Source organism: Watersipora subatra, chromosome 4, assembly GCF_963576615.1.
Source record: "Watersipora subatra chromosome 4, tzWatSuba1.1, whole genome shotgun sequence".
NCBI lineage: Eukaryota > Metazoa > Bryozoa > Gymnolaemata > Cheilostomatida > Watersiporidae > Watersipora > Watersipora subatra.
In genome coordinates, this window is record NC_088711.1 from 24,956,695 (window position 1) to 25,100,873 (window position 144,179).

Below are 144,179 nucleotides of genomic sequence, written 5' to 3' on the forward strand. Positions count from 1 at the left end.
GGAGTTCAAGTCAACACCCCATTAGCAGTATTTGAACTTGCTAGAGAATATAATACTGTTGTTATTGCAAATGTAAGTAATAGAGATGCTAGCAAAGACAACCCTGTCAGAAGTGATCATGCTAGTGAAAGGTGAATAGTTAAACACCGGAAAAAATCTTATGCCAGCAACCATTTGTTAAACATTTTTATAATGAGCATTGTAATTATTCAATTATTGTAATTATAGACTGTTCAATCTTACTTGAGAGTTGTGTGTAGTTACTTATAAACAATTTGAACAGAACCTTTCTAGAGAATGAAGAAGTCGCTGAGTTCACATCTCAACAACTAGTATCTACCACATGTAACTAGCATTGTTGTATTATGTACTTTAGAGTTATCTTCCCACTATTGTATCAATATTATATTCGCATACCTTGTCTGTCCCACTTTGTGTTTCCTGTCAATAAACAGTTTCCTGTCACCTACCGCATGGATCGCATCACGCTTACTGTTACTAAACTCTTACGTTATCAGAAACACCTACCGACAATACCACATGATGACCAGTACTAATATTACATCGTGAGAACATTTATGTTAATTCTTTGCTAGAAAGTTTTTGGTCTAATCTTCTTTCAATCGACGCTAAATATGGCAAAGTTTAACCCACCGGCAGAATTTGACTTTGTACCAGAGAAGTGGGCTGAGTGGTCCACCAGGTGGGGTAGATTTCGTAGCCTGTCACAGCTAGATAAGCAAGAAAATCAGCTGCAGATCGATAGTTTGCTATATACAATGGGATCTAAAAGTGAGACAATTTTCAATTGCCTGGGACTGTCTACAGAAGACAAACAAAATTACACAAAGGTGAAAGAAGGTTTCGACAAATACTTTTCCCCAAGGGAGTACGTTATATTTGAGAGAGCAACATTCTTCAGACGTGACCAGCTTCTCGGTGAGTCTGTTGAAGAATTTATTCGTGCAATAAACCACATGGCGGATAGATGCGACTTTGGAGATCGTAGATCAGAACAGATTAGAGATCGGATCGTAGTGGGAATTGCGGACAAGGATGTTAGCAGAGAAATGCAAAAAATGGAGCAGGACCTGCTTACTGAGGAGAAGGCAGTTGCCATGGCGAGGCAAGCTGAGAAAGTTGAACGTCAGATGAAGTTGTTGAGTCGCGGTGAGGATAACACCTCTGTCGACGCTATCCATAGCGATAATCATCAGAGACGTGAGCCAAGTCGCAATAGCCATCGACTGCCCCCAGCCTCTGGCTATCAGCGCCAAGGGCAACATCAACCGTGTAGAAACTGTGGGTATTACCAGCATTCGAGAGGAAGCTGTCCTGCTCTGCGTGCTGTTTGCCGGAAATGCTCGAAAATAGGACATTTTTCGAAAGTATGCTTGATGTCAGCCGGTAAGCCTAAGCCAGATTCCAACAGCCGTACGTCTGTCGATGAGGTAGAGGCAGAGATAGAGAGGGTATTCCTAGGTGAAGTCCAGGATAACCAAAATTACAGTAACCCATAGATGAAAAGTATTGATGTGCACATGGGTGAGCCAGAGTCCAAACCTGTGTCCGTGAAGTTTAAACTTGACACTGGTGCTGACGTTTCTGTTATACCTAGTAGCTTGTGTTCTGGTCAAAGTTTAAAACCAAATGACAAGATTTTAGTAGGCCCTGGAAATAGTAGAGTACCTGTGTTAGGTTATTTTTCAGCTAGATTGTGCGTAAATAATGCTGAACACTATGAACGTCTATATGTAGTCAACCAGGCAAAAGCGTTGCTAAGTAGAAATGCATGCATTGAGTTAGGTCTGGTAAAAGTCAGTTGTAATGTCGATCATGTGCATACTATTAACCGTTTTAAATGTGAATTTCCTAAGCTGTTTCAGGGTCTAGGCTGTATGAAGCAGGAGGCTGATATCACGCTGCGGGCAGGTTGTCGACCGTACGCCATAAACACGCCAAGAACTGTACCTTATCCGTTGCTCGACCACGTCAAGTCAGAACTTGATACGATGGTTAAGGAAAATGTAATTTTCCCAGTCGATAAACCCAGTGACTGGTGCTCTCCGATGGTAGTTGCGCCGAAGCCGAACTCCTGTGTCCGTATTTGTGTTGACTATACTAAGCTAAACAGAGATGTCAAAAGGGAGATTTATCCAATGGCCCATGTTGAATCGAGCCTGGCAAAGCTAGGCACTGGTAAACTGTTTACCAAGCTAGATGCGAATTCAGGATTCTACCAAACTCCGTTGACCCCTGAAGCCAGAATGCTGACAACATTCCTCACTCCATTTGGCCGTTTCGATTTTAACCGGTTACCGTTTGGGTTGTCGTCTAGCCCTGAGACTTACTCAAAGATTATTTCAAGCGTACTGGATGGCCTTGAGGGATTAATTTTCCACATGGATGATGTGTGTATATGGGGAAACGACCAACAAGAACACGATAATAGAGTCCGTGTCGTGTTAGATCGAATGGTACGAGCCGGTATGACACTAAATGAATCCAAATGTCAGTTTGCCTGTCGGAGCATCAAATTTTTAGGCCACGTAATAAGCTCCAATGGCGTTAAACCTAACCCCGACGCCATCCAGGGCATCCGAGATTTTGCGACACCGAAAAATGTGAGTGACGTGCGGAGTTTCCTTGGCATGGCCAACCAACTCAGTAAGTTCACTATGCGTCTAGGTGATCTCAGTACACCGCTCAGGGACTTGCTCTGCAAAAACTGTCCGTGGTACTGGGGAGATCGGCAAGCTAAAGCCTTCACCAACATCAAAAATGAGCTGTCCCAATCTGTAGAGCTGGCGGTGTACAACCCAACTCGCAAAACTATCATCCAGTCAGATGCATGTAGGAATGGCATTGGTGCTGCATTACTACCAGTACAACCCGATGGTACGCTTCGTTTAGTTTACGCTGCGTCACGAGCACTCACCGACACTGAGCAACGATATGCCACGATTGAACAGGAAGCCCTCGCCATTGTATGGGCATGCGAAAAGTTCAGAAATTACATTATAGGCATGACTGTTAGTATTCAAACCGATCACAAACCGCTCGTCTCTTTATTTAGTGACACAGAACTCAGCAAAATGCCTGCTCGCATTCAACGATTTGGCATGCGCATGTTACGCTTCCGGTACCGGATGGAACACATTCCTGGGAAGCAAAATATTGTTGCTGATGCACTTTCCCATTCAAAGGCCGTTCCTACTGTGGAGGACATAGCATTCTTGGAGGAAGTAGAGAATCATGCTCGCAGTACTCTGCTTTACTCCGCCTCCAATGAGAGACTCGGCAAACTCATAGAGTCACAGAAAAATGATGAGGTATTGGCAAAAATTCACCACTTTGTTAATACGTCGTGGCCTGCGTATATGACGTCCAATGACTCATTAGTACATCCTTTCTTTGAGAATCGCTCTAGAATAACCATAATTCATGGAGTACTCGTTTTCGACGATCGAATAATCATTCCGCTCGCTGACCATCTCGAAGTGCTACAGAATGTTCACCAAAGCCACCTAGGCATTACTAAGTGCAGAGATCGAGCAAGGAAGTCAATTTGGTGGCCCGGTATGTCGCAACAAATTGCGGAAATGGTACGCTCATGTGAATCGTGTCGAAAATTAGCCCGAGTTCCTCCAGAGCCACTGATGAGATCAGAGTTCCCGTCTCGCCCATGGGAGCGTGTTGGTAGTGACCTATTTTATTTTAAAGACTGTTGGTATCTATTGCTAGTTGATTATTATTCTCGTTATGTCGAGGTCGCTATGCTGAAAGAGCTCAACAGCCTGGAGACCATTGGTCACATGAAAAGCATCTTTGCATGTCACGGAATTCCTGAGCTACTGGTTTCAGATAAAGGGCCGCAGTACTCTTCGATAGAATTTCAAAAATTTGTCACCGACTATGGTTTTAAACACATCACTAGTTCGCCAAAACACACGCAATCGAACGGCGCAGCCGAGAGAGCCGTTCAAACCATAAAGTCCATGCTGAAAAAATAGACCGACCCTTATCTTGCATTGCTGGCATATCGTTCATCACCCATTGAGAATGGATTATCTCCTGCAGAGTTGCTTATGGGCCGACAACTCCGAACGACTGTACCAGCACTTCCCGGCACGCTGGAGGCCTCTAAGCCTAACCTCCAAAGCATTCGTGCTCAGGAGGAGGACCAGAGAAAGAAAAGCAAGATCTCCTATGACAACCGACACCGCGCCAGAGAACTGCCACTGCTTGACCCTGGACAACAGGTCTTTGTTCCAGATTTAAACCGTAAAGCTGTAGTAGCAGCAGCTGTCCCAAATGCTCCTCGGTCCTATCTTCTCCAAAACTCAGGTGGAACTTCAATTCGTCGTAACCGAATTGACATACGACTGATCGAAAATATAGCTGACGATGTTAAACCGCCACCAAACAGTCCAAAGGGGCACTATATATCGAGGTCTGGTCGTACGGTTAGGCAGCCTGTGAAGCTCGACCTATGAATCCAACAGCGTGGTGTCAGCCCCCTGGTTCAGACTCTAGCACTCGAGGTTCTGTAACCTTTGTAGGTCGCTGCACTCTTGTTAATATTAATGTGACAATCATTTCCCAATCAATATGTCTTTAGGTAAATGCTACGCTTTCAATGCTCATGTTTGTCGGAGAAAGAGAGATGTTGTATTATGTACTTTAGAGTTATCTTCCCACTATTGTATCAATATTATATTCGCATACCTTGTCTGTCCCACTTTGTGTTTCCCGTCAATAAACAGTTTCCTGTCACCTACCGCATGGATCGCATCACGCTTACTATTACTAAACTCTTACGTTATCAGAAACACCTACCAACAATACCACAAGCATTAGAGGAGATTTTACGAGATATTTTTTAGGAAATTGATGGAATCTAAATAGATGTTTTGTTTATCTATTACATCCATCAGTTTAAGTTCTCAAAGCATTTTATCAAGTGTAACTTTCTGTTGTATGTGGACTCTAGTCAATAAAATGCAGACAATGAATTATTCATTGTATTGCTATAATTAAATTTATTATTATATGTGTTATAATTATGTATTGTTTAATAAATTAGAATTCTAAATAAAGTTTTCAAGTGAACTGTCCCCAACTCCTATAGTTTATCAAGCGTACTTGTGTTGAATGAATACTAGCAGCGGGCTGAGCTATTGCATCATTGTTTGTCACTAGTCTAGTCAACTGTTAGAATAGCCAATCATAAACAATTACCTTATAAAGTAAGGAAAGGATTGCTACTTGCAGTGTAAGCATCTGTAAAATTAGTGTACCTAAATAGCTTTTAGTATTGGCAAGTTATTATGGGCTATTAGCAAGCTGCTACATGTTCATTTGGTAACGCATACTCTCCACTGTATATATTACATGATATACAATACATTACACACAATGCATTATAAACTACGCACAATGCATTATGTGATACACAATACACACTAAGCACTCCACACTAAGCGCTACATATTATTCAATACAAACTATGCAAACTATCCATCTCAGCTGAAAAACACTACAAACTGTACAATATGCATGAAACACTATGGACTAAATTCTTTCATGGCTTTTGCCATTTCTGTCTAGGCTGAGAACACATCACGCTATATATTATGCACTACAAAATATGTAATGTGCACTATGCACTATATGCCATGCATTGGTTCTAATCAACATGCAATACCATGTTATTTTTGCTATGACAGAAACAGCTCTCACTACAGTTCTATATTAAACAAGATATTAAGTATTGTTAATTTTTTACTCTCTGTGATATTAAATATAATAATATTAATAATAATTAAATGATATAATATTGAAGGATTGAAAACACTCATCAAGCAAACGTTTTTAAACCATAAAACAACAGCCCTTGACCAGCTCTAAAGCGTTGGATTTTATTGATGATTTTATATTTTTACAAACAGCACAAGCCTTGTTAGAATGTTTTAGCAAAATACTAATGGTAAAATTAATATAAATTTTATGATTAATAAAAATTGTAGAAATATGATGGAAGTGTGTGCAGTTACTAACTGAATGTATATATTATCCTATTTGTAGAGACACCTGCGAGCCTTTTAAAGCCAACATAAAAGTAAAATAGTCATATATCAGTGTCTCAGCGGTGTCTGAAAAAAAGAGAATGTAGAAAAAAGTGGAATATCCATTCCTAGCAGTGCAAGTTATCAAGACATAACTGAGGCTATGCAAAAGCATACCAAAAACTCTTCACCCATACAAATCAATCGAACAAAGTTGGTAGCTATTGATGGTTATTTGTGGTCACTATATTATCTTATTGGGAACACGGTTGTTAACTATTGATAATTAGTCGGGTTTACTATATTATCTTATTGGGAACACATTTGGTAACTATTGATAGTTATTTGAGGTCACTATATTATCTTATTGGGTTGATTGAAAATACCACAAGCAGTCTGAACTCTGTTCAGCTAATAAAATGGAGCACAGTTGATGCACTTTTGAAAGAGTCTTGAAGCATATTTTATCCAGTACCGTGGTAAAGTAAACAAGGAAGAATGAGTGAGCAAGCAACTCAGTAAAACTGATGGGTTTAATGGAGGACCTGAGGAGCCTTAAGACACAATCTTAGCAACCAAAACAATAAAAAATCAAGACAAAAAGAGGCGGGGTTAGGCAGATACAAAGGACTTTTTGTTTTGTTTGGGATGCACACTTTTTTGTGCCAAAGTGGACACAACTCTTGAAATGGCTACAACGGAAGCGATAAGTCGAAGGAGAAACGCTGAACCGAATTGTCAAAAGTGAGCAAAACTTTTATTTGGCTGCTTAAATTTTTTTTTGCTGGAGAAGGTCTTCATTTTATGTATTTTTGTATTTCTTGTATCTAATCCTGTATGTTTGTTTTATAGTTTTTAGGCTACCAGAAATTTGAGATAATTTGGTTGATGTAAACAATATTGAACAGTGGAAAACACAACAGGAGATGATAGCGATAGATAACAAGTATTTATTAAACAACAGAGCTATCTGCTATTGGGAATGATAAAATATGCTCAAAAACTGTGTACAGATATAAAAGTATATAAAAAGACATGTATTATTATATGTAATGTGTGTATGCATAACATGTATGCATATATAATATTGAATATGTATAATTTAACAGTATAACAGCAACATTGAAAGTTAACGAATAATTCCAAGAACATAAAGTTTGCTGTTGAGTGTTATGCACAAATAGTACCCATAGAATGCTAGTAACACAGTGTATCCTATCCACAGAGTAAACCCGTGAGTCAACTATATACAATATAATACTTTGAGTCAACTGCTCACAGCGAGTAGGAATTAGAGGTGATTGAAGATGGTTAGAAACACTTGCGGTGGACAATACCAGGTCCACATTCATCATATTCCGCCTTGCTGATCCACATTTGCTGAAAGGTAGAAAGAGAAGACAAGATTGAGCCTCCAATCCACACTGAATATTTCCTCTCAGGGGCCGCTATCACTTTCACTTTCATCGTTGACGGACATAATGATGTCACTTCCTTGGTGACCCGATCGCCAAAACCTAAAAAATAGTTCGTATATTGTGACTCTAGAAGAATTCATGAGAATGTTTCAAATTTATTGTTTGTGTCAGTTAAACAACATAAAAATGATCACTCTCTCCAATTAATGTTCAACATGGTACATTTAGCTAGAACATATATAGTATCACTAAGATTGCCAACATAAATATAAAGGTAAGCTGATCTACAGTGTACTTACCAGGGTACATCGTACTTCCACCAGAAAGTACGATACTGTTGTACATGTCTTTTCTTATGTCAACATCACAAGCCATTATACTGTTGTAGATCATCTCATGTATCCCTCCATCCTCCATACCTGTAATACCAACCATATCAGTCCAGACACGGTTCCACTGCAATGTTGTGCATTTAATCTTGTCTGACAATGTTATGCACTTACAACCCAATGATCTGAAAACTTACCAGTAAAAGCTGGTTGGAACATGCACTCCGGAACTCTGAACCTCTCATTGCCTACTGTCACGACGGAACCATCCGGAAGCTCATAAGATTTCTCAGTAGATGAGGAAGTACTAGAGGCTGTCATTTCCTGTTCAAAGTCTAGAGCTGTGTAACAGAGTTTTTCCTTCATGTCTCTCACTATTTCCATCTCAGCTGAAAACACAACATGACTCTTTAAATATTTTAAACAGGTAATAATTCATCAATAATATAAAAAACCTTTTGAATTTTAATCACATCTTTGAAAAACACTAAACTCTAAAAAAATGGATTATTTCTCAAACTTGCACAGGTTCCAATGCTAAAAGATATAGATGTTAATAGCAGGAATTCACCACTAACTACTTGATATGCAATATTTTGTATATAAAAACAATAGAGTTATAATATTTACCTGTAGTAGTAAAGTTATATCCCCTCTCATGAAGCACCCTCGCCATGTAAGCTGTCAGATCTCTCCCAGCAAGATCAACTCTCTTGATGGCATGAGGAAGAGCATAGCCTATTTAAAGATGGCAGCAGGTATAAGAATGACTTAAACTATGTAAGGATTGACAAACAAACAAAAATTAATTTGGTTTGTAGTTAGTTTCTGTGAATAGACTGCAGTCAATGTAACTCACCTTCGTAAATGGGCACGACGTGCGATACCCCATCTCCAGCATCAAATACAATGCCTGTGGTCCTGCCACTGCTGTATAAGGACATGACAGCTTGAATGGCGACATACATCGCAGGTGTGTTGAATGTCTCAAACATAATCTGAGTCATCTTTTCTCGGTTAGCCTTAGGGTTGAGGGGAGCTTCCGTCAGCAATACTGGGTGCTCCTCTGGCGCGATCCTCAACTCATTGTAGAATGTGTGATGCCAAATCTTTTCCATGTCGTCCCAATTAGTGACGATGCCATGTTCTATCGGGTATTTCATTGTTAGGATTCCTCTTTTAGATTGCGCTTCATCTCCGACATAGCTGTCTTTAGCTCCCATCCCAGCCATGACAATCTGTGTAAGAAAAGACATGTTAAAGGTGATTGACTAACACACCATTCATGCATATAAATAAAATGACTTGTAAAGCCAAAAAGCTCTGCTAATTTGCTATAAAAGATTTAATAAAAATATTTCTATGCAACAAAGGCGTTTTCTGACAAGTGGACGAAATTAATACAATCTGAGTGAATACCATGAGCTAGTCAGATCGTTAAGAGGTTAAAAGATATTTCAGAACCGGTACAGGATGAACCAGGTCCATGAGCACATATTCTTGTACTTGACACATTTTATCTACTTGTATAATAAAAGGTTCATCAGGTAGTTGCGCATCGGTAAAAGGAGCTCCACTATGTATTCTCTAAACACATTGTTGCTGTTCCTAGGTGAGGTCATTATAACCAGACTGCTATCTATGTCTATGAGATCTCACGAGATGTCTTCAGGTAAGTTGAATGTACCTGGTGCTTTGGTCGTCCTACTATTGATGGAAATACTGCTCTAGGAGCGTCTTCTCCTGCAAATCCTGCTTTTACCATCCCGGATCCATTGTCGATAACCAACCCATTGATTCCATCCGATCCGTAATCTAAGTCTGCCATCTGCAACAGCAGAGTAAGAAAATCCTTACAGCTAATAGGCCAATAGTGAATATTTATAATATGTATATAACAACGTAAACCAATTGAACAATATTTAGATATAGCAAAAAAAATAATGGTTGTAAATGCTATAATTTCTTACCTTTTTATTCAGGTTCTGTTAGACACAAAATAATAAAACAAATTGTTGAAGTCCTTTGTAATAATGTTATTCTTTTGGTATGTTGTTCCCAACTCTGCTTAGCTGTGTTCTGTTCTTCAGTAAAACTGCGGCCCTATTTATATGCACCAGTCTGAACTATTAATAGTCTTATCTTATTCGCTACCTTATAAGGAGTTAGTAAAGTTGCAATCCTTGAATGTCCTGGCGAGGTGCCTCTTAGCTTGGCTGCATCATAGCATCAGTGACACGCAGTGATGCAAGCACTGGACCAATCACATTACTGTTGACCATATTGATTGTAACAGTACGTTGTCTTATCAATGTAAGCAATGTTTCTGAGCCAGTATTAATCACTCTTTCATAAGCGCATGTGTCACACTCAAAATCACCTAATCATTCAACCATTATTTGGTAATATACAGTAGCTGTAGGAATGGAAGAGGTTTCTTTAAACTGTTAATATTAGGGAAAGATTATTTCTGTTGTACAAGCAGTGAGTAGCCTCTGTTACTATATACCACACTGATGATAGGAGCTTATGATAGTGTTGAAATGATTAGTAGTTTGTTCAAGGGCTAAGTTGTTAATTTAGAATTCTTCTAACGGCGAGGCTGTGATTTTCATGAAATAGAGTGCTGCTTGGTCTATGACAATAGATTATTTGATTTAAGAGAGTGTTTACAGGAAGAAAACTAGACATGAAAGCTCCCATCTGCTGTCTATCAGAAGTATAGCTAACTCTTAAAATAATTTTGGCGTCTCACTGTTTGAAGCCTAATTTAAATTTAACATGTAATTAATCTAAAGTTTTAAAAACGCTTATAATTTTATAAATATAGTGCAGGGGTATGTATATTTCTTTTCATTTGTAAACTTCACATTTGAGATAAATATCTGTCATCATTGGGTTAGATGACTCTATTGCCTTTTATAGTAGAAATCTCAGTCCATCTTCTTTGTAACCAATAGAGTATGTCCAAGAATAATGATAGTATTCTGTGTATAAATAACACCCAGAATAGCTAAATTCTTATGCCAGCAACCATTTGTCAAACATTTTTATGATAAGCAATACATCCTTGTTCAACCTTACTGCAGAGTTGTGTGTAATTACTGATAAACAATTTGAATCAAACATTTTTAGAGAATGAAGAAGTTGCTGAGTTCACATCTCAACAATTAGTCACATATAATTAGCATTAAAAAAGAGAATTTAATAAGATTTTTTTAGGAAATTGATGAAGTCTAAATGGGTGCTTTCTCTATCTATTACATCCATCAATTAAAGTTCTCACAGCATTCTATCAAGTGTAACATTCTGTTGTATTTCGAGTCTAGTCAATAAAATGTAGACAATGAATATTTATGCATTGTTTAATAAATTAGAATTCTAAATGAAGTTTTTAAGTGAACTGTCCCCAACTCTTATAGTTTATCAAGCGTACTTGTGTTGAATGAATACTAGCAGTGGGCTGAGTTATTGCATCATTGTTTTTCACTAGTCTAGTCAACTGTTACAATAGCCAATCATAAACAATTGCCTTATAAGGTAAGGAAAGGATTGCTACTTGTAGTGTAGGCATATGTAAAACTAGTGTATCTGAATAGCTTTTAATAATGGCATATTATTATTATTGACTATTAGCAAGCTGCAACTTGTTCATTTGGTAGCGCCCACTATACACTGTATAAACTGTGTGACATGGTATACAATACATTACACACAATGCACTATGAACTATGCACTATGTGATACACAATACACCCTAAGCACTAAACGCTAAGCGCTACATACCGGGTAGTAGATTCACCACACACTATGCAAACTATCCATCTCAGCTGAAAAACACTACAAACTGTACATTATGCATGACACACTATGGACTAAATTCTTTCATGTCTCTCGACATTTCTGTCTAGACTGAAAACACATCACGCTATACATTATGCACTACACAATATGTAATGTGCACTGTGCACTATATGCCATGCATTTGTTCTAATCAACATTCAATATCAAGTTTTTTTTGCTATGACAGAAACAGCTCTCACCACAGTTCTATATTGAACAAGGTAATAAGTATTGTTAATTCCTTTCTCTCTGTAATATTAAATATAGTAATATAAATAATTAATATAAATAAATATAAATATAATTAAATAATATAATATTGAAGGATTGAAAACACTCATCAAGCAATAGACTTTAAACAATAAAACAACAGCCCTTGACCAGCTCTCAAGCGTTGGATTTTATTGATGATTTTATATTTTTGGAAATAGCACAAGCCTTGTTAGGATGCTTTAGCAAAATGCTAATTGTAAAATTAATATAAGTTTAATTGTTAATAAATATTGTAGAAATATGATGGAAGTGTGTGCAGTTACTAGGTGAATGTATATATTATCCTATTTGTAGAGACACCTGCGAGCCTTTCAAAGCCAACATAAAAGTAAGATAGTCATATATCGGTGTCTCAGCGGTGTCTGAAAAGGAAAGAAAATGTAGAAACACACCTGAGCCATTCAAAGTCAACATTTAGAAAAAGGTAGACTAACCATTCCTAGCAATGCCAGTTATCAAGGCATAACTGAGGCTATGCAAAAGCATACAAAAAAACTCTTCACGCATACAAATCAATCAAACACAGTTGGTAACAACTATTGACAGTTAGTCGGGGTCACTATATTATCTTATTGGGTTGATTGAAAATACCACAAGCAGTCTAAACTCTGTTCAGATAATAAGATGGAGCACTTTTGATGCACTGTTGAAAGGGTTTGAAGCATATTTTATCCAGTACCGTAGTAAACAAGGAAAAATGAGTGAGCAAGCAACTCCGTAAAAATGAGGAGTTTAATGGAGGACCTGAAGAGCTTTAAGACACAACCATAGCAACTAAAACAATAAAAAATCAAGACAAATGGAGGCGGGGTTAGGCAGATACAAAGGACTTTTTGTTTGTGAAGCACACTTTTTTGTGCCAAAGCGGACACAACTCTTGAGATGGCCTATCACAACAGAAGCGATAAGTCGAAGGAGAAACACTGAACAGAATTGTCAAAAGAGAGCAAGACTTTTTATTTAGCTGCTTAAATTATATTTGCTGGAAAAGGTCTTAATTTCATGTATTTTTGTATTTCTTGTATTTAATCCTATATGTTTGTTTTATAGTTTTTAGGGTACCAGAAATCTGAGATACCTTGATTAATGTAGACAATATTGAACTGTGGAAAACACAACAGGAGATGATAATGATAGATAACAAGTATTTATTAAACAACAGAGCTATCTGCTATTGGGAATGATAAAATATGCTCAGAAACTGTGTACAGATATAAAAGTATATAAAAATACATGTATTATTATATGTAATGTGTGTATGCATAACATGTATGCATGTATAATATTGAATGCATATAATTTAATAATATAACAGCAACATTGAAAGTTAACAAATAATTCAAAAACAAAGTTTGCTGTTGAGTGTCATGCACAAATAGTACCCATAGAATGCTAGTAACACAGTGTATCCTATCCACAGAGTAAACCCGTGAGTCAACTATATACAATATAATACTTTGAGTCAACTGCTCACAGCGAGTAGGAATTAGAGGTGATTGAAGATGGTTAGAAACACTTGCGGTGGACAATACCAGGTCCACATTCATCATATTCCGCCTTGCTGATCCACATTTGCTGGAAGGTAGAAAGAGAAGACAAGATTGAGCCGCCAATCCACACTGAATATTTCCTCTCAGGGGCTGCTATCACTTTCACTTTCATCGTTGACGGACATAATGATGTCACTTCCTTGTTGACCCGATCTCCAAAACCTAAAAAATATTTCCAATATTGTGACTGCAAAAGAATCCTTGAGAATGCTTTGAAATGTATTAACAGAGGTGTTAACTTAACAACATAAATATTCACTCCGACTCATTCGTAAAAAAACTCTCTCCAACTAATGTTCAACATGGTACATTTAGCTAGAACATATATAATATCACTAAGATTGCCAACATAAATATAAAGATAAGTTGATCTACAGAGTACTTACCAGGGTACATCGTACTTCCACCAGAAAGTACGATACTGTTGTACATGTCTTTTCTTATGTCAACATCACAAGCCATTATGCTGTTGTAGATCATCTCATGTATCCCTCCATCCTCCATACCTGTAATACCAACCATATCAGTCTAGACACGGTTCCGCTGCAATGCTGTGCATTTGCTCTTGTCTGACAATATCATGCGCTCACAACCCAATGATCTGAAAACTTACCAGTAAAAGCTGGTTGGAACATGCACTCCGGAACTCTGAACCTCTCATTGCCTACTGTCACGACGGAACCATCCGGAAGCTCATAAGATTTCTCAGTAGATGACGAAGTACTAGAGGCTATCATTTCCTGTTCAAAGTCTAGAGCTGTGTAACAGAGTTTTTCCTTCATGTCTCTCACTATTTCCATCTCAGCTGAAAACACAACATGACTCTTTAAATATTTTAAACAGGTAATAATTGGTCCATAATATAAAAAACCTTTTGAATTTTACTCAGTTAAAATGCAGCATAACTTTATTGCACTTTAGAAGGCTTGAAACATCTTTGGAAAACACTAAACTCTAAAAAAATGGATTATTTCTCAAACTTGCACAGGTTCCAATGCTAAAAGATATAGATGTTAATAGCAGGAATTCACCACTAGCCTATTTGATATGCAATATTTTGTATATAAAACAATAGAGTTTTAATATTTACCTGTAGTAGTAAAGTTATATCCTCTCTCATGAAGCACCCTCGCCATGTAAGCTGTCAAATCTCTGCCAGCAAGATCAACTCTCTTGATGGCATGAGGAAGAGCATAGCCTATGTAAAAATGGCAGCAGGTATAAGATTGGCTTAAACTATGTAAAGATTGACAATCGAACAAACATTAATTTGGTTTGTAGTTAGTTTTGTGAATAGACTGCGGTCAATGCAACTCACCTTCGTAGATGGGCACAACGTGTGATACCCCATCTCCAGCATCAAATACAATGCCTGTGGTTCTGCCACTGCTGTATAAGGACATGACAGCTTGAATGGCGACATACATCGCAGGTGTGTTGAATGTCTCAAACATAATCTGAGTCATCTTTTCTCGGTTAGCCTTAGGGTTGAGGGGAGCTTCCGTTAGCAATACTGGGTGCTCCTCTGGCGCGATCCTCAACTCATTGTAGAATGTATGATGCCAAATCTTTTCCATGTCGTCCCAATTAGTGACGATGCCATGTTCTATCGGGTATTTCATTGTTAGGATTCCTCTTTTGGATTGCGCTTCATCTCCGACATAGCTGTCTTTAGCTCCCATCCCAGCCATGACAATCTGTGTAAGAAAAGACATGTTAAAGGTGATTGACTAACACACCATTCATGCATATAAATAAAATGACTTGTAAAGCCAAAAAGCTTTGCTATTTTGCTACAAGAGATTTAGTAAAAATATTTTTTGCAGCTAGAAGTAATTTTTTGAAAAGTGGACGAAACTAATACAATCTGAGTAAATACCATGAGCTAGTCAGATCGTAAAGAGGTTGAAAGATATTTCAGAACCGGTGCAGGATGAACCAGGTCCATGAGCACACATTCTTGTACTTGTTGCTCTTCCTAGGTGAGGTCACTATAACTAGGCTGTTGTCTATGAGATCTCACGAGATGTCTTTAGGTAAATTGAATTTACCTGGTGCTTCGGTCGTCCTACTATTGAGGGAAATACGGCTCTAGGAGCGTCTTCTCCTGCAAATCCTGCTTTTACCATCCCGGATCCATTGTCGATAACCAACCCATTGATTCCATCCGATCCGTAATCTAAGTCTGCCATCTGCAATAGCCCAGTAAGAAAACCCTTACAGCTAATAGGCCAATAGTGAATATTTATAATATGTATATAACAACGTAAACCAATTGAACAATATTTAGATATACCAAAAAATAATGGTTGTATATGCTATAATTTCTTACCTTTTTATTCAGGTTCTGTTAGACACAAAATAATAAAATTAAATATTGAAGTCTTGTTTAATATTGTTATTCTTTTGGTATGTTGTTCCCAACTCTGCTTAGCTGTGTTCTGTTCTGCAGTAGAGCTGCTTCCCTATTTATATACACCAGCCTGAACTATTAATAGTCTTATCTTATTCGCTACCTTATAAGGAGTTAGTTGAGTTTCAATCATTGAATGTCCTGCCAAGGTGCCATTTAGCTTGGCTGCATCATAGCATCAGTGACACGCAGTGATGCAAGCACTGGACCAATCACATTACTGTTGACCATATTGATTGTAACAGTACGTTGTCTTATCAATGTAAGCAATGTTTCTGAGCCAGTGTTAATCACCCTTTCGCAAGCGCATGTGTCACACTCAAAATCACCTAATCATTTGGCCATTATTTGGTAATATACAGTAATTATAAGAGTAGAATGAATGTACTTTAAACTGTAAAGATTAGGGAAAGATGATTCTTGTTATGCAATCAAATGAGTATCTTCAGTTACTATATACCACACTGGTGTTAGATGTTTACAATAGAGGTCAAACTGTTAGCAGCTTGTTCAATGATTGCTTCCAAATTAGCAAATTAAAATTTATACATTAGTCCAGATAACAAAATTTCTAAATGGTAAACTATCACTTGACACATAATAATAATGATAATAATATGTGTTCTATTCTTTGATGGTTTATGACAGAAAGACATATAGATATAAAACCTCTGGTTAGATTGGCTAACGGTCCAGTAGAAGTATGACAAGCTGGTTGTCAGTTGCTCTCAGGTAGTAGCTCAACTCTAATACTCTAGTACTCTGAACATACCACCACTCTGTCTGTCAACCATAATCTTTTAAAGTTTAGTATAACATATCTATGTCTATGTCTGTGGCTCTCTACTATAACTTCTCAGATCTGTAACAGGGGTAACTTCAGAAACTTTATACGTGAGCCAATCACAGTATACTATACATACCTATTCCTGACCTTAGCCTCTTGTAAGTATTAACTTTTATATGTTGCGTCCATAATAGCCTGAGTTCATAAGGTCGCACTTTCAATAGCCTGAATTCATATTTCCGAGATATCTATCTATTCAGTAAACAATTCAGCAGTATTTCAACTTGCTAGCAATTATAATACAGTTGTTTTTGCAAAGGTAAGTAATAGAGATGCTAGCGAAGACAACCCTGTCAGAAGTGATCATGCTATTGATAAGTTTCACAGCTAAATTCTGGGTAAACTCTTATGCCAGCAACCATTTGTTAAACATTTTTATAATGAGCCTTATAATATACTGTTCAACGTTATTAAAAAGTAATGAGTAATTATATGTAAAAAATCTGATTAAAAAATTTCTGAAGGATGAAGAAGTTAGTTTATTGAGTTGCATTTTATTAACTAGCTAAATACAACTAGCATTGCACGGGTACTATCATAGAATAGAGAAGTTTAGCGGTATAATGATTGCACGGGTACTATCATAGAATAGAGAAGTCTAGTGGTGTAATGAATGCACGGGTACTATCATAGAATAGAGAAGTCTAGCGGTATAATGAATGCACGGGTACTATCATAGAATAGAGAAGTCTAGTGGTATAATGAATGCACGGGTACTATCATAGAATAGAGAAGTCTAGTGGTATAATGAATGCACGGGTACTATCATAGAATAGAGAAGTCTAGTGGTATAATGAATAAACGTCATAATATATAAATGTACATAAAATTTTACAATTAAAGTTTTCAAAGCAATTGGCCAGCTATTGTAGTTTTCAAACAGTGATTGCTGTAAGGTCTATTGATTGCCTACTAATCAATACTAGCAATGGGCTGAGCCATTGCGTCATGGTTTGTCACTAGCCTAGTCAACGGCTGGATAAACAATCATAAACAATGGCCTTATAAGGTACCAATAAGTTACACGCAACCATTGTGGTCATATATGGATACATAACAGAGAGTTATACGCAACCATTGTGGTCATATATGGATACATAACAGAGAGTTATACGCAACCCTTGCTACCATATATGTTGAAGTTTGCATATTTTACTAAGTGTGCTAGCACTGAACTGCTATTATAGCCCTGCAATACACTCACCTCTAAAAGAAACAAACATTTCATTATAAATTATTAGTGAGTTTGACTAACACCACTAACTACTTCCAGATAAAAATGACATCAAAATTGGTATTTGGTTATACCATTTGGTCATCTCAACTAAAGCTTATTGCCATATGTGTGAATAGGAAATTACATAATTGCATAACTGCGACTAACTTGTAATAACACTTAGATTGAAAGATAACACATTTGGAGTTAACCTTTCAAGTTACAATTGTAAGGCTATCTTGCATATGAAGGAATACTGTTTATTTAAAACAGGAGATTCATTAATGTCTTGACATGCCGTCGTATAATATACAGGCTAGCGAGCCGGCCAGAGAGATGTTTGTAAAAGGCTGCAGTGTGTTCACTCAAAATACTTTACACTCGTAGAAAGGCTGGTCATCTTCCATTTTAAACTCCAAATTTCAAACTTCACAAACATGTAATGATTGACTTTAAACAGACTTAAATTGAATCCTCATATTTGTTCAAATGGTTTAGTTTTGTCTATTCCACTCATAACTCCCAGAAAGCTGTATCTCTGCAGTAGAGAATGTTAGGGCAGTATGATAACTGCTTGTTATTATAAGTCATGAAAACAAAACTGGTGTGAACACATACATTCCTTTAAGCAGAAGTTTTAGTTTATATACTCAGCATGCCTACTTGGAGGCAGACAATATGGCAGCAAATGATATATATGAAGTGATTAAGGCTACAGAGGCTAACAAAAATGTTTCTACTCTCTTTTCAGATGATTCAGCCATATGGGGAGAAAAATATATCAATACTCCACATCATTTTTTTGATAGAATTTTTCGTTTGTTATGAACAAGTTCGCTGGTAGGCAGTACACGGTCAGTTTTTATCTCGTCTCCTCTTTACTGCTTATCACCAAGTACATGTCCATTGGTGACTGGCTGGTCAGTGACAGCAGCGAGTCACCAAGTACATGTCCATTGGTGACTGGCTGGTCAGTGACAGCAGCGAGTCACCAAGTACATGTCCATTGGTGACTGGCTGGTCAGTGACAGCAGCGAGTCACCAAGTACATGTCCATTGGTGACTGGCTGGTCAGTGACAGCAGCGAGTCACCAAGTACATGTCCATTGGTGACTGGCTGGTCAGTGACAGCAGCGAGTCACCAAGTACATGTCCATTGGTGACTGGCTGGTCAGTGACAGCAGAGAGTCTCAACTAGCTATTTTCTCACTGTTGAAAAGAGAAACATTTTCTAACATCTGAACACTGCTTTTGATTTCAGTATCATTCTTCTAACTGATTGGAGCGCAGAGGAAATGCTATATGATCAGGACAAATTATTGTCAAACAAAGACGGTTAATGACGTTAGACAAAAAAAGGAAATGGTATAATATAATTAAAAAACATAGCGAAGAAACTAAATTGAATCAATTGAAACAAAATAAAAAATTTTGAATTGTTAATTTTAAATGTTCGCAACATATTTATGTAAATGATATGCCTATACCTCATGAATTCGAAAACAATCTCTTGCTATAGTATTTGAAACCTGTAGAGGCTACTTTTGAGCTGGTGTTTGCAGTATAACTGGTGGTGCAGTATAACTGGTGTTTGCAGTATAACTGGTGGTGCAGTATAACTGGTGTTTGCAGTATAACTGGTGGTGCAGTATAACTGGTGTTTGCAGTATAAATGGCGGTGCAGTATAACTGGTGGTGCAGTATAACTGGCGGTGCAGTATAACTGGCGGTGCAGTATAACTGGTGGTGCAGTATAACTGGTGTTTGCAGTATAACTGGTGGTGCAGTATAACTGGTGGTGCAGTATAACTGGCGGTGCAGTATAACTGGCGGTGCAGTATAACTGGTGGTGCAGTATAACTGGCGGTGCAGTATAACTGGCGATGCAGTATAACTGGTGTTTGCAGTATAACTGGCGGTGCAGTATAACTGGTGATGCAGTATAACTGGTGTTTGCAGTATAACTGGTGGTGCAGTATAACGGGTGGTGCAGTATAACTGGTGATGCAGTATAACTGGTGATGCAGTATAACTGGTGGTGTGGCTTAATATAAAATGAAGTAGACTGATCTATTGCTTTCTGTTTCCATTCAAACTTGGTATTCATAGCCTTTGTAAATCAAGGTGCAGATTAAGTCAAAGCGCAACTTAAGTGGCTGTACCGCCCTCTAACGGGTACTTGTTGTTGTAGTACTGAAAACACTTCTAAATTTTTGCATTGAAAGCAGAACAAATAGATGACTAAATGAAAAGTTTATCTCTTTTGTATTATATTCAGATGATGAACTTTTCATTAAGAGTAAAAATATGTAAGCAACGCCTCTAATTCCAAATAAAGATACATGTACAATACAATACAAGATGTACAATACAATTATTTTGTCAAAAGGCAACATGAACAAATATATAATATCCGGCAGGGCTACCGCAAAGTAAAATGGGGTTATATCACTAAGCACATGTTCATATGAGATGTGTATTTTGTTGAATGTGCAACATACTATCCCAGAGTTGATACTCCCCCCAAAAGGCCTATTAGGCTCGGCCCCAAATCACGTTTTAGGGAGGTTTTCAGACCATGGGGCACTGTCAGTGAATTTGCTACTTTAGAGGGGGGGGGGGGAGGTTTCTACAGTCAAGCCAGTAGAAGGGCCCATGTTTCTCATAGCTTTCTTCACACTGTTCAATGGTGATTTTGAGGTAAAAAACAAGCTAAATTCACTAGCAGGAAATTATTTTTATAGCTTCTGAATCATATTAGATGTTTAGCAGGGCGTGGAACCTGGGCGCACCTTAGGGAACTCTCAGTGTTTAAGGGGTGTATTTCAAATTGACCAACCAGGTGATTGGGGGTACAATATCCAAGTCTGGGCCTAGCCAGGTGGGTGTTTCTATCAGAGTATCAACCCTGGGCATACTATAGACTGCAGTTGTCTGTTCTTGTGAGCAGTTAACGCGTGTGGTATCGCCATACACGTATTTACAAGACAATTCCCTGATTTACTTTTGTTCAGCGTGCTAGCACAAGAGATTTATTTTAAAAATAAATCTTACTTAAATATGTTACAAATAGATTAATAAAAATATTTAACTACGTGCAAATCAAATGTAAAGACGACACGTTATTTCGAGGAACACGTAAAAAACGGTTTAAGTAACTAAGGACACAACGCGAGTACATCCGTTTTTGATCAAAGGCCATGTCGGAAAGTCGGTGTCCGAAGGATATCAAGAACATGATTTCATCAACAAAATTACCAGTAAGTTATTGCTTGCAGTTAATGGTATATATTTTATAAATAATAAAATTGTATTAGCATAATGCATGATCAAATTTAAAATAGTATCGATCCAACATTTGGTGTAGGGTACACCGGTGGACAAAGAAACTCTAGACGATATTTTATGCTACCCAACCAGCATAGAGATGTAAAATGACTCGATTTAGTACTATGTATAATATTGTTGTTATATTGTCTGTTTGAAAAAAATGAATAAACAGCATTGAATAATGTGCCGACCTAATGCGTAATTCAATTAGTGCTTAAAACTTCTGTGTACTGTACGTTTTTCTTAAAAACGTACTTTTTTCAGTAATTGGTATGATTGAAACAAAATTTTATTGTCACGCCTACTCAAGGTTTTACATTATGTTGTGACAATTTCTGTGTTTATAGTCTAGAATTATCTCGGCTTCTTACTTTTTTCGCTTTCCTGATTGTCAGCCTGTTTTCGTCTATCTCGAGTCTGCTACAGTAGTGGCAGTAATATTACGAGGAACACATATCTTTACAAAATTTGCTATAGCGATACTAGATAAAATTATATATTACTTAGTGGTATCTTAGTATAAAGCCGTAATACTTAATCCTTAATAGTTTTTAAACAAAATTTTATGTATATATTGTGTGCTTAAAGCTTTTGCATTCTGTATTTGACATAATGGCTAGCTCTTGTATCTCATTGCAGAGTTATGTTGTCTGTGTTCAAAGCCGAACATTACTTTGCGTACCTTACAGACTCATTTTAATAGGAGGTAAATTTTAAATCTCCAAAACGTAGTCTAACAAGGATATGCCTACATATGGGTTAGAAAAAGTGATTTATCTTGTGTGGCTTGATGCTCCCTGCAACAATTTTTATGATTTACTTTGTGAGAAAACTATATTATAGAGCTGAGGATTTAGCGCCGCACGCTCTCCGTTAGTAATAGTAATTTGTAGTACGGTTTTATATATCTGTGTAAGGGCTCTCTGATTTGAAACAAAGCTTATTTTCAACTAATGAAATGCGATTATGTTAAGTCAAGCTGACTTCACTAGACTTTTGCCCATTAAGTTACTTTACACAATGCTTCTTGAAACCTATTATGGGAATCATCAGTCATTTTCCAATGCAAAGTTGTCTGTTTTTAAACAACTGGCAAATGCTCTTGGCACTCCTACTAACTCTCTGGAACAGTGATTTTTAACCAGCAGGAGGAATTTTGGGATTTTAGGGGGAATTTGGCAGTTTGCCAAATGGGATTTCCGTGGCACCAATTTTTCTTATATAAAGGGCAGCGAGGAGTGAATAAATTTCAGCAGTTTCAACAAAGCCAAGATCTAAAACTGTGGAAAAGGTAAGGATTGCTACACTACATGCATATACATACCTGCAATATTAATTGTTCAGTTACTGATTTACTTTGCATAAACATATAACATTTTGATTATTTGCTCTGTAGCCTAACATATGTATGATGTTTTGCTCATGTAGATATTGAACGTATTCAAATATTTTGATTGCATATCCCATATTGTAGGTGTTAGAAATGTCAAAGACAAAAAGACGAACATATGATGATTTTTACCTTAACTATGGATTTACTTGTATGATTAAAAGCGGCATCGAAGCACCACAATGTGTTTTGTGCATGAAAGTGCTCGCTAATGACTCTATGAAACCACATCAACTTAAGCAACACATAAGAAATAAACATGCAGAACACATGGATAAATCAAAGCCGTTCTTTGAAGCTAAAGAGAGAGAACTCAAGCGGGCAAAACTGGATTCCACTGGCAGCTTTCATATCCAGGCACAGGCCATTACCGAGGCATCCTATGCTCTGTCTTACCATATCGCCAGAGATAAGAAGCCACACACCATTGGTGAAACATTAGGTAAACCTTGTCTGCTGGAGTGTACTAAGATTATTCTCGGAGACACAGTCGCTCAAAAGATAGCTGATTTATCCCTCTCAGACAACACAGTGAAATCAAGGATCGATGCTATGTATGCGGACATAAAGAGGCAAGTAATTGAAAAGATCAAGTCATCTCCCATGTTCGCCATTCGACTTGATGAGTCTACTGATGTTGCTAGCATTTCACAGCTGAAGGTGTTTGCACGCTATGTACACAGAGAGACAATTGAGGAAGAATTTCTGTTCTGCAGTCCTCTAACAGAGACCACCACGACTGCTCATGTTATGAACCTGGTTTCCGACTTCTTCAGCAAAGAACATCTGGACTGGGGCAAACTAATTTGTAGTTTGCATTGTTGGTGCTCCAGTCATGCTTGGCTGTCGTTCTGGATTTGCACAGTTGGTAAAAGATAAAAATCCTTTAGTGGTGAGTACCCATCGCTTCATTCACAGACAAGCGCTAGCAGCAAAAACTCTTCCCAAAGGATTGCAGGAACACCTTTCTTCAGTGATTAAAGTAGTAAACTTTATCAAAGACTCTGCCTTGCAAACGCGTCTCTTCCACAAGTTATGCGAAGATATGGATGCTGTGCACTCATCACTATTGTTCCACACTGAAGTGCGATGGTTATCAAAGGGTAACATGCTTCTGCATTTCTTCAATCGACGAGCAGAGGTCAATGAGTTTTTGAAAACTCATAACAAACCCAAACTACTGGCTTCAATGCAGGTGGAAGGCTTCCATCAGTGTCTTGCTTACCTGGTTGACATATTTGGTTCAATCAATGAAGTTAACACAAAGATGCAAGTTAGAGACAGAAATGTGTTGAATGTAACTGATAGTATCAATGCATTCAAGGACAAGCTCAAACTCTGGGTGGAAAGACTGGCTACTGGGAATGTAAGAGTTTCATTTCTAGTTCTGCATTCATTAGTTAACAAGAAAGTTCCTGTCGCTTCTTTGCTAACCAACAAAGCATCACTTGAACAGCTTAATAGCAGATTTTGATAGATATTTTCCAAAGTTAGATCCTAGGACAGAGCAATTGATGAGCCTGACCCGAGACCCTTTCAGGCGCTATGTCCGCGAGATTCTGGAACAGCTTCAGGAGGAGTTTTTGGAGCTGACCAACAACTTTGCATTAAAAGATGATTTCAAGGAGCTATCAATAGAGCACTTTTGGGTTCAGGCCCAAAGATTGTATCCCAACATAAGCCTGGCCGCTTTCAAGATGCTCATACCATTTGCTTCCGCATATCTTTGTGAGTCAGCATTTTCAGCAATGCTAACCATAAAGAGCAAATCTAGAAACCGTCTGGAAGTAGAAGCTGACCTACGGTATACCCTATCTACAACTCCTGACATCAAAATTCTGGTCAGCTCCAAACAAACACAGAAATCGCACTAGTCTGCTGACTGTCTTACAATGATAGATAGATTTAGTTTCAGTATACAATCATTTTTAATATTCTATGTAAATATGACTGTAATAAATGCATATATACATGTATATATATGTATATAAGTTATATATGTAAATAAAGTTCACTATCTAGCTGCAGTGCATTATTTGAAGGAGTTGGGAGGGGGGAATTTCTGTCTTTAGGTTTGGAAAAGGGGGAATGGGGCAAAAAAAGTTAAGAACCACTGCTCTAGAGACTCTTAATAAACTACCATTTGTCACAAACTTGAATTCATGTCACTGAGCCATTCTTGAGCTCTGAGTTTACAAAATAGTTCATGTAAAACTGAATGAAACATTTCTTGAAATACAATACATAGTCCAAGCCATGGATTTAGTAGCCTAATTAACCGTTTTGTTTCAGCTGTGGTTTTTATTGGAACTGTCAGCTGTATACACATGTAAGTGACCATGGTCTAGGTCAGTGTGTTAGTTAATTGGATTTCTAGATTGGATCTCTTCATCTAAATAGTTGTTCAAAATTTGACTTGCCTGGATAAAGACTGTTTGAACTGCTGACTGAAACTTTAATTATTAGCAGCATATGATAGTAAGCACTCAATCAAGTCGCTAGATATCAGATGTGAAGAAGGCTAAACCTTAAGTTGAGGTTATAGTTTCAGTATTTTTACTAGTTTATTAGATGCGCTATTTAAGAAGATTTTACCCTTTACCAACTCTTGTGAAGTTGCTAAACTAGACGATTGCTAAAGATTAGTTATAAGTGCTGATCACACGAGTGATAGTAGTCTGCAGTCTCAAGTTACAGAGAGTGAGCAGCTTCACCATCATTGGCTAAAAGAAAATACAATACTTGTTCATTCGTCAATCAATTGTTGTACAAACAAAAACAAAATTCTGACTTTTAAACAAAAAACCGTTTTCATTTGTAAGACAATCTTCAATTCATACTATTCAAATTATATTCCATTTATTGGGATTTGTAGTCCCCGAAATTGGGAATTTGAAATTTTATTGAATACTTGGCACCTTGATTACATTCCTGGACCTTTTGATTGCAGAACAGGAGGAAGTGTTTATTTAGTGAAAAAGAACATAATATGTTCTTGGAACATGGAACTAGTATATTGTATCTAGTTCCATGTTTTAGATCTCCCTCTATTTGGGCTTGCTCTCATGTAATAGCTGAAACTAAAAGCAATATATTAATTCCACATAATTACTTCTCTGTAAAGCAAATCATACCAACCTCTCTGCTGTTTGCATGTAAATTAGCCAACATAATTTCATTGTTAGTTGCTGTCATGTTAGCTTTGACCGAAATACAGTAAAAGATTTAACATTTATTTCGACATATTGGCAGTTGATAACAAGTAATTTAGCATAGATGAGTGAGATTTTTCACACCCTTGTGATTGGATTGTTATTGAAACTTTGCAAACTTTTTTAGATTACTTAAGAATCTATGCTGACCATCAGTTTTAAAAAAATGAAATCACGTTGATTTTTTTCAGCTTTTTTCAACTTTTAACACACTGAGACCTTCTTCACCTTTATTTTATCTACACCTTAACTATTAATTCATTAATCAGCCATAAAAAGAGTTTTCTACTCTATATAAGCATGGCTAATTCCAAATAGTTTTCAATTGATGCTAAATGCAAATGATTATCTACCAACACATTGAAATACAGCTATTTTAAGATTTTGTGGTTAAACAGTTGGTTCATTCAGTTTATCAACCTAAAATATTTGTTGTCGAATCTGAAAATGTTACTATTCTCACCATTTGCATTGTGATAAAGTTACTAATGTTTAAAATGGTTTATGACAGTAAACCTTTGCATCAACAAAATCAATGCTTGCTATTTCTAATAGTGTGTACAATTTTCTGTTAACCTTAAATAAACTTCACTGACACCTTCTGATAATAACACATAGCAGTTCATACCTTTGCAAACATACTTAGGTTGATTCTTTTAAAACATCTACAAAGCCATTTATTTGTCATCGTAAGTCGATAGTGAAAGTGATGTGAAGAAAAGAAGTCTCGATTGAGTAAAAGTGTAGAGGTTGTCTACAATAGATACAAATTAAAAATATCAAACATGGAAGCAAGAGATATGATATTTTACAGTTCACATAGTCTGAGTGAGATCTTCATATCTTCATCACTGTTGCTGCCTACACCAATTTCATTTTCTGTATCTTCATGGCTATACCTCTATTTGACTGTTTTTAACGTAGGGCCAAATGAACATAAACATTTTTACTGATTATTGCTTTGTTATTTCAGTTCTTATGTTTAATTTATTTTTTTTTGCATCAAATCTTTTTATTTAGTTTTATATGTAATTTATTTACGATATATAATTTATGTATCATTAAGTTTTGGAACGCATCGACATCACATGTCAAGGCTTGACTGTCCTAATGCACTGGGTGTTGAATTAGAGGAAAGAGGACATGTTTATATTTAATTTGATTGTGTTTATCTTATGCTGATGTGTTTAATTTAGTGATAGCAGCCGTGTTAAAATCTAAAATGAATCATGGAGAATCGTAAAACCTACACAATTATAAACCAAACAAGTAGAGGAGTTGTGGGATCTTGTTAACAGATGAACTAACCTCTATTATGAGCATCAATCATTTGACAAATTTTAGTTTTGCCGACTTGGCCAATAAAATTTTAGTTTTTTAATTATTTGGCTTTTGTTATATTGCAACTCATGTAAATAGTGTTTTTACTTTTAGATAATAATATTTTGGCAGCTACAATTTAGTTTACGCATACGTCTGAAGATACGACATTTCTTCAAAACTGCCAAACTCTTGGTTGTCAAAATTTGGTTATATCAAAGTCAGGTCATGGTATTCAATGAGCTGTAGTTGGTAGTTGTGAACCATACGATTAATAACCTCAACTGTTCCAAGGTTTGAGATGCTACTCTAATGCTCACTAGGACTAGTTAATAAAGTTAAGCTAATACATTTCCATTGTAAACAAGATGTAACAGTTTGGTTACCATCTCGCAGTGAACATAATACAAAGATTATTTTTAACTAGTTCATTTGGTTGGAATAGTTGTCTTACCTTGGTTTGGTTGAGACCAAATTAGTAACAACATCCCACAAGGTAACAAGAAATGTGTAACTATACGGGCTGCTGTTACAGTGTGATTCTGATTTTGTCAGTCTTTATCAATTACAGAGTTATGTTTCAGGCAAATGATGCTGGGGATACGCCAATAGAAGAGCTGGCTAAACTGAGAGGTCTGGCCGCTGATGATAAGACACAGAATGCCATGTTACGAAGTAGAATAGATGAACAGAGTGAACTCATTATGATACTGAAAACTCAATCAGATGAAACTGCGACAAAACTAAAGACATCGGAGCGCATCAGAGAGAGCCTCGAAGATTTCCGTAAGAATGCTCAAGGCGCGATCGCTGTAGAGACGGCCAAATGTGAAATGTTAGACAGGAGGTTTAACGAACTCGCTGAGAATCATCAGGAACTAATCAAGTTTAAGGATCAGTATAAAATTGAAAATGAAAGTCTCAAGCGGGAAAATGCAAAATTGAAAGCTGACAATGAGAAACTTTTTTCGGCGGCCATCCAAGAAAGAGATGAAAGCATAGAAGATCTAGAGAAACAGTTGAAGGTGCTGAAAGACAAATGCAATAATTTGGAGGAAAACTCTTTGTGAGTAGACTTTGGACAAGCGATGTATGACTTTTTGTACTGCTAATTGTTTGAAAAGTTATTATTTTGTTTGTCTTTTGCTTTTGCAGGGAGTCACACAAATCTATGATAGAGAACAGGAACGTGCTGCAGGAGAGACTCGAGAAGACAGAAAACAATCTAAATAGCATAATTTCTAAGCTCGAGCAGCAACTGCTACAGACTGAGTTACAATTAAAAGGTGAGTTAAGCAGGCGTGTACATGCAGGTGACATCTGGCAGCGGGTGAGTTACAGTATTTAAATGGTTTATTGTCAATAACTGTGAAGAGCGATACAAATGCAGTGGGTCATCATCGATTATGCAGCTCAAATTATTATCCATACATCTTCGTATTTACAGAAACAACCAAAAAGTATCAAGAATCGCATAAGAATTCAGCAAACCAAGACCTTGAGCAGCGCGGCATGATCAGCGATCTCTCCAAGGAGAAAGAAGAGCTGCTAGCACTTGTCATGCAGAGGGGCAAAATTATAGAGGTGATTAACTATTTTGCTGTTTGACATGTAGCACGCTACAAGTTGTCAAGTTGTAAAAGTATGATACTTTTTGTTCTTTTTAGATCTGCAGAGCAAACAAGCTACATGTAGGCTTTCTTTCGTTGTGAAGTTATCTATTAAATATATATTGGAGTTATTCCCTCTATAAATAATAGAGCTGAAAATCCTAAATCGACTAACATGTCATTTGTGAGGACTTAAATTTACTGATTATAGCAAATACGTTTTGTAGGACAAAGTGACAGAAATGAAGAAGTTAGAAGGAAAAGCTGAAGAAGCTAAGAAAAGGCAAAGGGAAGCAGAAGATAGATTTGAGTATGATTTTATGAGCCGTATTTGTAGTCATTTGCAGGAGCCACTCTGGCTCGACAGATACTGTACTGTTACTATTCCTTACGCAGCAGTTTCACCTCTTTGAATAATTTAAAGGTTGACTTGCAACAAAATTCACATTACAGTTATTTGGCATCAAAAGATTCACCATGTCTTACTCTGTTGTGTTGTAGGTGCCAAATGTGCGGAAAAGTGATCACAAGCTCTTAAAAGCTCAAAAATGAAAAGCCGCCGTAGATTGGAATCTATTTATTTTTTCTGACGTAGCCATGATAGTTTGGTTATTGTCTTGTCGCGTGATGTTCTCATGTGAATTGAAAGGCCAATAAAAAGCTCAATATAAACTTATCGTAGCACTAGTTTATGACAAACACTTCGGGTTTCACCGAAGACCTCGTATCAAATATAGATGCTCGCTACTTTACAGTTTTGTTTCAGCCTGGTCTAATCGGCAAGTCGTAATCTGATCATGTGACCCTATACTTCGCAAATAATTTTTGTAGCACTTTTCGATTATCACAGGTGACCAACAGGCTCGTCATGATTATCAGACAATGATATGTACTCCTTCGAGGTAAGGTTAAAAAATTAAATGAGTTTTTACAGTAAGTTATAAGATATCAGTGCTAAAAGTGACAGCATTACAATGAGAACAAAATAGACGCGTAAAAACAATAGATATAGTTTTATTAAATGCGTGAAGTATATTTGGGAAAATATTTCGATGAATAAAGTTGCATGAAGGTGTAAAAAGAAACTATCTAACACAGCTACGTTATATTTGAGCCGTTTTGGAAAGAGAATCCAAACTACGGCGGTCTCATGTGGCTGCGATTAACGGTTCGTTTTTTAGCTTTTAAGAGCTTGTATTCACATTTCTACATATTTGAAACCTACAACAACAGAGTAAGACATGGTGAATCTTTTGATATCAAATAACTGTAATGTGAATTTTGTTGCAAGTCAACCTTTAACCATTGAGTATAAGTAGCAGGAATGTGAAGGTCATCCTCTTCATCTGCTGGTTATAACTCTCGCTTATCTAGACCTCTCTACCTAGTTTGACTACTACAGCTAGCTGATCTTAATTGACATCAGCCCATCACAAACTGATTTAAAGGATAAACTGCTTATGAAGAGGTCAAGCTTGTCATTCGTTACAATTCTGTTAATACGGGTCAATTGGTTGGAGCTATTAAAGATATGATTAACGAGGAAAGGCGGTCACATTATACAGGCCATATTAGCCACGATGAGTAGATGTTCCTGCCATATAATCGCATTGGCTTGTAAGTTGTATCGACTGTTTCCTTCAAATTAGATCAAGATTTCATAGTTTCATGCCGACCACCGTGTAAGTCCATTAGTAATCACAGCCATCATGCTGCCTGTCTCTTTATCCTCTGACTCTACTTTGTATGCTATAGTTTAACTTGTGTTTCTTTCAGGGGCTGATTTGATTTGCAATAGCCATTTATAAAAGTGAAGTATAAGTCATGTATCGCGTGTACTGTAGAAAAGAAGCTGCCGCTGTTGACAGCAATATTCAAGTCATCAAACTTCGCAAGGAGCTCCTTCAGTCCCAAAACCATATGTCAGACATTGATAAGGTAAAGATTTGTGCAGTCGTCCTAGAACCCCTCTCAGCCACCACAATTGCTACCAGTGATGGTCTGATAATGATTAGAGAGGCATTATCATTACCATTGACTAACATTCCATGTCACCTAACAAGCCATGTTAATTAACACGCTATGTCGACTAACATGGTTTGTTGACTAACAAGCCATATCGACTAACACACCATTTCGACTAACATGCCATGTCACCTAGCATACCATGTCGACTAACATGCCATGTCGACTTGCAGGCTATTTTAACTAATCCGTCATAAAATATGCTTCTGGTTATTAAAAAATCAATTTTGAAGTTGATGTTTGATAATTTTCTAGAACCACAGCCACGAATTAACATCATTTAAGCAAAGTATGCTAACCTATCTAGCTGTGCACAAGCGCTGCACAGCAATATCAGAAACGGCGCATGCCTTGCAAAAACAGCGAAAACCCTTGTGGAAGCTAGGACATTTACTCATGTAATAATATGTAAGTTCTCTGGGTCGGCCTTGCTTGTCCTTTCACCTCACCCAGCATATATACAGCAATTTCATAACGTATTCCGCATGTAGTCGTATTCCGCATGTAGTCGCATCTTAAGCGCATCCATATCTCAAACATTTCAATTATGTAACTAGAATATCACAACATATGCAATGCGTAGTTAGAATCTCACACAAACTATTGTGGGCAATCATCGTAATGCTTGGCAAGCCTAGGTGTTGTTATATAACATACGAAGCTCATTTATGTCAGAAAGTGACATGTATTACAAGTGCTTTAAAGATATCGCTACAAATTTATGACTTTTGTAAATAAATTATTACACTGCCGGCAATCTTCTTACTACCTGAAGCTACAGTTTCAACCTCAGCTTTGAAAACTGATTAGCGGCTCACACATAACGTAAAATGGTATTCATAGTTGTTAGTTGATAATAGTGACCAACTAGTGAACAACTTGTTTATCGCTCATTCAATATTTTTCTTTGTCAGAAAGAACAACTATGTTATTGTATATTAAATATTCTAGAGTTTCTCCTGTTTGATGTTGGTATTGATCTCAAGCTATCCTATCCAATGAACTCAGTGCCTTGCATCGCTGCCTCAATCCACCTCTTCACTAGCATGTCATTTACACTTTCTATCTCACCTTTAGTAGAGCTTTATTTTATTTCTTCACAAATATATTTGATTTTATTCCAGCTTCATAGTGCTCATCGCTATAACATCTTATCAGCTATCGCTTAAAACTATCACGTTATAACTTGTATACGTACTAAGTACATGTACGTACGTATATATACGTAAACATACGTAAACATACATAACATATAAACATTTATGTGAATATTCACAATGTATCACTGAACTACATCAGTTATAATATGCAATACATATCGCTGAACTACATCAGTTGTAATATGCAATACATATTGCTGAACTACATCAGTTGTAATATGCAATACATATTGCTGAACTACATCAGTTATAATATGCAATACATATCGCTGAACTACATCAGTTATAATATGCAATACATATTGCTGAACTACATCAGTTGTAATATGCAATACATATCGCTGAACTACATCAGTTATAATATGCAATACATATCGCTGAACTACATCAGTTGTAATATGCAATACATATCGCTGAACTACATCAGTTGTAATTTGCAATACATATTGCTGAACTACGTCAGTTGTAATATGCAATACATATCGCTGAACTACGTCAGTTGTAATATGCAATACATATCGCTGAACTACATCAGTTATAATGTGCAATACATATTGCTGAACTACATCAGTTGTGTTGTTGTTGTACTACAAGTTACGAGTTGTGTAATTAATTATCTACTACGTATTGGCAGCACGTATTGGCAGCACGCAACGAATGTATAGCTATGTAATAACATTTCTATAACTGCTGTTATATGTACAATAAGCCTTGAGATATGAGAAAGCTTTGAGATTTGAGCTGGTTCTCAATGCGGCCCTAGAGTAATCTGCGAGTCGTCGGGCTGTCTTTTTTCCTTTTCTTTTAAATTGCGGTGATTTTTCATCTATGTTGCATCATACCCTGCTTACTTCCTCCCAAATAAGCTCTGCACCTCGATTAGCCAAGCTATTGTGCGCATGGAGCCTTCATCAATGATTTTCAAGGTGTATTTCACAGCTACTATCTTACCTAATGAAAAAATATAATTAAATTCCATTAGCTATGTAGAAGGTATTCTATAAATAATATAAAAACGTAGAATGAAATGAGCTGGGGTAAAACTACAGGATGCATTCTAAGTGCCAGAGGTGAAAAGTTTATCTACACATCAACTCTACACAGCATGGGATGGTATAACTAACACAGTGTTCGGCGTTATAATACAGATGCTGTAGACAGCATCATATATGAACAGTTTGTTTGCACTTGAAATTGGTTACGTCTCTGGTTGATTCTCGATTGTGCTGCTGAGAGGTCTGCTATAGAAAGTATAGCAAACACTGTTTAGAATCTATCGTAGAAAGAAGAGTTTGGTTCTCAGTCTTACACGGTGCTAAAATCGGCAGGATGTTAGATGTATCCTTTTAATGGCTGTCATACAAGGTTAATCTCGTTGTAAACACTATCCTTGGCTCTCACTATACTTGTTAATACAAATGTGAAACCTCTAACATAATATAATGGCTTCTTCATCATTCAACAACCGCTTACGTATTTGCTAGCTTCAAAGCGGTATGATTATAGCGCTATATGATTATTGGACCTTCGGGAGACTTATAAGATATCACTTTGATTCATGATAAATTCCAGGTATTTGTACAACTGCTACACATGGTCTTCAAGCTATTCCAGAAGCTTTTAATTGGAGATTTGTAACCTTGCAAAGATTGTTTGCCAATAGCTGCAACGATGCTTTCGTAAACTCTTTAGTAAAATCATAGGCAAAATAATCTCTTTCCGGTAAGAGTAAGCTCTCTCGTGAACTTTCTTGGTTAAATATAATTTGTATTTATTTATAGAAATTCGAGGCATACAAAGCTCACACGAACAAGTTGCTCATGCAGGAACGAGAGCTCAACGCTAAGCTAAGGCACTTGACAGGTTAAATAAATGAGAAAAAGGACAACATTACAGGATATGGTGTGCTGCTTGTCGCTGCAGGATTAGTGGTGCTTTCTATATTAAACATGTATAGTGAACTCAAATATTTTGTTTAGTGAATAATTTCTTCATGATGTAGTATATTTATTTCTTGTATTATTTTGAACAAGCTATAAAAACTGACACCTATCAACCATCTGTAGCACATTCTAGTTTTTTTCTAATTAAACTGACTAAAAAGGACTTGAAAAGTCTCGTACCATCAAAGAGCATTTTATAAGAGTCTAGTCTAATATTGTTTCTAAGGCCGCACACAAGCTCTGGGATGTACATGTGTGGAATCTAATAAATCTAAAACAGAAATATTAAACCATTTCCGAGTTTTCTTCTACTCTGTAAGTCTTCCTTACCCCCAATGATGGAGTTTTATTATGTGAAATTATGATATCACAGCTACTGAAACTTGGCAGAGATCTATTGTTAAACCTGGTGTCAGGTCAGTTTGCAATGAAAGTCTGAGAGCTCTAAGGTATCATCTAACGTTCCATGTTAATAGTATTGAATTTGAAGAAGTCAACTGGTCAATGTGCAGCATGGAGTGTAGATATGATGACCACAACTAATAGGTACTTTCAAATCAAATTTGTGTTAGAAAACAGCTGAAAACTGTGAACTCAGTCACTGCTCTTAATAATATTTAATAGGTAGCCCCATACAAAATTCTGAAAATTAAGATACAAGCCGTTTTTGCAATTTGAGCTCTAACATGGTATCCTCCTGTAAGTATAAATAAATATTTGAAACGCTTCATGCCGAGGAGCTAAATGTGCTTTTAGATACTTTCCGTTTAAAATGCTCAAATCGTATCTCCAATCTTTTTGACCAATCACTACATTTCTACTTTCCAAAAAAACTACACTTCATACTAATAGCTTGCCAATTTAAATTATAAAACAGTGTTATGCAAAAATAGCTTTTTTTTAAATACATAATTTACTTTACTACTTTTTGTTTATTTTTTGTCTCACGTTCTAATTTGCTTTGAATGGCGTTAATCGGTATAAATAATGTTTATATCTATCTGTGCTACGAAGCAAATGTTTTATTTGATAATTTACTCCAATAAACTAAATGAATAACATACTAAATTATAAATGCCAGCAGCCATTGATACACGGACATTTGTGAAAGCAGCGATTTATTAAGAACACAAGATAAGCTTATAAAGCAATTTAACCATACAAGCCGGTATTTGAAGTATATAGACAAGAATGGGAAGCTTAGCGAAATCAATAAGCTCTAGAAAGTGTGAGAGAGAAAGAATACACAGATTTATCACACGATATACGTGCGTATACATGTATCCCTAGTTATCACAGGTTGAACAAAGAAAGCTGTCAACTGGTTCAATAATGTTAAAACATGAGTTTGTAGAAGCCATTATGTTTTTGACAACCAAGTTGACAATGTAGGTCTTCAGAAATGTCTACCAACATCGTGTTGAGGCTTCTATGTATGCTTCAAATAAGGCATATGTACGAGTCTACCACATAAGGTGTAGCACAAGTGATTTCATACGGTTGAATATGTGCTGCATATTTCCCTTCATATTTCACAGAATATTCATTACTTTAGTTTTACCAAAAATTCGAAAACTTTACGATGATAAAAAGAAAAATTTGGTAAAACAAAAAAATGTAATTTAAAAAAATTGTAAATAAAAATAATATTGTAGAGTATTTTTGTGGCATATATTGAGAAACTAACTAAACTGTTAGCAATTTTCCAAAACCTTTGATTTATTTCGATTCATATTGCCAAATGAGTCTAACACAATATATAAAAACCAAAAGAAGCCGACAATCAGTTAATAGCCTGTGTACCCTAACAGCTTGTTCTGTCAAAAAGAGAGCGGTGTAAGACAAGGCTGTTAAGAGAAATATTTGATTATGAATATGCAATCAGAACTACATGTGTGTGGTTAATCATGCAATGACCTAGGACGAGAGATTAATACCCCAAGTTTTGAATAGATCTGACCTCACAAAGTAAAGGTAAAACAAAACGATTAACAAATCTGAAACAATTCCAAACATTCTTCAAGAGAAGTTGAGAACCCATATGAAAGGAATTAAACCTGCAAGCTGTTATTCAACGCCGAGAGTATCGCAATATCCTAATTATTATCCAGCTGTTACGATATTAGCTCTAATGGTCTATTTGTCTAAGATTGCTGACTCTATGATAAAATAGCACCTCGCTGACACTGCTGCTTTGGTGGCAGCTCATTTCACCAGGTATGTAGTGCTACTATTTTATTATAGGATACATCTTAACCAAGACTGCCACGTATATTGAAATGCTGAGGCAAGTAAGCAGACTTCAAATATACTGTTTTAATATGCCTAGCTGGTCATTTATAGGAATGAAGAATTTTACTGAACATAATTAACACACCTGCAGGTATTTATGTAGGCTAAGGTTTTATTTAGAAACGGAACTGGGTCACTCACAGCGAGAATGTATTTTTCCTATAAAATTAGATAGATTAAAGCTATTTATAATAATTTGGTAGAATTAGCTAGCCAATGGCTACCCTGTAGGCCGAGCCAGTTAGTTCAATAATAGACCTACATGGAAGGCTGCTGATTTGACTAACTGTCAGCTGCAGAGCTGAACTAAAGTGTTGTAGAGACAACTAATCTGACACCCGCAGCCGGGCGCTCCTCGAGTACACTAGACCTTGGACATTATCATAATTTCCTCTCTCTTCTATAATTGAATGTTTCTTACGCTTTCACTAAATGCTGCCGCAGTAAGGGCTGCCATATATAATACTCAGTGAACGACTGGATGATATATCTGAATGAGAGTTTTTAGACACTGTTAGACAGCTGTCATAACACCAGTACATGGTAAGTATCATATAGCACTGGTAGTTAATGACGCGCCATGAGTAGCTCAAACAACATGATCAAGGATAAATGTATGCAGTAAGAAGTCTTGGGTTTGGAAAGCAAAGACTAATGACACCGCTTGCCAATCAATAAGATGTTTCCAATTTACAGTCACCTTGATAGCGAAGGCAATCTCTTGCAGGAGTTTGATATCACCTAGGTGGGAGGTTATTTTATAAAACTCTGAGAACACAGGAGATATGAAATTGCTCCATAGGGGGCTATTTCTGCTATTAATTAGCATGTTTTTGATCAGAACTTTTATTATAAAGAATATAAACTTTTATAGTATGCTGTATAAAATTACAAAGCCTTATTTCTTGCTAGAACTTGACTCGAATTAGGTTACAAATTGTCGCTCAACCGGTAAGTGTGGCACAGACGCATGCTTTATGACATTTAGTAAATATGAGTAACGACATTTATGTGTAATTCAATGTATGTTGCTGGTGTTGTTACATTAGAACAATTACATTACAATACATTACAACTTTGGAGAAAAGCTCACAAATTAAACACATTTATCTCCACCTCTGCTGTTGAGGTAGCCTGATGCCTGACATTGATATAATATTAGAGAAGGTCAGCAGCTCTAAAAATAATCTACCTACTGTACTTCCATATTTTGAAAAAACTGTTGAAAGTGGTCGAAAATGGTTGAAAGTTGAATGTGCATAAATAGAAACTGATAACAAATGTGAGCCGACACAACTATCAGGTAGCATAGAAATAGCGTAGCATAGAAACTGATGCAAATGCATCTGTTTCTATGCTACGCTAGTAGCAAAAACACAGAAGCAGCGGTACTCGCATCAGTTCCTATGCTTTGCACTGACAAACAGGAATGTTACAGCAGGTGAGCTCTGGTCAACACAAGTTGTTCATATGATATAAAATGATCCAGATAGGAGCTGCAGCAAACAATATGCTTTGCACTCCTCACCTTGGTGTGTAATGAATAATCACTGCATGCGATATCATCTCTGCATAATGAATTATCAATACACTCAACAGTAGCATCTAGTTGTTTCCAGGAACTGAATAAGACAGGTTGGTTTGCTCTTCTATATACGTATATATTTCTCAAAGTACGTCTGTATGTCGTATATTTGTCTGCATTTCGGCTATAGCTATTATTAGAATAGCTGTAGCTGGACAACAATGCAGAGGCAAAAGCATGACTTACTGTCATTAGAAGCCTAACTTACTGGAATTTACCATTGGCAATGTGCCAAGCGAATGGCTTGAAAGTTACATTTGTTTAACAAAGTTTTAAAACCTTTACAGTTGTTTTTATTTTGTCTCTTAATGTATTTCAACTACACGACACACTTCTCTCATGATATGTAATTTGAAAGTAAGAATGGCAAATGTTGTTATGTTACATACAAATTAATTTTTTGTCCAGACTTTTTTATTACTCGGGCAACGCCGGGTAGCACAGCTAGTTCTCTTTATATCATCATTCATATATACTACAGTATATTTTTTATTATTGCGCATGAGGTATTCTTTGTATTTATGTTGCTCGATGTCAAGTGTATCTGCTAATCAAATTGGTAAATATTATTTTGCCTCATCTGGGCAATGACATTTTTAAACAGTTTTGTGGTAAGAACAGCTAATGAAAAATTTACATTAATTTTAACAGATCATGGTCTGTAGAGGTAAAGCCAAAATGGGAGATTTTGCACACTATTTTTTATAATTATGTATGTTTATTAAACAGAAGAACATGATTCAAGCGATATTAAAGTTTGCTGACTTGCAAGAGCGGTATCTGTGCTATTGCTTGTAAAGCTAAACAGCAGACCTCAACAGTCTTAAATTCCTTTACATCTTGAATATGAAGAATAAGGTTAACCAACAAAGCGACCATAATTATATTATATAATGATATTATATAATTATATTAAGATTAATAAGCAAGATTAAGTCAAGGCTATCCTGAACCAACTTCTTCAAAAGCCTCGAACACCGGAATACAAATTGGTAATCACGAGTTACCAGAAGCATTAATTGTTTTAGTTGCATAACTAAAACAGTCACATAACTATTTACAACCAAACTGGTTCGTCATCGCCCTCCATTATTGCTCGAGTGGAAGTGTGCCGAATGACGATATATTGTTTCACAAGAAAGCTACTTGCCATGAACAATCTACAGCATTACATGCTACAGACTGGTTTACTAGCTCATGTTAACAATACAAAAGTAAATGTTAACGATACAAAAGTAAATGTCAACGATACAAAAGTAAATATTAACAATACGAAAGTAAATGTTAACAATACAAAAGTAAATGTTAACAATACAAAAGTAAATGTTAACAATACAAAAGTAAATGTTAACAATACAAAAGTAAATGTTAACAATACAAAAGTAAATGTTAACAATATATAGACTATAATAGTGGGTAAAAAATGTATGATGGGAAACATCGCCTGTTGGCTTGCTGCACGCTTTACAAGAAAATGCTTCTCATTGTAACTTTTAGGACTAATAAAAATTATAATTTCATGAATTTGATGGTTTAACTCTACAATAATAAAGTCATATAAGACCTGAATGTATAGATATTTTAGCGCAGGCCTTTTCTAATTTAACATTTAATGAACAATTTGATTATGCCAAGCTGTTACTAACATATATACTGATTATCACCGTTACATGAATTTATGAACCATGCTATCAATGCTGCTTGCTACATATACCGTAAAACCTCTAATTGAACGCCATGGCGCTCTATTTCTCAACCTTTCTTCGATAGTGCCGATTAATTGGAGGCGGTGTTCAAATAGAGGTTGGCAGTCTATTTTTCGAATGGCCCATCAAAATCTTCGAAAGATAAACTTACTCTATTACGGGTGAAGCGAATGTCGCCTATATTTTGCTCAATTTTTTCCGGTGGAGCGATATTAAACCTTTTGGATGCAATAAATCTGCTAACTTACCTCTAACTTGTCAAAGGTCTCTTAATAAATGTGCACCAAAAAACTGAGAAATAAATCTACCTGTTGATATCTATTGCTTGCAATTGACCTGTGATGATAATATTGCCCGAGTCCTTTGCAATTTGTTGGCATTTTCAATTATTTCATTCTAAATTTGAAAACATATTTTTATTTTATATCTATATTTAACTTTGTTGAATAAAATCTCATTGCACTCTTTGATGTGTTTGTTACAGTTTGCCACCAAAACTAGCTTTTTATGTGCAATAGAAGTGGAGTTATGAGCATCGATCCATTGTAAGCGGTGTTAAGATAGCCGCAAGGATGCTATTAAATAACATGCTATAAATCTGCATATTTATAAATTATACAATGATAAATTATCAAATGATACAAATATATATTAATTAACAAGTGAAATAAACTAATCATACTTATATTACATGCAGGAACAAAAATTAATGTTTTTAAAACAAAAGTATTTTCATCGTTTGCTCGGATAGCTGCGTTCTGATTGTTGCTTTCGACAAAACGAACATTCTAGTTGTCCAATACCGTCCACGATATCTTCTGGTCTCAGCTCTTTTTCTGCACTGGTGAGCTAGTTGACATTAGCATATAAACAATTTTTTTGCAGAGCAAAACTTTCATGCGCTGCATTTAGCAATGATGCAATGCATAAGTTTGCTTAGTAAACATAACCTTTGGTACAAAACTTGCAAACCGGGTTTTTATGCATGTCCTTTGACCGCGTTAAACAAGTAACTACTATTAGCCTGAGACAGTAATTATTTCAATAGCTTTGCTTTAAAAGTTCATCTACTATCGTAAATTTAAGCCGTTTTATATGTAGGCTACTTCATAATAAAAAGACTGCATTAAACAGCTAACTACTACTAGCCTGAGACCGTTATTGATTATTGCTATAGTGTTGCTTTCAACGTTTTAATGAAAAAAATTGAAAAGCTTTGGAATTGGACGAGATAATTATTATTGATATAAACGATTCATTATTAACACGTTTTCGTGGACACTTTTCTACTGATCAGTTGATATTACGGGCTCGTAAAGATCAAATAATGTTGACATGGCGACCAAACGGAGGCGGCGTTCAAATAGAGGTGGCATTCAATAAAAGGTTTTAAGGTAGATTAAATATTCAGATAATCTTCTACCGTTTATTTTAAAAAGAGATTTCATCTCATCATAAACATGTGCCACATGTATCGTTCACCCTTTTAGGACTCCGAATATAACGAGCTACTCTGTTCAGCATCTCGTAGTTACTTACCAATATTGTAGCCCACTCTTTGGTAGCCTCCTTCTATAGTCAGCTCTTAAAACCAATAATAAAAATGCAAAGAATGAATATACTAAACAGCAACAATTTCAACATAAAAATTTTATTTGTTATGTGAACTTATTTGACATCTAAAATAAGAAAAGATTTGGCACAACTATCAAAACACACTTTACTGACCAGAAGTAAAAAACAGCCACAAAATATTTTTCTAAATTTCTAGGAGTTTTATGCCACTCAACATAAACATTATGTATAGATATAATGAAACAGCTCAAGTATGACACATGTATATACGAACTTACAACTCCATGTTCATAAACTTCTCACATACCGTGTGATCGAAAAGTATACTATGGGCATTTGCTACTTTTTAAAATGATATCATATTTTTTCACACCAATTTTTTTGTACATGTTTAAATAGTTTCTTTTGCATTTCTTGCATTGTTTCTGTGAATGAGCAACAAAATTCAAAGTCTTTGTATTATGTTGTAGAAATGAATGACACGTTGGCAATGAAAGCAATTGATAGCCTATATGAGTCTACGAGCTCATCTCACATGACCGGCAATATAACAGATTCATCCATGGATAACTCCCGCTACCCTTTAGACGCAATAGGTAGAGCCATGGGACTAGTAGTTCAAAGTCTTCTATGCCTTGTTTGCATTACAGGAAACTTTCTGGTCATAAGAACTGTCATCTTAATAAAATCTCTGCGAGACGATGTTTCAAACATATTGATAGCGAGTCTAGCTGGAATCGACATGTTAGTTGGAGTTGGTGTAATGCCTTTCGGAATATTGTACCAGGTGACCGGTTATTGGACAATCGGCAGAGGTGCCTGTATTGGATGGGTAACTCTGGATGTCATTCTCTGCACAGCTTCGATTAACAATCTCACTATGATTGCTGTGGAAAAATACATCAACATCACTAAGCCGTTGTTTCCTGTTTCGAAGCGAAAAATGGTAACCATATACTGCCTGGTCATTTGGGCCACGAGTATAACTATTGGAGTTGTCCCCTTAATTGTAAGTTGGTATCCAGTATTTGATGAAGGAAAGTGCCATATTAACCTTCACCTAGGCTATCAACTCTACGCAACTTTCATCGCTTTCTACCTACCGCTTATTATAATGTTAGTCGTTTACGGAAAAATACTCAAAATTTCGCTGTCAATAGCCAAAGACACTGCAAAACAACGTCCGAGGGTGCTGCCACTTGAGGAAGTTGATTCTCTGGTTGATGATATTGAAGTGCAGCAACCATCCAACCATAAACATTCAACGGCACTAGACAATAACCTAAATGTAACAAGCTCCGCGCATCGGAGTAGCAACAGCACCACTGATACCAATTTCCAACCCTTATGTTCTGAAGCACGAGGAGTGCATTCAAACAAAAAAAGCATCCAGACCCTGGGCATCATTATGGGTGTATTTTTAGTGTGTTGGCTGCCATTTTTCATTTATGCCCTCGTGAGGACCTTCTGTAAGGAGAAATGCACAATACCCCAAGTAGCAACTGACATACTCACATGGCTAGGATATCTCAACTCCTGCATAAACCCTCTCATCTATGCACATTTCTACAAAAAATTTGGAATTCCTATGAAGGAGATGCTGTGCTGTCGGTGGAAGAATGTTCGAGCTTCAGTTCGTCAACAGATCTACGAAGAAAAGTTTGGAAATTGAGATATTTTCCGCTACATCTGCTATTGCATTGTGCTAATCTGTTTCCAATAAGATGTCGAATAATGATGATGTTACTTTCTATAGACTTAATAAATCAACTCTATTGCAAGAAGCTTTACCTAATGTAAACTCTGTTCAACTCACCTATCAGAGTTTGAGAAGCGAGATTTGTCTGCTCGATACCATAACTGTAAGGAATTCCACAAAGACTAGTCTGTTATGATGAGTATTCAGTGTAGTAGTATTGAGAGTATTACTATAAATATACATTGTTAGAATTCCAATGCCATGTTTTATAGGAAACCCATAACTACTTAAATAAAACATATATCCAGCAACTGCACAATATGTTACCAGAATGAAAACTATAACGATTGGGCATGTAGACGATCAACAAAGGTTTTTAAATAAATATAAATTCAATACAAAAAACAAAAATAGTGAAGGCTTTCAATTTTGTTTTGCTGGTTTAAGACAAGACAAAAGCACGGCTTAGTGAGGGTTTGCTTGGTAGACTATGGGTATGAGGTCTGTGTCGGTAGTCGTACCATCCGGGTTAAGAAATATAGGAGTAAGTCCAGATAAGACCTTCATTCCGTCAGCTGTGAAATCATTAGACAAGCTGTCACTTGGTAAAGTCTGACTGCTTTCCATCATCAAGCTAGACTGCCGTGGCAGCGGGTCAATGTTAGTGCTGTTGGCCTGACTAGTCTCGGAGGGAAGAAGGAAGGTAACTTGACCTTCAGATGGCATGCGTATTGTATCACCAGTAATATAGTACCTTGCCATGCCATTCTCAGGCTGAGCAACAGAGTCTCCAGAAAAAACGTACCTCATATTTCCAGCATCAGTTCCTTGTGGCTGCCAATTAGGAATTGTCTGTTTGTTGGTTTGACTAGACGAAGTCGGAAGAATATGGAGAAAGTTATTAGCTTGCGTGCGTGGATCAGGTTGAATCGGTCGATGGCAGAGGTTATTGTTTGATATGGGTGCCATCTGACTGGCAGCACTTGGCACAAGTTCGGCAGCAGAGCTGAGGCTGGTCACAGCAGTTCCTTCCATTGGCAGGTTTGTTTCAGCGAGAATCTGCTGAATGGATCTCGTGAACTCTGTAGCTGACAACTCGGAGAGGTCCTCTTTTTCCCGCTTTAAACCGACTCGTGTCGATTTGAGTGCCTTCTTTTGTCCATTTGGGTGCACCTTGACTTTGTGTCGCTTGAGGTGATCCGAGCGAGAGAACTTCATCAGACAAATACTGCATTCAAAATTCTTTTCTTTGGTGTGGGTCAGCATGTGTCGATCGCGATCCTTGGAAGCGAAGAAACGTTTGTCACAAGTGCTACATTTGTATTTCTTCTCCATAAGACCCTTTGTCTTGTAGGAGCCAGCATGCACTTTAATATGTAAAGAGAGTGACTGCGAGTTGTCATACAGCCGGTGACATATATAGCACTCTAACGAGCCCTCCTCGACCTTGTGAAGTGCTACATGGGCCTTGAATGATACCTTACTGCTGTACACCTTCCCACACTGCTTTTGCTCACAGTGAAACAGTTGCCTGTCACCATCATGGATTATGACGTGTGCTTTCAGGTTGTCCTTCCTTGCGAAGCTCTGAGAACAGACAAGAGCAAAGCTTTATGAACAGAGAAAAGAAAAAGCTCTATAAACGGATGAGAACAGAGCTCTTTAAGCGGACGAGAGCGGTTATAAAACCTTCTTTAATGAATGGAATACTCAACAGGTGTTTTCTATCTCAAACAGATCCTTTCAAGCGTATTAAAATAATTAATATCTAGTCACTAGAAAAATTTCAAATGCAAAAATCAATAAAAATTGTATTCTTTTATAGTTGTAATATGCATAAAAGCGTCTTTTAGAGCGAATTGTAAAGGCCAGAGCCCTGATGATAGAAAACATCAAGTGGCCTGGTGAACTCTGATAATATTTGTAGCAAGCATTATCAGTAATAGCGTGCTCCGAGTAATTGACACTATTAATCAAAAATGTACATCAGTTTAAACTTTCTTATATGATTTGAAAAATTTCTCAGCTTAGTTCCAAATGAATAATTCTTGTGCAAAAGAGGAACTACCGTATATACTGTGAAACCTCTAATTGAACGCCATGGCAGTTTATTTTTCAACTCTTCCTCTCTAGTGGCGGTCAATTGGAGGCCGCGCTCACTCAGATAGAGGCTGGCGGTGAATTTTCAAATGGCTCGTCATAATTGTGAGAAAGTAAATTTAGCCCCTTTTCGAGTGAAATGACCGTCGCCTATATTCTGCCCTCTTTTACCTGTGGAGTGATATTAAAGCTTTTGGATGCAATAAATCTGCTAACTTACCTCTAACTTGTCAAAGATCTCTTAATAAAATATACGTTGGAAAGCCGAGAGATATTTCTACCAGTTGTTATCTATTGCTTGCAATTAATCTGCGATGATATTATAATAGCCGGTGCCTTGCTTTGCAATTTGTTAAAGCTTTCAATTTTTTATTTCATTCTAAACTTGAAAGCATATTTTTATACAGTATTGATATTCAACAATGTTGCATAAAAGCTTATTGCACTCATTGATATGTTTGCTATAGTTTGGAGCACAACTGGCTTTTGATGTGCACTAAAAGAAAAGTTATGAGGTTCGATCCATTGTAAGCCAAGTTTAGATAACCCCAATGATGCTATCAGATGATATGCTATAGATCTGCAAATTTATAAGTTATATAATGATCATCTATCAAATGCTACAAATATGTATTCATGAACCAGCGACATAAATGAATCATACTTTTTTACATGCAAAAACAAAAATTAATGTTTTTTTAAAGCAAAAATATTTGCATCATTTGCTCGGATAGCCGCGCTCTGATTGTTTCTTTTGATGGAACGAACATCTTCTAGTTGTCCAACACCTTCCACAATATCTTCAGGTCTCAAATCTTCTTCTGCGCTGCTGAACTAGTCAATATTGGTGTCCAAAAATTTTGTTGGCGGAACAAAACTTTTACATGTTGCATTTAGCACAAACTCAGCGCGTAAAAGTTTGCTCACTAAACGTAACCTTTGGCCCAAAACTTGCAAACCGTTTTGATATGCATGTTCTGCGAAGTATTAAAATCGCGGTAAACAAAGAGCTACTATTAGCCTGAGACAGTAATTATTTCTATTTTGTTGTTTTTAAAGTTCATCTAGCATCGTAAATTTAAACCATTTTTTATATATGTACTTCGAATTATCAAGACTGCGTTAAACTAGAAACTAGTATTAGCCTGAGACAGTTATTAATTATTTCTATGGTGATGCTTTTAGAGTTTAAACGGAAAAAAGCGAAAAGATTTGAAGTTGAGCGAGAAAACAATTGATTGTTATTAATGTAAACGATTCATTATTAATACGATTTTGTGGACACTTTTTTTACTGATCACTTGATATTATGAGTTCATAAAGATCAAAGATTGTCAAAATGGCGGTCAAATGGAGGTGGCATTCAGTTAAAAGGTGGTGCTCTTTTTGTCAACTATTCTCCTATAGTGGTGGTCAAATAGAGGTGGCGGTCAAATAGAGGTTCGGCGATATACACGAATATATACATACGTGAATGTGAAAGACCTCTTGCAATCTTTTGGGACCCCATTGCGATCATGACCTATCCACTAGCTTAAAGCAATTACACATTAAACAGCAGAGGGCCTTCTTTGTTCTTTTGCTTGCAATGTCCCCAACATAACAGCATGAGCATGTAATAGGTAAAAACCACTGAATTTGTATGCCTACTGGGTGATAGAACAGACTGCGTATTTGGATGCTAAATAGAAAACAGTTACACAAGTGATTACCTTTCCACAGTGGGAGCATGTGAAGTCCCTCGTTCCGTGAGTCAAAGTGTGTCGGTCGAGCTTAAACTTGGAATTAAATGTCTTTGGACACGTTGAAAGGTTACACTTGTATGGATGCTCACCTGTGTGTACATACAGGTGCTTCTCCAGCCTACAGTAGACATAGGTCAATCTTGTAAAGCTGAGCTAGAAATAATTTTTATATACTATGCGAGACAAAAACATTGAAGAACCTTTTCAATAATAGAAGCCTTGTTCTTCTGTCTGAAGCTACGCTACGAGCGTTAAGAAAAAAGATTGCACCATACAAGAATCAAACCTGGACGGTCTAATTAAAAGCCATGCGTGCTACCGCTGTGTCATTCAGTTGTCTTTCCATATCAAAGAATTATTGTGCCCATCGTTACTACACATGGTGATCTCTCACGGTGCACGAGACTGCTGGATTCCTATTTATGATAAGTCTTGGAGAACGCATAGCTAATGTTCTCCTGAACCATGAAAAGTGCTGCTAAGGATGCTGCCAGCCGTTACCTTATCTGGTTAGCGAAGGCAAGCTCACACTGATGACATTTGACAGCATCCGCCTGACCGCGCGAGTACCGCTTGAGTACAGAAACCTTTGGCCTCTCCAGTTTACTCCTCTTAGAATCTCCAGGAAGGGCCTTGGCTTTAGGAACTGAGCCGAGCTTTTGAGGCTTCCCTTTTCGTTTGTTTCTTGTTCGTCTGCCTTTGCTCACTGTGTCTGTATAAAAGTAAGGACAATTTCAAACAGAATCTATTACACAAAAGATTCTACAATGAAACGAATGACCTTGAGATTGAATGTAAACGGGAAGTAACTACAGATATTTGTCACAACTTGCTATTTGGAACTCAACCCCGCCATCTAAAAAACCATGAGACCTCATCAGAAATTATCTGCCACTTGAGAATTAAAATTACCTTCTCAAGTTTTTTTTCATAAATATAACTTTAATAAAAAATTAAGAACTTCTTTCAAAAAATTAGACTAGCAATCAATACTAATGTTCATTTAAAACTGCGAAACAATATAATAGACAACTACAGTGTACCCTCACGATACAATATAATAGACAACCACAGTGCACCCTCAGGATACAATATAATAGACAACTACAGTGCACTCTCAGGATACAATATAATAGACAACTACAGTGCACCCTCAGGATACAATATAATAGACAACTACAGTGCATCCTCAGGATACAATATAATAGACAACTAGAGTGCACTCTCAGGATACAATATAATAGACAACTACAGTGCATCCTCAGGATACAATATAATAGACAACTACAGTGCATCCTCAGGATACAATATAATAGACAACTACAGTGCACCCTCAGGATACAATATAATAGACAACTACAGTGCACCCTCAGGATACAATATAATAGACAACTACAGTGCACCCTCAGGATACAATATAATAGACAACTACAGTGCATCCTCAGGATACAATATAATAGACAACTACAGTGCATCCTCAGGATACAATATAATAGACAACTACAGTGCACCCTCAGGTTACAATATAATAGACAACTACAGTGCATCCTCAGGATACAATATAATAGACAACTACAGTGCACCCTCAGGTTACAATATAATAGACAACTACAGTGCATCCTCAGGATACAATATAATAGACAACTACAGTGCACCCTCAGGATACAATATAATAGACAACTACAGTGCACCTTCAGGATACAATATAATAGACAACTACAGTGCACCCTCAGGATACAATATAATAGACAACTACAGTGCACCCTCAGGATACAATATAATAGACAACTACAGTGCACCCTCAGGATACAATATAATAGACAACTACAGTGCACCCTCAGGTTACAATATAATAGACAACTACAGTGCACCCTCAGGTTACAATATAATAGACAACTACAGTGCACCCTCACGATACAATATAATAGACAACTACAGTGCATCCTCAGGATACGATTCTGATCCGTCGCAGGGTTGGCAAAAAATATGGTATGTAAACAATCGTATGTAGGGGTATAGAAACCATGGTAACTATATAATGCAAAAAACCCCTGGTAAAAATCGTCAAAATTTTATATAAGTGTTGAACATATTAAAGATTAGTAACAAAATACATAGTATGTTAACCTTAGTAACTATAGTTACCTCCAGTAACTTTATTGTATTTAGTGATTATGATCTGCAATAAAATATAACATTACAATGTTCCGTAGAGAGTTCTTACCTTCAAGCATAGACCTATTAACTATATTAAAGTATAGTTAATAAGTCTATGTCTTCAATACAGACTTACGAATAACATAAACTTTGAATTCACCCCAAATAATTTTAGCTTATTAAACACACACTTGAAGTTAAGCTTTAGTATGTAATTTTAACTATTTTACTAAATTTCAACTTTCTATCACTAAAATTTTATCACTTATCAGTTTCTGTTTTCACTTTTGCGTTAACTTTGAATGAACCTGTTGAAAACATTTTTCAACCTAATTTGGTAGGAAAAATCGAACGATGCTGTTTTCGTAAAGAAGTGGATTTTTGTTAGCAAGTTAAGGACAGTTGTTTGGTCACTAGACCTATGGTATGAAGGGACCGCAACTCCAACTTTGCTACAGGTTTTAAAGGGAAAACATTCTTATTTTACACCAAAGAATTGCTGAACTCGGAGAAATCAGCCATCATGACTCTCAGGCGTTGCGAAAATATTTTCGGCAAACGTTTTGGCGTCTCGGTTATGTTGACATACATAATAAGCACACCGACTGTCAAGTTTGAACTGGGATGGAAATTTGGTTAAATTCGTATGATGAAAAAAGATTTGTATGACGAAGTAAAGAAATCATCATGTTCCACTGCGTAAGGTGAAAAAATCATATCAGGGTAATCGTATCATGAGGGTGCAAGTGCACTATACAAAGAAGCCATTGGTTCTCATAATCTATGGTGCCATGTGTTTGATGGCAAAAGAAAAAACCTTAGTAAGAGACAGACTGATTTTTAAAATGAAACTGCTAGAGGAAACACGTGCCCTGCTATGTCAAAGTGCTCATATATAGTCTCTCACCATACTAAAATGCACGAAACAAAACCTTTGAGCACACTGCATTTTCAGTGAATGGCTACCTCATCTCAATATAATCTTAATGTATAACGTATTCACAGGCTATAGCCTGAGTCATCTAATAGAGTAATAGAGGGCATCTGTTTTAGGAGTGTTTGGACAGATCCCAACAAAAACTAGAACCATATTTATGCTTTAGAATTATTTCAGGCACAATCGAAATTCAGTCCAAGTTTCGCACAACCGTTGGTATCGTGCAGAATACTTTCAGATGGGACTAAGTAACCAAAACGATAAAACTAAAATTACCAGCAATTTAGTATTTGCATCAGATTCTATAGCCGCCATAAAACTATCAAACGGCAAACATTACAAGTCATGTTATGACAATTTCTATGGTTTTGAATGTACAATGCTGATGATGTGAGGTGCTGTCTGCTTCAAAGTACAAACTAGCAGAAATGGAAACTCTGGGCATTTCTTCAGCGATTTTGCTATCAAGTTGAAACAATTAGAACATTAGGTCGATGCTGAAAACATAAGTTGAAAGGTTAACTGTGGATTCATTGTGCTACAATATGAGGCAATACAACAGAGCTAAGGCTATAACAAAACACTAAAATACTAGCCAATATGACAGAGCTAAGGCTATAACAAGGCATTACAATACTAGCCAATGTGACAGAGCTAAGGCTATAACAAGACACTACAATACTAGCCAATGTGACAGAGCTAAGGCTATAACAAGACACTACAATACTAGCCAATATGACAGAGCTAAGGCTATAACAAAACACTACAATACTAATCCATGTGACAGAGCTAAGGCTATAACAAGACACTACAATACTAGCCAATGTGACAGAGCTAAGGCTATAACAAGACACTACAATACTAACCTATGTGACAGAGCTAAATCTATAACAAAACACTACAATACTAGCCAATATGACAGAGCTAAGGCTATAACAAGACATTACAATACTAGCCAATATGACAGAGCTAAAGCTATAACAAAACACATGACAATAGTACCAAGTAGGAAGCAACTAAAACCCTAACATGCAGCTCCAAGACCACAATGTTAGTTAACAATACACAGACATTGAACAGAATTGAAACTGAAAAATATATTTACATTGCAATATTAGTGAGCAGCTATTAACTATTAACAGCAACGATTGGACACCCACCTTGCTTTCCTACTTCACCTGGACAAAAGTGACTGTCAAGTTCTTCAAAATCAACAAAGGTACAGCCACACGATTCACATGGAAATCCATCCTTAAAAATGACCTTCTTTGGCACTTCTGGTGAAACTGTAAAGTATACAATCAGTCACACTGTTATGCAACTACTACTCTGTAACTAACTGTTATTCAACTACTACTCTGTAACTAACTGTTATTCAACTACTACTCTGTAACTAACTGTTATTCAACTACTACTCTGTAACTAACTGTTATACAACTACTACTCTGTAACTAACTGTTATTCTACTACTACCCTGTAACTACCTATTATTCAACTACTACTCTGTAACTAACTATTATTCAACAATTACTCTGTAACTAACTGTTATTCAACTGCTACTCTGTAACTAACTGTTATTCAACTACTACTCTGTAACTAACTGTTATTCAACTACTACTCTGTAACTAACTGTTATACAACTACTACTCTGTAACTAACTGTTATTCTACTACTACCCTGTAACTACCTATTATTCAACTACTACTCTGTAACTAACTATTATTCAACAATTACTCTGTAACTAACTGTTATTCAACTGCTACTCTGTAACTAACTATTATTCAACTACTACCCTGTAACTAACTGTTATTCTACTACTACTCTGTAACTAACTGTTTGGGAGCTTTATGATAAATGCATATGCGCACACAACCCCCGAAAAATTACTCTGAAAAAATTATTCATCAATGGCCGTACCCAAACCCTTGTACCAAAATCTCATCAAAAATTTAACCATTATTGTGTGGAATTGTTTAAGTATAATAATGATACAAAACACATATAAACCTATTTAAATATGTTACTAAGTCTTTGAAAAGTTGAGGCAATATCCTAAAAGTTACCCATCTGATTGGATAATACATAACTAGACAGATTAATTTGGCCTAAAATCGCCATTAGAACCTGACAAGCTTTCTTTAATCAAAATTAAGACCGGTCAACAAAACGCCGATAACGCTGATAAAGCCGTGCAACAGATAGTAGAACCATAAGTCAGAACGCATTTCACGAGAAAAATGTGCACATTTCACCAGTCTATGGCATTGTCCAATTGCCAAAGGTTTCTGTAATTAACCTAGAAGCACTGAAAAGTAATCGTTTCTTTTTTGGTGATATCAAAAGTAACTCTGACATTTTGGACACTTATAATAAGTACTTTGGTATTCCAACTGATGTCCAAAGCAGTGACAGTAAAGAAAATGACAATCATATTTTTCTAACGATTCTTATAAGATTATTACAATACTTAATTATAAGAATAATCATTCGAATTTACAAGATCGAAGTATATAGTGACCGATGGTGTGCAATATGTTACTGTTATTATTTTTTTTAAAGATTTTGTTGATAGTACTACGGCTGTGCCCAATATCGTGGTACTGCCAAGCCGTCTTTAATATCTTGCAAAAATATTTAATTATAAGAATAATTATTCGATTTTATAAGATTATTATAAGATTTAATTACAAGAATAATCATTCGAATTTGTAAGATCAAAGTATATAGTGGCCGATGGTGTGCCCTATGTTACTGTTATTATTTTTCTAAAGATTTGAATGATGATATTATGGCTGTGCCCAATATCGCGGTATTGCCAAGCCATTTTTAATATCTGCAAAATTAAGTATGAGGCCTACATTTTCTTATAGATATACAGCTACATACTTCTATGACAGCCAACTAAAATCTGTTTAGATTTTTAAATTCAGCATAATATTTTGGTTATAAATACAAAAATCTAGATGAATATCACAACATCTTGATATTGGTTGCTGTGACGTTTTGAAATGTAAACAAAATTGTGCATTGGTTTTCGTTTCTCAAACTTTAACACCAGTTTTTTTCAGAACTGTTTTCGCACTAATGGTAAACATGCATTCAGTTTATTGTCCATAAAATCAGCTGTAATTAAGCTTGAATCAAATTTTTTGCAAATAACTGAGAATTTTGTCCTCCTGCTAGTGTAGATAACTCTAAATCTCACACACTCGACTTAACCATGGTTTCTGTGATCATGACCCATTTCTTCATTTTGGTTACAGATCACTGTCAAAACCATTCTACATTCAACACAACCAACTTTCAAACTGTGTATATTACACAGCAGCTTGCAATTTTACTTCTAATATTGCATTTCTCCTATTGCAGGGGAAGAGATATAAACATATAATCCTTTCCTTTCATTATTGCTGTTTGTTGTACATAATAACAACCACACCCAGTACATTACAGCTACCATTGCAGTTATCCTATTGCACTGCAGTGCCATTTGACTGCTAATATTGCATTTTTCAACCAGCAGTACCTTTTCTTTTTTCCAATATCACTTTGGTCGTGGGCTGTATGATAGGGGAATTTCTAGTTCTACTACTACTACTCTGTAACTAACTATTATTCAACAACTACTCTGTAACTAACTGTTATTCTACTACTTCTCTGTAATTAACTGTTATACAACTACTACCCTGTAACTAACTGCTATTCAACTACTACTCTGTAACTAACTGCTATTCAACTACTACTCTGTAACTAACTGCTATTCAACTACTACTCTGTAACTAACTATTATTCAACTACTACTCTGTAACTAACTGTTAATCTACTACTACTCTGTAACTAACTGTTATTCTACTACTACTACTCTGTAACTGTTATTCAACTACTACTCTGTATAAAGGGTTGTCTCACCTTGCTCAGACAGAGTCAGCACCCCCATCAGCCGCGCGTAACTACTTGAGAACCCCACCTTTAACTCACTTCCTGCTGCAATCATCTGTAATAAAAGTAAAAATACTTCAGCAGCTTGAGAACAGCGGCAACTGATAGATAGTCTATACTATCAGTTGCCGCACAGACCTGCGGATTCATGGATCACCTCGGGCAGGAAGATTATGCCAACAAGACAAACAACTAATTGCCAAAAAATGAAGACCAGTTGAAAAATCAAAGCCATATAATATAATAAAGTGACTAGAGCATCAAATGTAGCGCTCGCAACTTTGAAAAACTTTGCAAAACAAAATTTTACTTGAAGCAAATCAATCTAAGGTTACATGCATTTTTTTATCTTTCATAAAGCTCAGCGAATAAACCAAGTAAAAAAGAGGAGAAAAATCTTGATATGAAATATAGCACTGGTAGTGCAGACAACTCACACATTTGGAGGAGAAATAGATGTGTCCATTATGCTGATAAGCAACAAGGTTTTGTTCGGCCGCTGTTTGTGCGGGTTGCACAAATCTCATCCAATTAGATGAGTCTTCACTCAGCGTATCTACATATGTGAATGTACCATTCGCACCAAAAATCTACAGAATATATCAGATAAAAACAAAGATAAGTTTTATATTGACATCTTCCTTCCTTTATTCTAGAGACTATTGTTACAAAATTTCATACAAGCATAACTCTAGCAACACTTCCCACAGTTTGGTCTCTGCCGATGCAACATGTTTATAAGTCTAGTTGTGAGCCTGCCATACATAGGTTTATTCCTATTCTGCTAGAGTTAAAATGAGACCTCAACTACAGCCGCCCCTAAATCTGTATAATAATAATGCTAAATAATAGAGCATGAAACTGAAAATCAAAAATGAATAAGCCTGCCCAATGGGTACGCAAAAGCAGAAAAGGGATGCTAAATTCAACATTTCTACAGCTCTGACCTTGAATATATGCTGACAACCGAGATTGGGTGGCTGAGAGGTGATCAGCCCAACAAGCGGCCCAAACCTTGTGTGCTTTTTCAACCTCCTCTGGGTCACCACTGAGTGGGCACCAGCCGGAAGAGCAATGATCTCAAAGTACGGAGGTAGAGTCTGACGAGCTCTACTGATTGGAGGGCTGTCTGCTATGACTGAAGGCGGATGCTCGGTACAATCGGACGGTTTACTGGTACCACATTCCTCGCACCCTGTAATAAAGGAATAACCTAGAACATCTCTGCTACCTTTATTATGAACATGAGGGAAACCCGCTGTACTGGTAAGTTGGACACAAGCTAGAATAGGAAGAAACAGCCATGGATTGAAGCAATGAGTCATCAGAAGAAGGCTTTGTGGTAATTTGTTCAAATTTACCAAGTACTATGTAAAACAATTTCTTCTGTTCATGATAAATTTTGTTTGAATTTCACACAGCCGCACATCCATCATAAAGAGAAAAGTGAGTATACAGACTTTAACAGTCAACACCGTTTCTGCAGCAGAGCTATCTTCCACTATGAACAGACAGCCATCTTTCTAACGACCTGCCATCGGTGGTGCATAAGGTCTACAGTTGGGTTTCCAATTACAGTGCACCCCTAGGATATGATTTCAATCCATTCCAGGGTTGGCATTGTATGGTGAAAAAATTATATGGAAGGGTATAAAAACCATAGTAATTATAAAATGCAGACATCCCCTGGTGAAAATCGAAATTTCATACAAGATGTGTACATATTAAAAATTAGTAACAAAATAGTATGTTAACCTTATTAACTATAATTACTTACAGTAACTTTAGTATGTTTATTAGTCATTTTCTGCAATAAAATGTAACGTTGCAATGTGCTATACGCGCGTTACGTACAGTAAAGAGTTCTTACCTTCAAGACAGACGTACGTACAACTTAAACTTTGAATTTCCTTTAAATAAGCTTACTAAACACACTCTTGAAGCTAGGTTTTATTATCATTGTTAAAGAGTGACTAGAAACAAAATTCACATTACAGGTATTTGGTATCAAAAGGTTCACCATGTTTTACTCTGTTGTGTTGTAGGTGCAAAATGTGTGGAAATGCGATTATAAGCCCTTAAAAGCTAAAAAAACAGACAGCTAATCACAGTCAGCACGAAAACGCCATAGGCTGGAGTCCCTTTATTTTGATGACATACTCAACTCAATGTGGTTATGGTTTTGACGCATGATGTTTTCCTGTGAAATAAAAGGTTAATAAAAGAACATCCCGCAGCACTAGTTTATGACAAATACTTCGGGTTCTACCGAAAAGCCCGTATCAAATATAGATGATCGCTACTTTACAGTTTCAGCTTGGTCTAATCATCTAGTCGTAATCTGATCATGTGACCCATGCTTACTACAAAATGGCATGAACAATTTCTGCAGAATTTTTCGACTATCACAGGTGACCAACAGACTCTTCATGTTTATCAGAGGATGATATGCACTCCTTCGAGGTAAGGTTAAAAAATTAAATGAGTTTTTACGGTAGGTTTTGAGATATCAGTGCTCAAAGTGACAGCATTATAATGATGATGAAATAGACGCGTTAGGACAATAGACATGGTTTAATTGAATGCGTGAGGCATATTTGTGAAAATATTTCGAAGAATGAGGTTGTATGAAAGTATAAACAGAAGCACATCGTGTTCAACTACGTCCCATTTGAGCCGTTCTGGAGAGGGATTCCAATCTACAGCGGTTTCGTGATGGCGGCGATTAACTGTTCGTTTTTGAGCTTTTAAGAGCTTGTAATCACATTTCCACATATTTGGCACCTACCACACAACGGAGTAAGACATGGTGAATCTTTTGATACCAAATAACTGTAATGTGAATGTTGTTGCAAGTCAACCTTTAACTATTTTACTCAATTTCAACTTTTTATCACAAATATGTTATCACGTATCAGTTTCTGGCTTCATTTTCATTATAACTTTTAGCCGACCTGATTAAAACCTTTTCAACCTAATTTGACAAAAAAAGCCGAATGATGCAGTTCTCAAAAGTGGCCTCACACACATTTGCCCATCGAAAGGAAAAATGAACTTTTATTTACTGCACATACCTTTGGAGTGACGTGAGCTGGTACATGTACTGTCATGTAGCGAATAGAGCAGAGAGTAGGCAAAAAACGTATTAATGTTATTTATGTTACTGTATACTTGAAAATAAATTTAATACGTAATGAAGTAGAATTTTATTAGCAGGCTAAAGGTGAAAATACACTAGGCGATATTTAGCGCGATATAGCGCTGCGTGGCGCTAATCTGCGCTAGGACCCGCTCGTGTTGTAGAGAGATAACGCTAGTCATTCTCTATCACAACTTTATCGCGAGCGAGATGCATTTCAATTGGTTGGATTTTCCCCAGAATACATTTTTATGGCAGGTAATTACTTCTTATCGATGTTCACCAACGTACAGCAGCAACATTTTGCTACTTTGTTACGATTGAAACATCATCAGAACGAACACTGAATTGTTCATAAATTCAATAAAAGCACTCCCAGTCCTGTACGACAACACACAAAAATTATAAAAAACCCAGTTGAAAACCAACATTTGGAGTCAATCATTGCGCATGTTGACCATCTTGAGAATGGCCCATATTTAATATATTAAATATAAAAAAAACTACTATTAAGTAAACTATATATATAAAAGTCATAAAAATATCACTGGTAAAAACACTAGAATAGTTTTTTCATATGTCTTTTGTAGTGCACAATTCGGGAAAGTGAAATATGCCTAATAACAAAAGCAGAAGTTGCTTACATCCTTGCCTAGACGGCACCATATTGACTTACCTAAATTTATTAACAACATCGAAGAAACTAATTATACAGAATTTCATTGGCAGTTTGTGAGCGTGCCATTATCCTTTGCTGGTGAATCGCTCAAGTGTGTTTAAGCACATGCCAGTGATATCTCCGCACTCCTTATGACCCACGCAATAAAATCGCCTAGTGTGTTTGGACCTTTAGAGAAGTTGTCGTATCTTGTCCCTCGTTTTGAAGAGATCGCAACTTCATCTTTGCTACTGGATTTGAAGGAAAGATTTTACCACTTTTGGGTAATGACAAGCGAAAATGGTCAGGAAGACGAAGCTTTCCTGCTGGTGAAGAGAATGCTCGATGAAAACAAGTCATTTGGTGCAATGTAGAAAATTGCCCTCTTGATCACTTATCGAGCATGATGATTGCTGGTGCAATGTAAATACTGGTGCAATGCAAACAACTGCTAGCTAGCTGATAAAAAGATCCAGAGAAGGTTGTAGTTTGTCTTGTATGAAATGTTCACAAGAATGTATCTAACAATACATACAGAAGTTTGTATGTTTTCATACTCTAAAGGCCAGAGCTTTGGCAAGTTCTGGAAAATAATTGGAGATGCGTCAATTGTCGAGTGGCTAGTTATATATGAGTTACATACGATGATTTGTAGTTACGTAGTAGAAAACAGGCCTGCCGGCAAAACATGATTACACATTTAATGGTTATACAAACGCAAAAAGGATAAGGATATACATTATACATGTATAGCACAGTACTGTTTTCATGTATCAGTTCATATCAATAAATTAAACGCCTAAAATTAAAAATGTTTGTTTAAAAAACTAAAGCTAACAGCACTTCTTCAGGTGCTCTTTCCTCTCTAATTTTTTAGCTAGATTCACTGTAATCATCTGTGATGATGAAATTATTCGCGGATGAACACATTCGCGAATAAATTAATTCGTGAAAGCGGCTAGCAATAGGGTAAAACCTTAACGTGCGTATACCACGTGTTTAGGTTTCTATTTACCTAGGAAATTTTTGTCGATCATGCTAAGCTATAAATTTTTGACTGAATCCAGAGGTTTTCATAAATATTCATCGATTGTAAGCCTTTGGTGAATCAACAACTTGTGGTAAGTTATGAGTTTTTTCAACGTACAGAACTGTAGGAGAGATTTTTGCGATGATGACCCCGTGCCGAATAACTTGTGACAACCTTGAATACTTTTGTAAACAAGTGTGATGCATTGGCAATGGGCTTAACTCAAAGCCCCGGTGATTTCAAAAGAGTGGAACTCAGCTACGTTTACTAACTCTGCCTAGCGGCTAGTTTTTAATTTGAGGTAGTAGTTATTTTCCCATGTGGTAACAAAAACAATTATTCGCGGATTTTAATAATTCGCTGGTTTTAATAATTCACGGAATTGACAATACACGAATTATTAAATCCATCGAATAATTTCATCCTGTAGGGTATGTGTATATATAAACTCTCGATTTTAGTTAGGTTAGTTTTTACTTTATGTTAATTATGTTTAAATTGATACTTTCATTATATTTTATCATATCAATAAACCATATGCATTAAAACATAATCTATAACACTAATTCCCTTCCAAATTCAGACGAGTTGCAACGGTGACAAGAAGCTGTTGCTACGGTGACAAATGTTAAGACTTGTAATTCACCTTCATCTTGACATCTATCACTATGCGACATGGTTTCTATTGTAGCTACGCGTGTTTTAAACGTAATAATTAAGCAAGACCATTGAGGTGTATTATGAATTAGAGTTTTTCAAATACCGTAGCTAAAATAGCTTTTAAAATCGCAATTCTGTGACGTTGCGAGAGTGACACACATTTTTGAAATGTTGGAAGAAACTAGACGAGTTGTGCACATAACCAATGTATTATCTCATAGAGAATTTCAAGCTCTATCAGAATATAGCGTTTAATAAGTTTAAAGGACACTTCAGTAAGCAACTACATACAAAAACCTCTCTAAATGTTACAACAGTGATTATGGACCGACCCACTTCCAAAATACTGCGAGCCTATCCTTCGTGATATTGTGCGCCTTGAAGGCACAAAAATCTTTACAGTGGTAAACTAGGAGCGGCTTAATTTTCAAATCTCCACTGAAATTGTCACAAAGTGCAATGGTAAGCCTGTCCTTCATTGGCCATAAAGTTCTTTTTTTCGGTTGTGATGTATGTACAACAAGGCAGTTTCTCCCGAGAAAGACCAGTTTCATCACAATTAAAAATTTTCTGAGGAATGCAGCCTTCATTGGAAATTAATTTGTCAAACTCCTTCAGGAGGCCTTCTGCTTCTTTCTTGTCAGAACTGGCGACCTCTTCATGCCTAATGATTGAGTGAATCCCATTTCTTGTCTTAAATCGCTTGAACCAACCGTTGGAAGCCTTGAACTCGGAAGGAGTTTGTTGCGATGTTTTTTCACCACCACCATCTTTTTGAGCTTCCACAAGATTATCAAATATGGCTGTCACCTTTTGCAAAATTGCTGACTGCGTGATAGTATCGCCACATAATTCCTTCTTTTTAATCCATAGTAGAAGGAGCCTCTCCATCTCGTCGTGGATTGAAGTCCTTTTACTGGCAAAAATAGTCATGCCCTCAGAAGCCTTGCTTTCTTTAATAGCTTTCTTGTTTTTAATAATAGTTGCAATTGTCGATTGGTTGCGGCCATATTTCTTGGCAATTTTAATAATATGGGCGCCTTTTTCGTATTTATCTATTATCTCTAACTTTGTTGTCACGGAAACCATTTTTTTCCTTCCTATGACGTTTTTATTGATCTCAAATTCCATTTATGTAAGAGTTTATAGTCAATATGAGTATAAGGCTAAAAATTAATATTTGCTCTCGCTTCTCACAAAATGTCTCATGTGGAATGCTGAACTGAGAGAAATCGGTCATCGTGTCTCCTTCAAGCGTTGTGAAAATGTTTTCGATGAACAGCATTTCGGCGCCTATGCTATTTTGACGTACGTAATAAGCGCACCGACCGCAAAAGATGAACTTGAGCGAAAATATTGTTGGATTTGTATGATAAAATGAAATTCGTAAGGCGAAGAGAAAAATAGTCATGTTCGACTTCGCAAGGTGAACAAATCATATGACAAAGCAATCGTATTCTGAGGGTACACCTGCACCACTATTCCTTTTACACGAAAGCGTATTAAAGTTATTCATAGATGAAACTAAATAGTTCTACTCTAACTTACAATAAAGGCATGCGATTCTCAGACACAGGAAGGCAGCAGTAAACCTTATACAATCCATCCTATACATATGATGTGGATTCGTTCAGAGCTCTGCTTTGATAATTAAAATTTTTATATCTCCAAACAAATATGATAATCGCACTGCAATTCACTCAACTCAAAATTTCATGATAACTCTTTAAATGTATAGAAACATGTAAAAAATTAAACAGCTTGTGAAAACGAAAATAATGAATAACCTGTAAAAGTGAGGTATTTTATTGTTACTTACCTTTAGAGACAGACATATGGAAATACAGACTTGGCAATGTATAAATTCAGAGGTATAGATGGTGATAAAGACCATGGCCAACATAAACAAGATCTAATGAAAACAACCTCAGCTTATTTTTTATTTTAAGCATTTTCATTTAACTTTCACTGACTGGTCTGTTTAGTTTTACTTTTATAAAACTGCAACGCTTTGAAAATCTTCAAGCGGCGCATCTTGGAGATTACTTGGCTGTAGTGTATGAACACTGCGGTTCATACAAACTTTTAGGTAGATAGAGGTTTGAGTATATATATTGTTCTTGTTTGGGCATATCATGTTTCTTCACTTTCCTCTTAATATTATTAATCTCATATAATTGCGGATAAAAAGCCTGAGGCTAAAATAAACTAAATTTTTAGGAACAAAATATGATGTTAGTGTAGAGGAACGCCTGCTTTGTACTTACATATTAATTTGTCATTGAACTCGGCATGAGCACCCCCTCCACTATTGAGGCGCTCTAGCTTTTCTCGGCAGACTTCAAACCCAACTCTTTTGGAACCATCCAACTCACGGTGCTGATATTGAGATTCAGAATAAGGTGGAGGATTCTTCTGGTAGACTTCAATAGTAGAATGACTAGCTTCCTTTGTGAGGATGTTTTGAGTGTGCGAATAAATTCCATTTTGGTTTTGTGAATTTAGCTGTTGCAGAAAGCTCTGTTGACCACATGATACTTTATTTGATAGCTCTGTTGTGTTATCCAGATTTAATTGACTTGAGATACCACCATCTCCATCCATCTTTGGATCTATATAAATAACATACAACTACATACATAAGAAAATAGGGCATTATTTTTATTGTACTATAAAAATAATGAATATAACAGTTACTATCCTTGCTTCAGATAATAACTGTTTCACAAGTTACTATCTGAAGCAAGAATATCCTCAAAGATGTCTGTTGCATGTCCTCACCAGTTTACAAAGTGGACCGAGTTGGTAAGGCGCACCGGCCTACAAAATTATTATTAGCATAGCTAGAATATTGAGCTCTTTTTCTCTAAGTAGTGTTCTCGCAATCAAGCATTGTGCGCAGTAGATTTGAAGGCTGGGCTAATGTCTCCTCAACCCAGCATTGTGCGCAGTAGATTTGAAGGCTGGGCTAATGTAGCCTCAACCCAGCATTGTGTACAGTACGTTTGAAGGCTGGGCTAATGTCTCCTCAACCCAACATTATGTACAGTAGATTTGAAAGCTAGGCAATGTAATACCTACTGTTTTTTTTTCATGACTGCTGATACAGCTTGCACTATTCTTGGCCTTTAACAGATTTTCAGATCCTTGTATTGCAGTGAAATAAGCCGCAGTGGCTAGTCAGATTTAGATAATCCAATATTTTGCTTTCCTCATACTTTTTTGTCTAACACTAATGCAACAACACAAAAAAACAAAAAAGTTCTTTAGAAAAGGGAGGATAATTATAAATATGTGTTGGTGTCTTGGAGCACGAGCTTCAACTCATTACTGTCTGTAGATAGGATTAATCAACAGGCATGCAAAGCTTAGTATAACATTGAAGTCAAACGCCCAGAAAAAATAGTTAGGTAAAACAGAATTTATTGTAAGCACTGCTAACATCAGTTTCTGCTACAACAAGCCAATTAAGCAAACAAACTCACTACGACTTATAAAAACCACCTAAACATGACTAAAATATTGAATTAAAATTATAATCAATATCAAAGAAAGAATAAACTAAACTAGATGAGTTAGTATCACAAAAAGAACGAGTCTGCTAAGCAGATTAACTAGACAGATAGGCCTGCCAACTCTCATGCATTGGGCGTGAGACTCACGCAATCACACCAAAGAAAGGAAGAAAATGAGTGAGAAATGTGTGAGATTTTTGCCCCAATTTCTACAATTTTATATATACTATCATTGATACATCAATTGCGCTATAACCAAATCTCAAGCAATGCCCCACTTTTGGGTTGGCAGGCCTGTAGACAGACAACATAAAAACAAAACATTTTCATAATTTAGTACACTGAACACATCTCATTAGCTCTCTATATCAGCCTTTTAATATTGCTTGAATATGTAGAAAAGCTTACTTTATTAATGACCATTTCCTTGACAAAGCAGAGATAAATTTATGTAAAATTTTTGTTTAATATTTATTTTAATATTTTTCTAACAATTTTTTTTCGACATAAAATACTTATACTATTTTTACCTGCGTATTTACCTGCGTCCGTACAGCCTCTAGCACCAACAAAAGCTCTGTCTTGGAAAACATTGTCTCGGTATTGATTTAATCTTTCCCAGTCGGCAACAATGTTAGAGTTAACCATACAGCCACTTTTAAACACGCTGATTTTGGTGCATGTCTAGCAAAATAATAAAGTCAATTGCTTAAATGGACCAAAACAATATTAGAGAAAAAAACAATTACAAATATAGAAACTAAGAAAACAATTGAGACTTTTTAGTATCAAACGAGTGTATAGGCGGTAATAGTAACTAAACAAGCAAAAATCTTGGCTTGATTATGTTGGCGTATGCTAGATACACATTTATAGTCGCCCACTAAACAAGAACGCACCTAATTTGTAGGCGACATCAAACAACTCCCTCAAGCTTAAGCGGTACCTACATTTAATGCATTATAAAAATATTACATTTTAATGAACAAAGAGTTGTACTCAACTCGACCAACGTAGACCGTGTTTCAATTTTGTATTTTAAAACTTTTACTCAGTACCAGTTTTTGCTATCACTTGTTCAAGCTTTGCTCTGTTGCGACCACTCGCAGGCAGGATGTTAGCGAGTCTTATAAAGTTATTCACACACTACGAGACGCATGTACATAATACCTGTACATAACTATTCTATATTGGCTATAATGCGCATTATCCACAGTCTAAAAGTTATCAACGTATCAAGCGTTAATCCAAGGTAAAACAACTCCGCGTAAAGACAGTTGAATTTGTTAATTTTTCGTAATTATTGTTTTATCAACCAAAACCGTAGATAATTATAGTAAACACTAGATTGGCGAATAGCTATCATTACAATGGAGCAAAAGTGAGGCATATAATTGGCTGTTGTTCACGACGTTACGTCGCAGTGATGCGCATCACAGCATCAGAGCCATCAATTGAGCAATGAGTTTAGTAATGAAAGCATGCATGTCATACTAGTTTTTAAGTCATAAACGTAACAATAAGACCAAATTCTTAGTGAAATGTCATCAGAGGAGACTAAAACACTCCAGGTATATCCTGAATTGCCTATAATAAGACAGAACTTGAACTCAAAACAAGAAGTTCTCAACAATATCATAAGCTATCTATGCCAATTAAAAACACCAAGCGGAAAGCTGCTACTACTGGAAAATAATAGGAAAACCTTCATCATTGGTGTTGAGTCAGCAGCCAAATCTGTACATAGCATTGCTCAATATTTTTTCAGCAACTACCCTTACATCAACTACTTCCTAACATTTAAGATCAACCAGGATCACATTGAGACTCTGTTTTCCACGATACGATCTAAGGGTGGCTATAAAAATAACCCGGATGTGCAGTGCTTTAGATCTGCACTTCGAGCACTGCTCAAAAAAGCAGATATCATACCGAGTTCCAATGCTAACTGTAATGATCTGGATGTGAGCAGGGCTGAAAAAACTGGCCAACTCCTGGCCAACATTCTCTGGCTAGAAAGAACAAGGAAGTGACAAAAGCTGAGGAAGGTGAAGGTGAGGAGTTCGGTGATGAGGAATTTTTTCTAACTCAAATGTGATGACTGTATCAAGTTCTTGGCCGGTGTAGAAGTTGTTGGAAGTAGTAGTGATGACATAACCTTAATCTCAGTTGAAAACAAAGGAGGATTGGTGACGGCAACCCTATTGATAGGTCGAATATGTATTGCTGCCGAAAAGTGCTTACGTTCACAAATGGAGAGCTATGGTATCACACAGATAATTTTTAAACAAGTACCATCACAGACAATAACATATGTTTTATTACATAACCTCAATCAAGGTTTCACATCTACAGTGTATGCCACTAATCTACTCAAAACTATAGTAAACCGCTATATTAAAATCAGAATACACTATGCCGCTTCAAAGCAGGAATCTAGTGCAAACAACCTTAGACAAAAACTATCTCATCTAGTTATTTTCAGTCATGTCTAATGGGTGTTTAATACCGTGGTCCAGCTTAACTGCTTCTAAATATTATTTGATTCATTAGTTTGTTATTAGTTTAATTTCTATTTTGTCACTCTTTGTATTATCAATGATATAGAAGCTTCTAAATCATTGGTATTATCCATTACCATGTGAGTAAGATTCTTGCCTTTCTCATCCAAAGTCATTATATAGTTTTATATATTTTTCAATAAAATATGCAGTCTCAGATGTACAAACTATGGAAAAATTGAGCAGTTTTTTGTGCTAAGTCAATAGGAATTAATAGATCAGCTGATTCACTCTACACATCACCATGACGTTGCGTCATGCTATTTAAAGGCCTCACATATTTTGATTATTCCTATATCTAGGGTTTACTATATCTATGGCCAAAACTGATGCAACATATTCTTGGACCAAAAATGTAACAGAATCGATCTCGAATAATAATTTCCCTTCAATACATATGCTCGCGTTTTGCAATCTTTCCAATTACAATAGAAGAATACTTCTCAACACATTAAAAGAATAGCTGACAGCGCTTACAAATACCAGTTCAAGCACCGGTACAATCTTTTAATTTTTGTCATGGATTTTTTCACCTCAAAGGTAGTTAATACTGTAAAATCTTTGTCTCAATACTGTCTGACTGATCCTCATGTTGCTTCTGATTTGCTCTTAGCACACCACAAGACAGTTCAGTTCAGTACAGGCAGCAAGTGCCTGCAGTACGGCCTTGCGGTATTTTTATGGGGCCAAATATTTTTCAGGGTGAAAATACAAGTTGACATAGGTCATAGTTTGTACGGGCTTAAAAAAGTGACTTGAAAGCGACAGCTCTTTGACAACCTATGTTTCTTATCATAACATACCGTAACAGTAATGTTCAAGCAACTGATCTCTTATTATGCCTAATAAGCAATAAGTGACAAGTAATACAGGCACTTCCTACTGCATATGCATATAAACAAAAAAATTATGATGCAGTTAGTTCAAGTCCAATAGCCATCCACATGTGGCTGACTAACCAAATTATCAAGGAACAGTTAATAACATCTGCCAAAGGACATCTCGTATGGTATTGGTAACTGCCTAAACAGATCAAATGTGAGCAAAGCTTCAACAAAAAATTTAATTTCTCCCCATCTCTAAAATGACAAACTGGAAATTTTACTTTTTACACACTTGTGGTTTTAATCGCTGCTCTGCTGTAATTTATATCTACAATATATATACTTTGATTGGCTATTAAATAAATTTATTAGCTGAAAAAATAAATGGCCAATGAGTGAAAGCTAAAAGTTTATGCAATTGAGTCGCCACTTTTGTAGCAAATCAGACAGTTTTAGAAGGAAACAAAATAAAACTTCTTCAGATTGCCACCATAATTATTATTTAAATCCTAGTATTGTTTCCTGAAAAAAATACTCGACATAAACTCAGTAATTTTTCTTAAGAGTGTCTGAGTAATTTGTGTTGTCTACAAATGAACACGAAAAACTCAATGATGTCTTCTCATACACAAATCCACAATGTGAATCCACAATTTCATATAATCCCACACACTCCACATAAGCATAAAAAGGTGCTTTCAACTGATATAATATAATGGTAATTGCAAAACTTATACACTGATCAAATATTAGAAAAATAAAAAAGAATTAATGATGTAACTAGCATCTTTCACCAAAATATTCTTAGAGTCGAATACTGTAATATAAACAATGTAAGCAAAAGTAGGTCACTAGCCATATTTTATGTACAGTACATCTCTGGCGGTGATGTCTTCACCTCAGACTATCATCTCATTACCATCTGATAGGCTTGAACATTGTCCTTCGTTATCATAATACCCACTTCCTGCGGTAGGAGCACCAATTTGACCTATGAGAACCATAAAAAACAATAGACCAAACTAGAAGCAAATGTAATTTTGGAGTTATCTGTTCTTACTAAGTGACCTTTTCAGCTAAAACCATTATGTGAACTCTTTGGATGGCATTTTATGTTTTTAGACGCCGCTGTTTTCTGTCCTGCAACTATACATTGTAGGAAACCTTAGCACATTTTCTGCAGGACTTTAAATTTCTCACATGCATAATTTTGCAAATCTAGGTATTAGTGGTTGACTAGTAGGCGAAATAATCTCCAGTAAGAGTACATTGGCTAGTTGCTAATGGCTAGTTGCTAATTGGTAGTTGCTAGTTGCTAATGGCTAGTTGCTAATTGCTAGTTGCTAATTGGTAGTTGCTAATTTCTATTTGCTAATAGCTAGTTGCTAATAGCTAGTTGCTAATTGCTAGTTGCTAATTGGTAGTTTCTAATGGCTAGTTGCTAATTGGTAGTTGCTAATTGGTAGTTGCTACTTGCTAGTTGCTAATAGCTAGCTGCTAATTGCTAGTTGCTAATTGCTAGTTGCTAATTGGTAGTTGCTAATAGCTAGTTGCTAATAGCTACATGTAGTTGCTAATAGCTAGTTGCTAATTGGTAGTTGGTAATGGCTAGTTGCTAATTGCTAGTTGCTAATTGCTAGTTGCTAATTGGTAGTTGCTAATGGCTAGGTGCTACAGAAATCACAAAAAACAGTATACAACCAGAAGAAAATAAACGTGCGATAGATTATTTCACAAACATCATTTAAAACAGAGCGAATTCATATGTGAGGTGGTTGTTGAGAGAGATTATGACATATTGTACGTGTAGCTCTACCTATGAAACAGGATGCCTTTATGAAGATAACAAAATACACAGAGTGTTTGCATTTTAAAGGATATAGCAACTCCAACATGCTACAAAGCAATAATACTATGGAAATTTTAAATCTACTGTATTCTTACCGGGCTGTAAAGACTCATGGCTCGTTGTGGCGTGCATAGAAGCTGTATCTTCTGTCACAGTGGAACCTTAACACAACAATGTAAGATCAGCCTGGCTTCCTATATTGATTTTCCTATATTCCTATTAGCCTGGCTTCCACATTGATACAACTTGGAGAAAGCACAAACTATAAATATAGAGAAGTTTCCTGAAATAGATTGAGCTACAATTTACAGTAGGTAAAGCACACAACTGTTGAAGCTGTTGCTACTATGGTCACTACTGCAACTACGTTACAAATGTATCTATATGATTATAACACTCTGATTGTCTTGCTTTCATGCTTGAAACCGCCACGCTGAAAAAATAATATATGCAGTAATCAGAGTGCTCGGTAAAACACACATTATTACATAGTGTACCTTACTTCTACTCTTGACATTGAGTGATACTTCTATACCTAATGATACGTACATAGAGTGATACTTCTATACCTAATGATACATAGAGTGATACTTCTATACCTAATGATCCATGAAATGTGTATTAATAGGTGATACTGACATCCTGCCAACTGCACTAATTCAACACCTCCAACTTGGTGAATTGTTTTTACTATAATGAGATCGGTGTTCCGTGACATTAAAAGATCCTTGCATGAGGGAAGAGTTATAAGAGCAGACTGCTAAAGTTCCATTCGTTGTCAACTGATTTAATTTGAAAAAGCAGGTCAACTTGGCGTAATGCTGGGTTCAATTTGCAATTTTAGATATTTGGTTTTCCATAAAAATTTGGCAGTATCTTTCTGATTAGCAACTCAAAAATGCATCTTTGCATGCATTAGGGACAACTGTATTCAATGAATGCATTCATGGATTCAATTTGTCTTGAACATGAAAGAAGTCTCGAGCAAGACGAGGTTTACTGGTAGTATATATTTACTAGTATATATTTATAAATATGCATGTTAGTAAAACAAGCTTTCTGGCTGCAATAGCTTTCTAATCGTGAAAAATCTGTAAAAATGAGATATTGATGTGCATTGCCTTAACCAACTTGAGCAGAAGATGACATGCATGATTAGATAGTTGTTATATTACTGACGCCATTACTGTAATATACGGTATTAAATTGACTGGTGCGCAAGTACTCCCTGCACTAACCTGAACTTGGCCAAATAAACTTCTTGATAAATGCTACAGCGGAAGGGCTAGCAAGGGATTCATAGTTCATAACCTCTACAAAACATCAGTCAACTGAAGAAGCAATGTTGACTCTGTATAGGCGGGATACCAAGAGTGAACTGCCTTCCAGGTTATAGGAGTAGTAGGATTGATTTATAAACTTCCTACTGACAGTTGTTAGTTTTATCAGTACTCTGACAGCAAACAAGTAGAGAATGAGACTAGTTGTAATTATAACAGAAGAGTGTAACATAAAAGCAGAACAATTATAGATTTAAATGATGACTGACTCACCAAACCATTGCTACTCACCGAACCATTGAATCACAAACCTCGCCTGTGACTGGCTCACTAAACATTGATGAGTCGTCTTGTCTGTGACTGGTCAACCAACCATTGATGAGTCACCCCGTCTGTGACTGGCTCACCAATCATGGATGGGTCACCCTGCCTGTGACTGGCTCACCAATCATTGATGAGTCACCCTGCATGTGGCTGACTCGCCAATCATTGATGAGTTACCCTGTTGGCAACTACGTAGGTAAAAATAGCATTTTGCATGATTAAACTAACCTTCCTCTAATTCACGCACAACTGAGTGATGCTTAAATGATTGGCTACCTGCAACCTAAGCTACCTCGCTATATAACTTCACAAAAGTTACCTTGCTATGTTCCTTTACTAAACCTACCTTGCTATTTACCAACACTAATCCTACCTTGCTATGTAATTTCACCAAACCTACTGACTGCCTAAAAGTCGTAACAACATTTCACTAACCAGTTTCTGCAGCTTGACTTTCTATGTTAGCCTTCTTTCTTTCTACAAAAAGAAAGCGAGATACATGTACTTGCAGCTTGCCCAATAATCTTCTACGCTGCTTATCAACGTTTCATAAACACACGCTACATGTTGAAAAAGCGGCTCCTCTGACCCATTGTATTGGACTGAAACTTGGCTAGAATACATACAAGATCAGAGAGATATCTAGATGCCTACAATGAACTGGCTATTACATGGGAGTGTGGATGGAGCAGACAGAAAGTTTCAAAAACAATATAGAGTCAAACCTGTACATAGGAAGTTAATTTGCTTCAATGTTAAAACTGTCAGATGTTGGATGATGATCCCAATAAAGTAGACTGCAAATCATTTACGGCAAATGTCAGAGCGCAAGAACTCATGATAATCCTTTAATATTTAGATTAGCATTAAACAAGTGCTATATACCAAATGCTATATACCAAATGCTATACACCAAATGCTATATACCAAATGCTATATACCAAATGCTATATACCAAATGATGTATACCAAATGCTATATACCAAATGCTATATACCAAATGCTATATACCAAATGATGTATACCAAATGATGTATACCAAATGCTATATACCAAATGCTATGTACCAAATGATATATACCAAATGAAATAAAATAAATGTAAACACCTGATTTATACATAAAAATCAAATTATTCAAGTGATAACTGAACACAAAGTGATTCATATTTGTAATGCAATTTAGGGAAAGGTAAATGTAAGTGTATGTAGGGATGTAGGACTAAGGGAGGATTTGTGAAGCATAACTTACTCTAACATAGGTTGGGTAAACTTAATATTAAGTTAGCTTACTCTAACATAGACTGGACAAACTTAATATTAAATTAGCTTACTTTAACATAGACTGGGTAAACTTAATATTAAGTTAGCTTACTCTAACATAGACTAGATAAATTTAATATTATGTTAGCTTACTTTAACATAGACTGGGTAAACTTAATATTAAGTTAGCTTATTTTAACATAGACTGGGTAAACTTAATATTAAGTTAGCTTACTTTAACATAGACTGGGTAAACTTAATATTAAGTTAGCTTACTCTAACATAGACTGGGTAAACTTAATATTAAGTTAGCTTATTCTAACATAGACTGGGTAAACTTAATATTAAGTTAGCTTACTCTAATATAGACTGGGTAAACTTAATATTAAGTTAGCTTACTCTAATATATATTGGGTAAACTTAATATTAAGTTAGCTTACTCTAACATAGACTAGATAAAATTAATATTAAGTTAGCTTAAATATTTTTATTATTTTTATTCTTTATATGATTTAATTTTAGTTTTCATCAGCCTCTCCATTTTCACTTGTCGAAATAATACTGTTAAAATGATCGAAATGATACTTTAAAAACTTTGAGTGTCATAGACTAAAAAGTCAACGAATTACTCAAATTTTATATCGTATGTTGGAAAATTTGTATGTTGAAACGATCGTATGTAGATGTTTGATGGTATGTAGCAGCATATCGCTGGAGCAATATTATTAGTATATTACTTTGTATCCAGCAGATCAGCAAAGAGAAGGCCATAATGATGACAAAGCAGATGGTGGCTAAACTGATAACAATCCGCTGAAGCATGGGCTGGGTCTCTTGTGGAACAGTTGGTCGTATGCAGTAGCTGGTAAACCTTTCAGAAAATTTATTATCAACATAAAATTCCATTTTGGTATTAAATCCTGGTAGACCATCAGATGTACTCGTTCCTGTCAGTTGCTCGAGCTCGACATGGTTCACTTGAAGCTGAGTTATGGTAAAGCCAGCGTTGCCATCTCCTTTGGGGGATGCGGAGAATGGACGATGGAATGGCTCTTCTAGCTCCAACGTCTCTGGAATTTTGGTGTTAAGCATCCAGTAATAGAGATTGTCAACAGACTGGCTATTCCACTCGGCCTCTCCGGGATATGCTAACTGAATTCCATAGAACGCTGCTGTGATCGCTTTCATTAGATGAAGTGTGAATGGCTCAGCTAAATCCGAGTCATCAAAGTTGATGCCATGATTCAGACAGCGAGACTTGCTGTCTGAGTAAAAATCTCCTCTTTCTTTGCATTTCCCAAGCCTTCCTTTGAGCATGTTCAACCATGGATTTCGCAAAACTTCTGCTGTGTAATTCATGCCTGTCAATCTGTTCCGCATTTCATTGCTCTGCAAAAGAAAGCGCCTGCTATGTACTGCCAACATTATAATGGCTGAAACACAATGAAGAGACATTGACTAAATTCAAGGATGATATACAATTTCATTTGCGCTCTAGAATTACTTGATAACTGCAGCTGCCTGTTTAGTCATGAAAAGCTAGTTAATGGTCAATGAATACATTTTGAAATGTATCAATGAGACAATAAAATTTATGATGAAAACTGAATTATTATTATATAGTATAAAGTTATTTCAAACTCAAACTGTTTGACAAATGGAGTTATTAAGAAAGAACACAAAAATTATGCAATAATCTACATATACATACAGAAGCATGAAACAGAACTGTAGCGACTCCAGAAAAGAACATGAAGCCAAAAAAAGATAAGTACATTAACCTATTCCAGCACACTAATTATTTATAACACTCTACACTTTTTATAGCAGAAACAAATAAAGCCATCAAATAAATGAACTAAAAAGGTGAAGGGTTTGCTGTAATTCTGTCTTTAATAGGGTGGAGCGGCAATATTTTCATGCTCCGAAATATGAAAAACGCATACAGAGTTGTCCCCCTCTGGATGCCCTTTGGTCATCGGGAGGTTCAGATGCTGCTGACAATCACTGTTGCTCTAACTCCATATATAAACATATTACCATAGATATAATAAACCCATATATGATAATTACCGTAATACTGTATAAATAAATAATAATAAGATATAATAGGTTTATTATATCTATGCATATTACTATGTAGCATTAAGCTCGGCAATGTTCGTGATTTACAATTTTAATGCAAATTGTTTCATGACAACAATGCATGAACGCGTTCACTGATGACAATTGCCCAGAATGCATTGCAAAGACGGATTCTTGAGTTTTCAATCAGATAGACCGTGGTACATTTGTACAAAAAACAAGTTCTGAATTTGCTATTGAGCCTGACAGCGCTGCTTGGTAAGCTGCAGTGGGTCTGATCTCATATCTCTTCTTTCACACAAGAATCTGTTAACATCACGGAACATCGCTCTAATTATATTACTCATGCATTAGTCTTATCATCATAAGAACAATGCTCCGTTATGTTTGCAAATTCTCAGTTTACAACTTTTGATTTCAAGATTACAAAATCAGAGCTTTAAGATAGATAAATGTTCTAGTGAAATGTCGATTAGATGGATAGTCATATTGCTTAGTGTAGCTAAAGATGAGAGATTTGGCGTAATATTGTAAAATTTTATTCAAATAAATATCATATCACTAGTGATGTAATTTTTTGCGTCAGAATAGACAATAGTACTTAATAAAGTTGAACTTCTTAGCGATGTGTCCTTAAAAAACAACATTAAACTCAAAATTATATGGACTTAAACTTTTCTACAAGTTTCTATAAATGCTTCGGATAATAGAAAATGGGGTGGTAATATGTTAGCCTCAGCTTAAAGACAAGCAGTTCAATAGATATGACAGCGATTCACTATTGTAACTGACTTACACTAAAGCTTATGCACAAATGTGTTGAATGATCATAAATCATTCCAGGAAGAACTTACTCTTGATTTCTGTAAAACTAAGTTGTCTGTCTGGTTGCCATTCTTCCTAAATGCATTGACTTTGATGCTGCCACAGCTTTAAAAAATTATATAATTTTTTTTATTGCATTGAGTAGTGCCTACTATATTTAAATTATCTGACTAACTCTGAACTTTATTAGCTGGTAAACTAGGAAAGAATAGCTAAAAACCCTCGTTTCAAAATTTCATCAACAAATTTAATCATTGTTTTGTAGAGTCGTTAAAGTATAATAACGATACAAAACACATATAAGTCTATTTAAATATGTTACCAAGTCTGTAAATTGTCGACAGTATCTTAAAACTTACCCATCTGATCGGATTGTACACAAATAGACAGACTAATTTGGCTGAAAATCGCCACAAAACGCTCGAAAAAATTGGATTAATAAAAGTTAAGACCGGTCTACGATACGCCAATAAAGCCATGCGACAGATAGTAGAACTATTTAGCAGTGCGCATTTCACGAGAAAACCGTGCTCATTTCACCAGTCTACGGCATTGTTTACTTGTAATCGAATTTATCCAAAGGTTTCTGTAATAAACGTAGACCGTTTGAGGCGTAGACCGATTTACAGGTACGAAATTGTGGTACACAGTTTATCAGCCTATGTTTTTTTGTCCAATCACCGAAGGTTTCATTAAATTATTTAAAACATTAGCCAAAATTCTTTACAACTTATGTACAAGCTAGGGCCGAACTACAATGCCCCTTTATGACGAGAACATTTTTTCATTTTGCTGCAGTTTGCAGAAAACTTCCAGATGCGTGAACGCTCATACTTGCTTTCTGTTAAAGTTCGCTGTCAAAACCATTCTAAATTCAACACAACCAACTTTCAAACTGTGTATAGTACACAGTAGCTTGCCATTTTACTTCTAATTTTGCATTTCAGAGTTATAATAAACACATTTCCTTATTGTTGTTGTTAAATTACATACATTACAGTAGGTTAGGCTTACAGCTTTAATTAATATTTATTTTATTGTTGTAAAGCATAGGTTTGAGATAGTAGTAGATTAGGTGTGATTTTTTGTGTGATCAGGTGTGATATATTGTTGTAAAACACAGTTTTGAGACAGTAGTAGATTAGGTATAATTTTTTTACAACCTTTTGTTTTGCATAATTGACTTTCTGAATTTGATTTCAAAACAACTTGACAACTACCATGGACATACAACTTCTCAGAACACCAATTTGCGGCTGACGCAATGGCCGTCCACTTGTCTCTCAATTATTACAGCACAATAGGAGGATAAATAGGATAAATAGGAGGATAAATAGGTCCTCACAGCAACCATCAACATCAAATGCTAATGTTCAACAACACGCTACTCAAATTAATAACAACAACTCATCTGATTCAGAGAATGCTTTAGTAGATGTTGTAGGCGATGTAAATGACATGGCCTTGGCAGCCCCTTTGTTTCTAGATGGTGATCATGATTTTATGGACATCATTGACCATGAAAATATTGCACAAAACAATATTGCTCCTCCCAATGCTGCCCCACTCCATCACATTCCTCATTTTCAATCTTTACATTGTCCTGATTTTCAAGAACTGCTAACAACTTTCTAGGCAGACTTGACAACAACATATCACAGCTCACATGTACTGGATGTAATGAGAAACATTTCATTACATACAATACTCAAATACAACTATGTCATACATGCCAACAAGTTAGACTTGACACTGTTAATAAATTCAGTGCAGCTAACAATATGGACCCAGGTCCATCTGTTGAATTTTTATCTTCTCTTACACTTACAGAACAGCTACTCATTGCTCATTGCTGAACTTATCTAACTTTTCTATATTTGTTGAAATTGTTATTTGCACCTTTTTGAAGTCGTGCTCCCTCAAATTTATTTTATGTCATCTCGGACAACTTTCATTTACACTATACTCTGCCAATTCCTGCTGACAACTACATTTTCAACAACCAGCACTGCCATTTCTTTTCCATTATCAGGTCGTGGGCTGTATGACAGGGGAATTTCTAGTATTAAAATAAATATGATATCAGTAGTGATGTAATTTTTTGCATAATAATAGACAATAGTACTTAATAAAGTTGAAATTCTTAGCGATGTGTCTTTAAAAAACAACATTAAACTCAAAATTATATAGATTGAAACTTTTCTACAAGTTTCTATAAATGCTTCGGATAATAGAAAATGGGGGTGGTAATATGTTAGCCTAAACTTAAAGACAAGCAGTTCAATAGATATGACAGCAATTCACTATTGTAACTGACTTACACTAGAGCTTATGCACAAATGTGTTGAATGATCATAAATCATTCCAGGAAGAACTTACTCTTGATTACTGTAAAACTAAGTTGTCTGTCTGGTTGCCATTTTTGCTAAATGCATCGAATCTGCTGCTGCCACAGCTTTAAAAAAATTAAATAATTTTTTTTGTTCTCTTTATTGCATCTGGTACTATATTTAAATTATCTGACTATTTCTGAGTTTCATGGCTCAGGCTGGTAAACTCGGAAAAATAGTTAAAAACCCAGTGTTTCTTATGACACTGCTGACGCACTCCTAAATGCATGCATTGTCGGTTACCATTTGAAAGGCATTACCTTGAAATTAGAATTGAACTTGAAAAAGAAACTTCCAAGCAGAAAACTGTTGTATCCTTTGTCTTGTAATCTCCTCAAGTTCCCAGTATCACTGAAGATGAATATGGACCCCTTGAGTAGCCAACGGTCTTTTACCTGTTTCACTGCTTCCAACAATTCAATGTGTGACTGAAATCATATATTTACAGGGTGATGAGACGGTGCTGGTAAAAAAGCGGCAATCTACCAAGCTGTCTGTTGGGTGCTTAAGTCCACTTTAAAAAAAGTTTTTTTCAAGAATCTGACACCCAACGAACACACGCTATATTATTATTAAATAGACTATTAAAACGCATCTAGCGCATAGTACAGTAGCTCTAACTTAGCTAGTTCTACTCCAAATCATTTCATGATCAATTCCTAGCACATCTGTTTGTTGCAGCAATTAACACTTTTTTGTGGTCAATGTTTCCCAGAAACAACTGAAACCGATTTAGTTTTTGTTGAAAGTTTCATAAAATCGGTATCAGCTTGAACTTAAATGTACTTGTATAAATAAGTTATTTTGTACATAAGCAATTCTTCACATATGTATTACAAAAACTGCCTATGCATGGTCCACTTTAAAACATTCTTTTCTGCTGAAATTAGCGTTGCAGCCCTTTTACCATTTTTTTATACCTACTTTATGAGCTGCTATAAGTTTATACCTACTTTATGAGCTACTATAAGTTTATAACTACTTTATGAGCTGCTATAAGTTTATACCTACTTTATGAGCTACTATAAGTCTATACCTACTTTATGAGCTACTATAAGTTTATACCTACTTTATGAGCTACTATAAGTTTATACCTACTTTATGAGCTACTATAAGTTTATACCTACTTTATGAGCTACTATAAGTTTATACCTACTTTATGAGCTACTATAAGTTTATACCTACTTTATGAGCTACTATAAGTTTATACCTACTTTATGAGCTACTATAAGTTTATACCTACTTTATGAGCTACTATAAGTTTATACCTACTTTAAGAGCTACTATAAGTTTATACCTACTTTATGAGCTACTATAAGTTTATACCTACTTTATGAGCTACTATAAGTTTATACCTACTTTATGAGCTACTATAAGTTTATACCTACTTTATGAGCTACTATAAGTTTATAACTACTTTATGAGCTGCTATAAGTTTATACCTACTTTATGAGCTACTATAAGTTTATACCTACTTTATGAGCTACTATAAGTTTATACCTACTTTATAAGCTACTATAAGTTTATAACTACTTTATGAGCTGCTATAAGTTTATAACTACTTTATGAGCTACTATAAGTTTATACCTACTTTATGAGCTACTATAAGTTTATACCTACTTTATGAGCTACTATAAGTTTATACCTACTTTAAGAGCTACTATAAGTTTATACCTACTTTATGAGCTACTATAAGTTTATACCTACTTTATGAGCTACTATAAGTTTATACCTACTTTAAGAGCTACTATAAGTTTATAACTACTTTAAGAGCTACTATAAGTTTATACCTACTTTATGAGCTACTATAAGTTTATACCTACTTTATGAGCTACTATAAGTTTATACCTACTTTATGAGCTACTATAAGTTTATACCTACTTTATAAGCTACTATAAGTTTATAACCACTTTATCAGCTGCTATAAGTTTATACCTACTTTATGAGCTACTATAAGTTTATACCTACTTTAAGAGCTACTATAAGTTTATACCTACTTTATGAGCTACTATAAGTTTATACCTACTTTAAGAGCTACTATAAGTTTATACCTACTTTATGAGCTACTATAAGTTTATACCTACTTTATGAGCTACTATAAGTTTATACCTACTTTATGAGCTACTATAAGTTTATACCTACTTTAAGAGCTACTATAAGTTTATACCTACTTTATGAGCTACTATAAGTTTATACCTACTTTATGAGCTACTATAAGTTTATACCTACTTTAAGAGCTACTATAAGTTTATACCTACTTTATGAGCTACTATAAGTTTATACCTACTTTATGAGCTACTATAAGTTTATACCTACTTTAAGAGCTACTATAAGTTTATACCTACTTTATGAGCTACTATAAGTTTATACCTACTTTATGAGCTACTATAAGTTTATACCTACTTTATGAGCTACTATAAGTTTATACCTACTTTATGAGCTACTATAAGTTTATACCTACTTTATGAGCTACTTTAAGTTTATACCTACTTTATGAGCTACTATAAGTTTATACCTACTTTATGAGCTACTATAAGTTTATACCTACTTTATGAGCTACTATAAGTTTATAACTACTTTATGAGCTACTATAAGTTTATAACTACTTTATGAGCTACTATAAGTTTATACCTACTTTATGAGCTACTATAAGTTTATACCTACTTTATGAGCTACTATAAGTTTATACCTACTTTATGAGCTACTATAAGTTTATACCTACTTTATGAGCTACTATAAGTTTATACCTACTTTATGAGCTACTATAAGTTTATACCTACTTTATGAGCTACTATAAGTTTATACCTACTTTATGAGCTACTATAAGTTTATACCTACTTTATGAGCTACTATAAGTTTATACCTACTTTATGAGCTACTATAAGTTTATACCTACTTTATGAGCTACTATAAGTTTATACCTACTTTATGAGCTACTATAAGTTTATACCTACTTTATGAGCTACTATAAGTTTATACCTACTTTATGAGCTACTATAAGTTTATACCTACTTTATGAGCTACTATAAGTTTATACCTACTTTATGAGCTACTATAAGTTTATACCTACTTTATGAGCTACTATAAGTTTATACCTACTTTATGAGCTACTATAAGTTTATACCTACTTTATGAGCTACTATAAGTTTATACCTACTTTATGAGCTACTATAAGTTTATACCTACTTTATGAGCTACTATAAGTTTATACCTACTTTATGAGCTACTATAAGTTTATACCTACTTTATGAGCTACTATAAGTTTATACCTACTTTATGAGCTACTATAAGTTTATACCTACTTTATGAGCTACTATAAGTTTATACCTACTTTATGAGCTACTATAAAGTTTATACCTACTTTATGAGCTACTATAAGTTTATACCTACTTTATGAGCTACTATAAGTTTATACCTACTTTAAGCTACTATAAGTTTATACCTACTTTATGAGCTACTATAAGTTTATAACTACTTTATGAGCTACTATAAGTTTATACCTTACTTTATGAGCTACTATAAGTTTATACCTACTTTATGAGCTACTATAAGTTTATACCTACTTTATGAGCTACTATAAGTTTATACCTACTTTATGAGCTACTATAAGTTTATACCTACTTTATGAGCTACTATAAGTTTATACCTACTTTATGAGCTACTATAAGTTTATACCTACTTTATGAGCTACTATAAGTTTATACCTACTTTAAGAGCTACTATAAGTTTATACCTACTTTATGAGCTACTATAAGTTTATACCTACTTTATGAGCTACTATAAGTTTATACCCACTTTATGAGCTACTATAAGTTTATACCTACTTTATGAGCTACTATAAGTTTATACCTACTTTATGAGCTACTATAAGTTTATAACTACTTTATGAGCTACTATAAGTTTATACCTACTTTATGAGCTACTATAAGTTTATACCTACTTTATGAGCTACTATAAGTTTATACCCACTTTATGAGCTACTATAAGTTTATACCTACTTTATGAGCTACTATAAGTTTATACCTACTTTATGAGCTACTATAAGTTTATACCTACTTTATGAGCTACTATAAGTTTATACCTACTTTATGAGCTACTATAAGTTTATACCTACTTTATGAGCTACTATAAGTTTATACCTACTTTATAAGCTACTATAAGTTTATACCTACTTTATGAGCTACTATAAGTTTATACCTACTTTATGAGCTACTATAAGTTTATACCTACTTTATGAGCTACTATAAGTTTATACCTACTTTATGAGCTACTATAAGTTTATAACTACTTTATGAGCTACTATAAGTTTATACCTACTTTATGAGCTACTATAAGTTTATACCTACTTTATGAGCTACTATAAGTTTATAACTACTTTATGAGCTACTATAAGTTTATAACTACTTTATGAGCTACTATAAGTTTATACCTACTTTATGAGCTACTATAAGTTTATACCTACTTTATGAGCTACTATAAGTTTATACCTACTTTATGAGCTACTATAAGTTTATACCTACTTTATGAGCTACTATAAGTTTATACCTACTTTATGAGCTACTATAAGTTTATACCTACTTTATGAGCTACTATAAGTTTATAACTACTTTATGAGCTGCTATAAGTTTATACCTACTTTATGAGCTACTATAAGTTTATACCTACTTTATGAGCTACTATAAGTTTATACCTACTTTATGAGCTACTATAAGTTTATACCTACTTTATGAGCTACTATAAGTTTATACCTACTTTAAGAGCTACTATAAGTTTATACCTACTTTATGAGCTACTATAAGTTTATACCTACTTTATGAGCTACTATAAGTTTATACCTACTTTATGAGCTACTATAAGTTTATACCTACTTTATGAGCTACTATAAGTTTATACCTACTTTATGAGCTACTATAAGTTTATACCTACTTTATGAGCTACTATAAGTTTATACCTACTTTATGAGCTACTATAAGTTTATACCTACTTTAAGAGCTACTATAAGTTTATACCTACTTTATGAGCTACTATAAGTTTATAACTACTTTATGAGCTACTATAAGTTTATACCTACTTTATGAGCTGCTATAAGTTTATACCTACTTTATGAGCTACTATAAGTTTATACCTACTTTATGAGCTACTATAAGTTTATACCTACTTTATGAGCTGCTATAAGTTTATACCTACTTTATGAGCTACTATAAGTTTATAACTACTTTATGAGCTACTATAAGTTTATACCTACTTTATGAGCTGCTATAAGTTTATACCTACTTTATGAGCTACTATAAGTTTATACCTACTTTATGAGCTGCTATAAGTTTATACCTACTTTATGAGCTACTATAAGTTTATACCTACTTTATGAGCTACTATAAGTTTATACCTACTTTATGAGCTACTATAAGTTTATACCTACTTTATGAGCTACTATAAGTTTATAACTACTTTATGAGCTGCTATAAGTTTATACCCACTTTATGAGCTGCTAGAAGTTTATAACTACTTTATGAGCTACTATAAGTTTATAACTACTTTATGAGCTACTATAAGTTTATAACTACTTTAAGAGCTACTATAAGTTTATACCTACTTTATGAGCTACTATAAGTTTATACCTACTTTATGAGCTACTATAAGTTTATAACTACTTTATGAGCTACTATAAGTTTATACCTACTTTATGAGCTACTATAAGTTTATACCTACTTTATGAGCTACTATAAGTTTATACCTACTTTAAGAGCTACTATAAGTTTATACCTACTTTAAGAGCTACTATAAGTTTATACCTACTTTAAGAGCTACTATAAGTTTATAACTACTTTATGAGCTGCTATAAGTTTATACCTACTTTATGAGCTACTATAAGTTTATACCTACTTTATGAGCTACTATAAGTTTATACCTACTTTATGAGCTACTATAAGTTTATACCTACTTTATGAGCTACTATAAGTTTATACCTACTTTAAGAGCTACTATAAGTTTATACCTACTTTATGAGCTACTATAAGTTTATACCTACTTTATGAGCTACTATAAGTTTATACCTACTTTATGAGCTACTATAAGTTTATACCTACTTTATGAGCTACTATAAGTTTATACCTACTTTAAGAGCTACTATAAGTTTATACCTACTTTATGAGCTACTATAAGTTTATACCTACTTTATGAGCTACTATAAGTTTATACCTACTTTATGAGCTACTATAAGTTTATACCTACTTTATGAGCTACTATAAGTTTATAACTACTTTATGAGCTACTATAAGTTTATACCTACTTTATGAGCTACTATAAGTTTATACCTACTTTATGAGCTACTATAAGTTTATACCTACTTTATGAGCTACTATAAGTTTATACCTACTTTATGAGCTGCTATAAGTTTATACCTACTTTATGAGCTACTATAAGTTTATAACTACTTTATGAGCTACTATAAGTTTATACCTACTTTATGAGCTGCTATAAGTTTATACCTACTTTATGAGCTACTATAAGTTTATACCTACTTTATGAGCTGCTATAAGTTTATACCTACTTTATGAGCTACTATAAGTTTATACCTACTTTATGAGCTACTATAAGTTTATACCTACTTTATGAGCTACTATAAGTTTATACCTACTTTATGAGCTACTATAAGTTTATAACTACTTTATGAGCTGCTATAAGTTTATACCCACTTTATGAGCTGCTAGAAGTTTATAACTACTTTATGAGCTACTATAAGTTTATAACTACTTTATGAGCTACTATAAGTTTATAACTACTTTAAGAGCTACTATAAGTTTATACCTACTTTATGAGCTACTATAAGTTTATACCTACTTTATGAGCTACTATAAGTTTATAACTACTTTATGAGCTACTATAAGTTTATACCTACTTTATGAGCTACTATAAGTTTATACCTACTTTATGAGCTACTATAAGTTTATACCTACTTTAAGAGCTACTATAAGTTTATACCTACTTTAAGAGCTACTATAAGTTTATACCTACTTTAAGAGCTACTATAAGTTTATACCTACTTTATGAGCTACTATAAGTTTATAACTACTTTAAGAGCTACTATAAGTTTATACCTACTTTATGAGCTACTATAACCATCAATTTTTTCATTGTATCAAGTCTAGAAGCATGGTTGGCATCAAACTAAAAGCATTGTTGAGAGGGTATGCATGATGCTAACTTTATTTAACAATCACTGGTTCTCCGGCTACCACAAGAAGAAGCCATTATTTTTGCTATTTTATATGTAGGCATAGATAATCAATCTTCCTTTATAATCAAGGCTCGAGTTTTCGCATTTATAGCAGACTTTTGCTTTGCTTTCAACTACATAAATAAGCTCAAAATTTATAATAGTCTTACAGCTGTTTCTTGATGCTTTAGATAAGCCTTTTAAAATTTTTGTTTTTTAACAGAGCTATTTGTATTATCTCCGATATATCAGGCTACTGTACATTAATCTATGAATACTCTTTCTTGCTAAGCCTTTGACCTTTGACCTTGTTTTAGACTCTGAATAAAACCAGACAGTTATCTCTGTTCAATGAAGTCTTATTGTTTTCTTCTGGATGATTCTATAAAATTAGCTTGAAACCATGAACAAAGCTAATAAGATTCATCTTCTCTTTCTCCTTGAGAATATAAAAGGCCTGGTCGATGAATCAGCCAAAAGAGTAAAAATCATTATCCATCATTTTGAATCACCTGTACAACCGCTGTTTTGCTAAGTCATAACAACAACACAATTACATCTTAGCTAACAGCAAACGCTGATAAGAGTAACTATATGAACAGCAACAACTCTAAGAAGGCACGCAAGGATTTTAGGCAACCTTGACTTTGTTAGATTTGCTAGCTTCATACGTGGCTTGAGAGAAGATAAACCATATAAACACACACTATGTATGGAGTCTTACCGCTTCGTCCACATATAAAATGGTTATCTTGACATCCCCTTTCAAGATGTTGTTCAAAACTTGGCTATAGTTGTTAGACAACCTGCTATCAGCATCATAAATGAGCTGACAGGTATGGATACATATCCCAGCATGTTCCAGTGTTTGATTGAGTTCCTGTAGCAAACAGTATAAATATAGCAAACAGTATAGATATAGCAAGTGGTATAGATACAGTATTTCACATAATATGTTTTACCCTAGATAATAAATCAGCTAACTAGAAAGATGTATTTCCTGCTCAACATTCAATATCCAATAACCGTCAACCAAAATTGTCGGTTAATTTTGCAGCTAAGAGAATATTAATACAAACAATTTTATATTGTCAAAAGTTTATACAATACAAGGTGTTTAATGCAATCTGTTATATTTCACTCTTTGGCGAAGTAAATGGTACAAACAGTTCAGACACACCATTCAACTTAAGCAAATGTAAATTAATGTGTTCAGTGAAGTGAAAACTCAAAATATTTTCACAACTATGACTTTCATAGCTTGAAAAGCAAACTGTCAAGCAGAACTCTATGATTGCCCGTGCAACTGACAGCTTCAAAGCAAGGCTTGCAGTCTGAGTTCAGTAGAATTCTATGCAAGGATTTAATTATCAGTAATAAAGATCTACTGATAGCCTGTAGACAACTTTTAACAATAGTGTAGTGGGTGACAGCTTAATGCCTAATCCTAGTATGATCGTATATATTGAAAACCTGTACTGCTGTTCTGCCATACAAGCTATTGGTGTGGACGATATTGACAGCTTTGATTTCATTTTCCTCAACAGCATCTATGTCTTGGAGTAGCTTGACCATGAAATGAACTTGCAGTGCATCGGAGGGGTTGGTGCGAAGGAAGTAGGGGTAGGCAATTCTATCTGATAGTCGAACAGTCGAAGCCCCATAAGCTATGTGAACAATCTTCATTTCCTTCATCAGTGTTTGAACCTGCATAAGAGGAGTTAATCACTGCTGCCTTGAAAGTGTATATAATTGCCTGTCACAGCATAGAGGTAATATGGAATTCTCTTTGATCGAAAATCTATAAGAGTCTCTCTATTGTCTTGACAACTATGCTTCACCTCAGAATAAGACTTAGATGATTTTTAGTTACCAAAAAGCCTGAATACACTAGGAGCATGTTGCAACCCATAATAGCTAATGTTACCTCGATGAGTACACTAGTAACATGTTGCAACCCATAACAGCTCATGTTACCTTGATGAGTACACTAGTCACATGTTGTAACCCATAACAGCTCATATTACCTTGATGAGTACACTAGTAACATGTTGCAACCCATAACAGCTCATGTTACCTTGATGAGTACACTAGTCACATGTTGTAACCCATAACAGCTCATATTACCTTGATGAGTACACTAGTAACATGTTGCAACCCATAACAGCTCATGTTACCTTGATGAGTACACTAGTCACATGTTACAACCCATAACAGCTCATGTTACCTTGATGAGTACACTAGTAACATGTTGCAACCCATAACAGCTCATGTTACCTTGATGAGTACACTAGTAACATGTTGCAACCCATAACAGCTCATGTTACCTTGATGAGTACACTAGTCACATGTTGCAACCCATAACAGCTCATATTACCTTGATGAGTACACTATTAACATGTTGCAACCCATAACAGCTCATGTTACCTTGATGAGTACACTAGTAACATGTTACAACCCATAACAGCTCATGTTACCTTGATGAGTACACTAGTAACATGTTGCAACCCATAACAGCTCATGTTACCTTGATGAGTACACTAGTCACATGTTGCAACCCATAGCAACTCATATTACCTTGATGAGTACACTAGTAGCATGTTGTAACCCATAACAACTCATATTACCTTGATGAGTACACTAGTAACATGTTACAACCCATAACAGCTCATGTTGCCTTGATGACTACACTAGTAACATGTTGCAACCCATAACAGCTCATGTTACCTTGATGAGTACACTAGTAGCATGTTACAACCCATAACAGCTCATGTTACCTTGATGAGTACACTAGTAACATGTTACAGCCCATAACAGTTCATGTTACCTTGATGACTACACTAGTCACTTGTTGCAACCCATAACAACTCATATTACCTTGATGAGTACACTAGTAGCATGTTGCAACCCATAACAGCTCATGTTACCTTGATGAGTACACTAGTAGCATGTTGCAACCCATAACAGCTCATGTTACCTTGATGAGTACACTAGTCACATGTTGCAACCCATAGCAACTCATATTACCTTGATGAGTACACTAGTAGCATGTTGCAACCCATAACAGCTCATATTACCTTGATGAGTACACTAGTAGCATGTTGCAACCCATAACAGCTCATATTACCTTGATGAGTACACTATTAACATGTTGCAACCCATAACAGCCCATGTTACCTTGATGAGTACACTAGTAACATGTTGCAACCTATAACAGCTCATGTTACCTTGATGAGTACACTAGTCACATGTTGCAACCCATAGCAACTCATATTACCTTGATGAGTACACTAGTAGCATGTTGCAACCCATAACAGCTCATATTATCTTGATGAGTACACTAGTAACATGTTACAACCCATAACAGCTCATGTTACCTTGATGAGTAAACTAGTCACATGTTGCAACCCATAGCAACTCATATTACCTCGATGAGTACACTATTAACATGTTGCAACCCATAACAGCCCATGTTACCTTGATGAGTACACTAGTAACATGTTGCAACCCATAACAGCTCATGTTACCTTGATGAGTACACTAGTCACATGTTGCAACCCATAGCAACTCATATTACCTTGATGAGTACACTAGTAGCATGTTGCAACCCATAACAGCTCATATTATCTTGATGAGTACACTAGTAACATGTTACAACCCATAACAGCTCATGTTACCTTGATGAGTACACTAGTCACATGTTGCAACCCATAGCAACTCATATTACCTCGATGAGTACACTATTAACATGTTGCAACCCATAACAGCTCATGTTACCTTGATGAGTACACTAGTAACATGTTACAACCCATAACAGCTCATGTTACCTTGATGAGTACACTACTAACATGTTGCAACCCATAACAGCTCATATTATCTTGATGAGTACACTAGTAACATGTTACAACCCATAACAGCTCATGTTACCTTGATGAGTACACTAGTCACATGTTGCAACCCATAGCAACTCATATTACCTCGATGAGTACACTATTAACATGTTGCAACCCATAACAGCTCATGTTACCTTGATGAGTACACTAGTAACATGTTACAACCCATAACAGCTCATGTTACCTTGATGAGTACACTAGTAACATGTTGCAACCCATAACAGCTCATATTACCTTGATGAGTACACTAGTCACATGTTGCAACCCATAGCAACTCATATTACCTTGATGAGTACACTAGTAGCATGTTGTAACCCATAACAACTCATATTACCTTGATGAGTACACTAGTAGCATGTTGCAACCCATAACAGCTCATGTTACCTTGATGAGTACACTAGTAGCATGTTGCAACCCATAACAGCTCATATTATCTTGATGAGTACACTAGTAACATGTTACAGCCCATAACAGTTCATGTTACCTTGATGAATACACTAGTAGCATGTTGTAACCCATAACAACTCATATTACCTTGATGAGTACACTAGTCACATGTTGCAACCCATAACAACTTATGTTACCTTGATGAGTACACTAGTAGCATGTTGCAACCAATAACAGCTTGTGTTGCCTTGATGAGGACATTAGGGGCATGTTACAATCCATAACAGCTCGTGTCTTTTTGATAAGTATATTTGAAGCATGTTGCAAACCATTACAGGTCATGTTTCTTTGGTGAATACGCTAAGAGCATGTTGCAACCCATAATAGACCGTGTTTCCTTAGTGAATACAAAAATAGCATGTTGCAAACCATAACAGCTTTTGTTGCCTTGTTTAATACACTAGGAGCATGTTGCAACCCATAACAGCTCAGGTAGTCTTTATGTTACATATATGTAGCCCCTAAATGGTAATCTACCAGATTCAGAAAAAATAATATTTATTTTACATACATAAAAACAACAGTAGCACTTTCAAGTAGTCCAAATTTCATGTGCACAAACTGGTAACAACCAACATCAATTCACTACTAAAGGTTGTGTTTTTAAGAATGGTTAAGATCTTGTGTTAACTGCTGAAGCATATGGGCCACAGAGAAAACGTATGACTTAGTGTTGCACTATTCATCACCTACCAGATTAGATAGGGTGATGAAACAGTTTTATAACTATTTATCGAATATATGTCATATCAACTAAAGTACTCAACACCTTATGTAATTGCAGATTTTTTATCTTTTTTCTGCTAGGTGACTGCATCAAACTTTCTGCTGACAGGCCAGCGAAGGGTTGAGACAGAGAGTTCACAAAAGCAATTATGTATACAGAAAGACATTTTAAACTGTTGACTATCAGACACAAATACTGTCCATTATTTTGTAGATAGAACGATGATTTCAGCAAAACAAAAGTAGGGGAGTAGTGGGTAATGTAGACAGTTTTTCTTTTTATTACAGTTACTACTATTCTATTCACTTTAGAATACTCTAAATTATATCTTTAGCTTGCAGAGTTTGCTGGCTCTCTTTTCTTAATTGCATGTTTTGTAATACAAGCTATAGTTTTCCCAGAATGCACCATATCGCAAAGCACAAGATTTTTCACATTACCCACCGTCGGTGGGTAATGTGGACAGGTGCAGTGGGTAATGTGAACATGTCATTTTTTGTCAATAAAGTAAAAAATTCTTAGATATTCAAATAACTACAAGTAATATATGCATGTGGTTATATGTAATTTAACGTAAACTATACAGGAATAATTCAAATCTCACAATATAAGATGATAATTCTACTAAGTCAAGGTAATAACTCGGATTGTCTAAATTTGTCAGTAAATTTACTAGTAGGCCTAGTAGTAGTAACAATTTGGACTTAACATTGAAACTAGCAAATTAGGCAGTTTGTATCATATGCTTTGCAGCACAGGGTAATGTGGACATGGCATAAGGGTAATGTGGACATGTCCACTTTATCCCAAAGTGCCTTGACCACATTACCTCATCTTACATATTATTACAAATTTTGATATATTTCAGTCATAGTCAGGAGTTGCCTTCTGACAATCAACAGAGATAAACAACACAATATGCTTTGTTTGTTTACAATTGCCCCAAAAGTTCCAGCAACATTCACACTATGTAACCCAGGTAGTAAAGTTCAATTAAAAATTACTAATTGAGTGATAAATATTTAGATGCTTACAGTTTGATGTATGATGGATAGAGACTTCCAAATGAGCGTATGGCTTTTTCAAACAGGAAAATGAGAGGTTTTATATTATGAAACAATTGGAGTTGGTTATAAATTTTAGCTAAAAATTTAACCGTCCATATTACTCAACTGTCCACATTACCCACTTCTCCCCTACTTTATTTTTAAAATTATAAAGTTAGCCTGCTACAGGCGTGACTAATTGTTATATTTATCATTCAAAACTCTTTTGGATAAACTCTGGGACTAGATGTCAGACTGAAGCAGACAAGTTGGAGCAGGTTTCTCTTTTTAATAAGTAAGAATGATGTCTAAGGGCACTGCACCTACTAGCTTATTTATGGTAGTTCATCATTAATCCTAGTTATTAACTCATAACTAACCTGCTACTGTACTTAGAATATCATAACTGCATACTTGCGTTGTTTCATCACTTCTGTCAAACCCTATGAATGCCACAATGGCCTTAGGGTCAAGACACTCATTTGATGGGTTACAAATTCTCCTTGTCCCAGTAAGAATCTCGTAAAGATAGTTTGAAGCTCGTGATGGGCCGCCACACCCATCGACTATTAACAAGCCAGTCTTTGGATCTTTGGGCCTTTTGTCTCGCAAGTACTCAAATGTATCAATTGCTGCTACAGTTCGAAATAAGTCAGTCTCGGTTGAGCCTCGGCAGAGTCCTTCATCAGTCAGGTGGGACCTGAAGTATAACATATAATCTGAAGAATGTTTTACATCAGGCAAAATTCAAAACAGTAAATAGATATACATGTCAGCCTGAGCACTTACCCTAAAACTCGAATACCAACTAGAATTATCCGCTCCCCGTGTATGTAAAAGTGCTGCTTATCATTGTAAGCCCCACATTTTGATATGCAATTATCTTCCAGACATAGAGAAGGTTCAACTTTAAACTGGTCTGTTACATTCACTCCATTCTTCATGGTAATAGTTGCCACCTACAAGTAAACCAGCTAATAGTGCAATGTTTGACTAAAACCAGCACAATGTTGCAGTCACCATATTATACATGTTGACTATAACATCATTCATATTAATCTAGCCGTTAGAACATCACACAAAAATAAGACACAAACACACAGTAGCCATCTACTAGCAATTCAGCGTGTTAGTCAATTATATTACACACTAGATGAATGCCCGGTGTTACACTTGTAATAAAACAGTTATCCAATGAACTTGAGTAACTCACCTCGTAAGCTAGTAGTCTAAATCATTACTTAAACAATAGCGTTATTTAAGGCCAGCTTAATAATGGTTACGTTACGCTTAATGATCAACTGTGCTAGTTAATAACCCCAAACGCTTCAAGTGTGAGTATTTTAGTCTACGTAAGTAATGTAATCGCAATCAGTCATCACTATGATGAGGACAACAATTGTGGTGTAGTGGTCTAGATAGTCAGTCTTTAGATCTGGATGTACAAAGATCAAATATTGTACAAAGCGAATTTTCAATTTTCAATGGTTAAGATTTTAATTGCTATAACAGGACAGACGGCCACTGAAATTTAAATAAATAAGCATAGGCATGTTAGTCATTCATGTTGGTCTAGCCGTTAGGACATCACACAAAAATAAGACACAAACACACAGTAGCTGCCTACTAGCAACCCAGCATGTTAGACATGTATATTACACATAGGCAGGTTAGTCATTCATATTGGTCAAGCCATTAGAACACCACATAAGTATAAGAAACTAAAAGTGTGTTTACACCAAGATGATTTATTGGAGTTGCTTCCATGGCATCAAAGTCTGTTTGGTGAAAAACAAAAGGCAGCTGTAAAAGTTGATTTTTTCTAGTCCCCAACACATGATCATTAAAATACTGCATACCATGTTTGTCCATTTGTGATGGCTATCATTGATGGAGCATAGTATGGAATTAATCAATCATATATGGCATTGTTAATAATGATGCCCAATCATATATGGCATTGTTAATAATGATGATAATACAAGCAAATAGAATGAATAGTTTTTTGGCTAAAAAGTGACCAATCGTGTATAGTTGCATAGCTGGAGTTTGAATTGGTTTGGTTGAAGCCTTTCAAATCATAAACAGAACAAAAGCCATTCCAACTCGAGCTCTATCCATAGAAATACACCTCTAGCAAATTATGCTGGTGTAACCACACCTTTACACAATATACATGAAACAAGGTGAAGGTTACTATGGCAACTATATGATTAATTAGAATTGCACTCATCATAGTACAAAAAGGGCAATAATTGTATTAGGGAAATAGCTCACTTATTACAGAACAAACTTTTAATTCGATGCATGGGTGCCTTATCTCTCTTAGCAGTGTACAAAGTATTTGCTTCTTTGTTTGTAAGGGTTAAACTAGAGTGTTTGTTGGTTAAGTGTGATAATTAGAGTAAAGGTCACCAGAGCTGCTAAGCTGTGATAGTAGAGGAGACAATTACCGTGGTCTGCATATTGTCAATCGTATTGTCAACCGTATTGTGCTTATAAACTTTGTACACCTCTTTATCTTTCTCCCGCTCATTCCTCACCTTAGCCTCAGTGTTTATTTTATTGAACAGGGCTGTTCGATTCAAGCACATAACAGGATCATCTGTAAATGACTAAATCGGATTAACGATATTTAAAACAATGCAATGATTTTCCACTAATCTACATATGTATGTAATGTATAAATCTCCATGTTTGTTTGTCATCTCTCATTCCTGTTTCCATTTATAGCGATTAAGCTTTAAGCACGAACAAAAACCATTTTGCGCTAAAAGTAAACTTGAAAACCTCGGTTTGGCAGACAGGTGAGCTATCCACTACGCTAAACAGTGTACTTGTCATACTATGAAATAATTGTGCACATACTTATTACACCTGCCAATCTTTTATGGTGCTTGGTTAAATATTCACACTTCATGCTTAAGCCTGGTTCCCATATCGATTGGGAAACCCCGGCGGTAATCTTGCGCAGCAAAATGCTCGCGACGTTAGGCGCGGCGGCTTCCGTTCACATAAAGCTACATAGCTAATAACCTCATAAAAAATGTTCGCTCGCCATGCCGTTTTGATAAGGATGACTTTCACATGTACAGTGCATTTCGAGAAGGTTTTGCCTGCAGCTATATAAACAGCGCTAAACTCTTGCGCTCTCTGCCGGCAACTACCGGTGGTACTCGGCGGTACCCGGCGTGTAGGTTCACATTTCACCGCTGATAGCCTGCGGTGCTGTCGCTGGTGCTTTGCGGTGTATATGGGAACCAGAGTTTAGCGAACAAACTAAAAAAAGAGTTTTACTAGAAGAAAAATACATGTCCAGATTTTTTCAAAATGCTATAAATATATGTATATATAGCATAAACTTAATTAAGCTTATAGCACACACAGAAATAAACAAAATTCTTGATTTAAAAGTTGAAATAGAGAATTTTGTATATGTAAATTCAACATAAGTTTTCTAGGCAAAAATATTTTTATTTCACATGCACTGCCGGACAATCAGATAGTTTTTTTTATACAAAACTAAAACAATTACCGTCCAAGCAGCTAGCAGTCCCATTTATTACAACTTGCACCGCATCCCGCAGAGGATCTCCTTCAGCTCTCAGCACTGAGTAGACATTGCCTCGTTTAATCTTTATTCCAGTGACATTCAGAGATGTTACCACAGTCTTCTCTTGCAAGTCATGATTACTCAGAAACTCTAGACCTGTAGATGAGCAATGAGTGTACGAGAAACAAAATGATCTTATATTCACTGTTTCCATGCTTTGAATGTGTTCAGAGTTGCCCGCTGATGACGAATTTGCAGCCTACCGTTTTAACGATTTTGAGTTGCGCTATAGATCTTTCCAAGGTTTGATGCATCCTTCAAAACCAAAATTGTTCAAGTAAGCTCGCTCTTATGTCATGGTCACTTTTCAGTTCATGCGTAGTCAACTAGTTGCAATAAAAAGTAATTATTTTGTCATCCTCAAGCGAGCAACCCATCCTTGGCATGTAAATGGTAATGTAAAGGTGAAAGTCAAGCAGAAACAGTAGTAGGTAAATTGTTTTCATTGCGGAAACCTGTGTGTTTTTGAGATAAACATTTTACGTCTACCGGGAAAAGCATAGCCAAGTATTATCAATTGGGATTCATCAGCAAGGAACGGTTCTGTGTTTATGTTTAGCACCATGTAGCAAAATGCAGGAAGCGAGTTTGAGAGGTCTTATGACAAATACTCAGTGCAAGAAACGAAAAACTGGCCAAAGCATCCGACAGCGAGTCAACAAAAGAAGACAACGAATAGAAGAACGCATGAAGAAAGCAAACAATTACTATTTTTACACGAAATTATAATTATTATTATTGGGTCATACCAACACCAGTTTACTTTTGAACAGCTGAACAGCAATATAATCTAACATTCAACATTCAGTTAATTGCCATGCTGTCCCAGATGGTGAAGCATCACGCATAACACAGTCTCAGGCCCTCGCAATCTTTCAGCACACCCACTCCTTTTATGGACACTAGCGATGGCTGCTCATATTCACTATCTAACACGAATGAACAATGTGGTGCATTTATTTTCTATATAAAGTAGTTTTTCTCTATCCCTGACGTTGCTCCTGTATAATCACTGATTAAAGAGAGGACTTCAATCTAAAGAGTGATAATAAATGTAAAGGTTGACTTGCAACAAAATTCACATTACAATTATTTGGTATCAAAAGATTCACCATGTCTTACTCTGCTGTGTTGTAGGTGCAAAATATGTGGGAATATGATTGCAAGCTTTTAAAAACTTAGTTGATCTCCGCCATCACGATTAGAATATCTTTCCAAAATGGCTCAAATGGGATGTAGTTGTACAAGATGGATTATATTTACACTTTCATGCAAACTCATTCATCAAAATACTTTCATAACTATACTTCACGCATTCAATAAAATCCTGTCTATTGTTCTTACGCGTCTGATTCATCATCATTGTAATGCTGTTACTTTAAGCACTGATATCTCAAAGCCTACCGTAAAAATTTGTTTATTTATTCAAACTTAGCTCGAAAGAGTGCATAGCATTCTCTGATAAACATGATGAGCCTGTTGGTCACTTGCGATAGTCGAAAAAGGCTGCAGAAATTACTCATGGTGTTTGGCAGAATGTATGGGTCACATAATCAGATTACGACTAGACGATTAGACCAAGCCGAAACAAAACTGTAAACTAGCAAGCGTCTATATTTGGTAAGGGCTCTCTAGTAAAACCCGAAGTGTTTGTCATAAACTAGTGCTATGAGAAGTTTTATATTGAGTCTTTTATTGGCCTTTCAATTTATGTGAGAACATCACATGAAAAAACAATAGCCAAATGTAATGACTACATCAGAGAAATAAACTGATTTCAATCTACTGCAGTTTCGTGATTGCGCCGATTAACTGTTAGTTTTTGAGCTTTTAAGAGCTTTTAATCACTTTCAATTCACCTGTAATCACTTGTAATCACTTCCACATATTTTGTGGCTACAACACAGCAGAGTAAGACATGGAGAATCTTTTGATACCAAATAACTGTAATGTGAATTTTGTCACAAGTCAACCTTTAACGATGTAACTTGATTGCCTTCAAAAACAAGCCAGTCATTGTTGCCCTCGTATTACATGGTTAACTCATCAGTCTAAACTAATATACTAGTGAAAAAAATATACTTATATTTCCTTGTTCATATTGTTGTGGAATATGATCCACTGAGCGCTAAGCCTAGGGCTGAGCTAAGCCGAGCCAGGCTGTGCTCAGTCATGCGGAATAACGAGATGAAGAGGGTTACGCCCGTCAGAGCCAAGCCAAGTCGAGCCAAGCCAAGCCAGTTGGGTCTAACTAAGTGGAACAAGAGGGGGAAGGGAAGCTCCCCGCTATGTAAGCATTAACGTTAACAGGAGAGAGCAGAGCTGTTCTGCGCCTGTTCATTATATGTTGCATGTTTTCTATCGTAACCCTTTATGAGCGAAGCAAACAAATATATGTATAAACTTTTGCACTGAGTCTTTTACTGGTGGAACAGTAAAGGTAGCGCACAAAACCTTTACACTGGTGGCAGCAATGGGATTATGACGATCCCAAACAAACTCCACCACGAGACTCATACTGAATTACTGTATTTTTGGATGAAACCCAGACAACACGGGATAAGACCTGCCTAAAAAATGGCAGCACTGCTCTTACTGGAAGAATTTCCTGGCAACAGGAAAAAACCCAAAAAGATCTGTGTAAACCCTATCTGCAACAATGGGCTCAGTAGATGAACTGCCCTAGGAAATGACCAGAAACCTACTGAATAACCGACGTCATTGGCCAACTAGCCCGGCTAGTCCAATTGCTCACGGTAAAAGTGGAACGATTCCAGGAGCGAGTTCACACTCGGACAGAGCAGGGGAGCCAGCCAGCTACCCTTTGCTGAGGTTGTGGCAGGCCAAGGCACATTTGAAAAAACTGCCCCCGCTACTCAAAACCGGCTTCGGAAAACAAGGGGAGGCAACAGCAGTAGCTCCGGCTGCTGACTGTGCCAAGGCCAAACAACCCCGGAGGCATACCAAAGTCGCCCAGGTTCAGTGGACACTGATGGATGGTCTCAACAAGCAAAGACTAAACTGAGAGAATTTTGTGCACAGGGACAGCCTGTGGAGAAACAAAATTACTATCAGTCCTTGAGTGAGGCTAGTCCCAATGCTTTTCCAATCCTGGATGCTGTCTACGCCTCCTCCGTGCCGGACATAACCAGAACTACTAAATTCTCTCTGCCCAAGATGCCAAGGGCTAGCGAGAATAGTCCCACACGGCAAGATCATCGAAATCCTGCCTTCAAAGCGGCAGGGCCAACACCGTTTTCTCTCAAGGACTGACAGCTAAAGAGGCCGACGGTTAACTCAGGACATTGGGTGACTCCGAGGATCAACTACACCTCGGCACGAGGAACAAGTACTGCAGCAAACAACTCAGAGGATTCCATTATGACACAAGCCCTCAGCCGACCTCACTCAACCAGCTATTTTCTTCTAGGAAGAGTGGAGGGGCAGCCCATATAACTTCTAAACACAGGATGCACCACAAACCTGCTAAATAAGCAGGTCTTTGATTGACTACCTGGAGCTGCACTAGACCAGTTCAAAGAGAGTGACAGTCACAGTCTACTGCCCAACGAAACACGACTTCCTTTCTATGGAATAATCTGGTTGCCAATTCGTCTGAAGAATGTAAGGACGGAGGAAGTTTTTGTAGTCAGTTGCCTGAGTGAGAATGCCCTGATGGGTATGCCATTCTTCATGGCCCGTCAATTTTCTCTTGAGTTTGAATGACTGGTGTTTCAAGTGGATGGCAGGCAGCTAATCTGCACAAACCGGCCTGGATGACTCCTACAGAGCAAAGTACAGGGAATCAGGAGAGTGGTGTTGCCAGCCCGGACAGAGATGGCGATACATTGTCACTTCACTACAAGGAATCACTGCCCCATGGAGCTGATCGAAGGGTTCCCAGACAGACCCCTGGTGGCAAATAGCCTAAATCAGTCGGGAAACAAGGGGCATGTCATCACTCGATGCATGAATGCAACAGAATGGTCATTGACCCTCCAGTCCAAAGCCACTATTGGCACTTACACGGCGGCCGACACCCCACAGGTCAAAGAGAACGACCCTTTATTGTATGAAGCCAGTTCGACTTCAATCAATGAAGTGCTGGCTCACCTTGAAGAGTTGTTCCAAGTGGCCTGACCAAACTGTGAGGGGATGGGCCAAACGGTGAGGTTGGCCTCTTTGCTGAGTTGGCATGCCATCGTGTTCAGCACGGACGACAACGACGTAGGGAGGACCTTTAAAGTGGAACAATCTATTCCACTCAAGGAGGGCACTCGACTGATCTATCAACCCTCCTACAGGCTCAGCCCGGAAAAGGGGGCAGAGGCCAAAAGGCAGGTCCAGGACCTACTCAAAAGAGGACTTATCGAGCCAGCTAGAGAGGCTTGGAGCTCCCCCGTAGTGTTGGTCTGGAAAAAAGACGAGAAGTGACGCTTCTGCATAGACTACCAGGGTCTGAACGTGGTCACCGAGCAGGATGCCTACTCTCTACCCAGGATGGACGACAGCCTGGACGTGCTGTCCAGCAGCCGCTACTTCAGCACGTTCAACCTAGTGAGCCGGTACTGGCGAGTGCCTATGGATGCAGAAGCTTGGGAGAAATCAACCTTTTTGACTCTATCTGGGTTGTGGAAGTAGAAGGTACTACCCTTCGAACTGACTTCTGCCCCAGCTACATTACAAAGGCTCATGGAACGTGTCTTACAGGGCCTTCACTAGAGGACATTGTTGTTGTACCTCGACGACATCATAGTCATTGCACCAGATTTTAACACACACCTGCACCGAATGGAAGAGGTCTTCCAGAGACTCTACAGGGCCGGGTTGAAGTTGAAGCCATCCAAATGCAAGTTATTACAGCCTCAGGTACACTACCCGGGTCATATAGTGAGCAAGGATGAAAATTCCACACACCCCGATAAAGTCCAGGCAGTTGCAGGTTGTTTAAACCCGTGTGGAACTAAAGAACTCCATAGTTTCCTCGGGACAGTTGGCTCTTACCGACAATACATTCCGGAGTTTGCCATAATAGCGCACCCCTTGCACCAATTGAAAGCGAAGGGAGAGCAATGGAAATAGACGGGGGAGTAACAGATCATCTTCAACAAACTGAACGATAGCATCAGCACTGCCCCAATCTTGGGCTATCCCGACCCCCGCGGCAGTATAATTTAGATACAGATGCTAGTGGATACGGGTAGGGGCCGTGCTGTCCCCAAGTGCAGCAAAACTCTCACTCCCTCGGAGTGTAATTACTGCGTCACTCGACGAGAATTGCTCACGGTGGTCAAAGCAGTAAGGCACTTTTAGCCCTATCTGTATAGACAGGAGTTCTTTCTACGGACAGATTACGCATCTCTCTGCTGGTTGTGTAGGAGGAGGAAACCTTTGAAACAGGCGGCCCGGTGGCTCGAGATCTTGGCGGAATTCCGTTATACCCTGGAGCACCAGTCAAGAACCTGGTAAGGGAACACAGACGGGCTGAGTAGGCAAACCTGCGAGGACTGCCGACAATGCGCGAGCATTGAACAGAGGGTCAGGGGGCCCTTATGAAGGGAGCTGGCTCAGGAACAGGGGGCGTTAGCCACGTAGGTATCAACCAGTTGCTTGGATAGAACTCCTACTCTCGACAGAGCGGGATCGACCCTGGCAACGTCACATACCTCAGGCTGCCAACCGGCAGCTCGTGTGGAACTTGGTCCCCAACCAAGGCACATTGAACCTGAGTGCCGGTGGTGCCCCCGAGGAACTACCAGCCCCACCTGGGGAGCCAGGACAAAAATGTGAGCTGGCAAGGCTACAGGCCACAGGACAGGGACCAGTAGCCATTATGTACCGTGCAATCGCCATGGGAGGGAAGGTGCCGGCGGAGCACCTGGAAGTCAGGATCAAGGAGCTGAACATACTGAGCCATATGCAGAGCTCTTTGCGCATCCGACATGACGGCATGCTGGAGGCACGCGTGGCCCCGCAGGGCCGCACTAGGTGGTGCGCCATCTGTTCGCCGGCCATGCCGGAAACCACGGTGTGGCAAACACACGCCCTGGTCCACTCTTGGGTGGGAAGGACGGCAAGCCGTCTCCAGTTGACCTGGTAATGCCTCGGACTGACATCTACCGTCAGACAACTCGTAAAGAATTGCGAGGTGTGCCAGACCGCAAACAATGGAGGGATAAAGATGGCCAAAAAAAGTGGAGGCTCTACGCCGGAAAAGCCTGGCAGAAGGTGGCCGTAGATCTGGCGGGCTGCTCCTGGCCACTCCAAGAAGAAATAAATGGGTGCTGGCACTCACAGACCACTTCACCTGATGGCAGGACACACTAGCACTGCCCATCGCCACGGCACCAGTGGTCGTGAACGCTCTGAACCCGCGAGTGTTCTGTTACATGGGGCTACGAGAGCAAACTCAAACGAACCAGAATGCCCAGTTCAAGAGCCAATAATGGCCAAACTGTGCCAACTGTTGAACGTGGAGAAGTTGCACACCACTCCTCACCACTTGCAGGCCAACAGAATTGTGGAGGGAAACAACCGTAGACTTAAGGATTCCCTGAAGGCGTTACTGCTAGCCCGAGAACAGGACGAGTGGGACATTTTACTTCCCCAGCTGATGACAGCATACCGAGGCACCCATCCCCACTCTACAACTAGAGAAACAGCCAATATGCTGATGTTGGGATGGGAGTTGAGGTTGTCGGATCAGCTGGAGAGACACCCTCCACCGACCAAGTTCTTCCCTACCTACAAACATGCCCTCGGAGTGCAGCAAAGGTTGCAAACTGTGCATGAAACACTACGGCAGAACTAAATAGAGGTGAGATGAGAGGACCAAAAGGAGCCACCGTCGTATGCCCTAGGCGACTGGGTATGACTCACGGAACAAACGCCAAAAATGAGGGAAAAACCTCAAGCTATAGGCGAAGTTCGTGGAGCCGTATCAGGTCCTAAAGGCCTGGGCAACCATACTTATCTAATAAGAAGACAAGGCCAGTCCTCAATTCAGAGCGAAGCAAGGCTGAAGCCCTACCACACTTGTCTAGAGAGGCTGGGACGAGCCCCAGTCACCCTGGAGCCTAGAAGGGGCCCTAACATAAAGGAAGCCCGACCCAGCAAGCCGGAGAAAAATCCGGAGGAAATCAGAGACAACCCCTTACTAGTAATGCCGCCACTAGCTAGGAAAAATTGCTGATGGAAGCCGCAAAAACCTAAGGGCAGGAGGCAAGTCTCGTAGGAAACCCGGCCAGATCAGAGGAGAAGGAAAGGATAATCAAAAACCAAGCTCAGTAATGACTGATCCGGTCACACTCGGAGAAATTCTGGAAAAACCGGAATCAAACCCAGAAGAACCCGAAAAGGCTCTGACGCCTGAGTTCCCATCAGAACCTGTCCGACGCAACCCAAGGCCGGCCCAAACTACTAGGAGGCTAGAACGATACGAGAACGGAGTGTGCTACTCAGTGGGACTGCCGGAAAACGGTCTGGAGGTTGAAAAGAAAAGTGATGAAACGGCTCTCCCAGCCGCTACCAAAGCTTTCCTTTTAAAGCATTCGCTCACTCTGGACAACGCCATTGTGCTCGAGAATATGGACAACGCATGTAATACCTCTCCACAGGATCTACTCACTTCGGTCACAATTAGCTTGAAAGAAGTTGGAGTAGCATTAGATAGGCCAACACCGGCAAAGGTAGTGGCTTACAAGGGAGATCAGGAACGGGAAAAGGCAACTGCCGAGACCGGCACGAGCTGCCCAAGGGCAACTGCCTCAGAAGCGGTTGATGAGGATCTGGACAGAATCCGATAGGAAAGGTCTGCCAGGTGGCTGCCATAAGCTCTCTCCCAAGGTCTAGATTGGAGACCGTGGTCACCAATGGAAGGGAGTGTTTTGTGGAATGTGATCCACTGAGAGCTGAGCCTCAGGCTGAGCTAAGCCGAGCCGGACAGCCCAGTCATGCGGAATAACGAGATGAAGAGAGTTCCGAGCCGAGCTAAGCCAAGCTAGCCGAGTCCAACCAAGTGGAACAAAAGGGGGCTCTCCGCTATATAAGCACGCACATTTACAGGAGAGAACAGAGCTGTTTTGCGCCTGTTCATTACATGTTGCATGTTTTCTATTGTAACCCTTTATGAACGAAGCAGACAAATGAATGTAAAAACTTTTGCACTGAGTCTTGTACTGGTGGAGCAGTAAAGGTAGCTCACAAAATCTTCACAATAATTATTTTATCTAACACACTGAGTGAAATGTTGGGTGAATGATATCAGGCTTATAAAGCTAATGACATGGGTATTGTAAGGACATGCACCACATACTGCATTCCTACAATAACCTGTAGATGATACCAACAAGAGTTTAGGCTAAAGGCTAGCTGAGACTAAAGATATTAACAACTTAGGCTATCATATCATCAAAGACCTCTCTTTTCATGTTTTATTTGAATTAGCTACTAAGTATAGTTTCAAGGTCTATGAAATCCTGTCGATCATATGCCAGTCACATTGTTTAGATATTTAACCGACAGATAATCTATACCTATAGATTCAGAGCCCAGAAAGACAACTCCTTGAGTTGCTATGTCAAGGTCAGCATAGTCAGAGTCAGCAGCAAGTGGAAGCGGCTCTTTGTTTGCACAAATTCTGTATTCTCTACTCAAGTTCTGGTAGACCTTGAGACTTTCTTTACCCAGTTGATCGTCTGAGTAGAAGACAGTAATGAAATCCCAGTTCAATGTTACCATAAGCATGAACATTGCCTGTAAAATAAGACAGCTTTTAGCTTTTGTACAGACTTCCTTATTTATTTGTACCTATTTTTTAACCATATTTTTCAAGTGAATTTAGACAACTTTGTAAATGAACACCAAAAGCGAAATCTTTCTCAGCAAGTACAGCAAGTACAATAAAATCTGAAAGTCAAACTATTGTTCTAGTGCTCATTGTTTGGAATCAACATCTTGGATATTGATAACTATTAGGTAGTAAACAGTTTTTGAGTCACCCTCTTTGTTTACATTGGCTCTAACTATTACTGGTCAATTTTCTCAGCGACCTCATCCTGTTGCAACCTAAACATAAAACACTGAGAAATGATGCAGCTTCTTCATTATTTTTTACATGTAACTCAAAGGATATTAAGCGCAAATATTATATTCTGAACAATAAGTATCAAATTCTCCTATTAAATGTTTCCTATTAAATTTACAGACTTCCACCATTATTTCTTTGCTCTAAGATCAATAGGATCAGATGAGACACACCAGAACAATAAAAACAGATCTCCAAGCGTACTTCCGCTGATTGCGACGCTAGCAGGTAAAATGAGTATACTTACTGTACCAAAGTCTTATTCAACTGTGCATACACAGAGAACAATAAAACATGTAGTTCGAAAAAGTATGGCAGAAGGTTTTAGCGTGTTACAAAAGCAGCTACCATATTTGTTTCTTCTAATTATGCTCCAACTAAATTTGAATTTTCTTCCCTTGGTCTGGCAATCACGCAGTGATGTATCCGAGAGATGATAACTACAAATCTGGCTGCTGCCTGTGCAATAATTCCTGCTAGCAAATATAACTAAATGTTAAAAATCAGATTGCTGTCTGATTTTAAGGCAGCCACAAATTCAAAACTTCATTTTTTGTTTCAATAATATTTGAACAGAGTTCAGGAAGAACAATCCAAACAGTGAGATTTGCTGAATTTCAAAGCATTGTATTAAAGAAACCCTACTTATTCAATCAGATGTAATTAAAGAAATTCTGCAAAATTAAACAAATAACAAATAGTCATCTTTTAGTTAATATTTGGTAATGGCCTCGCATGTGAAAAATAACAGAGCAACTGTTATTGCGAATGCTTATCAGAGACTTGGAAAATATTCCATGAGTAGATATATTCTATTGAAGCAATCTGTTCAACCTAATTCCAGTTATACCTTTTTAGTAATCCAATACAATGAGTCTCTCAAACACTATTATGTTGTAACTTCTTGCACCTGCAATCTTTAAAAAATATGATGAGTAAAATGTTGTTATTTTGTTTATGCTGTATTTCTGAGCTTTTCGCTTGAGCTTTCACAGTCAGATCTTTTAATGATAGCTGTATGACTACTAATGACTTAAGCAACAACAGTGCTTGCTGGGTAGACAAAGGAAGAAAATACTAGTATAAACAATTCCCATAAAAACCAAACCTACAATAGGTTACACAGAGCATTTTCAACACTCAACACACCCCCTTAGCTGCAAGGTTTTACGGACAAAACAAACAATACATCAAAATCTAGATCTTTAAGCTAGCCAAATCTCATACTGGCCATCTATGCTACACCTAACATTAAGCAGAGTTGATCATATCGAGAGTTTGGTAAAAGTGTTGTAAAGGTGTCTGCAATCATAAACTGAGTAAGGCTGTAGCATAATTGGATGTGCTGATTCTCTACTTCCTCACAGACATAATGATATCGCAGAGCCATATGTTTAATCCTTTTTGTTGTTGCACTATTGTTCGAAATGCATATGGTCGAGGTTACAATAGTACATATAGTTAGTGGTCTACACTCCTGCCTTGTGAGACCATTGTATAGTTGCCTGAGCCAAGCAGCTTCTCTTGTGGTGTCAAAAACTGTGATGTTCTCTGCCTCAGCAGTCAAAAGAGCGATTATACATTGTCGTTTACTCAGCCACAACACAGGCTCATCAGGGTACATGAAATCAACACCTAATGTAGAGCGACGCTGGTCATCACCAGCCCAGCTTGAATCTGAGTAGCTGACAGGTTACAAGCCTGTTCTTGAGTAACATCTATGTAATTCTGCAGTACCCTTCAGGTAGCGAAGAACTCTCTTAGCTGTTGTCATATGAGGTTTCGCCGGCGCGAATGTGAATCGAGTGAAAACTCCCACAACATAAGCGATATCAGGATGTGTTGCGGTAGATAGAGTAAGCTTCCGATGAGCGACTGATAAAGAGATTTGTCAACTGGCTTACTGCCATCTTTGCTAAATAGTTTCACATCCGTAGCCATAGGTATGCTGGCAGGGTTACACATGCATATGCCATTCCTTTTCAGAGTTTGAGAGATGGAGTTATGCTGATACATATTCGAGGCTTCTTCACTGACTGCAATGCTAATACCTAAGACATAGTGATCAAGGCCGAGGTCCTTCATCTTAAATTTTTGTCTGAGTGACGACTTGGTGTCACACATTGACTTTTCACTTTTACTTAGTAACACAATGTCATCTACGTAAACAGCTAACAGAGTTTGTTGACCACCATTCTTTTGCATGTAGACACAGTCATCAGCTGAAAATTGAGAAAACCTAGTGATTTTAGATAATCATCTAAAAACTAATTTTAGCTGCAGGGTGATTGCTTTAATCCGTGGAGGGGACGTTTGAGCTTACAGACTAAGTTCTCGAGGCCAAAAGTAACATAACCTTCAGGCTGGGGCATGTATATGTCTTCAACTCATGTTCCTCATGTCTATGGAGGAATCCAGTAACGACATCCGTTTGGCGGATGATCATGTTTCAACTGAAACCGTATGAGAGAACTGCACGCAATGACGTCTTGTGCACTACAGCAACATACGTTTCATCGCAATCTACCTTTTGCTGCTGAGTGAAACCATGAGCTATAAGCCTAGCTTTGTAGAGGCCAGCTGCTGTGCCATCTGCGCTACTTTTACGTTTGAACACCCACTTACAGCTCGCAGGCTGTCTACCTGGGGCATTGCTACTAGATCCCATGTGTTCATGTCTATGAGAGACTTGTATTCTTCATATGCTGCTTTTATCCAGTGGTTAGCCTCAGGACCTGACATAGCATCAGAAAAATTGGTAGGCTCATTGACTCCGCTAGCAGTGAGTGCCTAATACTGTGCATTATTACAGAATTCATCTATTCCGTATCGTATTGGCTTGTGCAATCGACGTGTAGATTGCCGTGGCTGTTTATCTGGTACATCAGAGTTCTTATTACTATGAGGAGATAGTTGTACTGTGAAGGTGTCAGGACCTGCTTCTAACTCACCGATCTGTGGTATGCCAAGTTTCTCGATTGCTAGATGGATCATACAATCTATAGGCTTTAGAATGGTTGCTGTAGTTCAAAAACGTCATTGCACCAGCCTTCACATCCAGTTTGCAATGAAGTTCATTCGGGATGTGTGCATATGCTAAAGGGCCAAACACATGTAATGTACTGACATCTGGCTTGGTTTTGTACCAGAGCTCATAGAATGTGTTAGGTTGTTTTATGACTGGGTGGGTAAGCGATTGCGTACATACACTGTAGTGTGAATAGCTTCACCCCAGAAACACTTTGAAACACCTGCATCTATGATCATAGCTCGGGTTGACTCGCACACAGTGCGTTTGAATAGTTCTGCGCAACCATTTTGTTGTGGAGAGAATCGAGCAGTTATTTGGTGATGGATACAGTTGACTCTGAGAAAGTTACTAAACTGACTTGACAAGTATTTGTCGCCTCCATCACTATGCGGTGTTCCTATCTTTTTGCTAGCATGGTTTTCTACTGGCTTTCTACGATTTATAGTCCTGAAACACAGAAAACACACCACTCTTGTTAGACACAAAGCACACGTGTATATCTTGAAAAATTGTCTATGAAGCTTCCAAAGTATATAGGCCTACTTACACCCAGTGAGTTGACCTGCATTGGACTACATACATATGTATGTACTAACTCTAAAACTCTGAGACTTGCTACAATTAGACTTGAAAGGAGGCCTAGACATTTTTTCTTTTACACATAAACCACACGGATCAAAATTAACGTTTGACTGGTCTACACCATCTACTGGAAATTCATTATGAGCATGTTTTATGGTACTACTACCTGCATGAGTAAGCCTTTTATGTCATATATCTACACTTGAGGCTACATTAAAAGAATGGTTGACATCAGCCAGATCTTAGAGATATAGTTAGTTCATGAGTGTGCCCTTTGCAACAACCATGCTCCTGTGATTTTTAAGCCAACACCTATTGCAACTAAATTGAACTGTATATTCTCTCTGGGTGGCAGCCTTGACTGAGAACAAGCTGTCATTTAGAGCAGGTATATCAAGCACATTATTGAGAGTTACAGTTTGTTGCTTGATCTGATTCACCCACAAGTTGAGTTTTACACTACCCCTTGTGAGGCCTTGAACTTTTGTTCCATCTGGAACAGTCACGTATTCTGGATTCTCGAACTTTGTATAGTCTGTGAATAGTGCCTTACTTATACACATGTAGCTACTTGCTTCACTGTCTATAGCCTAGAGTAGAGAACATGATGCGGCACCCTTGTTGTCAGTAGATTTGCTTACTGGGGTCATGAATGCGATTTCATCCCCTGCTGAATCGAAGGCAGCTGATGTGTTGTGTAGAGTATAACCACCGCGACCTTTATACTTTTTAGCTCAGTTTTGGCCCCATCAATATTCTGGGGACAAGACCTCTGATAATGAGAGAAACTACCACATGTGTAGCACCCTCTAGCTTGTAAATTAGCAGCAGTTTTGACTTCAGCTAATAGAGCGGCATCAGAATTAGCTTGATGACTCTTGCTGCTCAAGACGCCAGCATGCGACAGTGATATTTGTTCCTCCCACCGCTGCTGTTCCTCATTCAGTAGAGCATTTGAAACATACTCGAGAGTCAAATGATCACCGTGAGCCTTCAGAGCTGTGACCCATGTAACTCTCTGGCAGACTACTTAGAAGAGTCACGACTTGATCCTCTTTGCTGACAAGTGTTTAATTTCTGCTAGCTTGTTGGTGATCTCCTTCATATGTTTTAAGTGATACTCAATAGATTCCTTCTCACTAATTACTGTTCGAAAATATATTTTTTTGAGAAATAAATGATTTGTCAGCCTGTCTCGTTTAAAATGAGATCGTAGTTTCTTCCATGTGTCTTTCACAGTTTCACACTCCGTGATAAGATACAAAAGTTCGTCACTCACCAAAAGTACAATAAGACTGTGTGCTTTAGCGCTATCACTTTCGAATGTCTTTTTGTCTTTATCGGAGGCTGTTTCTGAAGGCGCTGTCTCAGATTTATCAACATGACCAAATAGACCTTTAACTATTAATTAATGCTTAGCTTTAAATTTCTACGTAGGATAGTTCTTCTTGGTGAGCCTTGAGCTTCCTTAGTCAGTTATTTTAGCAATAGCTGTATGACTACTAATGACCTAAGCAACAACAACAGTGCATGCTGGGTAAACAAAGAAAATACAAGAACAGACAAATCCCATAAAAAACCGAAGCTACAATAGGTTACACAGAACATTTCCAGCAAGAAAGTGGTCATTTCTGACAGCATGATGGTCATAACTAACCTTGAGCGTGATTGGCATGGAGTAGCCAACATGGCTAACAGCAGGCTGGATGTCAGGTATGTAACTATCTGATGCATGTATAAACACGGTGTTAGATCTTTCTAGAAGGTGAGCAACAGACTGATCTGGTTGTATGTCTGATATGAATCCTATGGAAAAAATATATCGATAATGTGGTGGTACTATGCTTGCATAACATGTCTGCCAAAATATCTCTGCCATGCCAAAATACGGTTAGTATTGCTACAGACATTGAGTGAATGTAGCAAACTTTGGCTGCCATCTAGAACATGAGCAAACCAACAGATATATCAAAGGCTGATTATTGGACACACAGACAGAAAGAGTGCCCTAACAACATGAGATATATCATCAGCTGTATATTGGACACACAAACAGAAATGGTTCATTAACAACAACAGATATATCAGCAGCTGTATATTAGACACACATACAGAAATAGCGCCCTAACAATAAGATATAATTATATCAGCAGATGTACATTGGCCGTACAAACAGAAGTAGTGCCTTAACAAGAAGAAATATACCAGCATTGGACAAACAGACAGAAATAGTGCCCTAACAACAAGATATAATTATGTCAGCAGCTGATTATTGGACACACAGACAGAAATATGTAAAGCTCACCAACATTTCTAACAGTTTCGGTTGAGCAAACTCTGTTCAAATTTGTCTCGGCAAACAGACTGCTGTGAGGTATCGTCCCAACAATTATTTTGGTCACTAAATCAGGGTCTCCACAAACCTCAATGATTCGAAATCCTACAACAAATCAAATAGCTTACCAGTAACTTTCCTTTAAGAAAATTGAGTTTTAGAAAGTTATAACTTTATGAATTTCCACAAAGATTTTATAAACAGTTTGGAGAGCACAAATGATAAGGTTAAGTATACTGAGAACACCTATTAGCTGAACTTGGTTAGCCACGTGATCTTCACAGTGCTGAAAGTGAGAATGCAATGTGTGAAATTACTCACAACTGCTTGGGTTGGGGTGTCGAGTGAGACAATATTTAAGATGAAATTGTAAGAGCTCTTGGTAAGAATTTGCTGCTTGGCAGCAATTTGAGTATGGAATAATAAGAAATTGCTGCTTGGGAGCCATTTTTATTATTCCATATTTATCTTAGATAAGATGGGAATATAGAAATTGATGTTCATGAGCAAACAGTAAGGGCTTTTATTGCTGAATGAAGTATTGTAATCCACCATCAAAATAGTGACAAGCATGAAAATAGAGAGCAGCCTTGGCCTAGCGGTCTAGAGCATCTGACCTACAAACTACAGGCCGAGAGGGGGGGGGGGTTCAATTACCAAAAAGGCTGCCAACGGTGACAGGAATAACATCCGACTTTAAATTGCTCTCTACAACTGGGCGTGTCTCCAGCCGCCAATTGTGCCTTGCCATTGGACTCACACAGGTCTAGATAAGATCGCAGAGCTGATTTTTGTTTTACAATGCTTTTAAAAACACGCACAGCTTCTGCTTGCTTTAAGCTAAGCAGACATACTCGATCATAGTGCAAAGATTAGGAGCATATATTTACAAATGGTAGAAAGACATGGACAAACAAGAAGTCTGCATAATGTCACGGTTGACTAGGAGAAAAACAACCATTATATGTCAAGGGCAACTCATGAGTAAGAGAGCAGACCCTTACGTAACTGAATTTATGTTCTTAGTACAATAAGAAAATAGCGATATACTAGTCTACAGTTGTTAATGAATATAACAGCTCTCAGACCTCAATATATTTTTAGGTAGTAACAGTGCAGCAGACGTTCCTACAATGGAAATAATCTGTTTACTATATAGAGATTTTAGGTTATACGAACAGTAAAATACATGTAAATTACCTTAATCTGGTCTAAGATTTTCCTAAACTCACCTCTTTGGCCCTTTAAATAAGAAAAACTAGAATTAATCTTTTAATCTGTACAGTAGCTGTAGTATTGTTAGTATGTATCGACAACTTTCCTCCTTTTTTTCACTTTTACTCGGTTTCGTGTCGATGATTAAAGTAACTTTAGAATAAGTTAAGTGAAGTGCAGACTTTTGATGTCAATTTACAACAATTTCATTCATATCACTGATTATCTTTCTATTTGAAATTGGCTATAAAAATGGGGAAATATTGCTGAAATACTTTTAACTAATGGAATTGAGCTTTCATTAAAATGTTTCTTTCATGTGGATGACTAATACATGTATTTTGATTTGTAATTTTTTCCCAATTATATTTATAATTATATTTATAACTATATTTATAAGTATATTTATAATTATGTTTATAATTATATTTATAATCTGTTATAGTTTAAGTTTGTTTATTGTTACTTATGATCATTTAATATGGTTTAATGTAATTTCCCCATTTAATTTCTGTATAAGCTAATCGAGTCTACCTTGTATAACATAAAAGGCTCTTGTGTAATATGGAGTGCTAGTCTGTGTTCATCCTGAAGCAAACATTTCTTTAATCTTGTTCCTTGCTAATTATTATAATAATAAGAGTCATGTTAACCCGTTTTTCTGAAGTTAGAAAAAAAGATCGCATTTCATGGGGTGCAAACTCGTAACTTTCAACATGGTGGACCGATGCTCTAGCGACTGTTCAAATCGACCACCTTTGAGGAATTGGAGCTAATTGTGCTGATACTTATTTTCTGTGTTTTATTAACACGCCTGACAATCTTTCACTGCGCTGCCTGTGTATCAGTGTAAGTTAGATGGTGACAGGTCTGACCTGATCCAATCGAAGGCTAGACGGAAGAGTACGGGCCATCTAAGTACAAGTAATCAAAGATGGTTAACTCAAAAGTTGCCTAGGCTAGACCATATCATTTGTATGTCTGTAGCGGCAAAACGCAAAAATAATGACAAATGCTTCTTCCTTATGAAGCCTTTCTTTTTACCTAAGTTGGAAGGTTGGAGCAAGCTCTGGTCAATCAAGACACCACTTCTCAGCCGAGGAGTAATGAGATTGCAGTCTTTTCCATACCTAGTGCTGAGGAGAAGTGTTAACTCTGCTCCACCTGCAAACACAGCACAAAATATCATGAGTGATGTGGACACTGAGAAGCAAGATTCTACTGTAAGTAGACTCTTGTATATGATCCATAAAGGTATTTTTCACTGGTTGCCGGCTTGCGGCGCTCAGACTGTCAGATAAGCAATAGTATTTTTTCTAAAGTAGAACAAACATATTATGTTATAGTAATGCTGACAGCCAGCTATTGCTATTTTTATAAAGAAGGCATTTTGAAGTACAGGGCACATTAGCTGTCAAATGAAGATAGCAGTGATACCATCAGTATGTCAGGTCAGGTCAATGCCTGCTGCTGGTAACCACGCAAACCAGTATTACCTGTTTCATAGTCAAGAACCTCGGTGACTAAACCAGGACCCCACTATCTCATGTGGAAATGGAAGGGTGGGTAGACACCCTGGTAGGATAAAAAACAAAACCTACCTCCATAAAGGGCGCACACACTGATCTAGTACTGCGCTCATCTACCAACTTGTCTCTGCTGCCTTGCATATACATGTATGTCTCTGGAGGACAAAGGCAATGGGAATAATCCCAGACAGAAAATTCAGACATGTGACAACCTGCAAGGGCAATTGATGCATTATACAGCACTTTTGGCCAGTCACTGCAGTTTCTGTATGCTACTCTGCCTCGTCTTGGATCAGCCTTGCCAGATAGTCTTCACACAGCAACAGAGAGAGTCAACTGGCAACTAGCCAAACTCAGCGGTTCCTTAATCAGCTTGCTAGCACTCCTTCACACACAATGAATTGACTTCCTAAGCAGATCCTTTGCTCACAACTAGCTGAAGGATCTCACAATATAGGCCGGCCAAAACTCCTCTTCAAAGACACCTTAAATTGAAATCTCAACACGAAAAAGATCCCACTAGGAAATTGGGACAAGATAGCTAAAAACAGAACACTGTGAAGCAATCAAGTGAAACACGATGTCGAACACGATGGACTGCAAGATAGGTATCACCAGCTAGCACAGACTTGACCAACAAACAGAAACCAAATAATTAAAATTCGTTGTAGAACTTTCGAAAGAAACCCCAACATTTAAACTACTCTCGCTATTAAATGGCAACTGAAGAATAATACTCCTCGTCCACAAATATTAATCTCTAATAAACCTTGTTTCAACATGCCTTTAATAACATTAAATATTATCATATTTCTTACCTGTATCTGAAGTTGAGTTATTGCAAATATATTCTAGACTGAGTGTGGTGTTAATTATAGCACCGCAATATATCCAAATAGCTAAAACACGCTTCATCATGTGTGACAGCGAGTTCTATTACTTTAGCGGTTTATATAATGTTAGCTCACTTATCGAGGAATATGCAGCAAAATCGTAACAAAAAACTTTTTCTGTATATTAGCGATTGCTTAATGAATTGCTTTTGCTTACTAGTTAGCCCATTACGTTAAGGTATGTGAGTACTTCCTTATGGAATAATCCAAGTAGTTTCTAGAAAGCATACTTTTCTTGATACCCATGAGTGCCCATGCAGTAAATTTTTCATCGATTATGCCATAGCTAAAAATGTGATAATCTGTTCACGTGATGACAGGTAAGTGGCTAACACATAATAACATGTAATTGGCTAACACATAATAATAGGTAAATGGCAAACACATGATAAAAGGTAAGTAGCTGGAACAAGATGACAGGGAAGTGGTTGACACACGAAGATAGGTAAGTGACTAATTCATGATGACAGGTAAGGGTCATACACTGTTTAACTTAGATTGAGCTCCACTAATTGGTGAAACCATCAACTGAAGATGACAGGGCTTTATTCCAATGTTTTGTAGCTTTAGGCTTCATGCTGTAGTAGTATCAAGTATTCGACACCAGCTCGCGATAGGTCCCCTAAAGCTTTAATAAAGGTTGGAGTTGTCTCTCCTTGGAAAAGTGAATCGTTTCAGCCATTCCAAAAAAGCATGTTTGTGGAGAGCTCATGTACCATTAGAAAAGTTTTGCTGACATAATACCATTTACTGAAAAAGTATCTTTTGATATTCTGCAATTAAACTATGAGCATAGACAAATATCCTTGCGAGCAGTAAGCTATTAGCCAAGAACAGCAAACATGACTGTCCATATCCAAGGCATGCATCTCATAATTTCATAAGAAATAACTCCATCAATGACTACTCAAATTCACATTGATTTGATTTTGAAAAGCCGTCAAGATCGTAGCTATAGAAACATATGTTTTCTCCAAAATACACTAGTATTGAAGTCATGTCCAAGCAATCATCAATAACATACTCATAGATGCGGCTGTTTTTGATAATTAGTACGATAATAATGACTTCCTTTTGACATGCTAAACATTATGACAGCTAAACAGATGACACATGTTGGCAGGTGAATGCAGGCACAAAATGACAAGTAAGTGGCTGACACATGATGACAGGTTAGTGGCTGACACATGATCACAGGTGAGTAGCTGAAACATGATGGCTAAATAAGTTAAATCTAGATGACCTCAATCTAAGTTAAATAGTGGCAAACACTAATTAACTTAGATTGAGGTCTACTAACTGGTGATAGCGTCAACTGAAGATGGTTGGACTCTAGTAGTTTTGCTGTGTATTTACAGATGTCCCACAGATCTGGAGTACTTCCGCAGCAATATGACATATGACTCAAGCAAGTAGACTTTATATAATTCAATGATTAGTAAATCATGAAATAGCATCTAACTGATTAGATGAAACATTTTATCAGTCTACTTCTAAACCTAAAAAGTAATATGCATTATCAGGGCTTATGAAAAATAAATGCTGGCTAATAAGACAAAAAGAATTTGTTCCTCAGTAGTTTTAGTTCAGTTTACAGTACGAGCCTCACATTACTCGCAGCTGTCGCAGGGTTTGTTGACTTCCTGATTATCATAGTAAGTAGGTGGACATTGAGAAACAAGATGCTATTGTTAGTAGCGTCTTGTTTGTAAAAGTCATTTAAATTGTTGTTCTCACTGGTTGTTGGCTTAAATGCTCAAGTTGTCAAAAAAACACAAAGTTATTTTCAAAGTTGAAAACCATGTGTGCTGGTTATGCTGACAGCCAGCTATCGCTATAATCCTAGTGGTGCTCGAGCTCTATTTAAATGATTTGAAGCTCTTGGCTACATGTTATGGCAGCATCCAATGTTTGACAAATATTTGAGCCAATAATACGCCAACTAAAACTTTGGGCAAAAGATTAAAAAGTTGGAGTTGCCTTCCTATAGAAAAGTGGAATCACTCCTACTTTTCCACTTAATGAAAATATTTTGTACAGAGCTCATGGATCATTAGGAAAGAACTTGCTGCCATAATAGCATTTACTGGAAAGCTTGTTTGATATTCTACAACTAAACTACGTATGTGTATAGCCAAATACTCTTGGCCAAATATCTCTTAGCCATATCTATCAGCCATGCGCAGAGAATATGACTATCTATATTTGAGGCATGCAACTCACACTTTCAAAAGAAGTAACTCCATCTATGACTACTCAAATTCCATTGATTTGATTTGAAAAAACTGCAAAGGGTCATAACTATAAAAACATGTTTCCCGTAATAGCATTGGAGCCGTGTCAAAGCTATCATCCAAAATGTTTCCATGGTCGCGGCTGTTTTGGTTGATTGGGTTGCTAATGACCTGAAACTAAGATGACCTCTTTCTGATTTGCTATTAATACTGTTAATAAGATGAATGTGCGTCAGATTTTTCTTGATAATAAGATTTCTGTCTATCTATTCTTGTTTAGCATCTGCATAAATATGCAGATGTTTTTCAGTATTAATGACACCAGAATTACATCTGATATAAATATGTATATGTTGATACGTGTCTTCTCTCCAAAGCCTACAACATGTTTTTCCACAAGTGATAAAAGGAGAAGCAACTTACGTAATTTTAATTAAAAGTAATTTTTCCTTGAAACAGTATATAATCATTAAGCAAACGGCTGTGAACAGTGGCACAGGTCAAGGGCAAAAGGGCAGCGCTGACAGTAGTTATGGCTATGTAGTCAACTCTAGCCTATTATTTGATATGAAATGAAATCTTACAAGCGATACAAGTAAGTGTGCAAACTGCTATAGAGTGTAAGCTATCATATAGTGAATGAATATAGAATCTATGTAGCTATATAGCTACATAGAATACAGCTATTGAATATAAGCCTATCATTGTCTATCAAATGTTGTCAGTTGCTAACAGTTGAAATACCCGTCATTGCTCGGGTAAGTTTGAATGTGTCTATCTATCATTTTCATTTCTGTTTCTATTCATATAAACTCAAAAAGGTTATGTAAAACGTTGTGCCCAGATAAAAACATTATGAGAATATTTAATGATAATAACAAACAAAGAAGTTCATAGCAGCAAGTTTATAATCTAAATCTACAACACAAATACAAAAAGTTGTAAATCACAATGAAATTTTTAGCTCCAACCACATTTAGTGGCAAAAAGATATTGCTGTTTTTCCTTTCTTTGGCATCAATTTCTAATGTAAAAGAATGTTGCGGCAAGAGGAATACGTATATTCTTCACAAAGTGTCTGTTTTAAAGAATTTTATGGGGATTACAACTAGTAGGTGGTAGTAATGAATAGCAATGACAAAGAACAACCATTATAGTTGATTAGCCCAAATTTGTGAGCAACTTTATAATACAATAGTGGGGGAGCCAAGGTATGTTTTCTGCTCATTGAAGAGAACTTTATGTCCCATATACCACTAGAAAGCTGAGAGTTCACTGATTTTGAATCTGCAAGTAACCTTTCTGTACCAGTGGCGTATAAAACGCTACAGGGTCGTAAACGGGATAAAAGGGGGTTTTGTATACTTTTTCACTGTGGCAAATATCAAAATGTTAGTATATATACCTTAATAACTGTTGATTCAAATCTTCTCTTTTTTACATGTTATACTGAACATATTGTTGGCTTTGTATTCCCAAATCTTCAACTCTACATCAGAGTATGATCAGAGGGTTTACAGCGATATTCAGGGACATGTCATATTTTTGAAACATTTTTGGGTTCGCACCTCAGCCATTTCTTTTCAATCATAAGTGAGCTGCTGAAGATGATATATCACAATTATCAGTGTGTTTATGTTCAGAATGCTGAATTCTATCTTTGTGGACTTAATACTACTATGAAAATTGACGCGTTTTGTATGTTATGAGTATTTTGGAGTTATCCCCCAAATGTGTATTATCTATGTTTTTGTGCTATCTGCTGCATTAAAGATTCATATCTAGATCAGTTTATAAAACTTGTACTGAGAAATGGAATTTTAGCCAATTTATTGATAAAATACAAAAACTAAGAGAATAAAATATCTGCCTCCTATCCATATAATCATAAAACAAACACGTCTTGTAGTCGCAAGATGATCTACTTATGCGCGACTGCACGTTTCCTGTTCCCCTTCGTTGTTCAAGAGAGAGGTTGCAAAACAAAACCGGGTCATGTGTGTTATCACGGGTTACGCGTTGCAACTCGGGTCCAGTTACTTGACGCGTTTCTCAGACCTATTTTATACTATATTATAGATAATACAAATATTAATTCATACATAACAACTAGAACTCTGCTGCTACCGACTTTGTCAAAAGTGTGGAAGGCTTTGATTTTGTAGGTTATGAATATGTATGTTTCCAAAGATTTTCTTCTTTTCTTAAATGTAACTTGTCATGTACTACAAGCTTTGTAATGCCGCAAGGCACATCGGTTGCATATGGCCAAAAGTGGTGTGGTGCGGCTTTTGTAGGTTCCTTACAAAACCCCTACTGGTCAGTTAGTAGTTGATTAATTAGCACTCAAGCTATATATGTATGCACTAGAACTAAAGAAGACAATTGTCTGTTTGCCTTGAGCCAATGGAAAATATGTTTACAGCTAATGCTGAGCGAAGTTTCTTTTTGAAAAAAAATTTTTAGTCATAATTTCTTTCTTGCGATGATCAGCCTTGTCAGACGCATTAAGAAATAAAGGTTTCACAAATTGTAGATCAACAAAATTTTTGGTAATTGTTTTTTGGGTAAAAGTAATAGTGTGGTGGCAGACGATAGCTGAACCCAGGGCTAAGGAGGGTCATCATGACTGGTCAGCAGTATCATTGCTAAGAGGAAGGCTCGGCCCCTGCAAGCCAAGTAGACGGAAGTGGTCTAGGATCAGACCATCAGCCAGCTTGCACTTCTGGTGCACCAGCTGATGAAGCAGTTCCAGCAGCTGCAAGAAGAGCAACATTGCCTAAAACACATGTGTCCAACTCACGGCCTGCAGGCCACATCCGGCCCACGGGCCACATTCGGCCCACCTTGTAATCAGATCTGGCCCGCAAGACCATTTTACATTATTGTTATTCATGACCCATTGATATGAAGCGCTGATGACAAAATACTGCACAGAACTATAGATCCCATAATGCAACGCTTCAGCTGCTTTGCTGCATGCTTCTCGGGTCAATTTAACCTGAAGTTTGTTTCAGAATAATAATCCTGTCAGTTTTTATCCATATTTATGTTCCAAAAACATTTAGTTATAGTCTGTTCAATAAATGTTTATCCTGTTCGGCCCGCGACCTAGATTGTGTTTTGAATTTTGGCCTCTTGTACATTGAGTTTGACACCCCTGACCTAAAAAAAGCTATGCCAATCTAACCCTTTCTGTGTTGAGGCTGTGGGAGCCAGAGGGACGTTTAGAAGAACTTCCCCAGTGAAAAAACGCTTTAGTTGTACTAAGGCCCCCAACTGTTCAGGCTCTAGCAAAAAGGTGCTCCGAGAAGCTGGTTAGTCATGCTGAGTCTGGCTAGACTCTAGTGAGGAAGGCTTCAAGGAATTATGGAAAAAACGATGCGGAGATTCTCTGCCATATCTACCCAGTACAGAGATGTGACACGGCAACCTTTTGCTATGGCCCTAAAATAGAAAGGTGATGCAAAGGTCTATTGTCATATCTACCCAGAACATGATGTGGAAATTTCTTGTTATAGCCACCCAAATTTATTATGAAGCCTGGAAAAGCTGGAGTTTGAATGCTTGAGCTGCAGCTCAACTGGGAAAACGCAACCAGAGTCTAAACAAGCCCCACCGAGCTTGGTGGAAAGGGGTGCTCTCCGACACTGGTCTGGAAAGACTAGGCCTGCAATTGGCCAAAAACCTGTTTTCAAAGCGGAGCCGGCTGATACTACACCCCACCACCAAACCAAACCTACACACTAAAGGTCTGCCTTGGCAGACACATGAGTTTCCGGTTCAGTTAACTCTGCTACTCATGGCGAGCGTGGTGATGAGCCGATCAGAGCACAGACTCCAGACTGGTCCCATTCCACAAGATACTTCCTTCTAGAGAAACTAGAGAGGCAGTTCATCCAGTTTTTGATTGACACCAGATGCACTACGAACATGCTAAGCAAGCAGGTTTGGCAGGCTTCCTCAAGGCACAATAGACCTACTCAAAGCGACTGATAAGAACGATCTCGTGGCTGATAAAAAAATTTGTTCATTCTACAGAGTCATACGGTTGCCAATACAACTATTTTCAAATTTTGTATTAGAATATCCTTGATGTTTGTATCCCACAATAAAGACCTCCTTGGTCTTTGTTACTGGATATAAAGACCCAGGAGGTCTTTGTAATGAGCCACATTAGCAAAGATCCCATATTTAATACCATTCCTAACAGCTCCCTGGTGTCCTATGAACTTTCAGCAGCCTGGGCTTTCCTTCGGCGGACAAGTGTTGACATATTGTGCAAATATATAATTCTGTACACTGTATGTATGCTCAACTGACAACTGCATAAAATGAGCGTTTACCTTGCTCTGCTAACCTCTGCTTGATGAGCTCCCTTTACGTCGAACATGGAGAGGCAAGGGACACTGTTACTTAGCAAGATGCAGCTGGTAAGAGACGTAGTGGTGCCAGCTCCGACTGAAATGTCTGTTTTGTGTTGGGTCACCATACAAAATTACCGCTCATTAGAGTAAATAAAATTTTGATTAGGATATCTTACTGACTTCAAGCTTGAACCGGCCTGGGCCAAAGGAAAGCATAGTTACACAGTGTCTGAAGCTCACAGACAAACCTCTGACGTTCCAAGCTGGAACCCTATTCGGCACGTATTTTGGGTGTGGAGCCACCAGGTGAATGAGGGTGTTCATGGCCCGGGGCGCAAAAGCACTAAAGGCAGAAGCACCAAACCTACCTAAAGAACCTGTTCTGAGCAGCGCAAAAAAAACTTCACAGAGCCGGGACAAACTGAACAGTTATCAAAACTGGTAACATGCTGTCAAGTGACGTTTAGTATGGTAGAAAGAGACGTGGGCTGACCCTCTGAAGTAGAGCATTCTATAATATTAAAGAAGGAGCCCTGGCCAATATGTCAACCTTTCCATTAACTCGGACCAAAGAAGAATGCTGGGGCAAAATGCTAGGTGCAAGAAATCCTCAGCAAAAGGTCCATTTAGCCAGGTGAAGGTGCCAAGAGTTTCCCAGTGGTGTTGGTCTAAAAGAAAGATAAAAAGTTTTTATTGTGTGTTGGCTACCACCAGCTGAACGGGGTCACAGAGCAGAAGGCTTACCCTCTTTTTTGGACAATATGTATCCTAGCTAGAAGATGAAAAAGCCATCTGGCTTTAAAGAATTTGACCTACCTCCGAGTCGGCCATCCCATAAAAGTGACGAAGCCTGCTAATGTTTGCGATGTAAAAGGAGCCCGTCAAGTTGAAGTTGGCAGAGCACGAGAGCCTCATTTTAGGCAGTTGTCTGTTAAGCATACTTACACTGTGCATATATATATATATATATATATATATATATATATATATATATATAACCCTCTAAGCAATATGCTGGAGGAGACTCAATATGGGTACCAGTTTAAGAGTGACACCAAGATAAACCACCTCTTCTACATGGATGACATCAAGCTGTACGCTAACAAAGAAAGGGACATTGATTCGCTAATACACCTCACTCAGGTATACAGCAAGGACATCAGAATGACCTTCGGTATTGAGAAATGTGGAAGGCTAATTCTTAAGAAAGGCCATTCTGTGCTCACAGATGGCCTAAGAATGCCAAATGGTACCATCAAAGATATAGAAGAAGGGTACAAGTACTTGGGGATTATGCAAAGCAACATCAACCACGAAGCCGAGGTACGTCACAAAGCCATTACCGAATACAAGAAACGCCTTCGGCAGGTCTTACGGAGCCAGCTCAATGCCAAGAACCAAATCATGGCAATAAATACCTACGCACTGCCAGTAATAAGATATCCAGCAGGCATAATAAAGTGGACTGAGGAAGCCATCAAAGAAACAGATATAGCAACTCGTAAACTGCTGACCATGCATGGAGCACTCCACCCAAAATCTGATACTATTAGATTGTATCTTGGTAGGAAAGATGGCGGTAGGGGACTCAAAAGTGTACAGCAGACAGTGAAAGAGGAGGAGCAAAGCATCAAAGCATATGCAGCCTCCATGGCCATCTCAGATAATTTGCTAGCTGAATTTCAATCGGCTGCTCTCACAACGGACCTACGCCCTGATGATGAGGAAATTGACTGGCATACGAAACCTCTTCATGGTGCTTACCACCAACAAATATCTAAGGTTGGCGATTTTCACCAGACATATATGTGGCTAAACAAAGGAAACCTAACGGCCAATACAGAGTCGCTAATCATGGCAGCCCAGGAGCAAGTGCTCCCAACAAGGCAACTCCAAACGAAAATCTATCACACTAGAGACGATCCTAGATGCAGACTGTGCAAAGATGCACCTGAGACCATCCAACACATCATCAGTGGATGCAGACAGCTAACAGGGAACGCATACACTGAGCGGCATAATCATGTCGCAGGTATTGTGTATAGAAGTCTATGTGATGAGTATGGCCTTAATAAACCACAACACTGGTGGGAAGCTCCTGGTAAGGTCAATGAAAATGACCGCGCTAAGATCCTCTGGGACTTCTACATCCAAACTGACAAGCATGTCCTAGCAAACCAACCAGATATAGTGGTGGTAGACAAGGAGAACAAGAGGGCTACTATAATAGATATAGCAGTACCCAATGACTACAATATAGCCAGCAAAGAAAAAGAAAAGGTAGAAAAATATCTCCCTCTTGGAGAAGAAATTGAAAAATGCTGGAGTGTAAGAACAACCGTAATCCCAGTAGTCATTGGGGCACTGGGCGCAATAACACCGGCGCATAAAATGTGGCTTGCCCAAATACCAACAACAATCAACTCAGGTGAGTTGCAGAAAAGTGCGCTATTGGGAACAGCTAAGATCTTGAGACGAGTGCTCAAACTTCCAGGTCTCTGGTAGGAGACCCGAGTTAGAGCAGAATTTACCACCCATACGGGGTATCCGGGGTGAGGAAACAATTTATTTATAAATATCAAAGTTTTACATAGATATCGGTATGTTCAGATATCGGTCTAATAATAACTATTAAAATCTTGGATTGAAAAACTTGCTTTTTGCTGGACTTGAACTAACCAAAATTGCAACCACAATTAGTATACGTGCCTCTAACCACAAAGCTACAGAGTTCTGACAATTTTAATGCTCTTATCATTTACCGTATGGCCTTTTCTCGATTGCACTTGCTAAATAAAAAATTAATTAATACATTGCGCCCACTGGTTACGATGCCCCTATAATTACAAAATGTTTTTTGCCCAAGTCTATGAAACATGATGCTGTATCTGAATTTTTCGAATAGAGTAAATTTGTGTTCCCGAAATACGATATCAACAAAAATCTTTCTCAACGTTAAAATTTGGCGATTGTTGTACTGGTTACAATGAAATAAAAAAATGTCAGTATGTTATTCCCCAAAATATCTCCCACAATGCCGAAAAAGGATGTAAATAAAACGAGCAGATAAATATATAAATATATATATAAATAAATATATAATAAATATATATATATATATAAATATGTAGATAAATACTATTTTAAACACGGAACAGAGGAACAAGATCGTCCATGACCCAGCAAATGACTACTAGGGTTAGTTTTATGATTATATGGATAATAGGCAGTAATTTTATTGTTAGTTCTTGTATTTTGTCAATAAATTAGCTAAAATGCCATTTCTCTGTACAAGCCTTATAAACTGACCTAAATGTGGATCTTGAATGCATCAGATAGCACAAAAACATAGATAATATTTATTTGGGGATAACTCCGAAATAGGCATAACATACAAAACCCGTCAATTTTCTCAGAAGTATAAAGTCCAGAATGATATAATTCAGCATTCTGAACATAAACGCATTGGTCATCATGATATATAATCTTCAGAAGCTCATTTATGATTGAAAAGGAAAGGGCTGATGTGCAAACCCAAAACTGTTGCAAAAATATGCCATGTCCTTGAATATCTCTGGAAAACCCCTGATCGTACAGTGATGCAGGGTTGAAAGTTTGGGTATACAAAGCCAACAATATGTTCAGTATAACATGTAAAAAAGAGAAGATTTGAATTAACAGTTACCAAGGTATGTATGCTAATATTTTGATATTCGCCACAGTGAAAAAGCATACAAAACCCCCTTTTACCCCGTTTACGACCTGTAGCATTTTATACGCCACTGGTACAAAAAAGTTCTTTGCAGATTCAAAATCAGTGAACTCTCAGCTCTCTAGTGGTATATGGGACATAAAGTTCTCTTCAATGAGCAGAAAACATACCTTGGCTCCCCCACTACAAGTGAAAAGTTGTAAATTACAAAATACATGTATAACATGTATTTTGTAATTTAAATTGTAACTCTATGTTAATATATGGTATGCAGTATTTTAATATATGATATACTGTATGTTAGTATATGATATACTGTATGTTATTATATGACATACAGTATGTTAATATTTGCTATAATGGATATTAATATATGACATACTTTATGTTAATATATGCTATAATGTATGTGAATATATGCTACACTGCATGTTAATACATGCTATACTGTAAGTTAATGTATGCTGTACTGTATGTTAATATATGCTTTACCATATGTTAATATATGCTATACTGCATGTTATTACATGCTATATTATATGTTAATATATGCTATACTGTATGCTAATATATGCTATACTGTATGTTAGTATATGCTATACTGTATGCTAATATATGCTATACTGTATGCTAATATATGCTATACTGTATGATAAGATATGATATACTGCATGTAAATGTATGCTATACTGTATGTTAATATATGGTATAAAATCGAATGTTAATATAATACTCTTTCAACATTGCAGTTTTGGCTTTGCAGGTTATCATGGCATATACTTTAATAAACAGAAATTTAGTGAATTATGCAAGATTTTTAGAATCTCGCTTGAAATACATGAGCCAAAATAGTTGTCAATCTCAGATCTTGCTACACAATTGGCTAATATTTTTCATTTAGTTCTGATGCAAGCCTGGCGCTACCAAATATAATGGATTTGGCTACAGTGGTTATGTATAGCCAAACTAAACTTTATCAGTCATTAAAATGCTTGCATCACGAAGAGAGGAAGTGATTGTTAAGCTGATGAAACACTTGTTTATTTTATCTATGACTTAGTAACACCTTGCTTCAGTTGATAACACGCAACTTCTTTACTTTTTTCTCAAAAGCAGCTCATAATAATACAGAAAAAATAAACGATTTTTTTGTAAAAATTGTGTTATTATTAAGCTATATTTGTAAGCAAGTAACCTCAGTTGTATTATATAACTTTGGTTGGCAGTTGGATATGGGTGTACACTTCATTTTTGAATTTTAGTTTGGTTTAGCAGTTTACCTTCCACTGTTCATAGATTTTTCAAATAGTCTAGGATAAACATTATGTAACTTATAACAAGTGTGTTGGTCAGAATTCTTATTTTTATAAAAAAAGCAAAGGACAGTCTGTGGAAGTTTGTAATAAACTTTGTTTCATTAAATGTATACACAATAACACAAAAGAGTGTGATACAGCTCAATTTAATTTAACTGTATTCTCAGTCTGTTGAGTTATAGAGTAACTATGGTGATTTAAGTCAAAGGTGTGTTTCCAATAATTACAATGATATAATAAACACAAACGCAAACTGAACATACAATACCTTGAGATCGTGATCTGTTTCCTTTGCTTGCATCTACTAGTAAATATAACACAATGTGATCAAGGTAGAATGGTATTGATAGCAGATAACTGTTGTAGCGCATTGTCACATTCTAGCCAAAAATTGACCATACTGTATGATAGCACATGATATACTGTATGTTGATATATGATATACTGTACTGTTTGTTAATATATGATATATTCTATGTTATCACATGATATACTGTATGTTAATGCACAATATTCTGCATGTTAATATATAATATACTGCATGGCAATATAAGCTATATATTACTGTTTGTATATATGTTAATACTGCTGTTTGTATGTTAATACTTGATATACTGTATGTTGATATATAATATACTGTATGTTAGTATGTGATATACTGTATGTTAATATATGTTATACTGTACGCAATTATGCGATATACCGCTAACAACTGCCTCCTACACGGTTCATCACTCTATCTAAACACAAACACTGAGACAAGCCGCGATGAATCTAAATTCTAAAGCATAGCTAATGATTGACAAGATTAAAAGTATGCCGTGTGACTGATTATCACTTTTCAACGTCCCTCAACCATGAAATTTTTTCATGCCTGTGGATAATATATCTACTTGTAACGGCAGTTGTAAAAAATTGCTTGGAGGAGTAGCTAGGTAGCAGAACGATTCAGGCGTCTTCATATTTTAAATGTTTCAAAGATCTGTAAGCCATGTATATATTGTCTTCTATGTTATTGTTCAGCATAATCACATCAGCTTCCGGACAAATTGAGTACTACTGCAGCAATAGCACAATTTCAGGTTAGTCATTTATTATCTGACAGCTTTCTTACCCGCGCTACCTGCCATTGTATGTTATTGGTTGCTGTTACTATTACCCTCACTTGGGCTTTAACTTTATGACTCTATCCCACCTAGTTGTACCAAAGTTGTAGATCTCTATCAACACTCATTACAGCTACACTTTACGCTGCTATCACTCCTAATGGTCCTAGAGTTATACACCACTTCTACACTTCCTAGAGCCATATTTGTGGACCACGATTCACATACATTAGCTATAGGTAAAAATCACATTTACTAGGCATATTGGTAAATGTCAAATTTACCAATATTTCATTAGCTTAATAATGTACTAGCATGACAATTACTTGATCACAGGCATGTATGCTGCAGCCATGCCATACACTGTTTGATTGATGACTTTTTTTGTAAATTTCTCCAAATGTCATTACTCTTCTCAGCTACATATTAGGTTTCATCACACCATTTACGTACTTTCAGGCTGTTGTTAGACAATATGTTATGATTAAAGGCTAGCATAGGTATTTCATCGGTAGAATGTAAATTTCAGCTTAAACATTAAAATTCATATAAAATTACTCACAGCTTGAAAGTAAGAGTGTTGCTTGAGGCAGACACGACTAATAAATTCACTTGCAGATAAATCACAACAATGACTAGAAATTATGATAAATGGAATGGTTTTTATTCGCTTGTGACTAATAACAATTATCTGAAGATGATGGTTGTGCTGCAAAGAGCTAAATTTTTCATTCAGATTGTTAGTTGATCACATCAGGCCAAATGAACCTGCAACCAGTAATACATGTAACACGATACAACCTGTGAATAGGTCAAACCGACAGCGACTCAACCGTCAACCTCATACAAATGAGGAGGGTGAACTGAACACCCTTACAAAACCATAACAACATTTATAAGAGCACTGCACTATTAACCAGTTATGCACCGTGGCAGCATCTAGAGAGCAAGGATAAACAAATCTATCGAACTGCTGTCAAAAAGGTTGGATATGCTAGCATGTCTCAACCCGCTCTTACCCGCTGGATATCATATTCTTCTTGTCAAGAGAGTGAGTCTGGTTCAGCGAAAGTCAGAACTAACTTCAACATTTGCATACAGCTCTATGGAATAATGGCTAATGTAACAATCTCTGAAATCCACAACCATAGACAGCCTTTACTGACTGCAAGGGAGAGGTTCTGTTGTCTCTTCTGCTTACTTAACACTGTCTGACTGCAAGGGAGAGGTTCTGTTGTCTCTTCTGCTTACTTAACACTGTCTGACTGCAAGGGAGAGGTTCTGTTGTTTCTTCTGCTTACTCAACACTGTCTGCTGGCAATTTTTTATCCTCCTCAAACCCAGTTGCTTGCCACACTCTGCCAATTTACATTTAATCTTTTCTTCTAGTCTCTCACATTTCTATAAAATCTCGATAGCGTACTCTGTTAGTCTCCTTCTACAACTAGATGTTTGTATCCTCATATTGATCAAACCTGTTTGCTGCAGGAAACTAACCATTTAGTCATAGCGATCCTTTTCACTTTGGTCAGCCCTAACAGCATTGTACATAGTCTGGTTGCCACCATGTATCGCGTGATGTTTCAGGAGACCTGAACATAGCCATATTAGTTAACAACCACTATGGCAGCGCTTGTGATAAGGCAGCCCCGGAGTCAGCCGTAAATCCACTCAGCGATAGCATCAGGCTATGGACTGGTACGGCGTTACCAGAATCATTGACTATAGGACTGCGTGTTCTCGATGTCTGTGGAGATGTTGACAGAGCTAGCAAACTGATTCACGAGTTGGTACCTTGGAGCAGTCTGTATGAAGATAATGTAGCAACAGACATATGTACAGTTTCTGACTCTCTAGTCAGCGTTGGTAAGTGATGTGTTCTTGAATATGATCTTAGCATCAATGAGTACGACCTTATCAGTAATATGGCTTTAGTAGTAGAAAGTATGACCTTAGTGGTAATTTGTATAACCTTCGTACCAGTTTGATTCTGTTTTTGAAGCTTGATGGTTACCACAGTTCTACAGGTAGAAAACTTATTCCTGCTAAGATGTAAACACATTGAGGTCTTAATCTTGCTATTTTCCTCAGAAATTATAGGAATGCCCGTAATGTACATTTGATTAATTAATCCTTCTGAACCAAGCTGGTTCAACTGTCGGGAGTAGAGTTGTTTATATCTGTAATCTGCTAATATGCAGATAATGCAGAATATAGACTTTGCTCCTTACAACAATCAGTGTTCTTAACCTCATTGTTTCGTCACGCTAGTTTCATAAAGCAAGTTCTGTCACTTCGTCAAAGTGTGGGATAGGATGAGTATTATCATGCCATCGTAACAGTCGTTATACTATCATAACATAAAAACCATTTGCGAGTCCAAGTTGCAGGTTTAGGTTATTCGTGGCATTTTAAGGAATTGAGATAATTATGTTATCGTTGTAGTTTCTCTTCATATTTCATTGTCAATGTTATAATAAATGAACCAAGGAAATAGATTTAGACATGAGCTCATTCTTATCATATAGCAACTTTCAGATAAGCTAATCAACTATTTAGTGGAAAGCAACCAGAAAATACTCCTACCTGGTTGAAGAAGGAAGAGATTTGAGCTAGTTTACACTGAACCCTGATGACTTTCTCTTTCTATTCTAGCAATATCTATTTAGATAACTTCCTTTCCATGGTGTGAATCAGCTGACATGTTAGCTCAATACACAAGTTTGAGAAGTATTCCCTAGCTCTTGAGAACATGAGTGGGATACGTTTAGACTGAGCTTTAGTTAGTTGACACAAAGCCATGCTCTCAGGTGTCGCAAGACTAAAGAATGTGATTGCTGAGCGGTGTCTTTGTACACCATCAGTCGTCAATATGTATTGTTGTTTTATTGCTTTCCCTTTTGTTACAGCGAACTCCTCAATAAACCTGATACAATTTAAAGCCGTTTTTTTAAAGAATATTTCATACTTACTGTAAAAGGAACACATAGTACAAAATCTTTTTAGATTTTTGAACATAAAGAAGGGAGAAAAAATACATTCCTTTCAGTACTCATTTCTTGTTCTCGAAGCTATTCACTTGAATACGTACAATTTTGTACAAAGTTTGTTTGGTAACTTCTTGATGGAAAGTCAAAACTATGTGGATTCTCATGAACATCCATATAGTTTTGACTTTGTGGATGTTCTTGTTATGTATCCTAAAGTCAGTCTTTAGGATAAATAACATTTTTTTACAAATCATATTACATAATTATTAATTAATGATTAAAAAATTAATTAAACAATCATTTTACAAATTTTAATTTTTAGCAAATCTTTAGTCGTGCAAGGTTTGTTTGATCTGGCAGTCATTAATATCAGTACATATTAGACAATCATATTATTCACAGCATGCCAATAGCATTTGCTCTCTTCAGGAATGGTATCTACAGTTCAACCGATAAGCTATGAGCTTACTAGCTTGCTTCAGAAAGCGAGCATCCCATTGGTTGTTGCGAAGAATGGTTACCAAAATAAAGTTGGACCAGAAAACCGCTCTACACAGGTACTTGGAGACTCTCAGGAAACATTAACAGAGGTGAGGGCAGCAGCAGATCGTGGTGCCATAGCTAGAGCACTTCAGCGATTGTATTTTTGGTTTAATACTAGATGAATGCTCTATTGTTCTTCACCTTTTCCTACAACACGTGTGAGGGAGTTATATTCCCATGTCGCTAACTGACTATCTTTTCAACTGAATTTCGATAGAAATAATACAGAAAATTGTAGTCGCAAAAATAATATGGTAATACAGCACCATACATTTAGATATCTGGTGTTTCTAAATAATATGGTAACGTAATACCATACATCTAGAAATCTGGCGTTTCTAAATAATGCGGTAACACAATACCATAGATCTAGAGATCTGGTGTTTCTAAATAATGCGGTAACACAATACCATAGATCTAGAGATCTGGTGTTTCTAAATAATATGGTAACACAATACCATACATCTAGAGATCTAGTGTTTCTAAATAATATGGTAACACAATACCATACATCTAGAGATCTGGTGTTTCTAAATAATGTGGTAACACAATACCATAGATCTAGATATCTGGTGTTTCTAAATATATTTTATATAGGAATCATTTTGGTCCTAGTATGTCTGTCGGCAGCTGAACCAATATGTAGGCCAAAAATTCAGGTCAAAATTTTGCATATGTATTTTCGGAAGAGTAAGAACTTAAATGCACTCTCAGGTAAGCCATAGAATACTTTCTATAGCAAGCTAATAACAAGGACGTAGCCTTTTCTTTCTGATTGGTTTAGAGGCATTGTAAAAGGAATGAGGTTTGTTTTTAATTTCCTGGATACATCTGTTAGGCAGAATGATAATTTTTAGTGTCAGAGATATGCACTGCGTTGATGTGTTTAACTTTGAGACAACAAAGCTCACCAGTGACAATAATAACATTCTTTTTCAACATAAAAAGTTAGCAGATGGTTCTGTTCCAATTTCCATGACAACCTTATTGGCTGCTCCAAGACGCTGTTTGGCAACACAGGAATCTATTACTTGACCACAAAAAAGGGATAAGGAAATAATATTTTTATAAACACATAAATATGCTGCTCACTCAAGTGTCCAATATTTCTAATATCACATCAATATCCTGATGAAAATATTAATCACATACTTGATATGCAGAAGATGTGGTTGAAATATATTTTTGGTATCTGAATTAAGAGCCCTCATTGGTTAAAATAATCAGGAAGTTGTTTTAAACAGCTATAATTAGGCTATCGATGCCTTCAGCATTCGGGATAAGTAAATCGTTATTATGATCAAACACCCAAATTGGCAAAGAGAGAAGATAACTTCCATGCTTGTTAACCATTAACTCAACAGCAAAACGTGGTTGGAATTTTCTAAAACGCTAACATTCTGCCAAGATTCAACATTTAGTGCGAGTAATCTCTCAAAGGTCGAGTGTCTGCTTACCTTACAGCAAGCGGAGGTTGTGCATGTTTTCTAATAGCGTTATTGAGCAAACAATGGTTCAGTGATCTTGGCTAAACATGTTCAAGTCTAGTGGCAAGGGAATTTCGATGAATGAAGACACATCCAGTTGCAGAGAGCAATTTAAGGTTGGATGTCACTCCAGTCACTAACAGTTGCCTTTTTTGAAAGCTCAACCCCAAACTGTTATTAGCAAGTCAGGCATTCTGGACTACAAGGCACTGCTGCTCAACTTCCCATGTAACTAGAAAATGACCTCTTCACCTATATTTGCATGTTTAGCATGAGGTTGAATATTCACAGAGCATGAAAACATGTAGACACACTTGTTTAAATTTCACATTCAAACACTTACTATTTAGGGTCAAACAGCTTGCCTCGCTGTCTTCTGTAGATCCTTAGCAAATTCCTGGTAGCCTTGAATTGGGATTTCCTCACAGTAGTACATTCAGATGATGAGGCTGGGTTAAACAGTTATGAAGCTTTCAGAAGCCTCAGCTCCAAGTATTATCTCTGCATAGACAAAGTAATAACAGTAAGTTCAGAGCAACTTGATGGAAAGATAAATACAGAAGGAGTTGTCTACCTCGGCTCTGAGGGAATAGGTAAGTAGAAGCGCTAATACATGTCTGTCTTAATAATCTTTCAAATCTCATGAAAACTTTACAAAAAGAAATATGATAAGATATGATCCAACATTTTTTTTTAATTTGCGTCGAATAGTGAGACGTCAATTTTAGGTCTGAGGGTGCTGACACTGGCCGACTTGAAGGATAAAACTTGGGTAACAACTTTGAACATCAAAGGTTTGGAGTTGCGAGGTCCTGGCAGAGTTTACTCAGTAGTCAGATCAGGAGAAGACCTTGTGACTCAGGCGTTGAAAGCTTTAGGAGATGCGATGAGCGCTACCATAAATGAACGCAACTGTAACACAGGTACCGCATCTAATGAGTTTCATAGCAGTATTCTATCTAGTAAAAAATTTTATGTTACACGGATAGACTTTTGACTGTTACACTGCCAATTCTAACACATTCATACACACAGATGTTTCTACAACTGTTAAGCCATGATTTCTGATACATACATACAGTTATTTTCACATTATTCACACAATATTGATGTACAGTGACCTCTATAATTGTGACACCGTGATATCAATACATTACTAGAAGTATAGATACCTCAAGTATTATAAGAACATAAGTCAAACTGCTACCCTAAAAAAGTTGTTTGTTTATTGTAACAACGAGTGGAGAACCTCAAAAGATGGCTATTGTAAACAAGTCTGTAGAGTATCATTTAGTTTGCTACAGCTGACAACTTTGTGGTTCATTTTAGACAGCATCACATCATGCATAAATTCAGAATTTAAATCTTTGTTTGTGCGAAACACTGAAAAAGAGATCGATGAACTTGCTGATGTATCTTACTATGCTTATCTACAGCCTGATGATGTGAAGGTAACAGCTGAGATGTCTAATATTTGAAACAATATTCCCTCCTACACACTATTGTATCACTAAAGTAATCTTACAGAAGCTTACATTAAACTCTAAAATAGAGTCTGGACAGTCCATGGCCCTCTACAGTAGGCTCTTTGCAGTAGGTTCTCTACAGTAGGCTCTCTAGAGTAGGCTCCCTACAGTAGGTTTTATACAGTGAGCTTTCTACAGTAGGTTCTCTACAGTAAGCTTGACATCTACGTAATTTCTCAGAATTAGGTTAAATGTGTGATAGCTGGTGAATGTTGTGGTCATAGAATAAGCCCACATCTTCCAATAAAATTGTCAAGAAACATTTTGGCAAGAAAGAAGATAGTCCACAATACAGTGGTGCTTCGCCTTATAAAAAATCGTTGGCTATTTGGTTAGCTCAGCTGTCACATTTTATATCAATAAATCTAAATGCAGATGGAGCGATCTGCAGAGTGCATTACTACCATGGCCTACATTTCTTACCTCTGTTACAATCATTGGAATGCATGAAACTATGACTGCAAGGAAAATGTGTATGAGAACAGAACATTTGTTAATCTTTAATGACAAGAGAACGTCTGACTTGGTAATATATGTTTAAAACCACACCTAGACTCCGTGAATATCTTGCATAGTAATGGTATCAGCTATGAGCTGACCACCTTAACTAATATGTTACTATATTATTTGCTATAGCTAATCTCAGATGTAGTCTATAATGATTGGCTGAAGGACACAGGTGACCACCTATCACCTGGTTAAATGAAAATTTTAAGGTGACTAGTAAAATATTCACCAACTTTACTGATATTTTAAAAGTGTTATTAAAATCAAGTTATGTTTTATATATTGAATTTACACACATATCCAAGCCAACAAAATATGTTTAGGTACAAACATGCCTTAGCTAATGAACTGTTTAATAATACATTCTTAAAAGGTTTCATATCTGAAGATATTGATATTTAGGTGGCCACCATCACGCTGTCTGGTGTTACAACAGAGTTGGGTTTCAAAAAAGAGCCATCTTTATGTGACCCAACGGTGACAGACTGCCGTGACCAGTGCAAGCATCTCCAACGTAACTACCTCTACATTCCTGGGGACTGGATGATTGTCATGTCCCTTCCTATTGGCAAAGAGTAGGTTGAAACGGCTTGACTAATTTCTTTATGTATAGATAGCATGCTGCATATACGAACACATGTATAAAAACGGATAATCTTTGTTTGTTTGTTTAGGCTTCATAAATAAGCTAGATTTTCAGACAATATTAACCAGTTTATTAAACGCTTACAAAAAAGTGAAAGATCATGTTTGTCATTTTTAACAGGATTGATCCAAATAACCGTTGGGCATGCATTGAATATACTGATGTCGGGCTGTTTCGTGCCGAGGCAGCCTCATACGCCTTCTTTGCTCTTCAAAACGCCTTTGGAAATGTTCGTGGCCAGAACACTGGACTGCTAGTGCTCGACTCGTGCGGAGATAAGCTAAAAACAGCTGGCATCGTGTATGATATTGTCAGAGGTGACCTTGACTCTGAGATATGCGACACAGAAGATCCAACCAACTGCTTTAACCATACTAAGATTGCTGTCTTCATTGGAGACTATAGCAGTGCTGTCACCCAGAAGGTATAATATTTATTTTTGTAGATTTCTGCAAGGAACTTTTAACATAATTTGAAATTTCTTTTTTGCAGCGAGCAATCTGCTGTTGCTGAAAACGCATCACTCGGCAGCAGTAACAAAGGGATGGGTTGAAGCAAGGTTTACAAAATTTCTATTACTTCACCACCTATTAGAGTACCAACTTTTAAAACATGTTTGTTCAACTCACACAATAATTCCTGATTTCTGTCTTTGCATTTATTCTTTTGGTTTTTCCTCTTTCATTTGGCATATTACAAAAAACATCATTTTGTTGATGATACATCCGTGACGTTCATTTTGTACCAAAAGGTGTACTGAACAGTTGAATTGCTAACTCTTTTAATCTTTTGTCAACAGAGATATATTTTATCTCTTTTTGCTCCTCACAATTATCAGTGTTCTTAACCCCATTGTCCCTTCACACTAGTCTCATAAAGCAAGTTCTGTCACTCCGTCAAAGTGTGGGGGAGGATGAGTATTATCATGCCACCTTAACAGTCGTTATACTATCATAGCATAAAAACAATTTGTTAGTCTAAGTTACAGGTTTAGGTTATTCGTGGCAATTTAAAAGAATTGAAATAATTATGTTATCGTTGCAGTTTCTTTCCATATTTCATTGTTGATGTTGTAATAAATGAACCAAGGAAAGAGTTTTAAACATGAACTTATTTTTATTACGTGACAACTTTCAGATAAGCTTACCAAATATTTTTCTGTAAGCAAAAAAAAAAGTTTTTCTACAGGGTTGAAGAAGGAAGAGACTTAACCGTTAAATAAAGTGACTCTGAAAATTTAATATACATCGTATGAAATATATATTTAATATAGATATTAATGTATATATTTATGTGTAATGGTACATATATTTATGTATGTGTATATATATATATATATATATATCATACTCATCAGACGCGATTGTATTTTAGTACAATCGCGTCTGATGAGTGCTTCGCACGAAACAAATTTGTAACGCAAATACTAAAAGTTTACTTTTTTCGCAATAATTTTTCAAATATTTCATACTCCACTAATAATCTTATAGGTTTTTAGTGTAGAGTTCTCTTTTTATATGCTTTTGCACTTGCTTTTAGTTAATATATATTTAATATATATATATATATATATATATATATATATATATATATATATATATATATATATATATATATATATATATATATATATATATATATATATATATATATATATATATATATATATATATATATATATATATATATATATATATATATATATATATATGCTAAATATACCTATTAAGTACATATATAAATTAAATTTATATACCACATTTAAAATATTTTCAATGCTTTCAGTTAATAATGGAATTGTCGGATGGACAGATCTAGGGAAGTCTACAAGTTATTTTGACTAATCATTAGTTGAAACGGTTATTGCTGAATTAAGCTACTAACATCTTCACGTCACATCTTCTTAACAATATCCATAGCCTTGATTTCTTGAACGACATGCCATCAATTGGAAAGGCGCTGTGGAATAGTCCAATTAAGCTGATTGTTATTAATGCAGATTCAGACAATACTGAGAGACATACCTATCATTCACATGTCCTATGGAGCCTCTAGTGTAACCTTGAGTGATAGGACTCAGTTTCCATACTTCCTCCGAACAAACCCTCCTGATAATATTCAGACTCACTACATGGTTGCGCTGCTGAAACGGCTGAGAGATGACAGCAAGGAACCCGTCAATGCTGTGAATATTATTTATACCGATGGCCTCTATGGCAGGACTGGTGCAGAGGTACCGTAACATTCGACGACGTGAATTCTTAGTGAGAGATAAACTGTTGATCTGTTACCAAAAACCAATGTCAATTATTGAATGAGAACTTTCAAATGTGAAATCTGGAATATATTATATATTATTATTGTTCTGTCATGTATTGTATTGGAGTGCTTGTACTGGCAGAATTTGCGGTCTCAGGCTTGAGCTGAAAGCAAAAGAATATTATTCACATTTCATTATTATTGTTATTATTATTATTATTGCTATTATTATGATTGTATATATTCTTATTAGGATTATGCTTATTTTAGAATGAAAAAAATATTTTAGAGTGTAAAGGAAGCTTTGAGCTCAACAGAAATCTGCGTACACCTGGAAAAGAAGGTCAATGAAACAAGGCCAAACAACTTCTCTGTGCTAGTTAATGATATCCTTCAAACTACGGAGGATGTTAAATTTATCATAGTCTTCCTGGACACATCAGTAAGCTTTCATTCTTTTTTTATATGTAGCCAATACGTTTTATTTGTGAAATATTCATAAGATTCATAGTTTCTGAAGTGATTGTATTAACAGCTTACTAGACAATAACATAAGCTCATAATCTAATACTAGCAAGCTATATATATTAATCTCAGAGTAAGTCTGTCATTCCTCCAGCTATAGCGATAAAGTTACACAACAGCGGACATGTGTGCTATCCACTAAGCCAAGCAGCTACAATGAAATAATTGCTATACAATGAAGTAATTGTGGTCATACTCTGTACGCCGGTTAAGATACACGGGTTTGAAACGTTTGCAAAATGCTATTGATTACTGCTACAGTGCTTAAAGATCATGATTGATTGCGTGAGAAATCATGATATGTAGCTTAATGATTATAAGTACAATTATGAACACACACTGGCTTCAGACAGCCGCACACTGCTCTTAGACTAAAGTTCATAAAGTTTATGTTACCCGAGCTTAATTTACTACCAGTGCAACACCGGGCATTTAGCTAGTTTTTACTATAATAAGATTCGATTCTGTTCTCAAGTCATGGTTGGAGGTTGGATAAAAGGTTTTACCGTTAGAGGTTCAAACTCGTGACATCTAGTTTGGCAGCTCTATATACGCTTTTACACTTAAGCTGATTGCCCACCTTGCAGCATTTTTGAATAGTTTTGCAAATGTTTATTATCTGTGGTTTATTAGCAAACTTATCGATTTCTCACAATATATCGAGCTACCAGAGTACTAGTAGTGTATATTAGATAATTGGCTAGTTATCAAATGTATGGAGTCGTCAACACATCAAACAAGGCACTGTTACAATAGTACTCAGCAGAGGTCACTGAAATGTAATAAAGTTATATTCTTATTATTTTATCTTTGAAGTGATGTAATTGCTACGTTTGTGAGTTGAAATGTTATTTTTCCTTTCACGTGAATTCCAGTTAGGTGATTGTCTGCGAGAGTGCAGACTATTATTTATTGCTGGCTAAACGGAGAGAGCTAAGGTTAAGGTTGTATATTCATCCTGTCATCACCCGTAGGTTTCCTGTAAAAGTAATCTTCAATCCTGTCAGTTGTGTTGTATGTATAACCTTATTGGCACCGGTATTCATGAACAAAATGATGCTTTTTAGTACCAGTAAAAGGTAGAAATAATCAGCTCATTATTTTTATTACATAAGCAAGTAATTTGCTGGTATTGGCTTCTCTCAATTGCTAAAGTTTTTGACACTTTTTCAACTTTTACACACTGCTATGTTTTTAAATCTTTATGTAAATTTTGGAATTTTTCACACTTCATGCGCTCATGAACATTAGTAGCGGTTAATGAACCAGATTTTATAGTTAATATTTCTTAGCAACACCCCTTAGCAACACCCCTTAGCAACATAACTGTTGGGGTTTTAATCTCAATAACTAAATACGGAACAACATATCGATTCTAAACTCACAACAATTCAAAGTTTGTTTTTGTTTTTACTTTCTCAAGGCAGGTTATAATGCTTATATTGGAAAAAGACTGAATTATAGTAAAAATATTTTAACTTTTGCTCAACTCATGGCAGTGTGTATGTGTGTAGAATTAACCTCTGAACCCACCAAGTCGAATGGGACTGAATAATCGTAAGATTTTATTGCATCATTGAAATCACCAAAAGTAAGCACGTCTTTATAGCTTTTATTAACCCCAAAACTTTCACATGTTTCAGCATTTGGATAACCTGATGGTAACCATTGGCCTCCCACAGTACCGCAACTCGTGGCTAAGCCAAGGCTTCAGCTTTATATTTAGTGATACATGGAATGATGACCCCGAACTACTTGATAAATATGGAGAAATCGTCAAAGGAAGTTTCTCATTTAAGTTCAATGCAGACTTTGAGGTAAGCATGATTATCATGAGTTAAGCATGACTACCATGAGGTAAGCATGACTATCATGAGGTAAGCATGACTATCATGAGGTGAGCATGATTATCATGAGGTAAGCGCTATGTAAATTGACTGTCTACTTGCCTGCTCACACTAAACAAGTTATTACTGGCTGTGTATCTGTAGTGTAATCTGGCTGGGCCGGTTTCAGAGCTTGGAAGCCGGAATGGTTAGAGAAAGAGTTACGGTATATTGAAATCTAAGGCTAACCTATGCATAACATAGTCATCTGTTTGTTATTTTACAGAGTGAAAATCTGGCCAGCAATTTGATGAATCGAGATTTGCCTACTGTGGAAAATGTAAATCCTTGGCTGTCTACGCTAGAACAGGAAGTAGGCGAATGTAAACTAAGAGGAAACTTCATGAGTGAATATTCAGCGCCATGTGAACTCGCACAAGACCTCAGTGCCTTTGCTAAAGAGTCTTACTCCCTGCATATGATCAAAGCTTTAACAACAGCAACCGTAGCACTCCAAAACCTAGCCTTCAACCATCTTAATTCAAATCCTAACTATCTATTTGATCCAGACACGATAACATCGCGTTACGATTCCTTCTTACGTATTGAAATACCCCAACTACTACAAAATAAACCTAAAACCCATCAACCGTTCACACAGAAGTCAGCGGATAGCGATACTTACGGTAATGGGAAGGTGGGATACACTATCTATAATATCAATGGGGATCCAGACTATGTGAAAATATTTGAGACCAGTTATGACCCCTCTGTTGGTCTTGCCAACAGCTACATAGCCCTCCCTAACTTCTTCAAATCTAATAAAGTGGTAGGAGACATAACAAGTTTCAGAGAACAGTGTTTTCAGTCCACAGATGCATCAGGGTCTCCAACTACAACTGCTCCGTCTGTTCCTGCGAGTATAAAAACAGCCGTAATTATTATGGGTGTTGCACTCGGACTTCTGATTATTTGTCTCATTGCCTTCTGCATTATACGTGAGTATTTGTATGAATACCTTTAAGGTATTTTTGTGGGTCAGTGAGCGAAACCTTGTCATTGTATTGCTGAAACTGAGTCTGAAGTGAAACAGGCCATAGACATTGAAGATTTGACTATTGACTTTAACCTACATAGCTTGATCATGGCTACCGAGATCAGTAATTGGTTTTTTTATTTTTATGGCTCTGCTGACCTTTGAAAATTATAAAAACAAATATTTTTATGCTAGAATTCAATTTGGCTGTTTGCCAAGTTCTAGCAACTTTTTAAAATAGAAGCAGATATAAAAAGGTTTCATATATTATAAAACATGTCGGATTAACTTGCATAAGTCTTTAGTAGCTTTTATCAACAAGTATCGGTTTTTCTATCTTTCACGATCGTTTTTGATAGTTGAAATGATCTGACTGCCAAGATGTTTTACAGTGAAAATTGACAAAATTTGATTGTGGTACAAAACACTCATTTTTAATTAATATGTGTACCTATCAAGTACTTTGAAGGTCAGTAAAGTTATTTCAGAAGCACTTAAAACTATTTGTGTTTTGTTTGAAGCCCCAAAGAATTGGCATCAGTTAGATGACCAAGCTCTGCAAAGTAAATCACTGTTGAGTTTGTCTTTAGACATCCCAATTAATATTGATCTATTGATCTATTGCATTCGTAATCTCAAATCTACTATATAACATATATAATCTACTATATATATATATATATCATATAATAATTATTTATTATATACATAATATATATTATATGTATTATATATATTATACATATAATATATATATGTTTATATGTATATATAAACAAACCTGAATATTTAATCAGAGCGATGGCGAAAGGAAAGACAAAATCGAAGTACTGCTGCTACAACAGAAGGTGCTTACTCTGAAATGTGCAGTAAGTATCCCTTATTCTCACCATAGCCAAGGCTTCTATTAGCTCTTAGGAGCTCAATGATTATCAATTGCTATTGCTATCACTGGTAATGCTGAAGAAAATATCAACCTTGCTGTTGCTAGTTAAAAAAAGAGCTTTTATATCGCTTGTATTGTCAAATTCTAGATTATCCAGAGAATCTAAGCATTGAACAGCTCCGAGGAATACGCAATTATGTGAGCAGTCCGGAGAGGGCTACAGAGGCTATGGGTAAGAATATAAGCTAAAGCAGCAAAGTAATGACTAGCAGCTTTTTTACTTCTTGATTTAACTTTTTGATTCATCACAATCAGCTAAGAGCTGATGGCAAATAGCATTGGACAGCAGATATAATTGTTGTAGATTGTGCCATAAGTACTGTAGGTAATACCACAAGTACTGTAGGTAATGCTATAAGTACTGCAGGTAATGCCTCAAGTACTGTAGGTAATGCCATTAGCAATGTTGGTAATGCTATAAGTACTGTAGGTAATACTTCAAGTACTGCAGGTAATACCAAAAATACTGTGAGTAATGCCACAAGTACTGTAGGTAATACTAAAAGAACTGTAGGTCAAGTACTGTAGGTAATGCTTCAAGTACTGTATGTCAAGTACTGTAGGTAATACTTCAAGTACTGTAGGTAATGCCATTAAAATATTGGTAATGCCTCAAGTACTGCGGGTAATACCAAACATAATGTGTGTAATGCCACAAGCACTGTAATTAATCTCAAAATTGCTGTAGGTAATACCTTAAGTACTGTAGATAATGCCTCAAGTACTGTAGGTAATGCCATTAGCAATGTCGGTAATGCTATAAGTACTGTAGGTAATGGTACAAGTACTGTAAGTAATGCTTCAAGTACTGTAAGTGATGCCATTAAAATGTTGGTAATGCCTCAAGTACTGCAGGTAATACCAAAACTAATGTAGGTAATGCCACAAGCATTGCAGGTAATACCAAAAGTACTGTAGATAATACCTTAAGTACTGTAAGTAATGCCAAAAGTACTGTAGGTAATGGCTCAAGTACTGTAGGTAATACCAAAAATAATGTAGGTAATGCCACAAGCACTGTAGGTAATACCAAAAGTACAGTAGGTAATACCTTAAGTACTGTAGATAATGTCTCAAGTAATGTAGGTAATACCAAAATACTGTAGGTAATACCTTAATTACTGTAGGTAATGCCTGTAGTACTGTAGGTAATGCCTCAAGTACTGTAGGTAATGCTACAAATACTGTAGGTAATGCTACAAGTACTGTAGGTAATACCACAAGTACTGCAGGTAATGCTTTAAGTATTGTAGGCAATGCTTCAAGTACTGCAGGTAATTTCAAAAAATACTGTAGGTAATGCCACAAGCACTGTAGGTAATGTTATAAATACTATAGATCAAGGGTGAAGACAAGGAGCATTAGAGATGTTGAGTTTTATTCTTCTCTTGTAATGCTTTAAAAACCTGCACAGAAGGAGCATGCAAAATATCAATATATGTTATCCAAGTTTCATTGACATCTGCAGTTTAGCTGTGCTGCCCTAGAATCTAGTTTTGAAACATTGAGATCCTAAAATAATGCCTTTTAATTCACCAGTCCGAGAGTATTTCTTGCTACCAGAGAGTTAATAATATAAACGCATTAGTAATAAATAAACACATTGTAATAATCTCTTCCACTTGCGTAGTCAGTGGGTTCTAGTCGTTACTAGGAAGTTACAGAATGAACGCTCTAATTAATAGTATCATCATTTGGTAAAAACTATTGTTAATCTATAATAGCATGTGGTTTTCACAGGGAATTTGCACCGAGCTGTTGAACATATGTAGTACAAACAGAATTGGTTTCGATAATGTTTTAGACATTCATACTGATGCTGGTCAAAGCAGCCATAGTTACGTCTCGTTGCAAGGGAAAGAGGCAACCATACCAAAACCTCCAGGTAATTCGCAATATAATAGCTTATGAATTTTTAGGAATTTAGGGAAGAGAAACTTTGGGTGTATATTGAAAGATTAATCAACACTTATCTTTCATTGATGGCCGTGCTGCTTTTACCTTGCTTTGACCTTGCTTTGACCTTGCTTTGACCTTGCTTTGACCTTGCTACTGTTACAATTCTCAGCCTTGCAAATATGGGTTGTTGGCATAAGATGGTTCAACAATAGGCTTCAGCTGAAACAGAGAAAATACTACACACCGGTTTATACAAATAGTGCCAGCAAAATAGTGTTCTCCTAAAATGTTACAAACTTCTTTTAAAGCTTTGAAGACTTATGGGTTGGCTGTTTTTCATGAGGGAGAACTGCATACAACTTATGTAGTTCTATATTACTCAATGTATAATAGTCCTATTATCCCACAACCAAACACGAGCGAAGCGATTGTTTGAGAGTTTTATGATAAGTGCATATGTGCACACAACTCATGAAAATTATTCATCAACACCGCCGCAGACCCTTGTACCGAAATCTTATCAACAAATTTAACCATTTTTCAATGAAGTCGTTTAAGTATAATAACGATACAAAACACATATAAACCTACTTTAATATGTTACCAAGTCTTTGAAATTTGAAGACAATATCCTAAACCTTACCCATCTGATCGGATAATACATAACTAGACAGATTAATTTGACCTAAAATCGATATTAAAACCTGACAAGCCTTTTTAAATCAAAATTAAGACCGGCCAACGAAATGCTGTGCGACCGAGAGTGCGTATTTAAAGTCGTGCGTATTTAACAAGAAAACCGTGCACATTTCACCAGTCTATGGCATTGTCCGATCGCCGAAGGTTTTTAATATCTTTCTGTTTTTAATATCTTGCAAAACTTTTTAATTATAAGAATAATTATTCGATTTTATAAAATTATTATAAGATTGAATTATAAAAATAATCATTTGAATTTATTTATCCGAAGGTTTCTGTAATAAACGTAGACCGTTTGAGGCGTAGACTGATTTACAAGTACGAAATTGTGGTACACAGTTTATCAGCTTATGTTTTATCTGTTCAATTACTGAAGGTTTCATTAAATTATTGAGAAAGTTAGCCAAAATTCTTTACATCTTATGTACAAGCTAAGGACCAACTACAATGCCCCTTTATGATGAGAACATTTTTTTATTTTGCTCCAGTTTGCAGAAAACTTCCAGACGTGTGAATTCTGATGCTCGCTTTTTGTTATAGATTACTATCAAAACCATTCTACATTCAACACAACCAACTTTCAAACTGTGTATATCACACAGCAGCTTGCCATTTTACTTCTAATATTGCATTTCAGAGATATAATAAACATACTTCATTATTGATGTTATTAAGTTACACACAGTACAGTAGGTTAGGCCTACAGCTTTAATTCATAGTTATTTTATTGTTGTAAAACATAGGTTTGAGATAGTAGTAGATTAGGTGTGATTTTTATATGAGCTTTTGTTTTGCATAATTGACTTTTTGAATTTAATTTCAAAACAACTTGACAACTACCCTGGACATACAACTTTCCAGAACACCATGTCGTCGCTGACGCAGTGACCGTCCAGTGTCTCTCAATTATTACAGCGCAATAGGAGGATAAATAGAAGGTCCTCACAGCAACCATCAACATCAAATGCTAATGTTCAACAACACGCTACTCAAATTAATAACAACAACTCATCTGATTCAGAGAATTCTTTAGTAGATGTTGTAGGCAATGTAAATGACATGGACTTGGCAGCCTCTTTGTTTCCAGATGAAGATGATGCTTTGTCAAAGGAAGCTGCATCTTACTTCAGCGCCACTAATGTTTTCAAACTCTCCTGCATAGAATTGATCTCGCTAATTGTTCATTTCATAGCCAACAAGTAAAAACTTTACAGCTTGTAGATTCAGTTCTGCATCTAAAAATTATCATTAATGTCTTCCCTAAATCAGGACTTTCGGAGTCTCCCATCTCGGTGCAATGCCGTTTGTTTCATCGTCATACAATCTTCAACATCTTCAACATAGACCTGACAGGAAACACTTTCTGAACTCGTGTGCAAATCTTTATGCAACTTTTTGTATTTTGTTGAAACATGTTTTAGCAAGATATACAATCATGAGGTCGGCAAATTTGAACGCCCGTGTTTTAAGTCTATTCATACTGAGTTCATCAATTCTGTCACTAGCGAGCGTACAGAGTCTGCCAGTTGTTCTTCTGGTTCATAGTGGACCATTTTCACCGCTGCTCATATTTCATATCCAAGGTATATGACAAACTGGCGAGTTGAATATGAAATATGAGCAGCGGTGAAAATGGTCCACTATGACCATTTTCACCGCTGCTCATATTTCATATCCAGCTCGTCGGTTTGTCGTATAGCTGGTCAAGGTTGATCTATCTATTCCCTGGGCTCTAGCAGCTGCTGTAACTGCCATTCCTCTTCAACTGCGCTAACTGCTTTCTCGAGTTTGTCTTTGTTGAGGCTTTTCCTCTATATGCTTTATGTTAAAAATTTCTAATCATTTTAATCTGCAAAAAATAAATTGTAGTATTAATATGCATTTATATTTAATTTCTTACTCAATATCCTTTACTTAGATGTTTCAAGGATATCTACACGTAGATTAATTGATATGGAGGAGAAAGAGCCATGGTTCAATCTGTTTTAGCTGAAATGGCTTTACCTGACCGATAAATTATATTTAAAAAAACTGCAAAAAATTTATTTGTAAGAATGATAGCTAAAACATTATATATGAGTATATAACACTAGTCCCTGTGTTAGTTGCAATAACACAGATGTGCTAACTCTGATCTGTGGGCAGCACTATTTCACACGACCTGATAAAAAAACGTGGAATTTGAAAATAATGTGTCTCACCTGCAGTAGGTCACAGCACTTGGATGATAAAATACAGATAAAAGATTTTTGACTTCCGTTCTATTATAAAACAGACAATATATATAGCAATCAAATTGTTGAAAAGTAAGCCTGGTTTTAATTCTAGGGTATTGCCGAAATATCTGCTGTCTAGTGAATAGTACAAGCATTGTAAAGACTAAGAGAGAAGCGAGATGTAGAAGTTAGTGAAGTCTCACCGCTCATTTTTATAACAGCCTTTAATTTAGTGAAGATAATCTCTTAACTACAAAACAAACTCTAAAATTGCGACTTTCAGAAGAAAGTTGCTTAAACACATGTGTTCTGTTTTTTTTTTAAAAACAAAGGTTGGAAAGATATTTTATTGAAAATTCCAGCACTGTTGAATACGTCTGGTTAGAAGAAAACTTATGGATTTTCATATTCAAGGAAGGAAAAAACTCCTGTCAACCTATTCACAGTTCATTCAAAGCTTCTGGTTATGAAAATATTATACAGAGTCTTGGAGAAATTGTAAAACCTCAAACACAATTGTTTGATTCTTTTTAGCCCAGTTTTTATCGAAATGCAAATTTTTATAAATTAGGGAGTCGCCTCAATGCTGATATTCCCGGTTACTAAACACTCATGCATATAAATATGATGACCTGTTCTCTGTT

The 144,179-nt window shown here is 36.6% G+C and overlaps 7 protein-coding genes across 7 annotated transcripts in view; 4 read left to right on the top strand and 3 right to left on the bottom strand.

Annotated features, from left to right (window-relative positions):
* Positions 1 to 635: 635 nt before the first annotated feature.
* LOC137394086 (uncharacterized) lies at positions 636 to 1,520 on the top strand. The gene has a single exon (XM_068080804.1). The coding sequence runs from the start codon at positions 636 to 638 to the stop codon at positions 1,518 to 1,520; it is 885 nt and encodes a 294-aa protein (XP_067936905.1).
* A 5,486-nt stretch (positions 1,521 to 7,006) lies between these two features.
* On the bottom strand, positions 7,007 to 15,643 carry LOC137393638 (actin-like). The gene is made up of 13 exons (XM_068080278.1): positions 15,533 to 15,643; positions 14,800 to 15,178; positions 14,572 to 14,679; positions 14,095 to 14,286; positions 13,868 to 13,987; positions 13,459 to 13,643; positions 11,750 to 11,757; positions 9,503 to 9,674; positions 8,675 to 9,053; positions 8,446 to 8,553; positions 8,013 to 8,204; positions 7,786 to 7,905; positions 7,007 to 7,585 (listed from the first exon to the last, which is right to left on the bottom strand). The coding sequence occupies exons 1-13, from the start codon at positions 15,608 to 15,610 to the stop codon at positions 7,380 to 7,382; spliced, it is 2,247 nt and encodes a 748-aa protein (XP_067936379.1). The 5' UTR covers positions 15,611 to 15,643; the 3' UTR covers positions 7,007 to 7,379.
* A 5,511-nt stretch (positions 15,644 to 21,154) lies between these two features.
* LOC137393773 (coiled-coil domain-containing protein 89-like) lies at positions 21,155 to 34,339 on the top strand. The gene is made up of 7 exons (XM_068080463.1): positions 21,155 to 21,217; positions 27,794 to 28,275; positions 28,365 to 28,495; positions 28,657 to 28,793; positions 29,047 to 29,129; positions 30,664 to 30,757; positions 33,786 to 34,339. Exons 1-7 carry the CDS (start codon positions 21,158 to 21,160, stop codon positions 33,870 to 33,872), a joined length of 1,074 nt encoding a protein of 357 aa, XP_067936564.1. The 5' UTR covers positions 21,155 to 21,157; the 3' UTR covers positions 33,873 to 34,339.
* A 7,238-nt stretch (positions 34,340 to 41,577) lies between these two features.
* Positions 41,578 to 42,777, top strand: LOC137394087 (5-hydroxytryptamine receptor 1A-alpha-like). The gene has a single exon (XM_068080805.1). It carries the CDS (start codon positions 41,578 to 41,580, stop codon positions 42,775 to 42,777), a length of 1,200 nt encoding a protein of 399 aa, XP_067936906.1.
* A 293-nt stretch (positions 42,778 to 43,070) lies between these two features.
* On the bottom strand, positions 43,071 to 63,655 carry LOC137393706 (PR domain zinc finger protein 5-like). Its single transcript, XM_068080368.1, has 9 exons — positions 63,584 to 63,655; positions 61,437 to 61,781; positions 54,630 to 54,877; positions 54,120 to 54,272; positions 53,653 to 53,737; positions 50,904 to 51,029; positions 47,151 to 47,361; positions 46,617 to 46,767; positions 43,071 to 44,391 (listed from the first exon to the last, which is right to left on the bottom strand). Exons 2-9 carry the CDS (start codon positions 61,771 to 61,773, stop codon positions 43,270 to 43,272), a joined length of 2,433 nt encoding a protein of 810 aa, XP_067936469.1. The 5' UTR covers positions 61,774 to 61,781; positions 63,584 to 63,655; the 3' UTR covers positions 43,071 to 43,269.
* A 2,910-nt stretch (positions 63,656 to 66,565) lies between these two features.
* Positions 66,566 to 89,951, bottom strand: LOC137394712 (uncharacterized). Its single transcript, XM_068081479.1, has 9 exons — positions 89,827 to 89,951; positions 84,773 to 85,006; positions 84,024 to 84,179; positions 76,344 to 76,511; positions 71,521 to 72,172; positions 69,958 to 69,999; positions 69,157 to 69,231; positions 68,014 to 68,079; positions 66,566 to 67,060 (listed from the first exon to the last, which is right to left on the bottom strand). Exons 2-9 carry the CDS (start codon positions 84,992 to 84,994, stop codon positions 66,969 to 66,971), a joined length of 1,473 nt encoding a protein of 490 aa, XP_067937580.1. The 5' UTR covers positions 84,995 to 85,006; positions 89,827 to 89,951; the 3' UTR covers positions 66,566 to 66,968.
* Positions 89,952 to 124,257: 34,306 nt separating this feature from the next.
* The window catches only part of LOC137393157 (uncharacterized), a 20,437-nt gene continuing 515 nt past the window's right edge, over positions 124,258 to 144,179 (top strand). Inside the window, exons 1-15 of the mRNA XM_068079585.1 lie at positions 124,258 to 124,406; positions 126,018 to 126,296; positions 127,850 to 128,010; positions 129,833 to 130,043; positions 130,179 to 130,373; positions 130,780 to 130,901; positions 131,886 to 132,058; positions 132,250 to 132,553; positions 134,129 to 134,362; positions 134,678 to 134,830; positions 136,557 to 136,730; positions 137,026 to 137,737; positions 138,573 to 138,644; positions 138,810 to 138,893; positions 140,526 to 140,606. Coding sequence (XP_067935686.1) covers positions 124,316 to 124,406; positions 126,018 to 126,296; positions 127,850 to 128,010; positions 129,833 to 130,043; positions 130,179 to 130,373; positions 130,780 to 130,901; positions 131,886 to 132,058; positions 132,250 to 132,553; positions 134,129 to 134,362; positions 134,678 to 134,830; positions 136,557 to 136,730; positions 137,026 to 137,737; positions 138,573 to 138,644; positions 138,810 to 138,893; positions 140,526 to 140,606 — 3,046 coding nt within the window. The 5' untranslated portion in view covers positions 124,258 to 124,315. The remainder of the gene's footprint in view (positions 124,407 to 126,017; positions 126,297 to 127,849; positions 128,011 to 129,832; positions 130,044 to 130,178; positions 130,374 to 130,779; positions 130,902 to 131,885; positions 132,059 to 132,249; positions 132,554 to 134,128; positions 134,363 to 134,677; positions 134,831 to 136,556; positions 136,731 to 137,025; positions 137,738 to 138,572; positions 138,645 to 138,809; positions 138,894 to 140,525; positions 140,607 to 144,179) is intronic.

What these genes read in the sequence shown, in the direction of transcription:
- LOC137394086 (XM_068080804.1), top strand. Translation starts at nt 636, where the DNA reads ATGGCAAAGTTTAACCCACCGGCAGAATTTGACTTTGTACCAGAGAAG.
- LOC137393638 (XM_068080278.1), bottom strand. Translation starts at nt 15,610, where the DNA reads ATGGTAAAAGCAGGATTTGCAGGAGAAGACGCTCCTAGAGCCGTATTT. An exon ending in CGTTGTGCCCATCTACGAAG is followed by an intron (nt 14,680 to 14,799) that starts GTGAGTTGCATT and finishes ATTTTTACATAG; the next exon opens with GCTATGCTCTTCCTCATGCC. An exon ending in TGGAAGTACGATGTACCCTG is followed by an intron (nt 7,586 to 7,785) that starts GTAAGTACACTG and finishes ACTATTTTTTAG; the next exon opens with GTTTTGGCGATCGGGTCACC.
- LOC137393773 (XM_068080463.1), top strand. Translation starts at nt 21,158, where the DNA reads ATGTCGGAAAGTCGGTGTCCGAAGGATATCAAGAACATGATTTCATCA. An exon ending in AATTTGGAGGAAAACTCTTT is followed by an intron (nt 28,276 to 28,364) that starts GTGAGTAGACTT and finishes TTGCTTTTGCAG; the next exon opens with GGAGTCACACAAATCTATGA. An exon ending in GACTGAGTTACAATTAAAAG is followed by an intron (nt 28,496 to 28,656) that starts GTGAGTTAAGCA and finishes TCGTATTTACAG; the next exon opens with AAACAACCAAAAAGTATCAA.
- LOC137394087 (XM_068080805.1), top strand. Translation starts at nt 41,578, where the DNA reads ATGAATGACACGTTGGCAATGAAAGCAATTGATAGCCTATATGAGTCT.
- LOC137393706 (XM_068080368.1), bottom strand. Translation starts at nt 61,773, where the DNA reads ATGGATGGAGATGGTGGTATCTCAAGTCAATTAAATCTGGATAACACA. An exon ending in GCTGACTCTGTCTGAGCAAG is followed by an intron (nt 51,030 to 53,652) that starts GTGAGACAACCC and finishes TATACTTTACAG; the next exon opens with TTTCACCAGAAGTGCCAAAG. An exon ending in AGGTGAAGTAGGAAAGCAAG is followed by an intron (nt 47,362 to 50,903) that starts GTGGGTGTCCAA and finishes ACTTTTATACAG; the next exon opens with ACACAGTGAGCAAAGGCAGA.
- LOC137394712 (XM_068081479.1), bottom strand. Translation starts at nt 84,994, where the DNA reads ATGAAGGAAATGAAGATTGTTCACATAGCTTATGGGGCTTCGACTGTT. An exon ending in GTTTATTTGGCCAAGTTCAG is followed by an intron (nt 68,080 to 69,156) that starts GTTAGTGCAGGG and finishes TGTTGTGTTAAG; the next exon opens with GTTCCACTGTGACAGAAGAT. An exon ending in CCATGAGTCTTTACAGCCCG is followed by an intron (nt 67,061 to 68,013) that starts GTAAGAATACAG and finishes TGGTTCTCATAG; the next exon opens with GTCAAATTGGTGCTCCTACC.